At 39.9% G+C, this 121,896-nt stretch overlaps 7 protein-coding genes across 13 annotated transcripts; 2 read left to right on the top strand and 5 right to left on the bottom strand.

The window, feature by feature from the left end:
* Positions 1 to 4,770: 4,770 nt before the first annotated feature.
* Positions 4,771 to 13,369, top strand: LOC139467066 (serine/threonine-protein phosphatase 6 regulatory ankyrin repeat subunit B-like). Its single transcript, XM_071248784.1, has 4 exons — positions 4,771 to 4,833; positions 8,410 to 8,575; positions 8,852 to 8,935; positions 9,675 to 13,369. The coding sequence occupies exons 2-4, from the start codon at positions 8,449 to 8,451 to the stop codon at positions 13,367 to 13,369; spliced, it is 3,906 nt and encodes a 1,301-aa protein (XP_071104885.1). The 5' UTR covers positions 4,771 to 4,833; positions 8,410 to 8,448.
* A 3,367-nt stretch (positions 13,370 to 16,736) lies between these two features.
* On the bottom strand, positions 16,737 to 36,305 carry LOC139466719 (serine/arginine-rich splicing factor 7-like). Its single transcript, XM_071248364.1, has 7 exons — positions 36,184 to 36,305; positions 32,070 to 32,081; positions 31,201 to 31,241; positions 27,615 to 27,755; positions 22,835 to 22,971; positions 21,557 to 21,736; positions 16,737 to 20,743 (listed from the first exon to the last, which is right to left on the bottom strand). Exons 1-7 carry the CDS (start codon positions 36,302 to 36,304, stop codon positions 20,560 to 20,562), a joined length of 816 nt encoding a protein of 271 aa, XP_071104465.1. The 5' UTR covers position 36,305; the 3' UTR covers positions 16,737 to 20,559.
* Positions 36,306 to 38,092: 1,787 nt separating this feature from the next.
* LOC139466718 (ADP-ribosylation factor-like protein 1) lies at positions 38,093 to 52,198 on the top strand. The gene is made up of 6 exons (XM_071248363.1): positions 38,093 to 38,177; positions 40,976 to 41,110; positions 42,334 to 42,415; positions 45,787 to 45,898; positions 47,651 to 47,829; positions 48,899 to 52,198. Exons 1-6 carry the CDS (start codon positions 38,174 to 38,176, stop codon positions 48,927 to 48,929), a joined length of 543 nt encoding a protein of 180 aa, XP_071104464.1. The 5' UTR covers positions 38,093 to 38,173; the 3' UTR covers positions 48,930 to 52,198.
* A 1,339-nt stretch (positions 52,199 to 53,537) lies between these two features.
* LOC139466716 (uncharacterized) lies at positions 53,538 to 78,278 on the bottom strand. 3 transcript variants are annotated; one of them, XM_071248361.1, is made up of 12 exons: positions 77,985 to 78,278; positions 73,034 to 73,149; positions 72,360 to 72,412; positions 70,836 to 70,899; positions 69,259 to 69,338; positions 68,231 to 68,287; positions 67,040 to 67,121; positions 64,340 to 64,464; positions 63,352 to 63,412; positions 61,759 to 61,860; positions 59,756 to 59,976; positions 53,538 to 59,178 (listed from the first exon to the last, which is right to left on the bottom strand). In XM_071248361.1, the coding sequence occupies exons 1-11, from the start codon at positions 78,011 to 78,013 to the stop codon at positions 59,765 to 59,767; spliced, it is 981 nt and encodes a 326-aa protein (XP_071104462.1). In that variant the 5' UTR covers positions 78,014 to 78,278; the 3' UTR covers positions 53,538 to 59,178; positions 59,756 to 59,764. The 3 variants fall into 3 exon arrangements, with proteins under 3 accessions (XP_071104462.1, XP_071104461.1, XP_071104463.1); XM_071248360.1 differs by having other exon boundaries at positions 53,538 to 59,976; XM_071248362.1 differs by having other exon boundaries at positions 53,538 to 59,973.
* A 4,512-nt stretch (positions 78,279 to 82,790) lies between these two features.
* Positions 82,791 to 86,995, bottom strand: LOC139466715 (innexin unc-7-like). Of its 2 annotated transcripts, XM_071248358.1 has the most exons (3): positions 86,932 to 86,995; positions 86,398 to 86,502; positions 82,791 to 84,211 (listed from the first exon to the last, which is right to left on the bottom strand). In XM_071248358.1, the coding sequence occupies exon 3, from the start codon at positions 84,203 to 84,205 to the stop codon at positions 83,030 to 83,032; it is 1,176 nt and encodes a 391-aa protein (XP_071104459.1). In that variant the 5' UTR covers positions 84,206 to 84,211; positions 86,398 to 86,502; positions 86,932 to 86,995; the 3' UTR covers positions 82,791 to 83,029. The 2 variants fall into 2 exon arrangements, with proteins under 2 accessions (XP_071104459.1, XP_071104460.1); XM_071248359.1 differs by lacking the exon at positions 86,932 to 86,995 and having other exon boundaries at positions 86,398 to 86,544.
* Positions 86,996 to 95,043: 8,048 nt separating this feature from the next.
* LOC139466714 (innexin-11-like) lies at positions 95,044 to 113,175 on the bottom strand. Of its 4 annotated transcripts, XM_071248354.1 has the most exons (3): positions 113,101 to 113,175; positions 109,404 to 110,636; positions 96,440 to 96,517 (listed from the first exon to the last, which is right to left on the bottom strand). In XM_071248354.1, the coding sequence occupies exon 2, from the start codon at positions 110,628 to 110,630 to the stop codon at positions 109,449 to 109,451; it is 1,182 nt and encodes a 393-aa protein (XP_071104455.1). In that variant the 5' UTR covers positions 110,631 to 110,636; positions 113,101 to 113,175; the 3' UTR covers positions 96,440 to 96,517; positions 109,404 to 109,448. The 4 variants fall into 4 exon arrangements, with proteins under 4 accessions (XP_071104458.1, XP_071104457.1, XP_071104456.1 ...); XM_071248357.1 differs by lacking the exon at positions 109,404 to 110,636 and having other exon boundaries at positions 95,044 to 96,517; positions 113,101 to 113,169; XM_071248356.1 differs by lacking the exon at positions 113,101 to 113,175 and having other exon boundaries at positions 95,044 to 96,517; positions 109,404 to 109,493.
* On the bottom strand, positions 102,439 to 104,108 carry LOC139467065 (innexin unc-9-like). Its single transcript, XM_071248783.1, has one exon. It carries the CDS (start codon positions 104,090 to 104,092, stop codon positions 102,947 to 102,949), a length of 1,146 nt encoding a protein of 381 aa, XP_071104884.1. The 5' UTR covers positions 104,093 to 104,108; the 3' UTR covers positions 102,439 to 102,946.
* Positions 113,176 to 121,896: the final 8,721 nt, after the last annotated feature.

Below are 121,896 nucleotides of genomic sequence, written 5' to 3'. Positions count from 1 at the left end.
CAACTAATACTGTTGCTGTTGTTGCTACTATTACTTGTACTGCTACTACAACTGCTGCTGCTACTACTACTACTACTACTGCTACAACTACTACTACTGCAACTACCACTGCCACTAACACTAATACTGTTGCTGCTTCTATTACCGGTACCACGACTATTACTATTGTTGCTACTACTACTACTACTACTACTACTACTACTACTACTACAACTAGTAGTAGTAGTAGTAGTAGTAGTAGTTGAATATCAATGTAGTCTCACTATGCTGTTGATATGTGTTTAGAAATACTTCAATACATCTCTTAGACATGGTGGATATGGTATTCCTTCATATTTTTATTGTAATTAATTCAAATAAAATGTGTGTACTATTTGTGAACGCTGCCCATGATATGCATGGACAGATTCAATCATGAAATAAATTCACCCGTGAAGATCCAGGGTAGAATAGGTCTTCAGCAACCCATGCTTGTCGTAAAAGGCGACAATGCTTGTCGTAAAAGGCGACTAACGGGATGAGGAGGTCAGGCTCGCTGGTTGATGGATGTCATCGTATCCCAATTGCGTGGATCAATGCTCATGATGTCAATCACTGGATTGTGTGGTCCAGACTCGATTATTTACAGACAACCTTCATATAGATGGAATGTTGCTGAGTGCGGCGTTAAACAACAAATATACAAACAAACAAACATGAAATAAATTAGGTTTAAAAATGTCGTTTCAAGCATTGAAAGGGCAATGTCAAATTGGCTACCTCAAACGAATATGTCAGAGAAATTCATCGCTGAAAATACTTAAAACACCTTCGTCTTGTCAGTTTTCCTCAACTAATTTTAATATCTCATTTAAAAAATAATAATTTACAAATAAAAGATGAACAGCTGAGAATGAATGAGTTGAATGGTTTGCCAAATATACTTTTGTACAAAAGATTATACGAGTATTTATATCAGAGAGGTCAATACTTTTACAACAGGAATAAGCGAGTGCTGCTATACCGCCAACCATCAATTTTACTATACGATGTGGTAAGAATAAGAGTTATCGTTCTTGTTTGAAGTAGTTGGGGTGGCATTCCATTCCATTCGTGACCAACTCGTGTTATTCCGGGACAAGCCGAATAGCGTCTTCGTGCAGGTCACGGAAAGGGGCGAGTGGTGACGATTGGTGGGGTGGGGGACGAATCTTCATTCGGCTTGTCCCGGAATAACACGAGTTGGTCACGAATGGAATGAACAGAAAGTAGGATTTACTTGTTACGTGGGCAGGCCAGAGACATTCCATCTGCTCGTTCTTCACGTTTTACCAGGTAAACAATACAAATAGAGCTGATTTTTGCACAAACAACCTTCATTTACTCACTTTTCTGTTTAGTAAATACAGACACAAATAGATATACGCCTTTGCTATAACCATACTACAACACTACTACTACTACTACTACTACTACTGCTACTACTACTACTACTACTACTACTACTACTACTACTACTACTACTGCTACTACTACTACTACTGTTGCTACTACTGCTACTACTACCACTACTACAACAATACTACTGCTACTACTACTACTACTACTACAACACTACTGCTGCTACTACTGCTACTACTACTGCTACTACTGCTACTACTACTACTACTACTATTACCACTACTACAACACTACTGCTACTACTACTACTACTACTACCGCTACTATTACCACCACTACTACTACTACTACTACTACCACCACCACACTACTGATACTGCTACTACTACTACTACTACTACTGCACACAATTGATATTTCTACTACTGTTACGACTACTACTACTACTACTGCTACCACTACTACCACTACTGTTGCTACTACTACTACTACCACTACTACTACTACCACTTCTGTTGCTGCTACTGCTACTACTACTACCACTACTGCTATTTCTACTGCTATTACTGCTACTATTACTACTCCTACGACTACTACTACTGCTGCTGCTGCTGCTACCACTACTGATACTACTACTGCCACTGCAACTAATACTGTTGCTGTTGTTGCTACTATTACTAGTACTGCTACTACAACTGCTGCTTCTGCTACTACTACTACTACTACTACAACACTACTGCTGCTGCTGCTGCTACTACTACTACTACTACTACTACTACTACTACTACTACTACTACTACTACTACTACTACTATTAGTAGTTTAAATATCAACGTAGTCTCACTATGTTGTTGATATGTGTTTAGAAATACGTCAATACATCTCTTAGACATGGTGGATATGGCATTCCTTCATAATTTTATTGTAATTAATTCAAATAAAATGTGTGTACTATTTGTGAATGCTGTCCATGATATGCATGGACAGATTCAATCATGAAATAAATTCACCCGTGAAGATCCAGGGTAGAATAGGTCTTCAGCAACCCATTCTTGTCCTAAAAGGCGACTATGCTTGTCGCAAAAGGCGACTAACGGGATGAGGAGGTCAGGCTCGCTGGTTGATGGATGTCATCGTATCCCAATTGCGTGGATCGATGCTCATGATGTCAATCACTGGATTGTGTGGTCCAGACTCGATTATTTACAGACCGCCTTCATATATATAAACAAACATGAAATAAATTAGGTTTAAAAATGTCGTTTCAAGCATTGAAAGGGCAATGTCAAATTGACTACCTTAACTGAATATGTCAGAGAAATCCATTGCTGAAAATACTTAAACCACCTTCGTCTTGTCAGTTTTCCTCAACTAATTTTAATATCTCATTTAAAAAATAATAATTTACAAATAAAAGATGAACAGCTGAGAATGAATGAGTTGAATGGTTTGCCCAATATACTTTTGTACAAAAGATTATACGAGTATTTATATCAGAGAGGTCAATACTTTTACAACAGGAATAAGCGAGTGCTGCTATACCGCCAACCATCAATTTTACTATACGATGTGGTAAGAATAAGAGTTATCGTTCTTGTTTGAAGTAGTTGGGGTGGCATTCCATTCGTGACCAACTCGTGTTATTCCGGGACAAGCCGAATAGCGTCTTCTTGCAGGTCACGGAAAGGGGCGAGTGGTGACGATTGGTAGGGTGGGGGACGAATCTTCATTCGGCTTGTCCCGGAATAACACGAGTTGGTCACGAATGGAATGAACAGAAAGTAGGATTTACTTGTTACGTGGGCAGGCCAGAGGCATTCCATCTGCTCGTTCTTCACGTTTTACCAGGTAAACAATACAAATAGAGCTGACTTTTGCACAAACTACCGTCATTTACTCATTTTTCTGTTTAGTAAATACAGACACAAATAGATATACGCCTTTGCTATAACCATACTACAACACTACTACTACTACTACTACTACTACTACTACCACCACCACCACCACCACCACCACCACCACCACTACTACTACTACTGCTACTACTACTACTACTACTACTACTACTGCTACGACTACTACTACTGCTGCTGCTGCTACTGCTACCACTACTGCTTCTACTACTGCTACTACTACTACCACTGCAACTAATACTGTTGCTGTTGTTGCTACTATTACTTGTACTGCTACTACAACTGCTGCTGCTACTACTACTACTACTACTGCTACAACTACTACTACTGCAACTACCACTGCCACTAACACTAATACTGTTGCTGTTGTTGCTTCTATTACCGGTACCACGACTATTACTATTGTTGCTACTACTACTACTACTACTACTACTACAACTAGTAGTAGTAGTAGTAGTAGTAGTAGTAGTTGAATATCAATGTAGTCTCACTATGTTGTTCATATGTGTTTAGAAATACTTCAATACATCCCTTAGACATGGTGGATATGGCATTCCTTCATGATTTTATTGTAATTAATTCAGATAAAATGTGTGTACTATTTGTGAACGCTGCCCATGATATGCATGGACGGATTCAATCATGAAATAAATTCACCCGTGAAGATCCAGGGTAGAATAGGTCTTCAGCAACCCATTCTTGTCCTAAAAGGCGACTATGCTTGTCGTAAAAGGCGACTAACGGGATGAGGAGGTCAGGCTCGCTGGTTGATGGATGTCATCGTATCCCAATTGCGTGGATCAATGCTCATGATGTCAATCACTGGATTGTGTGGTCCAGACTCGATTATTTACAGACCGCCTTCATATAGATGGAATGTTGCTGAGTGCGGCGTTAAACAACAAATATACAAACAAACAAACATGAAATAAATTAGGTTTAAAAATGTCGTTTCAAGCATTGAAAGGGCAATGTCAAATTGACTACCTCAACCGAATATGTCAGAGAAATTCATCGTTGAAAATACTTAAAACACCTTCATCTTGTCAGTTTTCCTCAACTAATTTTAATATCTCATTTAAAAAATAAAAATTTACAAATAAAAGATTAACAGCTGAGAATGAATGAGTTGAATGGTTTGCCAAATAATATTTTTGTACAAAAGATTATACGAGTATTTATATCAGAGAGGTCAATACTTTTACAACAGGAATAATCGAGTGCTGCTATACCGCCAACCATCAATTTTACTATACGATGTGGTAAGAATAAGAGTTATCGTTCTTGTTTGAAGTAGTTGGGTGGCATTACATTCGTGACCAACTCGTGTTATTCCGGGACAAGCCGAATAGCGTCTTCGTGCAGGTCACGGAAAGGGGCGAGTGGTGACGATTTGTGGGGCGGGGGACGAATCTTCATTCGGCTTGTCCCGGAATAACACGAGTTGGTCACGAATGGAATGAACAGAAAGTAGGATTTACTTGTTATGTGGGCAGGCCAGAGGCATTCCATCTGCTCGTTCTTCACGTTTTACCAGGTAAACAATGCAAATAGAGCTGATTTTTGCACAAACAACCTTCATTTACTCTCTTTTCTGTTTAGTAAATACAGACACCACTAGATATACGCCTTTGCTATAACCATACTACAACACTACTACTACTACTACTACTACAACTGTTACTACTACTACTACTACTACTACTACTACTACTACTACTACTACCACAACACTACTACTACTACTACTACTACTACTGCTACTACTACTACTACTACTGCTACTACTACTACTATTACCACTACTGCTACTACTACTACTACTACTACTACTACTGCTACTACTACTACTACTATTACCACTACTGCTACTACTACTACTACTACTAGTACTAGTACTACTACTACTACTACTTCTACTACACTACTGCTCCTGCTACTACTACTACTACTACTGCTACTACTACTACTGCTACTATTACCACTACTACAACACTACTGCTACTACTACTACTACTACTACTACTACCGCTACTATTACCACCACTACTACTACTACCACCACCACACTACTGATACTGCTACTACTACTACTACTGCACACAATTGATACTTCTACTACTGTTACGACTACTACTACTACTGCTACTACTATTACTACTACCACTACTGTTGCTGCTACTACTACTACTACTACTACCACTACTACTACTACCACTACTGTTGCGGCTGCTACTACTACTACTGCACACAATTGATACTTCTACTACTGTTACGACTACTACTACTACTGCTGCTACTACTACTACTACTACTACTACTACTACCACTACTACTACCACTACTGCTACTACTACTACTAATATTACTACCACTACTGTTTCTATTACTAGTTCCAGGATAAGCTACATTCGTAGGACAACATCAAGCAAGCCATCAGGAGATCACTGAATGGACCTGCTGCCAGAGTGTTATTTAGGTTAGGCCCACATGTTGATGGAATCTCTATTTTAACCAAGATGGACAGCGTCTTTGGCGATGTGGATGCGACGGAGGCACTCTTAGCCAAGTTCTATTCTGCCAAACAGACCAGTAGCTACCTGGGCCGTGCGTCTGGATGATCTCTTGGGACAGGCCATAGATGCAGGAGAAGTGGAATCTCACAAGTAAGACCGGATGCTTAGATCCTTGCTTAGATCCCAGGACTTCTGCCTGAATTAAAGGACATTTCCGGCCACAAGTACGACCAGAGCCTCACCTTCAGCGATCTTCTAATCAGCCTCAGAAGAATCGAACAGGAATTAAAGACACGTGAAGGGCCCCTGTCTACTACTCTTACTTCCACTGTTACTAAGAAGAATCCTATTCCTGGTATGGCGGCTGTTTCCAAGGAAAACAAGGAATTGGCAGAGGTCAAGCTAGGGGATGATCAGAAAACTTTCAGGTAAAATGGCTGAGAAGAAGTACGACAACCCTCTCAAGCACAGACACAACCCTCAGTTGAATTCGAGGTGCATGGTATCCACCTTTTCGGGCAGTCCATGAGATGCCATGGCAACCTCAGAGTCCTCGAGCTCGGTTTTCATCCCCTGCTTCTATTCAGGCTCGGAACAATGCACGGGGACAGCAAGCCTTTCACCCAGGGACAGTTCGGCCAAGGCAGGGATGGACAACTGATGCCTATGGACAGCCTACTCCCATCTGCTACCGCTGTGGACAACCTGGACACGTCAGCTTCATGTGTACAGTTAGGATGTACCACAGCTGGAACCCGTTAAACTGAGGAGGATCCATAATGTGGGACAAGTTATGGATTTCAGTGTACAGGGTCCCAAAGATGATGATATAACTGGCCTGGAGGGTACTGCATCAGAAGTGGAAGTTGCCGGTAAACACTAAAGCCGTACTCGATACCGGAGCAACAGTATCAACCATGAGCGAGTCCTTCCATTGAGATCCCCTGTTCCACCTCCCTAAACAGCCACTTAAAGGTATCCTGCATGTAGAGTGTGCTGAAGGTAAGCCACTACCATATCGCGGATATGTAGAGACACCACTTAGGTAACCGGTATGTCACCAGCTGACCAGCAAGGTTTATTTCTTGTTGTTCCTGACAGTGACTATAACGAGAACGCACCTGTTCTTATTGGCACAAACATTTTGTATGTGCTTATGGTCATGGGAACATATTTTTACAGCGTGCTAATCTATTTAGCCTGTGGTACCTTGCCTTCAGATGTCTTGTACTTAGGGAGAAGGAGTTAGTCAAGCTCCAGAATAGGTCAGCTGTAGTGAAGAGCGCTGAGTTCAGGTGATTTATCATCCCACCTAATAGTGAAGTAAAGATTCATGCATATATGGATAAACCTCTTGATTATCACTCCACCTGTGCTGCACTGCAGGCTACTAAGACTTCCACAATACCAGACGACCTAGACATTGCCCGAAGTCTAGTCTACTACAACAGTGAACAGAAGATGGGAGTTGATGTATATACCAGACGACCTAGACATTTCCCCAAGTGTAGTCTCCTACAACAGTAAACAGAAGATGGGAGTTGATGTATATACCAGACGACCTAGACATTGCCCCAAGTCTAGTCTCCTACCACAGTAAACAGAAGATGGGAGTTGATGTATATACCAGATGACCTAGACATTGCCCCAAGTCTTGTCTCCTACAACAGTAAACAGAAGATGGGAGTTGATGTTTATACCAGACGACCTAGATATTGCCCCAAGTCTAGTCTCCTACAACAGTAAACAGAAGATGGGAGTTGATGTTTATACCAGACGACCTAGACATTGCCCCAAGTCTTGTCTCCTACAACAGTAAACAGAAGATGGGAGTTGATGTTTACATCTGTAATGTCACCACCAGGACCGTTTCTATACCACCCAATGCAATACTTTGTCAAGTACAGCCAGCGGCCATTGAAGACATACCCCAGACACGTGCCACTAGTGATGGACCAGTGATTGAGAAGATGGACTTTGAAGAAGCGGCTGTGACTCCTGATGAACTGGCCAGAGGCAAAGATGTTATCAGACAGCACTTGGACATCTTCTCAACTGGGGATACAGATGTTGGTTACACTGACAGGATGGTACATAGGATGAAGCTGACTGATGAGTGCCATACCGCATTCATACAGTTATAGGTTTTGAAAATATTTAAATAATAATTTAGTTTAGTAAAGTGTATACTGACCATGCAGGATTTAAGTAGATAACATATTGTATAGATGTATTACAATACAGTTTAGACTGACTCAAAACTTGACTACTTGCTACTACTACTACTACTACTACTACTACTACTACTACTACTACTACTGCTACTGCTGCTACTACTACTACTACTACTACTACTACTACTACTACTACCACCACCACCACCACCACCACCACCACCACCACCACCACCACCACCACCACCACTACTACTACTACTACTACTACTACTACTACTACCACCACCACCACCACTACTACTACTACTACTACTACTACCACCCTTGCCACTATTGCTGCTGTTGCTACTATTACTAGTACTACTGCTATTGATACTAATTGATCTCCCAAGGCATGGTTTGTTTGTTTGTTTGTTTCAGAGATGCATGCATCGAACAAACTAAATGAGCAGTTGAAGGATGGAAACTGACGACAACGTGCCACAAGATGGCGCTGTGGCTAGGCGTTCCACAGATACTGTAGCTTCCACAGAGGGAAGTCAGCAGGGGCCACAATCCATTTCAACAACCACCCACAACTACATAGGTGACTCTGCCTTAGTCTTCCTTTTTGAGGATACCAAAATGGGGTTGGGGGTGGGTTGGGGTGAGGTCATCTAGGCACCATAATTCACTGTGTAGAGTATCATCCCATGGTTGTTGGAGAACCCTACGATTGTGGGTTCCACAATTTTACAGAATCAGAACTGTATTTTGGGTTTCCCCAAACTGGTAATCATCTAAGACTTGCATCATTTCCTTCATTTAGCTGACATCCGTAACTCACTCACTCACTCCTAACTTCATTCCCTCTTCACTCCAGATTGTACAGTGTCACATTATGACGTGTCCAACTCTCCTGGCATTGCAGTCGGGGATAGCAAACACCAAGGCTGTATATCTCAAGGTAGGAATTGTCAGGGGTAGATTTATCAACAAATTTGTATATAGCCAGCAGGGCTTGCTCCTTTCAAAAGTTACTGGTCCTTTTCCAAATTACCTGTCCTACAACTAAATGATGGAGGCCGTAAAGCAGCCGAACCTGAGTTCACAGAGCGACTGAGTTTCCCAGGAGGACTCCGAAAGTTTTGGAACTCTTCACCCCTAAACCATCTTTTCCTGCACTCTCAGATGTAAACTCCACTTCGATTTGCCTCATTTCATGGCGAATTGTGAGCAAATGTGAGTGCTGTTGTTGTACACGTCATTACAGAATGGTCGTCGGTTGTGTCATTCTACCAAGATGATCTGGATATATCTCTTTTTGTCTTTCCCCCTAAATATTTTCTCATCAACATTACATGAGTCACGAGAATGGATGAAATATTGACTAGCCAGACGTGCCATCTAATGTACATGTCAGCAAGCCTGGGTAATTTTAACTGGCCAACGGGCCAGTAGTAAAATCGACCCCTGTAAGTAATGAAACAACCTTTTGTGTTTAAATGACCTGCTGTACTACTGGCTTTTTGACCCTGGTTGTTTGTTGTTTGGAGTTATAGAATATATCTCTAGTACATAGATTTACATAACTTATGTTGTTTAGAATTATGCTTGCAAACACTGAATTACAATTTTTATCTTTGAAAGAGAATAACAAAATCTAATGTTCATATAGCCATTATGTTTGTTCTCATTGTTTCCAGGGTGTCTGAGTGTCAGGATCAACCAGCTCAGTGATATGTTTGTGGAAACCCATGCTCTTGACAAAGCACAAGAACTTCTGAAAAGACACAACCACGTGGCCATTTGTGGAGCCCCTGGAGACGGGAAAACTAGTGCAGCTCTCAGGATCTGTGAAGCATATATGAAGAAAAAATATCAAGTATTATTTGTTGAAAGTATTGAAGAGTTTGACAGTGATGTTGTCATTGAACGAAAATGTGACATGCTGGTTGTGTTTGACGATGTGTTTGGTTCTGTTACATTTCCAAGCAGCTTGGAGAAGATACACAGAGTATTCAATGCCTTGGTTGATGTTTTACTGCGCTTTGCAAGAGACAAGGAACTGACAGCCAAAGAAAAACAAACCAAGAAAAAACATGACAAAAGTATGAAGAAGGAAGATGAGAAGCAATGTGAAGATGAAAAGACACCAGTCTGTAACTACAAGCTTCGCTTTATATTCACATCCAGAAGCTACAACTGGAATGAAGGATGTGCAAGACTACATCAGTTCAAAGTAAATCTGTTTAAGCCGGAAGCCATTGTTGATATGATCAAGACCTGTTTAACCAGTGACGAAAAGAAGCGTATCATGGCATTGTTCAGAAGCCAAATGTGCGATATCTCAAGTAAGGACATGAAAACCATTACTGAGTTAAAAGACAGCATGTTTGGATATCCGTTGACGTGTAAGCTGTACTTCACCAACCCAGTGTTCCAGATGCACAGTCTTGTGGACTTCTTCCTGATACCATTGACCTACCTGAGATGTGACCTTGACACCATTGTTCGTGAAGGCAGCTGTAGATCGGCATCTCTGGTTCTCCTCGTCCTGTGTGGAGGGAAGTTGGACCTTATTTCCTTGATGATGGGGACAGACGAGAAGGTCAGAGATCTGCTCCGCGTTGTAAAGGAGAAGGTAGCATCATGCACTGATGCAGACATCAGCAGAGAGATCAGCAACTTTACCGGCACCTACTGCATAGTGGAAGATCATCTAGCCTCCTTCTCACATCCATCAATCCACGATGCAGCATCTTGTGCACTGGGCAATCTCAACATTGTGTTATTAGTAAAGCATTGTTCTCTGCAGTTTTTATACGAAAGAGTTCGACTGAGCAAGACTGATTCTCTGCACACAACCCAAACTGATGATGTTACAAACATGATCCAGATCACTTCCCGTCTTTACCCATTACTGATCAGAAGGCTGGTGCAGGGTATCCGGGAAGGATGCTTTAGATGGACAGTAGGCCACCCTGTATTCAGAAACGATCAATTAGCATCCTCGCTGATGATGGAACTGGCCAATGACTTGCCTCATATAGTTCACCAAAAGGACAAGACATCTGGTGAATGTTTTCTATATTGGCTTTCCCTGTCAAATAATGATTTGTTGTTGAAAAGGTCACTCATACTAATAAGTAAGAATGGAAATCTTTTACATGAAAGTGTGATAGACCTGAATGACAGCGCCATAGGTTGCGTGAAGGCTGGCATTGTGAGGAACCTGCAACACATTGTTGTGGTGCTGAAGAAGCATGGGGAATTTGATGTAGACAGAAGGATGCAGACAAACAAAACACAGCTCATCATTGCTGCAGAGGCTGGACACTTGGATGTGTTCAACTTTCTATTGCAAGAAGGAGCAAATGTTTCAATGAGGGACTGGGAAGGAAAGAACTGCCTTCATCATGCATGTCAATCTGGAAACAAAGATATTGTCGAAGTTGTTGTTGAGAAGTTTCCAGATATGACTGATGATCCTGATGGACTGGGAAACACATCTGCAATGTTGTGTGTGATGTCAGGACACGTAGAGATCCTCAAGGTCCTGGTGTCACACGGTGCTGATCTGAAAGGGCGAGGTTATAGGTATTTACATATGGCATGTGCAAGAGGTCATATATCAATCGTTAGATATTTGTTGTCTTATGAAGATATCGACATTAATGAAAGAACATTATGTGAACAGACACCAGTCATGTTGGCAGCTGAAGCCAGACACTCTGATGTTTATCACCTTCTTGTGTCAGAGGGAGCTGATCTCTCACTTACTGATGACAGGGGCAGAGACTGTCTGATGTTGGCATGTGAGGGAGGTAACATGTCTATAGTTAAGCACCTCCTGTACTTGAAAACATTCAACATCAACAGGAGAATAGGGTTGGGGAGAACACCAGTCATGTTGGCAGCTGCAGCCGGACTCTCTGATGTTTATCACCTTCTTGTGTCAGAGGGAGCTGAACTCTCACTTACTGACAGAATGTACAGAGACTGTCTGATGTTGGCATGTGAGGGAGGTAACATGTCTATAGTTAGGCACCTCCTGTCTATGAAAACATTCAACATCAACAGGGAAGATTGGTTGAACCATACACCAGTCATGATTGCAGCTAAAGCCAGACACTATGATGTTTATGACCTTCTTGTGTCAGAGGGAGCTGATCTCTCACTTACTGATGAAAGGGGCAGAGACTGTCTGATATTTGCATGTGAGGGAGGTAACATGTCTATAGTTAAGCACCTCCTGTCCTTGAAAACATTCAACATAAACAGGAGAGATAGGTTTGGGAGAACACCAGTCATGATGGCAGCTAAAGCCAGACACTCTGATGTTTATCACCTTCTTGTGTCAGAGGGAGCTGATCTGTCATTTACTGATGACTGGGGCAGCGACTGTCTGATATTTGCATGTGAGGGAGGTAACATGTCTATAGTTAAGCACCTCCTGTCTATTAAAACATTCAACATCAATAGGAGAGATTGGTTCAAGTGTACACCAGTCATGATGGCAGCTGAAGCCAGACACTATGATGTTTATCACCTTCTTGTGTCAGAGGGAGCCGATCTCTCACTTACTGATGACAGGGACAGAGACTGTCTGATGTATGCATGTGAGGGAGGTAACATGTCTATAGTTAAGCACCTCCTGTCTATGAAAACATCCATCATCAACAGGAGAGATAGGTTGGGGAGTACACCAGTCATGATTGCAGCTAAAGCCAGACACTCTGATGTTTATCACCTTCTTGTGTCAGAGGGAGCTGATCTGTCATTTACTGGTGACAGGGGCAGAGACTGTCTGATGTATGCATGTGAGGGAGGTAACATGTCTATAGTTAAGCACCTCCTGTCTATGAAAACATTCAACATCAACAGGAGAGATTGGTTCAACTGTACACCAGTCATGATGGCAGCTAAAGCCAGACACTATGATGTTTATCACCTTCTTGTGTCAGAGGGAGCCGATCTCTCACTTACTGATGACAGGGACAGAGACTGTCTGATGTTGGCATGTGAGGAAGGTAACATGTCTATAGTTAAGCACCTACTATCTTTGAAAACATTAAACATCAACAGGAGAGATAGGTTGGGGAGTACACCAGTCATGATGGCAGCTGAAGCCGGACACTCTGATGTTTATCACCTTCTTGTGTCAGAGGGAGCTGATCTCTCACTTACTGATGACAGCGACAGAGACTGTCTGATATTTGCATGTGAGGGAGGTGACATGTCTATAGTTAAGCACCTCCTGTCCTTGAAAACATTCAACATCAACAGGAGAGATAGTTCGGGGAGAACACCAGTCATGATTGCAGCTGATGCCAAACACTCTGATGTTCATAATCTACTTGCGTCAGAGGGAGCTGATCTATCAGGTGTTCACAGGTAATGGAGATCACATACCAGTATAAAAGAACCTCTAACCATTGAAAATGTTTGACATAAAGATGGGGAATTGAGAATGAAACGTCAGGTATGGTTGCAGAAAACCTCCTGATCTGTATGTACTCTAGACTTTAACCTTATATCTTTTAACTTATCCTGCATTACTATTTAATGCAATACCTGCTTACATTTGACAGAAGCGAAGCTGTGTGTGGTCCAGCTGAAGAGAAAAAGTTGTTCCAACTAACCTGATGCAGGACCAAAGCGCAGTACCCTGGTGGTCCCGGAAGCGAGGATGCCAAACAACTTCATATTACTGAATGTCACAGGACAGACATGTTGCTTCAGTAAGCTTTGTTGTTCCAATCCACCATTTTGACTTTCTTTACGTGTCTTTATGTCTTCTAGTGTGGCTTGGTATTTTTACATGCTAAATTCATTTAGGCTCAAAATACCTTTTAAGTGTTTTACACTTTCTTATTATACTATTTTATCTAAATTACACTTTGTGTTTATTCCATTAACTAGGATAATCTCGGATCATACTGTCTTCAGGTTCAATTTATGATTGCTCATGGTATCAGTTGCCTTGGTAAAAAATCTTTAACACATCCTCACCCACGTTGCCTTAATTATGCGCATATTTGTACTATTGATTTGATGTGTGATTTTTGTACGCCCTTTCAAGCTTTCACATGTATCAGGAGGTCTCATGTCTTGCTCAGCAGGCCCAGTGGCATTCCAGGAGACTGTCAGAAGGTGATCTGTTCTCAATATCTTGTATGGCCACGATTAGAGTCTAGAACTGACTGGCATCGTCTTCCCATGGAAACAATCAGATCCCGAATTGTGGCCTGGGGAATGTTCACATGCAAATGAGAACCCAACGTGTTTATAGCCCAACAAGTGATGTTGCATGTGCATGTGCATGTGCATGTCATGCTGCTGTGTTTCGGCGATTGTGTTTGTTGTTTGTCGCCAGTCTGCAATATTCCAGCTGTATCATGGTGGCTTTATGGGGAAATCTGTCTCCACGCAGATCGTAGACATCTACCGTTTCCATGAATCCCATGATTATGAGTGTGGCGCTGTCAAATTAAGGATCACTATCTGAATTGAATTGTGTAATTGAATCCTCCAAGCATGGATATTACCCCAAACTTGATTTTCAAATGCTGCCTTTTGTGCCAACTGGCAATGAGTTTGACTACATTACAATACCTTTTGTATCCAGTGTTTACACAATTTTGTTGAAAATTACAATAATTTAATAGGTACAGCAAAACCCTATTGTTATCCCCCTGCCACAAAGGAATGGGTGCCGTCCTTCTGTCACATTTCGTTTCCGTAGTAGATCTTGAAATATGTTCCATATATCTTCACCAAACTTGGCGCATAGATAGGTCTTGTGGTGAACTGGTGCCTTTTGATAGTTTGGGATTTAAAAATGATTTTTTTTCGAGTTTCCATGGCAACGACTTTGACTTAACTTGGCACATAATGTCATATCACAGTACTCTTGTTGGTAAGTTCTGCATTGCTTACGTGTATGTTACTCCAAAAGTGTCATGGACACAGTTGTTGCATTCACTGACTAATTTCATGCAGAAACACAACGCATTACAAATACAACAGTGTAACTGATCTTAAACCTACTCAACTATATATTCTTGTAAACCATACTCTGTACTTCACTTGCTTGATAACGGTGTTAGAACCTACACCGAAACCATCGCTCCTAGTTGTAATAAAGAAGTTGTTCGTCCATATGTCTCATCCTTTATCATTACAAATATAGTTACATATTCTATCATAAACTGCAGATGGTAAAAAAACAATGCCAGTAATAACTTTTCTTAGTGCTGCAATTACGCCATTTACAAAAAGGCCCAGTGAACATAGTTCACAGGAGCTAATGCATTGCACACAACCGGACATGTCATATTAGGGAGGGGATATGAGTATTTCATGCTTGTTTTGGATGCAACATTCACATAAACATTTTTGTCTGTATTAATCAATATCTGGATTAACGAATTAGTGGTAATGAGTAAGGTATCCGTGCCCCACATGACAATGAAAGTCATGAGTAAGGTATCCGTGCCCCACATGACAATGGAAGTCATGAGTAAGGTATCTGTGCGCCACATGACAATGGAAGTCATGAGTAAGGTATCCGTGCCCCACATGACAATGGAAGTCATGAGTAAGGTATCCCTGCCCCACATGATAATGAAAGTCATGAGTAAGGTATCCGTGCCCCACATGACAATGGAAGTCATAAGTAAGGTATCCCTGCCCCACATGACAATGGAAGTCATGAGTAAGGTATCCGTGCCCCACATGACAATGGAAGTCATGAGTAAGGTATCTGTGCCCCACATGACAATGGAAGTCATGAGTAAGGTATACATGCCCCACATGACAATGAAAGTCATTAGTAAGGCTATTAAATGTGTGTATTCCTCAACTGTCATCTTCCCGAGGCAAGTGAGTTAACTGACTATAAAAGTTCAGTTACCACCCTTGCCGAACTAGGCTGGTATTATGGAGTTACATTTTGGGTGGACTAACGAGTCTATGCATAGTCCAATCAAAATCGCGCACTGAAATCGAAATCCAGTTCGTTAACTGTCGTGCAGACTTCGGTCGATTGCAGGATTTGCAAAACATGTGCACCGCCAACACGTCAGCAGATATTTTCCAAATCTTTTCATGTTTTTAATCAAGGTGCTCACGTGATTTGATGTATTTCGCGATGTAAGACCCGTTTTATCACAATATAGATCTTGATTATCGAGCAGATCGTCCTGACTGGGCGCCACCATTTGGGTGAAACAAACGCAAGTGATACGAGAGGTGGAATCTCATTGGTCCATAGGAGAGGCTTAGAGGGGACATGACTGGTAATAGCCACTGGTGGCACTATGATTGAGCCCAGTAATTCTAGCCAAGTTCGGCAAGGGTGGAAACTGGACTTTTAAAGTCAGTTTACTCTCTTGCCTTGGGAAGATGCAGCATGTCAGCTGTATGTGGGAGGAAATCCTCAAGTAGACCAGAGCACATGCGTCTCCCACTTCTGTGAGTCCTCAAGTAGACCAGAGCACATGCGTCTCCCACTTCTGTGAGTCCTCAAGTAGACCAGAGCACATGCGTCTCCCACTTCTGTGAATCCTCAAGTAGACCAGAGCACATGCGTCTCCCACTTCTGTGAATCCTCAAGTGGACCAGAACACATGCGTCACCCACTTCTGTGAATCCTCAAGTAGACCAGAGCAAATGCGTCACCCACTTCTGTGAATCCTCAAGTTGACCAGAGCATGTGTCTCCTGTGAGACATTAACACAAAGACAAAGACTTCTTTTCTCCTCTTTTATTCACAACAACATCTTGTAATAAAACTGACTGAAAAGCACTGTTGATAAAATATCAATGACATGAGATAAGCACCTCGTTTCGACTTCACTAAAACAAACTGGCATTTTGTGAAATGAATTGAATTATTTCAGAATGTTGTATCAAGCTTGATTATTCTTAAGTATCAAAACACAGAAAATGAAATATTTCAAGCAGTTTCTAGGGACCATCTTCCATGTTTACAATTGAGGGAAAAGATCTACGATCACTGCCACAAAACAAGAAAACTGTGGAGATTTAAATTAGTGATACAAATGAAAAAACGACATACAGACTAAAGTGAGACAAATTATTTGACATTTTCCTGTCCTCAAAGGCATCAATACCTTGTTCCTGGACTGATACATTCAAGATGCTGACACAATAATTACTGTAATTAAGCAATCTACCATGTCTACAACTCTCATACTCACAAATGCCAAATGTTCCATCAACCTTACCCCCATCATATAATTCATATCACTAAATAAATTGTGGAAAAGTTGTCAACACATTGAACCTCTCTAAACATGAAGATGTAAGAATATAAGACTTCAATTTTTATAATAATATCCTTTAACGAAATCCTAACTACACAGAGCAACAAACAACAAGCATGGGTTGCTGGTATGACATCTTTGTTCCAGATGATGAGTGAGTGAATAGTTGTAGAATGCGGCAGTGATCAGTAACCTTCATCAAAGGAATCATTTATGGAGGGTGGTGGATATTTTTGAGAGGACGTTGGAGCGTTGCCAATGACAACAGAGACACGGTGTTATGTAAAGCACATGATGTAATGACTTACATTTGAACAAACAACTGAGGACAAATGAATAACTAGTGATGCATTGTTTTAGCACATGGTGCAATGATTTCACATAAAATAAATATAATAAAACTGGAAGCCGTGTAATATCACACACTGGACTGTCAGTTTTAACACATGGTGTTCTCACACTGGAAGCAGTGCCACACCATGGTGATTTCTGCTGTGTCAGAAGACAAGACGATATACTGCATGCCATTCTGTAATTAGTGAGTCATTGAGTTGGGTTTAATGCCGCTTTTAACAGTATTCCAGTTATATCACGGTGTGTCAGCTTAATGTGGGAGGAAAGCCCGAAGTGATGCAGATCTCAGACGTTTACCACTTCGGTGAAACCCACAGGCACGGGTATGGTGCTGACAAACCTAGAAACATAATCGGGGTGAACCGGGATTCGAACCCACAATCATAGGTTTCTGGTGTGTCCAAGGGACGCAACTCTGCCCAGCAAATCGCGGCGCCTTAGACGACTGGGCCACCTGTGGCCACACGTGGCCCCCCTTTCTGTAATTAACATGTAGTTAATGTTAAAGCTGTGGAAGAAGTGTTACATGACACATTGGAGTGTCATGACAAGACACTTTGTCAAAACACATTCTCAAAGTCATATGACAGGACATGTAACATGGTCAGACACATTGCATGACGACTTGATGTGACATACAATGTTATGTTATGACACATGACTCATGTGAGATAACACATATAACACCTGATAAGGGTCAGAGACATTATACAATGTTATGACGTGACACATGACTCATGTGACATAACACATATAAAACCCGATCAGGGTCAGAGACATTATACAATGTTATAACGTGACACATGACTAACGTTACATAACACATATAACACCTGATAAGGGTCAGAGACATTATACAATGTTATGACGTGACACATGACTAATGTTACATAACACATGAGGTGATGCACGAATGGTGATCTTTCATGAAGGGCTGGGACGGGTAACTCGGGTACTCGGGTTGGGTGGGTACTGAGTAGGACCTGGGTGCCCACAGGAATACCCGGACCCGTGGTTAGTCACATGATTATATTGTTTAATGGCAAAAAATATTTAGAACTCTATAGTGACACTATAAGTGACAAATTTCTTTCTGACTATACACACATTCCTTCTGACTTTATATGTTTGCATAATGATATAACTTCAGTCAACTTCAGATTATACATTTATCTAAATTTATTTTGACAGGTGTACGGTCAAACGTTTCCTAATCAGACATTTTGTACCTCTCTCGAGACCAATAGGGGGCACCCTGGTAATAGGGGGTAGGGTACTCGGGTAAGAAATTTGGACTTGTCCCAGCCCTACTGTCATGACACATTTTCCATGTCATATACTGCATTCAGTACATTGTTTTAACGCAGGCCTATGTCATAATATCAAGCGACATACAATGTCATAATGAAACACATGATCAATGTTACAGAACATATGACTCGTAATACTCCACAACCAATCAAGTTTGAACATGTCACAAATGCCACTAAGAAGCTCGAATTAAGTACAGGTGAAAATAAAACACACCAGTGACAAAACAAAAATAATGACGTATCTTAGATTTATCTCTCTAAGGAGGAGTTGGATTTAATGCCACTTAGAACAGTATTTCAGTTGTGTCATGTCTTGGGTGAAAGTGTGTCACAAACAGATTCTTGACACTTTGTTGAAATTTGGGTTTACATGGAACAAGCACACAAACAAAAGATGATATAAACTACACATCTGAACACATCAAACATACAGACAGTGGGAGACAATTTTGTTCATATGATTTTAACAACATTTTAGAAACTCAAACGTAATGTAAAATAAGTACTAAACTAATCATTGTTCACAAAAAATCAGCAGATATCTTTACTTATTGAAAAATACAAATCTGAAGCAGTGAGTGAGTATGGTTTTATTGCTTTTAGCAATATTCCAGCAACATCACGTCTGGGGTCACCAGAAATGGGTTTCACACATTGTACCCATGTGGGGAATCGAACCCGGGTTTTCGGCGTGACGAGCAAATGCTTTAACGACCAGGCTACCCCACTGCTCGTCAAATCTGAAGTAGGTTGAGACATTAAAATAAAGTCCTTAACTACATGCCCCTTCATACACACCAACTCCAACATACAAATACCAACTCACTGAAGCTCACCTGGTAATATATTCATAAGGTAAGGCATGATACTTGTCAAGATCAATACTTAAGTATCGGGTATTCATTGAAAGATACATGTTGCATATTAACAAGAATATTGTTATCAATATCTGCAGCATACTACCATGATTAGTGGGTAAACGTATGCTAAGGTGTGTGTTCACCAATCCATAGGTTTCATAGGAGATGGCAGACAAACAGGTTGTGATGCAAGCTGACATGTGTTTATTGGACAGGTGAGCTTAACATATCGGACATGCAGACCAGAACACAAATTAAATGTGTATCTTGTTAGTTTATACACTAGCATAAAAGTTATAAAACTTCATATTTTTCTTGTCATTTAGCATGCAAAACAGGAAAAAAGATCTGATCTGCCCTGGGCCTACAGCTAGCCACTGTCAGAAATACAGTGCCTGCACCGTCAAACATTGCCATTATGTATTCCGCCTACTGCAAGCAACAACAACCATGAAAACAACAGTAATTCAAACAACACCTTATCAAAATCCTGTTTTCTAGGGGTAAATGCTGTTTTCTGGGGATAAATGCTGCTTTCTCAAATTCTAGGACACCTAGGGTAAGGAATTAAAACATTTCTCAATTATCTTTGATGCAAAAATACAATCTATGGTAAAACCAACAAAGAGGTTAGGAAATGGATGGCATCATGTCAAAAGAAATGACTCATGTTGACTGTCATGACCTGTAGGAACTATCCACTTCTGCCAAGTGTCCGTTCCCTTCACAGTGGGAGGGTTAGGACAAAGCAGGCATGGACTCGGGGAAAACTCAGTCATCAGCAGGACTTGGTGAAGGACTCCTTTCATTGCTTCTTGCAGGAGATGAGCTTCTAGAGGCCTCAGACTCATCAGGTTCTTCCTGCTCACCATTTGTTTTTTCCACCGATATACTTTTGGAACGACTTCTGGATTTGGAGCGACTTTTAGACTTGCTGACAGATTTCTTTTCAGACCTGGAAATATAATTGGTACTTTCTTATTCATGTTGGCAGCATTAATTTACCAATGTCCAAACAGTGGGAATAACAGCCATAATAATCCAAACTGGCATATATACACAAGACATGACACAAGACATGACACAAGACTTGACACAAGACATGACACAAGACATGACACAAGACTTGACACAAGACATGACACAAGACTTGACACAAGACATGACACAAGACATGACACAAGACTTGACACAAGACATGACACAAGACTTGACACAAGACATGACACAAGACATGACACAAGACTTGACACAAGACATGACACAAGACATGACACAAGACTTGACACAAGACTTGACACAAGACATGACACAAGACATGACACAAGACTTGACACAAGACATGACACATGACATGACACAAGACTTGACACAAGACTTGACACAAGACATGACACAAGACATGACACAAGACTTGACACAAGACATGACACAAGACTTGACACAAGACATGACACATGACATGACACAAGACTTGACACAAGAAGTGTACAATACATCCCTCCAAATTCACACTTGTCCATGAACTAGTAATTGGATGATAGACCCATATATCGGTGGATCGCGTTTTTTTACTTCTTGATACAAGTATCTATTACAATCACACTTTAAGTAAAAAGTATTGATTCTTTCCTTAAAAATATTCTCTAATAAATGTTACACCAAACACTAATTACTTGTGAAAACGACATAATCGAACCCAGAATTCCACGGGGCATGACATGATGCCGAGTGTCTGTTGTTATTAACGTAAAGAAAGTTTGCTGACCTGCTTCGAGATCGACTCCGAGATGCTCTCTTCTTCTTGTCCCTGCTACGGCTTCTGCTTCTGCTGCTGTGGCGACTACGTTTACTATGTCTGTCACGGCTTCGGCTGCGACTTCGGCTCCTCTTCCTCCTTTCTCGGCTCCGACTTCTTCGAGATCGGGATCTAGATCGGGATCGGTAGCTGTAAGGGGAAATAATGGAGTCACTCACTCACTTCAACTTCTCACAGCTTGTGCACACAGATGACATTAACACTGCAGCGACAGAGATGGGCTTAACGCATCTTTGAATATTATTTCAGTCGTGAGGGAAGAAACCAAAAGTGAAGTGAACATTTATTACTTTGATCAAACCCAATAACACATGACGGTTCTGCCAGAAAAAGAACCCTTCACAGGACAAATCTCAGTTTGTTTGTCTGTTGTTTAAAAGTAAAACCTCAGCAATATTCCACCTGCAGTTTCTAACTGTGTTGTTTTGCTGTTTAAAGCCTCACAGCAATATTTCAGCTACAAAAGGTGGCCTATTAATAATCATGTCTGTACCAGACAATCCAGTGACTGACATCATGAGCATCAATCTATGCAATCTATCCTGACACTATTATAACAAGCATAGTCGCCTATTAAGACAAGCATGGGATGATGAAGACCAATTCTAACCCGGATTCATTTTGCAAAACCATTACTGGTCCAGCATAATTATGCACAATAGAAACGAGATATAATATACTGGATTGTTGAGGATAAGTGGCCAATGGGTCTCTGTACAAGCCAAAGTTCCCAAAATTCCAACACAATGATGAACTCAATGAGTGAGTGAGTGAGTTGGGTTTAACGCCGCTTTTAACAGTATTCCAGTTATATTGCGGCGTGTCAGCTTAATGTGGGAGGAAAGCCCAAAGTCATGCAGGCCTCAAGACGTTTACCACTTCAGTGAAACAAACTGACAAACCTAGAAACATAATCGGGGCGAACTGGGATTCGAACCCAAAATCATAGGTTTCTGGCGTGCCCAAGGGACGCAACTCTGCACAGCGAATCACAGCGCCTTAGACAACTGGGCCACCCGTGCCCCCTGAACTCAATGAAGACACTACAGTCGTTCAGGTGGAAACACATGGGTCCAGACCAATTACCTGTGTAAATGTTGGGTCAGGCAACCGATGTGGGGTCAGGGGACCCATATTTCACAGGAATAGAGAGTCATGTATTTTTCAGGGGTCAATCTGAGCCACTGACACCTTATAGAGCACAAAAAGTATAATGTCTGGAGTTACCTCCCCCTTCTCCTCCTTGGTGATGGAGATCTGTATCGACTGCTTCTACTCGACCTCCGGGGACCGAAAGACCGGTCATCTGGACAATCTCGGGCCCAGTGCCCTGGACGGTGGCAGCGATAGCACTCATCATATCCCTGGCAAGAAATCATCAAAATAACTATATGTTACATGTCAACAAAATCGGGGAATGTAAAATACAATGAGGCCTTTTCTTTCAAGTCTAGTGTACAGACTTTGATTTCTCTAACCATTGGTCAGTGGTTAAATAAAAATAAACTTTGACACATAAATTTTGTTTTTTTGCGAAAAAAGAAAGAGAAGCGAGGAAGAATTTTTCACAAATTGGCAACGTTTGCTCAGCGTTTTTGAAGCACTTTATATTATTTACATCGGAACGAAGCCACACCCTGTTTTTGTAAAGCAATGAAACATATTTGAGCGAACATCTAATCGTTGTTTCGCATGTACTGCCAGGGCTGTATTACTACTAGTCTTTCTCAGTCCGGGAACAGCAATAGGGAGGCTAGTGGACAATACAATGTTGGTCCACATCACTGATTCTTAGGGTCATCAGATCCATAAACCAAGAAACAGAAACAAGAACACCAGTGCTCAATACATGAAGTTTTACATGAGCCTCTCAGTAGCCACTGGTCAATGATTGGAGTTTCAAAGCCATCAATATGCAGGTTCTGCACAGATTACGAACAAATGTAATACATGCATGGGCCACAGTGTGTGGTCTTGTTTTAAGATCTTTGTTTGTTTGTTGTTTAGCGCCGCACTCAGCAATATTCCAGCTATATGACAACGATGATCGAAGGCTGGACCAGACAATCCAGTGATTGACATCATGAGCATTGATCCACGCAATTGAGACCGATGACATGCATCAACCAAGTCAGCGAGTCTGACCACCCGATCCCGTTAGACGCCTTTTACAACAAGCGTAGTCACCTTTAACAGCAAGCAGGGGTTGCTGAAGACCTATTCTACCCCGGATCTTCACGGGTCTTTTAACAGATTAAAAGCATAGAATTCAGAATACAAAGATACAAAGAGGAAAACAACAGTGTCACAAAAATACAAAAATAGCATGTATCCTGGTACAATCAGAGTACAAGAGGTACAGTAGCTCACCTTAAAGCATTGGTACAAAACTGAGGAGATGCTGAACAGATACATGCTGAACAACTACGAATAACAGCTCTGAACTAAAGCAGTTGCACACAACTTCTGTATTCAAACAATGTTTTTTGTTTGTTTGTTTGTTTGTTAAATGTCATACTCGGCAATAATACTCCAGCTTTAATGGCGGCCTAGAAATAATCATGTCAGGACAAGACAATCCCGTCATTGACATCATGAGCATAAAACTACGCAACTGGGACTCAATGACATGCATCAACCACGTCAGCAGGCCTGACCAGCTGATCCCGTTATTCACCACATACAACAAGAATAGTCGCCTCTTAAGACAAGCATGGGTTGCTGAAGACCAATTTTAACCCACATCTTCGTGGGTAGTACTCATACAAAGGACAAGCGATGCCATCAGTTTTATGGATCATTTGAGGATGGTCTGTTTAATTAAAGCCTTCTATCATTTAAAAACAGCATCATTTCAGTTTCCACAGACTTGCATGAAAATGAAGAAAGCTTTTATTTGCATGTATTTTTTGTTTAACACTGCACAAAGCAATATTCCAGCTAAATGACAACAATCTGTAAATAATCGAGTCTGAACCAGACAATCCAGTGATCCACGGCGTCGGGGTACAACGACATGGGGCCATGAACAAAGTCTGGCTACCCAACCCAATTGTCTCTTACAACCACCATGCTTGGGGTCAATACAGTGTAATACACACGTTTTTATATTTTAGTAAAAAAGCATTTACAACTGTGCTCATTTTCTAAAAAACGTGTCTGATAAATGCACTTTTGCTCTCTTGTTGACCCTGTCCTGTCACAAAAGTCTACCTGCATCTAAAACACGAGACTGTCTTAGAAGTCAGGAAATCCAACCAAAAAACAATTAGTGGTGATTATCTCAAATTGTGAGTGTGACAATGTTTTGTATATTTATCTGATATTTTTCATTGCATGGCAGGATAATAAGAACATTCTCCAACCCTTTGAAAGCAAAACATCCAAAAGTGTTGCCATTTTTCTTTGTTTGGAGACTTTCTTTGTTTGGGACAGGGACATAGGGACATGGACATAGGGACAGGGACATGGACATAGGGACAGGGACATAGGCACATGGGGACATAGGGACAGGGGGACATAGGGACAGGGACAGGGACATGGGGACATGAATGAGGGGACATGGACATAGGGACAGGGACATAGGGACAGGGACATAGGGACAGGGACATAGGGACAGGGACATAGGGACAGGGACAGGGACATAGGGACATGGACATAGGCACATGGGGACAGGGACATAGGGACAGGGACAGGGACATAGGGACAGGGACATAGGGACATGGACATAGGGACAGGGACAGGGACATAGGGACAGGGACATAGGGACAGGGACATATGCACATGGGGACAGGGACATATGCACATGGGGACAGGGGGACATAGGGACAGGGACATGGGGACAGGGACAGGGACATAGGGACAGGGACAGGGACATGGACATAGGCACATGGGGACATAGGGACAGGGGGACATAGGGACAGGGGGACATAGGGACAGGGACATGGGGACATGAATGAGGGGACATGGACATAGGGACAGGGACAGGGACATAGGGACAGGGACATGGGCACATGGGGACATAGGGACAGGGGGACATAGGGACAGGGACATGGGGACAGGGACAGGGACAGGGACATAGGGACAGGGACATAGGGACAGGGACATAGGCACATGGGGACATAGGGACAGGGGGACATAGGGACAGGGACATGGGGACAGGGACAGGGACATAGGGACAGGGACATAGGGACATAGGCACATGGGGACATAGGGACAGGGGGACATAGGGACAGGGACATAGGGACAGGGGGACATAGGGACATAGGGACAGGGACAGGGACATAGGGACAGGGACATAGGGACAGGGACATAGGCACATGGGGACATAGGGACAGGGGGACATAGGGACAGGGACATGGGGACAGGGACAGGGACAGGGACATAGGGACAGGGACATAGGGACAGGGACAGGGACATAGGGACAGGGACATAGGCACATGGGGACATAGGGACAGGGACATAGGGACAGGGACATAGGCACATGGGGACAGGGACAGGGACAGGGACATAGGGACAGGGACATAGGCACATGGGGACATAGGGACAGGGGGACAGGGACATAGGGACAGGGACATGGGGACATGGACATAGGGACAGGGACATAGGGACAGGGACAGGGACAGGCACATGTAGATCATGACAAGGGAACTGCATGTGTTCAGTAGTTTGAAAATCGAAGAGCTTACAGGAACAGCATTAATGGACGGACAGACAACGAAGACAATGACATTAGCTCATTTTGATGATGTCAAGGTGAGCTAAAAACAAACATGGCCACTGTTTTATATATGTTACATCAATGGCCAAAGATACTTTCATAGAATGTACATGATAGTAGTCATGGTAGCAGTAGAAGTACTTGTAAGAATAAGGGGAAACTTGCCACAGGGAGGCCCATATGGACCAAAATGTTTGTGATGTTTGTTTCTTGTTTTATGCCACACTTAGCAATACTCCAGCCAATGATGGTAAATAATCGAGTCTTAACCAGACAAACTAGAAACTGCTATTGTTCAACGATATCACAATACAGTCTGAATATCTTTATAATTTTGCATAACATAACTTTAACATTGACATTCACAAGCTAAAAATTAGGAAATATTTCTCAGAAAAACTAGTTCAATATGGATGTTACTACGATGTACCATGACCTACATACACATGTACATTTAAAACATAATGAGATGAGTTTAATGCTGTTTTGAACAGTATGTTAGTTATCATGAAGTCTCAGCTGAATAAGGGAGGAAATCCACGTAACTCTTGTGCGAGACGTACTACCTCGGAGTGAGTGAGTGAGTGAGTGGGGTTTAACAACACTTTTTTAACAGTATTCCAGTTATATGGTCGTTCATGTGGGAGGAAAACCTGAAGTGATGCAGGTCTGACATTTACCACTTCAGTGAAACCCACGAGAACGGGTATGGTGCTGACAAAGCTAGAAACATAATCAGGGCCAACTGGGATTTGAACCGATCATAGGTTTCTAGCGTGCCGAAGGGTGCAAATATGCACAGCTAACTTGAAGCACCTTAGACAACTGGACCACTCATGCCCCCGTTACAACCTTAGATTTGCTGTTTAACGCCGCACTCAGCAATATTCCAGCCATATGACGGCGGTCTGTAAATAATCGAGTCTGGACCAGACAATCCAGTGATTGACATCATGTACATCGATCCACACAATTGGGATACAATCACATGCGTCAACCAAGTACAACCTTAGAAAACCCACAACCATGGGATTGGTGCTGACAAACCCAAGGATCATAATCAGGGCAAATCTGGGATTCAAACCCATGATCATCGGATCGTAAGGGACACAACTCAGCAAGGTGTGGCACCTTAAACCACTGGGCACCCATCTCCCACATAAATGCAATGAATCAAGGTACAAAATGGTACAAAACATTGAAAGATGAAAGCTGTTGTCAGTCTTGTATAATCTGACAATAAAAACAATATAGAAATGTAAGAGGTGTGGACCGATCAATTCTTACATTATCCGCCCTACGGACCGGCTTCTCTACATCCCAGTTGAATGGCTGTCTTACCAAAGGTCGCCTTGGGTTGCCCTTAGCCCACTCCACAATAATGCTGGAGCCACACAGTTCACGCCCATTCTCATACTTGACAGCATCCTGAAATTAGTTCCATGTGTGAGGCACTCTCCTCATCCAATCAAGCCACAACAGGATCACAAACAGCATACAAATAACATGCCTGATTTAAGTCGACACATCCCCTAGCCTATCTCCACAACCTTCAAATTATCTCCGCAACTAAGACCCTCAGCATATTTACTGTAGAGGCATAGCCACAACCTGTCAACCTTTCTTTAAAATCTTAACCTTGTAATCTTAAAAGTTCAAATTCGAAAATTAAAGTTGAAATGTTGACAGGTGTAGTATCAACTCTAGCCTAATATCACATATCTTAAACTGGGTTAACACTGTGGTCATATTCAGTTGATGAAGGATGCAGAGAAATGGTTGATTTGAGAAAGTTTACGTGATAAAACTTTCTTAAGTGTCTTATTCCTAATAAGAAATTCAAGCACTTAACAGTTACATCATTAAGGAAACTTGTCAATATCAACATCAGTTTAAGATATGTGAACAAAGCCCTTCAAAGTTTTCCTGTTTCAAGCTTAACTACACATCATGCATACATGTAAGCATATAAATAGTCAAAGATATTTCATGAAATAATCCACAAGCAGTTGGCTCTACAAAAAAATAAACCTCTCTACATTTCAATCCCGGAAACAAAGAATAATTGTGGCAGTGATAGCATAATTAACACAAGGCCATCATAAATTAATTATCAGTGTTTCACCCTCTTTCACCTCACTACCAAATACACCATCTTACAATTAAAAATTTTCCCCGAGTACATACATACAAACAAAAAGGCCCTTATTTATTTGACGAACTATACCCTATGCAAAGTTCTACCAACAGAACACGCTACAATGTGTTTGTTGTTTAATACCACTCAGCAATTTCCCAGCTATTTGGGCAGACTGTAACTATTCAAGTCTGGACCAGACAATCCAGTGATTGACATCATGGGCATCGATCTATGCAATTGAGATACGATGACATGCATCAACCAAGTCAGCAAGTGTGACAACACAATCGCTTACGACAAGTTGAGTGAGTGAGTATGGTTTTTCACCACTTTTAGTAATATCCCATCAATATCACGGTGGGGGACACCACAAATAGGCTTCACACATTGTATCCATTTTGGGAATCGAACCCGGGTCTTTGGCGTGACGAGCAAACGCTGTAACTACGAGGCTACCCGAGCGCGCAAGACCAATTCCAACCCAGATCTTCACAGGTATGCTACCATACTCATCAACAGCTAAGTGAACAGGGCCCCGTTCCACAAAGCGGTATTAGCGCTAAGATGATCGTAACTCTCATACTTTAACATAGGCTTACGATGATCGTAGCGCTAAGATCGCTTTATGGAACGGGGCCCAGATGTCTAGTTTGTTTTTAAAAAAATAATGAATCACACAGAACATTTTTTAAATACCCGGATGAAAATCTAATGATTAATTTATCTTGGCCTTAGAGCAACATAGTACTAAAGATGAAAATTGACACTACAGAATCTAACAAAGCCGCTGCTGCCCCACACACCCACAAGAGACTTAAGGATACAAGAGAACACATGAACATACTACAACCAAATAGTTTGTCCTGAAGTCAGACGAACAAATCGGAAAACATTACACAAACATAGAACATTGAAAACAAGTGAGAAAAGAAAGAAAGTACTATCAACAGTCAACATTAACATGGTAACGAATGGCAAATATACTTCAGGTCTGGGGCCAGGAAGATGATAAGAGTTCATAATGGACAAGGGTGGAATCATTTGCTTTGAACCTAGACTGAGACACTGAGAAAACACATATTCAACTTTATCTTGAAATGAGAAAAGATGTGTTTTTGTGCTCAAGTCTTTTCCCATACACATCAAATGAGATTCGAACACATACAGCAACACTGTTGCATTTGAGTATCTTATGTCCATATACCCAGAATTTAATGATTTGGGAGGCCATTCTGCCAAATATTACAAAAGTTGAATATCCGTTTTTACAGTGTCTCAGTATATATATTGAAGTTCTAAAATGTTACTTTTGTTGCAAAAAGTTGCCATCATGGAAATTGGCCAAGAGACACAATGTACTATCTAGTGCTGTTCTTCAGTCTGAACATAGATAACTGGGGCTCTGACATGCCCAACATTGATCAACACTTGATAGCTTCATTTCCCTTGTGCATGTTTTGAAACAATTATATTAAATCTTTCTACTGATGATTGTTTGTTTGTTGTTTAACGCCACACTCTGCAATATTCCAGCAATAGGACGGCAGTCTGTTAAAAATCAATTCTGGACCAGACAAACCAGTGATTAATATCATGATCATTGATCCAACTGGGATCTGATGACATGCATCAACCAAGTCAGCAAGCCTAACCACCTGATCCAGTTAGTCGCCTCTTACTACCAAGCATACCTGCCTTTTACAGCAAGCATGGGTTGCTGAAGACCTATTCTACCTTGGATCTTCATGGGTCTTGAAGAAAAACAAGTAACAGATGTATTACATTATTATACAGTTTCATAAACATGTCATTCAATATCAATTTTACATCACAACAAATCATTTGATCACTTGACCAATTATTCAATCAATAACAGCATATAATACATTGTGTCTCATCATTCTCACATGAGTGTTTTATCTTCACATTTCAAGATTCTTCAGGACATGCTTCCTGGCCGCCTGACCCTTCATAAACAATGCTAACCTAACAGGAAAGTGTAAGAAGAAGATACAAATTGTTGTTTATACACATACTGGTAACCATGGTAACAAGGGCAAGCCGCCTGGGTGCGGCAAGGCCTAGATGTTGGCGCGAGAAGCCGGCAAGTGTAGAACCACGGCAAGGTCTCATGGTCAGAGATTTGGTCACATGATCGGGGTAGGAACGATTCTGGCGGAAGGGTTGTACCCAGGGAACTATGGCTAAGGCCAGCGGAGGAACTGGCCTGGCTCAAGGTCAAGGTCTAGGTCATTGGAGCCTGGCTAAAGGTCATGGTCATTGCTGCCTTGCTAAAGGTCATGCTTTGCCGTGACAGGATCAGGGGGAGCTGGCTTGGTGGGTAGCTATATAGTATATTGCATTCAATATTAGTCATCATATCAGTTTGGAAATTTATTCAAATATACAGAATTATTCATCACTTTGAAACAGATCGAAAATGGAGTACATTAAAAGCAAGAAACTAGGTGAAAAACTTATCTGATTATAACTGTCTGGATATATAAAGAAGACATTTCTTATTACTGTTACAAAGTTATAATGAACCAGAATGGTGTAACTGGAGATATTCATTACAGATTATCATTACTGTCATAGAGGTCCTAATGATGAACATTAATATTGGAATGTACTGATGATGAAACTACAGAAATCGTAACCTGCAGATAGTCATTAAACTTAATTACTTCTTTTGGAAATTAGTGTTTTAAACTGACAGTTGTTTGTATTTACCTCTCCATCTCGACGGTCTTCAAAATCAATAAATGCATAAGCTGAAACACAGGTGTGCATGTTGGAATTAAACTTCACACATACATGACTACATAAAATATACTACGCAAAAGGTTTGTTTGTTTGTTTGTTATTAACGCTGCACTCAACAATATTCCAGCCATAAGTAAAATTGTCAGTCTGGACCAGGCAATCCAGTGATTGATATCACGAGCATCGATCCACGTAATTGGGATATGATGACATGCATCAACCAAGTCAGCGAGTCTGACCACCAGATCCTGTTAGTCGCCTAGACAAGCATAGTCGCCTTTTATGGCAAGCATGGGTTGCTGAAGACCTATTCTACCCCAGATCTTCATGGGTCCTACTCAAAAGAAGCAACTCTTAAAAGTCCAGTTTCCACCCTTGCTGAAACAGGCTGGAGTTTCTGGACTATAACAAGTTAGGTCTCTTCTAACTCAGCAATATTCAACCTATATGACTGAGGCCTGTTAATATATCAAGCCTGGACCAAACAGTCCTTTGATTAATATCACAAGCATCGATCTATGCAATTGGGATACGAAAACATCCATCAACCAAATCAGCGCGCCTGACCACCCGATCCCTATAGCTGCATTTTACGACAAGTCGCTATGTGGCTGAAATAATGACTATGCAGCGTTGAATTTTTACTGACTCACTTTTAGGACAACCATAGTCGCCTCTTACGACAATCATGGATTGCTGAAGACCAATTCCAACGAAGATCTTCACAGGCCGTTAGTAGATTTAGTCTCACCAGTATTGCTACATATTGAAGGAACTGTACAGTAAATAATCTAAATGCTTTCCAGTTAGTTAATTCAAAACAGAGTAATTCTCACCCATTTCAGCACCTGAAAATAAAAAAAGTTTAAGTGTTAAGTTTGATCTCTTCGACAAAGACTGAAATGCAGTACATGAAGACTTTTGTGTACACTAAAATGATCAGTGCCTGTTCCGCACAAGTCATAAACAACTTTTCATTTGATCCAAATTTTAATTTTTATTTCCGTTTGGGTGTTGCTTAACAATGCACTGAGGAGTATTCCAGCCATATGACAGCAATCTGTAAATATCAGACAATCCAGTGATTGATATCATGAGCAGCGATCTCAACAATTGAGTGAGTATGGTTTTACGGTGCTTTTAGCAATATTCCAGCAATATCACGCAGGGAAACCAGAAATGGTCTAAACAATTGAGAGATGAGGACAAAATCAACCAAGGTACCGAGCCTGATGACTCATCCATTAAGTCGCCTCTATGCGAGCATCGCTTGCTGGGCACCAATTCTTACCCAGAGACCCACAGGTGTTTTATTTAATGACAAATGTTGCTGTTTAAAAGAAATGACAACAAAATTGCGTCATGGACAAAATGATTATGAAATGAAGTATGTTACACATTGATCCTGTTGCATTGCACTGTGTATACAAAATGTCTGTTTATTAAGAAAAAAGCTCTCTTTCCTGCCTGTAGTCCTTTTTAATCAGAATATTTATTCACATTGGGTGTTCATAGTGTTTTTGTTTTGTTTTGTTTGTTTGGGGTGGGTGGGTGTATTCAATAATTTTTACTCTCTTGGATCCAGTTAACGGGCCGTGTAAACCGATAAGACAACCTTTTTAAAATTAGATCTTCATCTCTGCTCTCTCCGGTAACTTTTCATTTGCATGTGTTCATATGGAGCTCCAAGTGAGTCCCATGTTACATAAGCAGTGTTTATAATAAAAAAAGATGCAACGCTGCCATGAAGACCCAGTCTTCAGAGACTGCAGGCCCAGACTAAACTCTTCTGGCCCTTATTTATAAAACTGCAGCTTATTGTGACAAATAAATTAACATTGAAATTGAAGGACCCATGCAACATTGGAACAGCACCGACACTGCACATGAGCCAGGTAATTGCACATCTGTTATACACTGCAATAGACACGTGACAGAGCGCATGTACCGTTTTCGATATAATAAACGCCCAGGGCGCTCTCAAAATTAGAAATATTATTCTTATTAGAATATTATTTTGGTGAAAAACAACAGAGATGAAAGATCGTAAATTTCGAGGTTTATGTTGACAGCCTGAAATATTTATATACAAAAGATATATTTTTTCCAGAATTTAATGTCCCATAATTCAGGGTGCATAAAACACACATATTACATTTATCAATTGTGATACAATGATCAATCAAAATGGGTGCTTTTTTGGATTGTTCACGAGCCAATTTTTTAGCAAATATCGCCGTGGGCGCTTATTAGAGCGGGGCGCTAATTATGTCGAATATGGTATACATGTGATGCCTGCATACTGATAGTCATAATTGTGCGCAAGTTGAAAACGCCACATTGGGTCATTTTGAACAGTGTTGTTACACAAGTAGGTTTTCAAATTTCTTCATGTGTATTTGTACACAATCAACCCAAAATTAACTGGGTTATAACGACTTAGTCTGCATATTTTACACAAATGTGCAGCATATCTGCAGTGTTAGAACTTAACACTAGCCTGCTAGCCTGAGGCTTGTACAAATCCCTGCGGGCTAGTACAAACGTCCCCACTGTTTTATCATTACAAAGCAGGGATGAGTATGAATATTTACTAGGGCCGGTACGGGTAACTCGGGTGGGTCCTGAGTAGGACTCGGGTACCCACAGGACTACCCGGACCCATGGTTAGTCACGTGATATATTGTTTAATGACAAAAATTATCTAAAGCTCTATGGTCACACTACAAGTCACTAATGTTCCCATTTCTTTCTGACACTGCACCCATTCCTTATGACTTTTATATGTTTGAATAAAGATAAAACTTCTTGCAGTAAACTTAAGTGTATGCATGACCAGATTGTTTTACACGTATATCTAAATACATTTTGCTAGGGCTACAGTCAAATGTTTCCAAATCGGACAGTTTGTACCTATCTCTAAATATCTACAATGGGTATCCGGGTAGGGATGGGTAATAGGGTGGTGGGTATCCGGGTAGTAAATTTGGACTCGTCCCAGCCCTAATATTTTCCTTTTCAGCTGAAACTTCTTTTCAATGGAGCATGGTCCATAATTGGGGATGTTTAAGAAGTTTGTGGTCAATAAAATTCATGGAAATTTGCGGATCCGCGGAAGATCCTCACCCCTGACAAAAGCCATTTTGTCTATACCCGGGGTAGTAAAGCTTCTGAGTTTAGTTCTAACCCTGTATCTCGAACTCTTGGTCGGTTGTAATGACTGACTGACTGAGTATGGTTTTACGCCGCTTTTAGCAATATTCCAGCAATATTACGGTGGGGGACACCAAAAATGGGCTTCACACATTGTACCCATGTCGGGCATCGAACCCGGGTCTTCAGCGTGACGAGCCAACGCTTTAACCAGTAGGCTACCCGACCGCCCCGCGGTTGTAATGAGGGAGTAGGAGGGGCTAAGTAAAGGGAAACCACAATATTGTTTTAATGATACCCTGGATCTGTGTCAGTTTCTCCATAACTTTTCCATGGTTATCAAGTTATGACATTGCTTGATTTATAATCAGGAAATGTGATCATATCAAGCAAAATAAATGACATAAATGCACAGACACATATATTCTGCTAATTGTGAGCTATATTTTAATGTTGATATAAGCACGTGATGTTAGCGAGTGTCTTGGTTGGTTTGTTGTTTAACGCCGCACTCAGCAATATTACAGCTATATGACAGCGGTCTGTAAATAATCGAGTCTGGACCAGGCAATCCAGTGATTGATATCATGAGCATCGATCCACACAATTGGGATCAATGACATGCATCAACCAAGTCAGCGAGCCCGACCACCCGATCCCGTTAGTAGCCTTTTACGACAAGCATTGTCGCCTTTTACGGCACGCATGGGTTGCTGAAGACATTAGCAAGTGTCAGCTAATTGACATGGTGCAGTGTTAAAAATTAAGCATGCAAGTCAATGTGTTCTTGTCATAACCATAATATTATAAATGAAAGTTTTAGGAGGTTCCTAGATTTGTAACACTTCAAGGATCGCTTGAAAAAATCCTTATTACACTTTGAACAGGTCATTTTGTATCCAGGTTGTTTCGTGACACATTAGCTCTGTATCCATTATGCCATTTTGTAACCAGAATGGTTCATATTTGTGGGTTATTTTGTATCCCTTTCTGTCATGTATTTAAGTGCAACTTTTTCCATGTCAGAAATTGGTTACAGTTCTTGTAGAATATAACATGTGGATCACATAATCGCAACATTAAACATAAGCAAACTTTGGAACAGTATCGTGTCTGAGCCAAAACCTTTTTGAGTCCACTAGCGCAAACTTGTCTCTCCTTTATTTTCAGTAAATTTTACTGTTCTCGTATGGCGTTTATTAGCTCATTTTACTACACAGAACAGTATTACAAACGGAGTTCAGACTTGTGGCTTGTGTCGCAGACTGAGCATATATCATGCCTGCGAAAGCAGAAACTTTTAGTAGGAAGTTTTCATGTTTTAACACTGGACTTGGCTCCAATGAATTCATGTAATCAGATTAACTAAATGATATTAGAGTAACCAAAATATTGGTATACAAAACAATCAGGATACAAAATCTTTGAAAATGACACAAAACCCTTTGAACATGGATCTGATCAGTTCATTTTCAACTTTTGAAAGGATAATAAAAAAGAGCTTGTATCAAATGGTTGACATTTTAGCAGGTTCAATTCAACATGTCTATGATAAAATTATCACTGACAGTACAAATATCAGTGAAGAGTGAGTTACTGCAGGCTGCTGCTCCCGGTTAATTGCATTAGGCCTAACCTAACCACAATATGTTAATTCGTTGTGAATGTGATATTCATAGCCGTCACAGCTGTCAATGCGTCAAGGGTGATCGAAAACCGAATTCTTGGCATAGTGTTGTCACATAAATGGGTAACTGTTGTGTTCTAAAACTCGTGCAACATTAAACTAGATATTACCATATTTAACATCACATCTTAACATTCTGCCATAAGGCTCAAATAAATCCTCGAGATCTCGCACTCGAGTGCTCTTGCTGAGACGACCCACAAAGAGCTGGCCTTCCGCTCGTCTCGACATGGCTGCTGCACAAATGTGTGCAGTCGAATGAAATCGGGTGACTACGCCGCCGGCCGGTGGTGTATTTACGTCTTCGAGATAAACGAGATTTGAGATGGGGAGTCCGATTGACATGGCTATAATGAATATCAGTATTTGTTTCGTATCATTTTCATTTTTTCATAAATAGAGACAGACACGCTCACAGTGTATCAGTAAAATAAATCTTATGTCTTTCTTGATTTCGAATGATGAAATAAAGGCTATACACATTCGAAACATAAATTAGGCTTGTAGTTACATACTATTATCAGAACGACGTATAATATGGTATTCGCGAGATGCATAAACTCGTGGTGGAAAGACTATTCTTTCCCAATAGCTTAAATAAGCGGTAAATCGACTATTACATATTCATTCCTTTTGATCTCTGATATATATAGTCTTTATTTATTATGTATTGTAGGCCACAGGCCCATTATACATTACAGAGTATACAGTGAGAGAGAAACATTATAATACCAAATTTTAGGTGATTTACACAAGACGTAGTTTCATTGCTTTGTAAATAAATACGCATAGATTTTGAATGATTATTACATTTTTTGATGCCATTAAGATATCAAACGTATATATGGAGGGGTACAGTTAAAACTTTTTGGGTATATATTATTGTCTTAAATGTACATATCTCTGATATAGATTTTTTATTTTAATTTCAATCCCTCGTTTTAGTTTTTGTAGTCAATGAATACCATTCTGTTTACAACCCCCCAAAAAACAAAAACAAACAAACAACAACAACAACAACAACAGCAACAACAACAAAACAAACCCAACAACAAACAAACAAAAAAAACCAACAGATTTGTGCTAGTTTCGTGTCTCAATTATTTTTTGGCCATTCGCACTAAAATTTGTAGCCATTTTCACTGCAGTGTGTAGCCATTTTCACTGCAATGTGTAACCATTTTCATTGCAATGTGTGACCATTTGGTGCCATTTTCTCCCCTACCCTTGTGTCTTGTTCACGAATGTGTGAAGTCCATTTCTGGTGTTCCTCGGGCGCTGTGATATTGCTGGAATATTGATAAGGCGGCGTATAACCATACTCACTCAGTCAATTGCTGAGATCGCTGCTCATGATATCAATCATTGGATTGTCTGGTCCAGCCTTGATATTTACAGACCGCTGTTATAGCCGGAATATTGCTCAGTGCATTGTTAAGCAACGAACGGACGGAAATCAAATTTCAAATTGGGATCAAATGAAAAGTTGCCGGTCGCGGGGTCTAATCTCTTACGATGCCGATTAATAACGGAAGCGTGTCTGCAGTATACCCGTGCTCACAGGTTCACCAAAGTGAAAGGTGTTTAAGTGAAAACCTCACTCATTCACTCACTCACCCACTAACCCACTCACTCACTCACTCACTCACTCACTCACTCACTCACTCACCCACCCACCCACTCACTCACCCACCCACTCACTCACTCACTCACTCACGTAACCTACACCCTCTGTCCTTTTGATAAATAACATTCAGGTAAGGTAATTTAAAACGGGTGTGTGTCAGAGTTGTTTGTGTGCTCTATTTACTGAAAATAATTACCTATCCCTTGTGCTTTTTGTGTGAGCCTCCCTTGATTCCTTTTCGCCCCAAACCATTAACCGCACTTACCACACCCTCATATATAAATAACCAGCCACACGCATTACACTTTGTCATGGAGCTCCGGCAGACGCATGCAACAATATGTAGCTTATATAAATAGTCAATGGGGAATATCATTCGCATGCGCATAAACACAAGACACGTCGTCTGAACAGACGTATCTACCGGCCTATTGAGGAAATCGGTGTATAACACAGATTATCAGCAGCACACCATGGGTTAGTTTGTTTTTCTTGTTGAGTAAAGGATTTACTATTTTGCACATTGGGCATAAGTTTATATGCACAATGAAATAGGCCTATGATTTCCCTTTTTTTTTACCTGGAACCACTGAAACGGGAGTTGTTGAACTCGCTGTTATGACAGGATCCCATTACTTCTCTACAACGATCAGGGGTTTGGGAAGGATATATTCGGACTTGTCAGTCACATCATTTGAAGCATATATGAACTGACATGAACTTGAACTATGGAAGTGATCTGGTGACATGTGGTGACAACCTACGATTGTCTCTTTGCTTATGGCTTATTGTGTGTAGGCAATATGCAGATGATGATGACTCATAGACTCATAACAATTCAAGAATCTGTGTTGCAGGATGAGGATGCCTTGTTCCACTATGCATATATTGTAATGATGTCAATGCAGATAATGTTTTAATCTTGGCTTGAGTCTGCTATATATCTCTTAGTTGTGTCTAATTTACGCTGAAGGGGTCGTTGGCACAAGTAGGTACTACAGATATGTGCCCCAAGTATGTTTCTGTATGTAGACAAAATCAGAATACAGAATGGTATGCCAGGATGAGTTCATTGTGCATTGCACAGTTCACTAACAATTTCCTTGACTCTGAACAAAGAAGACTTTCCTCAGTTTCTGGATCGGATCTGACATGCTGTTGTATGAGGTGCACTAAGGCATGCTTTATACAGCGTTAATTGGCACTAGTCCTATCGTCCTTGCCAAACTGCCCAATGGTTAAGGTATCACTAGGACTAGTAGAAATCAGCCCTTTTTATGGGTTTTGCTATATGTTATCTTTATAAGGACTAGTGGACGAAAACTGTTAGTTTCTACAGCTGCTTTATATAAACCGATATACACAGTGGTGTGCATACCTTTGCGTACAGTACTCTTATATTCCGCAATGCACAGCATTTTCCGTATTTCAGGTTGAGTAATATGGACATGTCCACTGTTTAGGGTACTGGATACTGCTCTGTATTCTGAGTTTAGCAAGGGTAAATTTATGTAACTGAAACTAGAAGGTACCTGGGCTATGTATTTGTAGAACTCGTGCCCGCGACCCCTTCAGCCTGTATCCTCCATGGTTTATGTTTTTACTGGGGGCATGGATTGACCTGTAAGAAAAGTTGGTTGTTGGTTGGTTTGTTGTTTAATGCCGCACTCAGCAATTTTCCAGCTATATGACGACAGTCTGTAAACAATCAAGTCTGGACCAGACAATCCAGGGATAATTACAGCACACTTCTACATATCTGATTGACTACAAATCATAATCTTTTCTTTTATGATCTACTCACCAGTCTCTTCAATAATGATGTGCTTACCTCCAGATATGTATGATTATTTTCATCAAAAAGGAACTTTGAATAAGAATTCAAAATTGAAAAATATTGGTGTAAATAATGGTTTTGTTTGTGTTATTAAATTTCTATAGAAGTTTAATAGACTCAGTGGTAAAAGTCACTGCATGAAGGCTGTACAGTTTGTCAAGTATTCTTCCTATCAGATCTGTAGTCAATACAGATATGAAGGACACCTCATCGAAACCTGTGCACAATTTTATGTACAATTCTCTAATTGAGAAAAAACAAACCCTCTTTGCTTTATTATTGATATGATTTTCAGTTGACTGTGTAACTTCTTTAAACCGTAACTTGATAACTTACTCAATGTACACTACTGGGCCATAAAAGTGATAACAGTAACTGTCTGCTCTGAATAGGATAAGTCATCTGATTCATCTCAATACAACATTCAAGATGTTAACAGTGACAGTATTATTGTTTTCAACATGTTCAAGTAAGACCAAAGAGAGCATGACCCGCTGTACAAATAAAAAAGCTTTACTTGCCTATAGCATTTTCATCCATGAGCCATGCTGTATAATTTTGAAGATTGATATAAACACCTGCTCTGACTATTGTGGAACATTTGAAATATTCCTGAAATGAAAATTCAGTGGTTAGAAACGAACAAGGATAACCATGATATTGTTAAACAGTTTGGTTAACCATAAACATGACTACCACATTTTCTTTAGTATGTAGAACATGGTAGTAATATTGAGTTTTGATGTTTAACGGTTAATCAACATGTCTGGTGATTTTTTATCGGGGTATCTCCAATTTCGAATTTGTACTGACCAAGTTTCTCATCACCCGTTCATTTACTGGAATTCGCTAAAGGGGTAGATCTACGGTGTAATTTTTTTCTGCGCTTGATATTCAGTTTTTTTCCTCAAATACTGAATCCGCTAGAGGGGGTAGCGCATTATACATGGGTGCGCACTATGCTCTAGAAAATATGGTAAAAAGAATCAATTCAGGGGGTTTCTGGATTCAAATACTACAGAAGCACACCTAAAGGACCCTGGTACTCACTCGTATATGAACACCTGTGAACATGGTGAAGATCTATGTTAGAATTGGTCTTCAGCAAGACATACTTGTCGTAAGAGGTGACAGTCAGACTAACCTGATCGTGTGGTCAGACTCGCTGACTTAATGCATGCATCATATCCCAATTGTGTAGATCGATGCTCATGATGTTAAACACTGGATTGTCTGGTACAGACTCAATTATGTAAAGGCCGACGTCATATAGCTGGAATATTGCTGAGTGTGGTGCTAAACAACGAACAAATGAAGCAAACAATGGAATGATATTACCATATTTATAACAACTGAATGTTCAAAACATTAACAGTTTAAGGAACACAATGTACTAAGTGACTGATGTGTCATTGACAGAGAATTTGTTTGTTTTCAGGAGGAATATTCAGCCTCTTGTCAGGTCTGTTTGGGACCAGAGAACGTCGCATCCTCATCCTTGGCCTGGATGGAGCTGGAAAGACAACAATTTTATACAGGCTTCAAGTGGGCGAAGTTGTCACTACAATTCCAAGTAGGTCACTGTCTGTTTAAAGCTTAACATTTTTAGGCCCCCAACACAAATTTATTTGTATGAGGTCAGGGTGGGTAGGTCTTTTTAATCAAATATGTTTTCTTTAAAAGACTCCCCTCACCATCTCCACTTACAACCTCCATGTGGCCTGATGCCTACACAATCAGGGGACGAATCACTCTCACTCCCTCCTTCAACATGTCCTGGTTCTTTCATTCAGCATGATAAGGGCTAAGAATATACGCTTATCTGCCGCCAGTATTTCTTCCCAGGGTGATGCAGAAGATCAGGGCAACCAAGAGCCTAGCTCTTCATGGTGCCTTGGTAACTGGTGAGAGACCTCTGAAGTCTTGTAGGAAATGATCCACTACCTCTACCAGGATGGGCCAACCTACTGATCCATCTGCAGAGCAGGTTACCAAACCCTTTACGGCCATTGCTATGGCACATTGACCTAGACTCGAGTCCTTTATGATGATACGTGGCTTTCCTATGGAGCCTTTTGCAAAGAAAAGGATCAGGAAACCAACTACTGAGTCGCCGCAATTCTTGGCTGAATACCTCCCTTATCTGCGTACCAAGCGAAAGGCATCAACATTACTACCTATTTGGTTGCTCTCACTTCAGTGTTGGAAGTTCGATTTGGAAGGCTTTTACAGTGGGGGTCACCTTATAGGCGGGGTCCCTTTTTGGATGGCGATATGTGGCACAATAACAGGTTTAGCATGTGATTGCATGATTAGCATGACTCGTTAGACCAGAATTTTCAGTAGTGGGTAATAAAATTGGTTGCTCAGTAGCTCTCAATGTTTTCCAAATCGTGTTTTGGAAGAAATTGATTACAGCGACAGGCGTCGCTTTTGATTCATTGATAATATTCAGTATTTTGAGTCTGAACTTTTTAACTACAACTTATCAGGTATCAGGCTGATTTGGCAGCAAATATTGCTCTTTGGATGATGACCGGGTAACAAGGGTATGACTGAAATACTGTTGAAAAATACCCAACTCTCTGACTTCTGTGAAGTTGCAGGATATCTTCAGGGATGAGAATTTACACAGACCTGCCGAATTTGTAACGTCATCATGGTCAAGGGTCATTATTGTGATACTTGCCATTACAGTATTCTCATAAATGATGGTGGTCCCAAGAGGCCCGGCTAACTTTATGAAAAAAAACCTGTCTCATCCCTGCATCTTTATTTTGTCTTTTTCATTTTCAGCAATTGGATTTAATGTCGAAACAGTTACTTACAAGAATTTGAAATTTCAAGTTTGGGATCTGGGAGGCCAGACAAGTATAAGGTAAGTGTGGTATGGTGTTGAGTATGTCCGCCTGTCCTTATAGGTTTCTCATGAAGCAGGAGTCCAGCGAGTACACAAATATCAGTACTTGCAATTATGTTTTCAATGTGCAGGGATAAACAGTGGCCGCCAGTCTTTGTCTGAGACTAGTGAAAATGTGGAATGAGTAGTTGGTTTCTGGTAAACTGTACATTTTTTAACTTATCCTGCATTACTCCTTTATGTAATAAGTGCTTACTTTTGACACACGAAGCTGTGATGGGTCCAGCTGATGATAAAATAGTTGTTCTGCTACAGCAGCAGGGCCTTAATCACCAGCTGCCATGTCATACCAGTACTGGTGACATAACAGAATCTCAGTTTTTACTTTTTACTTTAAGTTGTACCAATAAAGTAGTCCCCAGTTTTGGGGTGTTTTTGGCTGCACCCGTGGTCTGCGTGTTTGCATTCAACAAAGTCTATTCCTTCCTGTGATAGGTGGCCTCTGGGTTTGATGTTGTATATTATATTTATTTACATTGGTTCATGAAGGTGACAGTTTGTCACATGTTTCAAATGTTGTTGTTCCATTCTGCCATCTTAAATTGCCATCATGGCCAATGTTACTTTCGAGATACACTTTCTGTATTTACGTGTCCGTCCAGTATGAGCTTTCTGCATATATTCCCTTAGCCGTCTATTGGCGTTTGTAGTGTAAAACACATATTATGATATGCTATATATCCATTATTTTTAATTTAAACTTTGTTCTCAATAATTGGGTATCATACTCATTGCAACTTTACTGTAAATTGATACTAGCTGCTTGCACTCAAGCCATTTTATCTGTCGTTAAAGTGTAATACAATTCCTATATTATGGCGTATTATTTTTTTTAATCAAACTTTGTTCTCTATAATTGGGTAATCAATCTATTTAAAACTTAACTTAAAGTGGGTTTGAATTTATGCTTGCTTGTTGTTCTAATTGCTGTGGTAAAAAATCTACTAAAGATCCTCATCCTCACCCATGTTACAGAAGGTGCTACATCGCCCCTTTTGTACATGCCTGTGCCTGCCTACCAGCAGTCTACACTGGTGCCTTTGGCCTTTGGCCTTGTGCCCCAGGTTAATACAGCAACCCCAGCACTTGCAGCGCCTCCTGCTCACCAGGCCTTGGCGACTGTGTTAGTCAGTATCTCCCCACACATCTTTCAGGCGATCATCCCAGCGATGTTCCAGGAGCCGTTGTTCTGTACGCCTATCAGAGCACTACCAAACTTCTTAGTCGTTAGTTGAATCACTGGACAACCCATCAGAGTGGGATACTCACCCCGTCCTTGCCCAGGTGCCAGACTGGATGGCAGACTGCGTTGTTTCCCCCCACTTCCATCCCATCTGATCCCTGCTTAAGGACATGGTCAGGGTACTGGACGAGGACTCCTCACTTGATCCTCATTCCACCTTTCAGGGCACCCAAGTTTAAGAGTTCCAATCTGTGCTTTGAGGGAGGCCTAAGTGGGGTCGTTGAGGCCAGTAATTATCCAGATACCAGACACACAATTGGCTTTCATACAATGGGGGTCCGACGCTCCTGGGCTCATGGTGAGGTTTCTGTGAAAGTTCTGTTCTGTGAACAATTCATTGGAGAGGGCGTAAGTACTCTAGTAGAATTTGTTTCATGTGGCTGCTGGTAGACATGATCTGAACGGGAGCGCTTATATGTTGTCCAGGGGTTGGAAATGTCACCTTAGTTTGTATAGTATGATCTTTCAGACCAATGATTTATATATTTTCAGCTTTATCTACTGGACACAGCATTGAATATATCATTCTTCCTACAACAGTTACGTCATGCCTCGGCGATCAGTTGGGGAGCACATTTATTTAGTCTACATGGGATCTGGCATTTGTTCGCGGACGAACACAATTTTCCATGTATCGTCGTGGCACGACACAATCAGAAACCCTCTTGAAGTTGACTTTTCAACTTTACAGTCTTGTAGAGAGCCTTATCTAAATTGCTTCCCACTCTTGAGCAGCCCATTACCCTCACCAGTGGCAAGTGCTCCTGGGACTGCTCACACCAGCTTAGCACCTGACATATCCCTCTGGTTGCATGCCATCATTCTTCAGGCATTCAAGATCGCAAACCTCAATCCATCGAGAGCTAACAAATCTCATGAGATTCTTGTGGTTGCCTCGACAATCTCTCCACACATTAAATGTTTTATTAGAGCCATCATTGAGGGATGCTTTTGGAGGTCCGTCCACTACCTGAGGGACGAGGCCTTAGACGACGTCAAGGTCATTCGCAGCTTTGGCCCTCTGGTTGTAGCCCAGCAGGTCTCCAATCTGTGAAGCCATTAAAAACCTTAAGCCAGCCTAACCGAACTTATGCAGTGTTCGCATGCTCGATTCTTATTATTCTGTTACCCACCAGTGGCTTGGTAATCCAGTTTGTAGACCCTAGTGCATGCTATTGTCTTCCTGTTTGTTTGCCTGGACGTCCTCATACTCTCGTTCCTTTCTGCGGACACGATTGGTCGAGCATTTGCTATAGTGGAACAACCTTTTCCTCATCAGCTTGACCCATCACAGCTTCGTTTGTCAAAAGTAGGCAGTAAATGCATAAGGAGTAATGCGGGATAAGTATACAAATATTAAAAAAACTATCTAGATTTGACTGGTTTTGTCATTTCTTTGTTACATATAGTGTGAACTGAACTATGGACTAGTTGACTACTGCTTATGGTGTCTACCCCAATGTGTCATCGTCAACCCATTTCAGACAAAGACTGGTTATTGATCTTGAAGTTCCGTATTCGGCGTAATAAGCGCCCACGGCGACATTTGCTAAGATATCGGCTATTGAACAATCCCAAACAGACCCCCTTCCGAGTGATCAATGTACACAAGACTTATTTATTCGCGTATAATATGCACTCGTGTGTTACATGCACCTTTAATTATGGGCATTTAATTCTGGAAAAATATATTTCTGTCTTACATAAACATTTCAGGCTGTCGGCATAAACCAAAAAAATTTATCTTTCAACTCTGTTTTTTCCACCAAAATAACATTCTAATAACAGCCCCCTATTTCTTATTTTGAGAGCGCCCTGGGCGCTTATTACGTCGAATACGGTATGTGTATTTCATGGTCTCTGATTACAATCACGATGGTCCGAAAATGGAATATTTCATGTTTTAGAAAATGGACCAGGATGTGTTACTTTGTCACCTGGCTTACTGTGTCCTCAACACAAGGCTTGTTCATGTATATAGCTGCTGGTGTCTTTGGCCAAGCCTTGATTATCATTTAAAGGCTGACATGAATATTGATGACTGCACATAAAAAAACATTTTCTCACTTACTTCATTGATTTGTAGACCTTACTGGCGCTGTTACTACTCGAACACCGACGCTATCATCTACGTGGTGGACAGTATGGATCGCGACCGCATCGGGATCTCCAAACAGGAACTCGTGTCCATGTTGGAGGTAATTGGTGCTGTCTTTACTCTAGCAATTACCTTCAGAGGATTATGTTGATATTGATAGTTATCATCATGTTTGAGATACTTTATGAGACATTACATGAAACACATGACCTGTTATTTGTTACTTGAAGGCACTGACCCATGATACACAAAGCATAATCTTTGATGCAAGGCGTTAAAGGCGACTAACGAGATCGGGTTTGCTCACGATGTCAATCACTGGATTGTTTGGCCCAGATTCAATATTTACAGACCGTTGACATATAGCTGGAATATTGCTGAGTGCGGCATGAAACAACAAATAAACAATGAACAAACTTTAATGCTAGGCATTGTTCGAAGAAAGTAATTGTAAACATCATAAAGAAATAAACAAGAACTTATTGATCGAATTAGGTGCTAATAATAGTGCAATGATAAAAAAAGCCATGTGGTCGTGATACGATACATATCTCAATACGCCAGCATTATGATAGCAACACAAAGGCCAGACACTGGTAATAGTAACTGAAAAGCCTCTCCAATTCCTTCCAGCACACAGCTTCAATAGGGTTATTCTTACATTAAGGGAGTAAAAAATATGTATTTTGTATCGTCATGTATCGTGATAATTCTCTTACGTACCATATATCAAAGGCCACGTATCGAAGTGTATTGTTTCATTCTTAATTGCTAGCACGGCTATTTCTTCCTTACTGGAAGCAGATGTGACGATTCATTTGAATAAGGGGCGGTCGGGTAGCCTAGTGGTTAAAGCATTCGCTCGTCACGTCGAAGACCCGGGTTCGATTCCACACATGGGTACAATGTGTGAAGCCGATTTTCTGGTGTCCCCAGCCATGATATAGCTGGAATATTGCTAAAAGTGGCGTAATACCATACTCACTCACTCACACTCACTCATTTGAATAATTTTGCAAAAAGAAATATTATTGTCACGATTGTGTTCAGTTGTTGGTACGAACAATTTCATTACTCCAGTTGAGTTGAAACCTTCTTTCTTATTCTTTAAGGAAAAATGTTGAATAAGCATTACCATGATAACTAAGATGGATGTGGCAGGGTTCTTGATTGGTTCATTTGTTTCTTCAAAATGACCTGAAGATTTATTTGTAAATGATATAGACCCCATCATGCTGATGGAAGGATGTCTTATCATAAGTTGATAAAATCATGAAAATATTGTCATGTCCTCTCTGTCGAATTGCAGCATGGTCTATAATTGCCAATTGCAGCGCTGTTGATCGTGCCAGGATCATTCAAGGGTTGGAATAACATATTCACCCAAATTATAGCGAAGAGATGTTCGACATTTTTCATTATGAATCAGTTCAGTATTTGTATTTTACAAGATTGACACAATTTTATGGATAACAACTTCTTTAATACTGTAAAAAGCGACGTTTCGGTATAGATCCTTATACCGTTGTCAAGCAAGACTGAATGAGGGACATAGTGCAGAAAATATATAGCAGAATATATATAGCAAGTGGAGGATTAATCCTCTACTGTTAATCTTCCACTTGCTATATATATTCTGCTATATATATTCTGCACTATGTCCCTCATTCAGTCTTGCTTGACAACGGTATAAGGATCTATACCGAAACGTCGCTTTTTACAGTATTAAAGAAGTTGTTATCCATAAAATTGTGTCAATCTTGTCATCCGCCAACTTCTAAGTAATGCCTATCAAACAAGTTATTTGTATTTTAACGATAGATTTTGATTTGAATGCTACATCTGTGTGCAGGAGGATGAGTTGAAGAAGGCAGCGCTGGTGGTGTTTGCCAACAAGCAGGACATAGAGGGTGCCATGACAGTGGCAGAGGTGGCCAATGCACTAGGACTCAGTAACTTGAAAAATAGAAAGTATCAGATCTTCAAAACGTCCGCAATCCAAGGAGAGGGTCTGAATGAAGCCATGGAATGGTAAGATCTTGATTGTCTTTTAGTTTTTGTCTTTTTTTTCTTTCTTGGACATGACATGACGCCTGGCCATGTTGTCTATGATGCTGCATTTCTCTGTGAAGAGTTGTGTCCCTTAGTCATGCCAGGATCCATAGGTTTGGGGATTCTTCTTCATGATCTTTGGCCTTTTAGCACCATACTATATGGGTTTCATCAAAGTCATCATGTTATGATCACATTGGGCTTACAATACTGCTTCATGCTTCAGACAATGAGCATAAGATGTGAGAGAGCTCAGGGATCAAGGTGCTTCATACAGTTAGCATAAACCATGAAAGAGCTCAGCAATCAAGAAACTTCATACAATTAGCATTAGCCATGAAAGATCTTAGTGATCAAGGTGCTTCATACAATTAGCATTAGCCATGAAAGATCTTAGTGATCAAGGTGCTTCATACAATTAGCATTAGCCATGAAAGATCTTAGTGATCAAGGTGCTTCATACAATTAGCCTAAGCCATGAAAGATCTTAGTGATGAAGTGTCTTCATACAATGAGCATTAGCCATGAAAGATCTTAGTGATCAAGGTGCTTCATACAATTAGCCTAAGCCATGAAAGATCTTAGTGATCAAGGTGCTTCATACAATTAGCATAAGCCATGAAAGATCTTAGTGATCATCATCAAGGTGCTTCATACAATGAGCATTAGCCATGCAAGAGCTCAGGGATCAAGGTGCTTCATACAATTAGCATTAGCCATGAAAGATCTTAGTGATCAAGGTGCTTCATACAATTAGCCTAAGCCATGAAAGATCTTAGTGATCAAGGTGCTTCATACAATTAGCATAAGCCATGAAAGATCTTAGTGATCATCATCAAGGTGCTTCATACAATGAGCATTAGCCATGCAAGAGCTCAGGGATCAAGGTGCTTCATACAATTAGCATTAGCCATGAAAGATCTTAGTGATCAAGGTGCTTCATACAATTAGCATTAGCCATGAAAGATCTTAGTGATCAAGGTGCTTCATACAATTATTGAATTAATATAAACCATGATTGATTCCATGGTGACTCTTTTATTTTCAGGTTGGCAACTACGGTTACAAACCAGAAGTAGCATTGGACATTGGCATGAAATTGTATAAATGTGGTGAATGAAGAGGAACGCAAGTATGGATACATTGAGGGGATGCAACTGTGTCATCTTCACCATCACTATGATACTGGTTCTGCAGGCATCAGAATCCTGTCATTAACTTTAGGGAATATGACTGTCGTAGCTAATGTCAAGCTATGGGATATTGATTCATAGCCTGGGATATGTTTGGAGTATGACAAAAAGTAACAGACTGCTTCATCTTCATCATTAAACATACATCAGGGGGAACTCCAAGAGGAGTTAATACTGACTGGATTAACCACATTTGGGGGTTCAAGTTCATTTTTCAAGTTCAAGACATTTGGAATAATGATACATTACTCGTTAAGCTTTAGAAAGCTATTTATGTGTTAGATAGACCGAACAAGTTATTACCTCCGGTGCTGTTGCCATCCAAAAAGGGGGTTTTTGGGGCACAGATCCAGAAAGTATGTCGCTGACAGTGCAAGACTTGAGAACAACAACTCTTGTAGAACGACATTGTTAGGAAGACAGAATGTGCAGTAACTACAAATGTATGACCTCTAAGTCTTCTTGTGGTTGAATTGAAAACAAGAACTGGCTTTGGCATTTTTAAATTGTGAAGAATAAGTGCAGGGACTATGTACCTATACAACCAGATTATCTTGGCCATTGGTTAAACATACTGGGTATTAATGTGGTATTCATCATTACTCTCATGCATGTTAAAAGATTGTTTGTTATCATTGGAATTCTAGTTCTCAGATTAATCATTATTTCAAAGTACGGGATATTCTCTGGGTAGGAAACTCTCCATTCTGACTTGGATTAGTTATTTTAGGTAATTAACATGATAAGGTATATATACTCCATTGTTGGACCCTTTGTTTCATGATGGGAATTGACGAGTTTGAGCCAGGGAAAGTGTGGCTCCTTGTCTGTATTGTTTTGAGTGGCCATACAAATACCTGTTATGCTAGGTTGTATGTGGTAACTCCAAAAATAGACCGCTTTTTATGAAAAAGTTTCTTATAATTTCTTTGCAGAAACTTCGATTTTTATAAAATATAACAGATTTTTTATGATAGATCAATTTAAGGTAAGCTTGAAGCTAGTTGACAAAAAAGACAGTTTGATTGTTACTTACCTTATTCCTGAGGTGAGAATTATGCCATATTAAATATTAATATCCCCAACTAAATGACTCATAAATCAGCAACTATACGAAGTGTTCTGAGTGTTCAACTTCAAACTCAATTGGTACCATGTGATCAAAATATATTAATGTGGTTAATTATCACATATATCTGAGCTGTTGATGGAATAAGTTGTTCATTGTAGAGTCACAGCACATGTTTAATATATGAGTGCGATGTTTAGCACACTGTAGTATTTTTCCTCTCCATCATTGAGGTTATGTCCTCTGCTTGCTTTGTGGGTACAATATAAGATGAGCTGATTTCATATGTTCATGTACCTGTTGCTGACTCTGTTGTGTTGTGAGCACATGTATTAATTTATTATAGTGCTTGAGAAAGTTTGTTTACATATTTTGATCATTTTGAAATCTAATTCATGCATGAATATCCATATATCATTGAACTCACCTGACTTTTGTGATTCTAAGTGATCGTTGTTACAACTAGTGATATGAATTTAAATAAAATTAATTTTGAAACGTCCATTTCATGTTTGGATATTTTGTTAATCCACATCTGGGTGTGTCAAATTATCTTGCTACCATAACTGATAGGTTTTGTTGAGATAGGAGCAAAGCTAGTGAAGTCTAACATCCAGTCTCTGAAATGAAGTATTTTACAGAAAAAACTATTGTAAGTTATCTTAAAATATAAGAAAAAGGAGCCCAAGGAATGTTCATTTTCTGACACTGCACTAATCCAGGCCTGCTAGACTTGCATGGGCCATATATTGGTTATATTTGTTTCAGGGTTGGGTCTGGATTTCTTCTTTGATATTTTACTGTTACTTATGATGTAAGGAATCAAATATGTACTTTGCATCATTCATAGTAGTAATGTCCTTTTAAACCTGTCCTCATAATCATTCTAAGCATGTATTTTTGGTATAGCCCAAATACATGTCATTCCAAACACAGCATGAAAATAATAAAGCACATGTTGTCCAATGAAGTGTTTTGTTTATTGAAGTAGAAATTATACATTAGCAGAGGATATCAAAATCACATTTTATTTTTTAAAACTTGAAAACTTAAATGGACCAGATAAAATTGAATAAAATATTTTAAGACAAATACATTATGTCCCTTGGTATTGTATTGTGTATGAAAATTCCAAAATCATGTCATACAATCCTGTTTTGTTTTAGATGAGTTTGAATGTTGGGTATTGATGTTATTTGCCAGTATTCATTAATATTATTAATGTGTGGTTTAATTGGGATATTTGACCTGGGATAATAAATGCTATACCAATTTCTTGGATCATCATTCTCAAAACATAAGTGTTTCAAAATATCCCTATATAGAGAATGTGTATATTTATTTATTATTTGACAAATGATCTTCGCCACCTGTGATTTTCAAGATGAGATATTGTCCCAAAATGTCACCTGTATCAAAGAGTAGGTCTGAGCTGAAACTCAATCTTCCATGTTGATAATGTTAATTTTGTCAGCTAAGTCTTTCCAACAATAGTGTATTGATAGGCCAATATGGCAGTGTTCGAAATTCTGGATGAAAGTCTGAGTACTTGACATTAAATAATGGTGTGGAAATGAAAGATTTTGATACTTCACAGAGGTGGAGAGTGTGAGTAACTCAACTTGTCCACAGCTCATTTCAGACTAGATGTGGGAAGAAAACAGGTGTTTTTTACAGATTGCTGCTAGTTGTTGGACTTGAGGCTGTATGTAGTCCTGCTGTGTATATTAAGACCTCAGTGATTTAGAGCCTCATTAAATTTCGAACACTGTTAGGTGGGTGCCCATACAATAACAAGAGCTGTAGTCAAAGTGTCATGTACCGTTTTAATGTTTGGACTGAAAGATTCCAAAATGATAGTGACTGGTCCTGGGAGTGACGGGTGTAAAGTTTATGTTCATGTTACGCTTGTAATCCAAGATATTTTGTGTTGCACCGCCCTCATCTCCATCCTGCATCCATCACATACAGGTCAGAGGTTGTTTGTCTGTGTATATTATCAGTATGGCCAGTCTGGCTGATTTGTACAGAGATGTTCTACAGTGGGATTCATATTTGTAAATAAAGTCAATTCTCTTTCTTCGATCGATTGTTCGTTGTCATTTTCTGCCAATATTTATAGGTTGTTTTGGTAAGATAACCTCTGTACACAAATGTATCTGTCGACATCGTAGGCCCAACCATTGTCTAAGGTGCTACAATTTGCTTTGCAGAGATGTGTCCCTTGGTCGTGACAGAAACCTATGATCACGAGTTCGAATCTCAGATTCAGCCAGGATTGCTTGTAGGTTTGTCAGCACCGTGCCAATGTTTGTTGGTTTCACCTATATCAATTGTTTGACAGGCATTACTTAGTAGGATGACAAAGTAGACAATTAGTGGATAACAACAAATCTTGCTTGACAACGATATATTGATCTATACCTAAATGGCGCCTTTACAGTATTAAAGAAGTTCTTATCCATAAAATGTGTCTACTTTGTTCAGCAATATGGTATTTGTTTTAGACCTGCAACACTTCAGGCTTTCCTCCTACATCAAGCAGATAGGTTGTGATATAACTGGAAATATTCTGAAGGGCCAAATCGTTGTTCATCTACTGGCTGTATAAATTAACATGTATGACTGTCATGTATTCACAGGGTTGTATCAACAGAGTCCTGGAATGCCAGCATTAATGTAATGTACTGCAGCCACCTACTTGCAACAACTTTTAAAGTTTGAGATTTATTACTTTTGAAACGTCATCAACAGCCACATTATCACTCAAAAGTAGTGTAAAGCCCATTTCTGGTGTCCCCCGCCGTGATATTGCTGGAATATTGCTAGAAGTGGCGTAAAAAATACTCACTCAAAAGTAAATGACTTTACTTTTAATTGCTATCTTGATTCCCTTGAAAACATGACAGTTTTGTCATGTTTGCCAATTTCATCTTGAAGGCTTTTGACCTGATGTTGCTTTCCCTAACAAAGATTGTAGTATGTTTTAATGTACATAACTACCATATGAATCGTATAACAAAGGAAGAATATGTCTTGTTCTTTTTCCCTTTCATGCCGGCAGGAATGGATCAAGATCTCACATTGTATTGATGATCAACCACAATTGTCCATGATTAGTTGACTTTTTTTTTATCAAGTATTAGTTATCTTTCAACAACAAAAACAACATAAGACATGTAATTGTTGAAAAATCTGAGGTTTACTTTAATTCAACTTGGTTACTGTACAAAATAGACATTAACAGATGCACCACTAGCCACACCTCCGCAGTGGATCTACCAAAAACACTGACAGAAGCAACATCTATAACCACATGCCCTCCAGAACATCCTCAGGCTGCTTGCACTGACATTCCCCAGTTCAAATTGTGTGGTCTTTCAAAGGGTCATGAGTTTTATTAATCTAGATTGGTTTTGAGTTATTCCACACTGCAGGACTATAATCTTGGTAAATCTGGGATATGAAGCCACTCGCAGATCCTGTCCAGGGGATTTCTACAACACTAGACCATTGGGACACTCGGGCCCACCAAGGTAACTAGTACTATCCAACAACTGAAGATACAATGCTTGCCCACATGGAGCCCTATCCTGAGTAAATGTATCCACATTGTGGATGGTGAAGATGGTGTGGATGACCCCACACAACTGACAGAAGGGTGCACACATCTTTCAGGAGGGTCATGCTGAAACAACACGAAGAGATAATTTGTTGCTTATTAGGCTGGACTAATGAATATTGTACTAAAGAAAAGTGCTACACAGGCTTCATGAATTTTACTTTTAGAAATGAAAGCATTGCATGTAGGTGAGTTTTTTCTGAGACCACATACCAGTATATAGAAACTATTTTGCACTACAAAAACAGCAGCATGAGCTGCATGAAATAGAACATCATAGCTCAAAACATGACGGACGTTGCAGCTAAAAGTTTGAATACAAAACTGACATGTAATATAAGTAAGTTTACCGGTAGTTAGTACAAAAATGATAAAACGGTAACATAACAATATGAATATTAATTTTATATTTTTTATTACATGTTTGAATCCTTATATATCGTGTAGTTGTCCGATTTTCGATCACGAACGTTGATGCTACTAAATTTTGTTTATCCGACATACTTGTTACTCCGACATAATTATATGCAACCATCGATGTCGGATTAACGGGACTTGAATGTATATCTATTTTCATCATAAATGATACTGTATTTGACCCTACTACTTTCATTTGGTGTATCTCCCACGACAGGTTTGTGCAGATTTGCACTTATATTCATATTGATAATCAGTGCTACAAATTGACAATTAATTATGACAATTTTTTCTGTCAGGAAACTAATGAGATGCCAACACTCTTTATTAACCAGAGGCTTAGAAATAACCCAGTTCACAAAAATTGTGTGTGCACTAGTGCAAATAGCACACCAGTGTATTGTAACATCATCCGGACGGCATTTGTCATTCAAATCTTATTGTGACCTTAGGTCGAAATGACCTTACACTAGAAACAATGTCAAAGACAAAGATTATTGACATCATTGCAATTGTGGTTTTCTAAGATGGTGCTTTTACCCGTTCATTTTTTCTAAAAGGAGCTATTGGGCAAAGAAATCATTACACTATCACGTGTATCATACTGGTTTTACGCAACTCGTGTAAGAATAACCCCTGCTTGGGAAATACAAGAATTCTGAAACTCTTTTCGTTAAATTAGTATGACCACGGACATATATACGTCTTTGGTATGACACACATGCTTGTATAAAAGTCTCTATTATCAATATGAAGTTTCACAAATTATAAACATGGAAATACTAAGTCTATAATTGTTTTATTATATAATAGAAAGACAACAGCAGATTCAACATATCAAACTATTTTAGCTACAATAATGTTAGGAGGTTCCAAGAAGCATCTGATTGTTTTGGGAATACCACTTGTGGGTAAATCTCATTCTAAGTTTCTTAACTCAAGTCAATACCATAAATTATCAAATACCCATCAATGATAGGAGGCATTTTGCATATGCGATAGAGCCAACATGGAGACGGTCATATCACCAGGGGTGTAATAACCAGACCCATATCATGCCCCCTGCCGGGCTGATATGGCTTGTCAATGCATTTTGAATGGGCAATCAATATCAGCCCAGGTGGTAAGGATTTAGAGTTATGTCCCATGGTGAGGTGTCTGCTCGGCTAGCTTTCCCGTGACAATGTCTTCCAAAAAAAAGTGATTTTTTTTCTTTCTGTTTTTCACAGACATATACAGAATTTATAGTTGTTTTTTATGAATGGATACATTTTACAATTTGATGTTATGGTATATGATAAAAAGGCTGATGTGGGGTATGATATGAAAACTGCCATAAAATAACGTCTAATATGTGTTTCTGTCAAATAACATGTGACCTCATCTTGGCGAGTAATATGGCAATAAACTTAATGCCAAGTTATCCATATCAGAAATACCACCTACCGTATTCGACGTAATAAGTGCCCCGCTCTAATTAGCGCCCATGGTGATATTTGCTGATATATTGGCTGGTGAACAATTCCAATTATCACATCACCCCTTCCGATTGATCAATGTACACAAGACTTATTTATTTGTATATAATATGCACTTGTGTGTTATATGCACCCTTAATTGTGGGCAATTAAATTCTGGAAAATATATCTGTCATGTATATACACACAGATTTTTCTTTTGTATCATTTCAGGCTGTCAGCAGAAACCACTCAATTTACGATCTTTTCTCTCTCACCAAAATTATATTCTAATAAGGGCCCCCTATTTCTAATTTTGAGAGTGCCCAGGGCACTTATTACGTCGAATACGGTATATCAAGCACAATTTAGTAACAGTCTGGACCAGACAAAACTGTCACTGAAAACACAGGCAACAATCTATTCTATCAGAGTTAGGTCATCTCAAATCAACCCAGTAAAAGAGCCTAATATTGCTGGGATGGGAAACTTGGGTGCTCGGGCCTGTTGGTTCTGAGTAGGATCCGGGTACTCACATGACTACCTGGACCCGGGGTTAGTCATGTGATATATTGTTTCAATACAATAACAATAAAAGTCACTTATGGATGCATTTCTTACTGGTTATGCATGCATTGTTTCTGACTTTTATACATTTGAGTAAAGATATAACTTCAATCGACTTCAGTGTATGCATAATCTGATCGTTTTAAATAGCATTTGCCAGGGCTTCAGGTAAAACAATTCCCAGTTGGCCATGATGTACCAACTCTTGAGACCTACAGTGGGTACCTGTGTAGTGATGGGTAATAGGGGTTGAGTACCTGGGTTGTAAACTCGTCCCAGCCCGAGAGCCTAACCACCCAATTTAGTCTGCTCTGTCAACAAACATGAGGTGCTAGGGTCCTATTCTGACCCAGACTCCTCAAAGAAACTCCAGTCACTAGTCCTAATGCCCGAGAGTCTTGTAAAGTTCTCTTCTGTCTAGTAAGCTCAGATAACAACAGCCCATTTAACGCTAAAATCTACTGAAAATATGTAAAGAACCATGTTCGGGCTACCGACTCAAAAGCTTTTGGCACAGGCTGAGTTTAAAGTTTAATCCCTGTCAACCCTGGCCGAGTGTAAGGTTTCATTCCTGTCAACCCTGGCCGAGTTTAAGATTTCATCCCTGTCAACCCTGGCCGAGTTTAAGGTTTCATCCCTGTCAACCCTGGCCGAGTTTAAGGTTTCATTCCTGTCAACCCTGGCCGAGTTTAAGGTTTCATCCCTGTCAACCCTGGCCGAGTGTAAGGTTTCATTCCTGTCAACCCTGGCCGAGTTTAAGATTTCATCCCTGTCAAACCTGGCCGAGTGTAAGGTTTCATTCCTGTCAACCCTGGCCGAGTTTAAGATTTCATCCCTGTCAACCCTGGCCGAGTTTAAGGTTTCATCCCTGTCAACCCTGGCCGAGTGTAAGGTTTCATTCCTGTCAACCCTGGCCGAGTTTAAGATTTCATCCCTGTCAACCCTGGCCGAGTGTAAGGTTTCATTCCTGTCAACCCTGGCCGAGTTTAAGGTTTCATCCCTGTCAACCCTGGCCGAGTGTAAGGTTTCATTCCTGTCAACCCTGGCCGAGTTTAAGATTTCATCCCTGTCAACCCTGGCCGAGTGTAAGGTTTCATTCCTGTCAACCCTGGCCGAGTTTAAGATTTCATCCCTGTCAACCCTGGCCGAGTTTAAGGTTTCATCCCTGTCAACCCTGGCCGAGTGTAAGGTTTCATCCCTGTCAACCCTGGCCGAGTTTAAGGTTTCATCCCTGTCAACCCAGTATGGATGGCTGGACAAGCAACTCCTGTGGTCTTGATGTTTCGGTTTACTGAATGAAACATCACCAGACATCAATTCATCATTGCAGCAAAAGATTATACAAGAAAAACTAAATTTGTGAGTAGGGTTTATTTAAGTAAATTGTGAAATATCATCAACCATATTAATCACATGTCATAACCATATGTCCTCTAAACCATGTTTTTATGTATCTACACAGTATCTGGTTATCCATATGCACTAAAACACAACTGTCAGCTGCTGTCACTGGCAAAAACAAACCCTTTCAACAGTTTGATATAGCTGCAGATATAAACCTGTTCTATGACAATTAATCATTTGACACATCTCAACTACTGGGGTCAAATACATTGTTACACTCTGTTACACATATGTATATATATATAGTCTGCACTTATAGCCACTAGCCTGAAACCTGTGTCAAGTAAAGTTTCATATGTCTAGCAAGATCAGCTTGTACTAGTCCATATAGTTAGACTAAAATCTACCGAAAATAACGCCAAAATACATATTCAGGGCTAGAAGACTCAACAGCTCTTGGCACAGACTATATATGCTGAATGTTGAATTCACCATACTTATTAAAACACTAAAACTGACAACACCATTACACATTCAAAGCCTTGTATACAAGGTTGCTGAGCACAGCTCAGAGTAACAACAATAACAAGTTTGATCAAAAATCGAAACCATGTAACCATGGCAACCAGAAGATTTGGCTCTTACTGCAATGCTGATTTCCTGAAGATCTTTCCCAATATCAGATCTATACTCCGGATATTTACATCAACGATTTGATGACCCATTGGTAACAATATTTACATGCTGGTTAGGGATTGACAATGTGCTCCTGACAACTGATAATGAATAATACAAGACATGGCACACTATATGAAAATATCATATGTATGTGATTCTTTTTTTCCCAATCTATATCATATCATGCCTGTGGGTCATTCAAATATATATCACATCTTGAATTATATGGAATAGAATATAAGAAAAAATGACATGATAATGTTGAAAAAACCAAGTAAATACTGCAGTATGTAATGTCTTGATAAATGTTTAGCAAATATGTTTCTAAATATGACAGAAATTTTAGGCACATATTACACACTGTCAATACAAAAACAACAGAAATTAAGAATTGAATGTTTTCGTTAAGGTAGACACGTGGTTTCAGCGCAGCCAAAACAAGTTGACATTCAAATCTAGCACTATATTCTAACCATCATCAAAGCATATCAGTCAGTTAGTGAGTGAGTGAATATGGTTTTCGCTGCTTTTAGCATATTCCAGCACTATCACAGCAGGGACACCTGAAATGTGCTTCACACATTGTACCCATTTGGGGAATCAAACCCGGGGCGTCAGTGTGACGAACAAACGCTTTAACCACTAGCTACCCCACTGCCCCATAAGCATATCAATAAATACTTAAAGAAGATTGGTTTGCAATAAGCAGGATTAGTCACAGTAAACACTGCAACAAACACAAAAACACACAATAAAGTGTATAAGGAAGCCTTGTTATCACTGTGTTGGTCAAATCTACAAAGACATATGGTGGTTGAGATGTACACATCCATGTCAAACAATTTGTAAAAGTAAAAAATGAAATCAATGACAGAGGTACCATTCCTGGCATTCACAGGATGAAGATCATTCATAAGGTTGTTCCTAACCATTGGACACCACCAATTCTTAGTCAGGGCTTGTGATTGTAACTTGATTGTGCTGAAATAGACAGTATGACAGCAAGCATAAAAACTCCTGTAAAGAGGAAAGTCACATTTTTATCACTTCACATTTTTTACAAACGTAAGCAACAAGGGGGCTTGCATCTTCTCAAGAAAGCTACACTGTATCTTGAATACACTTGATACATGCTCAGCCGCATCACTTATTCACAAATATCAGCTGAAAATGATCAATAAAATTCCTTACGTATCTTTATGCATCAAATCAAATCCAGTTAAACTCTGTTAATCTGGATAATCTTTCCAGTGAATAATCTGGATTATCAGATTTATGGATTATGAATCATTGTTTTAGTGCGTGAGTGCTGTACGATGCTTTTAGCAGTAGTCCAGCAATATCGAGGTGCGTGACACTAGAAAAGGGCTTCACGCATTGCACCCATGTGAGGAATCGAACCCGAAGGCGCAATCAGCAAATACTTTAACGTTAAACCACTAGCTTACTCCATTGTTACGGAGTGAAGACATTTGTGTATATGTAGATGTTTAGTTTCTGTGGAGGGTGGACTTTCTGGATGAAGATTAACAGAGTTTCACTGAACCACTGATCTCACAGAAATGTCTTAAATCTGTGCCCCGCCCATTGCTCCAGTAAGATCTGCCTCATAGTCGCTGTCGACCCCGACTTCTTCCTCCATGGTGTCCTGTCGACCCTGCCAGGACATGTTGGAGCGTCGCCGTGGTGACACCCCTTCCTCCGATGTTCGGGAAGGACTGTATGGACTTTGCTCACTCTCAATTAGGTCATTAGGTGAGTAAGGTGGTGGAGGATCTGCTGAAATGATTATCAATGATATATGAAAAGTTAATATGAGCAGGTTTTATATCGTTTTTAGCAGAATTGCACTGATAGCAAAGCAGAGGACATTGACTCAACAGGCGCTAGAAATGGGCTTCACACATTGTACCCATGTGGGGAAACAAACCTGGAACGTATGCCATTTAGGCGCGATTGACTTTAACTTGAAAGTGAGCAAATAGATTTAACACAGATTAAGCAGTATTCCAGTTATAGCAGGGAGGAGAACACCAAAAATGGACCTCACACATATGCAAACCAGAAGTGAGTAGGAAACACCTTAACCACTGTCTACTCCACACCATTCAACTTGCAAGACATAAACTTTCATACAATCAGATATTTGTTATGGAGTGAACAAGACTGAATAACTGAACGTTGTTCCATGTCAGCAAGATTCCAGCTATACCACCACAACCTGTAACAATATGGTCTGTTATCACCACAGCCTGTAACAATATGGTTTGTTATCACCACAGCCTGTAACAATATGGTCTGTTTTCATCACAGCCTGTAACAATATGGTCTGTTATCACCACAGCCTGTAACAATATGGCCTGTTATCACCACAGCCTGTAACAATAGGGTCTGTTATCACCACAACCTGTAACAATATGGTCTGTTATCACCACAGCCTGTAACAATAGGGTCTGTTATCACCACAGCCTGTAACAATAGGGTCTGTTTTCATCACAGCCTGTAACAATAGGGTCTGTTATCACCACAGCCTGTAATAGGGTCTGTTATCACCACAGCCTGTAACTATAGGGTCTGTTATCACCACAGCCTGTAACAATAGGGTCTGTTATCACCACAGCCTGTAACAATAGGGTCTGTTTTCATCACAGCCTGTAACAATATGGTCTGTTATCACCACAGCCTGTAACAATAGAGTCTGTAATCACCACAGCCTGTAACATGGTGTCTGTTTTCATCACAGCCTGTAACAATATGGTCTGTTATCACCACAGCCTGTAACAATATGGTCTGTAATCACCACAGCCTGTAACATGGTGTCTGTTTTCATCACAGCCTGTAACAATATGGTCTGTTATCACCACAGCCTGTAACAATAGAGTCTGTAATCACCACAGCCTGTAACATGGTGTCTGTTTTCATCACAGCCTGTAACAATAGGGTCTGTTATCACCACAGCCTGTAACAATAGAGTCTGTAATCACCACAGCCTGTAACAATAGGGTCTGTTATCACCACAGCCTGTAACAATATGGTCTGTAATCACCACAGCCTGTAACATGGTGTCTGTTTTCATCACAGCCTGTAACAATATGGTCTGTTATCACCACAGCCTGTAACAATAGAGTCTGTAATCACCACAGCCTGTAACAATATGGTCTGTAATCACCACAGCCTGTAACATGGTGTCTGTTTTCATCACAGCCTGTAACAATATGGTCTGTTATCACCACAGCCTGTAACAATAGAGTCTGTAATCACCACAGCCTGTAACATGGTGTCTGTTTTCATCACAGCCTGTAACAATAGGGTCCGGGCAAACAATTTGTAGTCCACACTTTTGTCACCAGCTCTTTAGACATTCATAGGTCTAAGGATACTGGCAAACCTTTCTACTCAGCAATATTCCAGCTATGAATAATGGCAGTCTGTCAATAAAAGAGTCTTAACCAGACAATCCACATTGACACAATGGGGAACAGTCCATGCCCTCAGGGTTCGATGAAACTGATTCAGCAAAGAAGAAGAGAGATGACATATAGCTGACATATCGCCACTTACCATAATTCTGCTGTTGAGGTGAATGGAAGTTGTGTGACTGGCGACGACACTGGCGGATCTTCTCCTTGGCTTCCTGTACGTAAAACTTGGTAGTCCCGGACCCTAGGAACACATAAACAGCAGATTGGTAATTCTCAACTCCAACATACGTTTGATAATTTCAGTTACACTTAACCATCCGGTCTGTTGTTTACCGCCACACTCAGCTATATTCCAGCTATATGACGTTGGCCTATATAATTAAGTCTGGACCAGACAATCCAGTGAGTGATATCGTGAATGTCGGGGTATGTTGACACGCTACAAGCCAAGTCATCGACCCTGACCAACCGATCCATTTGGCCGCCTCTTACGACCAGCATGGGTTGCTGGGACCTATTCCACTCCGGCAGTCCCAGGAGTTGAGAAGTGTGAATATACCAAATACTGTTTCAGGACCTTGACACCAACATTACAGCCATATATAAACTATCAGTAAAGGAGAACCGACCAGACAAACCCATGGTGGGCTGAACCCGCAGTGACCAACATGTTGAATTAAATATCATAAAGACATCTAAACACATTCCAACACAAAGCGGGGCGGTCTGGTAGCCTAGTGGTTAAAGCATTCGCTCGTCACGCCGAAGACCCGGGTTCGAATCCCGACATGGGTACAATGTGTGAAGCCCATTTCTGGTGTCCCCCGCCGTGATATTGCTGGAATATTGCTAAGAGCGGCGTAAAACCAAACTCACTCACTCACTCACTCCAACACAAAGCAATAACATTCCCCTCCACCTTGATTGGGTTAATTCCAATAGGTAAGCCAAAACCTAATCTGTCCAAAAGTGTTCAAGGCAAACGGCAGTGGTCTGTACATAATCAAGTCTGGTCCAGTAACCAGTGGTTGACAGCATGAGCCATGTCCCATGCTGTGGAGGTACAACACACAATGACCTCAGTCTCTAAGTCTGACCACCAACATAGTCACCTCTGATAAGGATTGGGAGCCTATTCCAACATACAGGGTTCCCCTTCTGCAGATGGTGCCGAATTTCTTACTCAAGGATTTGAACATGGCTTTTAACATCATTTTCAGCAGATTTTAGGATTAGGTTAAAAGAACCTGCATCATCATTAAGTCTGCCTCACGTTTCATTTTTATTTCAATTTTGAAAAAAACCCAAAAAAATCCTAACAATATAGCACACAGCTACTTCCTTTTACATGCGCACTGCGTTACTGCGCATCTCGTGTTATGGTCATGGCGGCAATAGGAGTTTGTAAGCTTGATTACATAGGGAGGCCCTTTCCCAGGTTGATGGTATACAACTGCTTATTTGGTAACATACTAGTTTGAACAAGCAAAAAAACCCTTAAAAAACACCACCTGCCTGCACTATGTTTTCAAAAGCCATTGCCTGAGAACTAATTCTTTTATTTTTTTAGCCTTATTTATGGACTTTTATTAGCTGTGCTTGGTAGAATGGACAGAATTTGACTAGACTTGGGTTTCAGAGTAGCAGCAAGAGTTGAAGACTGCTCAAGAGATAAGGTCATGGGAGCTGACTCCAGCACTTGTGGCAACTGTGAACAGGATCTCCATCTCACCTGTGTATTTGATGTCTCCCAGATCTTGGCCATGTACATCAGGCAGTTGGTGGGCTATTTGCTACAAACAAAGTTTCTATTACAGCAAAATGTCTTCATTTCAAACAGTTGTTTGCCACACTTCTAATTGTGTCTTTAATTATGGTTGTCATAACATGCACAGTGCAGACATCTAACATGTCTAACTGAAATACTGTTCAAAGTGGGGTTGAATGAAACATACAACAGTTCTTTTTGTCATTTCCATGACAAGATGACAGCAGCAAATATATGGTAATGTCAACATAATTCTCAATGTTATTGTTGATTTCATAGGCAGATCCAGGAATTTGAAAATGGTGGGGTGCACGTATGTGACTATGGAGGGTGAAGTTAACATGTCTGAAAAGGGGGAAGGTGGCACCCACTCTGAATCTGCCAGAGGAGTTCATAATGGTTTAGAAAACAATCACAATGCCGATATAACCGAGCTACTGTTCAAAACGACATTCAACGAAACGTACTAAAGTCCTACAGTTCTTGTAGCTAAATCAGCTAAATAAGTGATGAGCTGAAACAACACATGTATCATCTCTTGAAATTCAATACATCTGTTCTTGTTGTTTGTTGTTCAATGCCACACTCAGCAATATTCAAGCTATGACGGTGGTCTGTACATAATCGAGTCTGGACCAGACAATCCGGTGATTGACATCATGAGCATCGATCTGCTAAACTGGGATACAATGACATGCATCAACCACGTCTTTGAGCTTGACCCACGATCCTGTTAGTCGTCTCCTACAACAAGCCTCTTTTGACAAGGATGGGTTGCTGAAGATCTATTCTAACCCGGATCTTCATGGGTCTCAATACATGATGAAACGTAACATGTCAAAACACATGTGTTTCTTGTCATATTGCTATCTGAGGGATCTTGAAATAGCATGAAGAAAAAAAACAAAGTCACAGCCATACATACAATCATGAGCTCAATGGTTCTACTTACAGATTGTGCATCGAATATCACAGAACACTTTTTGGAAAAATCACAATAAGCATCAGACACTTTCAGCAGTCCCTCTTTGATTCGGATCAGTTTGACTGCTTCATTTTCATGCACTCTATCAGCAACTGCAACAGAAGTTTTTAAAACTCAGCACTGATTTATGAATACAGTCCCGTTAATCGGACACTTGTTAATCCGACAATCAGCTTTATCCTACACTAATGATGGAAACAGAAAACATCAGTGCTGTTTAGACTTGTTAATCCACCAGTCTCACTCAGACTCTAGACACACCTGATTTGAAACAGATTGCTGAAATCATTCATAATCAGCTGTACTAATTTGACATCGTGATCAGCTTAATCAGTGGTAGAAACTAACAGTTTTTGTCCACTAGTCCTTATAATGACAACATAGAGCAAAACCCTTAAAAATGACAAATTTCTACAAGTCCTTATGATACCTTAACTGTTGGGCAGTTTGGCAAGGACTACAGGACGAGTGCCAATTTCTAAGGCTGTTAATCCATGGTCATCTGAACGTATGTACACAGCCCCGTGTTTTGATGGGAGATGGGACAACTAGTGGCTGCAAATTCCAACCAAACAGGATTATTCACCACAAAAACTGTCACCCAGACACATAAACATGTTTTAATCATGTTGATGTGATAAATGCAAAGGAGTAAAGAGCAGTGAGTGAATAATTGCTCTATTTTAGTCAAAATATGGAAATGTTATACTTGCAATATCATTGTCGAGTGAGTGAGTATGGTTTTATGCCACTTTTAGCAATATTCCAGCAATATCACAGCGGTTGACACCAGAAATGGGCTTCTCACATTGTACCCATTTGGGGAATCAAACCTGGGTCTTCGGCGTGACGATCTAACACATTAACCAAAAGGCTGACCGACCGCCCCCAATATCATTGTCAATGAACACGATGAATGAATGAAGGAATAAAGAAGGAATAAAAATTCCCTTTTTGACTATTTTCCTACAAAGTACATGTATCGTTCTGATGAAGCATGTAGTTTCATAAGTTTCGAACTAAAGCGTTGATAATACTTAATTTTGTTTATTCGACATACTCATTGACACACCAACATAATCATATGCATTCAACCATGACGAATTAACAGGACATAATGGGACATAACGGGACCTAACAGGACATGAAGGGACATAACGGGACCTAACAGGACATGAAGGGACATAATGGGACATAACAGGACATGAAGGGACATAATAGGACATAACGGGACATAATGGGACATAACAGGACATGAAGGCACATAACGGGACATAACAGGACATGAAGGGACATAACAGGACATAATGGGACATAACAGGACATGAAAGGACATGAAGGGACATAACAGGACATGAAGGCACATAACGGGACAAAATGGGACATGAAGGGACATAATGGGACATAATAGGACATAACGGGACATAACGGGACATAACGGGACATGAAGGGACATAATGTGACATAATGTGACATGAAGGGACATAACAGGACATAATGTGACATAATGTGACATAACGGGACATGAAGGGACATAACAGGACATGAAGGGACATAACCATGGCTCATGATAACAGGACATGAAGGGACATAATGGGACATAACAGGACATAATTGGACTGTAAACGAGGATAACTCTTTTCTTGGGGGACTCATGGCATTGGACTTCTTAAATACTTTCACTGTGACAGACCTCTATCAATAGTGACATTGATAAAAACATAAAAGAGAAGAATAAACCCAGCACAGAACATGGATTCCCAGCGTTAGAAATTGGCAGTAGTCCTGTAGTCCTTGCCAAACTGCCTATAGTTAAGGTATCATAAGGACTAGTAGAAATTTGACATTTCCAAGGGTTTTGCTATCTGTTATTATTATAAGGACTAATGGACTAAAAATGTTAGTTTCTACCGCAGAATACTAATGCAAGTGCACTGACGTAACATTGACGTTCATTGAGTGAGGTATTTTGGATGCAACCCAGTCTTTCAGTCATGTACTGGTAGTCAGTCTCATATAGAGCGGCAACCAGGAGATGTTTAGTAATATTTTGATGAAGCCAGAGAACCGAGGGGCTCACAGGTCAAGAAGTCAATCACCATCAATTGATCCTGGCAGACCAGGAGATAACCTATGTTAATTAATTATCCACTCAGAACAATCAACTTCTGTATGCTTTCAAAGCACAAACAAAACTTTTTTTATTTATACATGCTTTATTTTTACCTTGAGCGAAACAGTGCATATATAAGTCTGTGCCATAAACTTCTGACTCTACCAGCCCAAATAAGGTTCTTAGCCACATTTTCGGGAGATTTAGTGTCATGAAATAGACCTGTATTATTAGCGGAGTTTACTAGACCGAACAGATTTTATGAGACTCAGGCTTTGGATTTGTTTCTGAAGATGCCCAAGTCGAAGACTGATATATGTGCTAAACATGGTGGCAGAAGAAACTGCACACTTTGCCTCCTGTCACACACACCTACTCCTGGGGCAAGAGTTTCTGTGCTCTCATCATCTTGTCAAGAGTCCAGAAACTTGTTTTCTGTGTGAAAGGTAAACTGCCCAGTTTCAGCTGAGCCTACTGTCGAGCAGCATCCTTCCCTGTGGGTACGTGCTGCAGGAGATTCTCATCCTAACCAACAACTCATTGTTACAGCTTACCTTCCACCTGAGCTAAGTCTTTGGCTCTTTCAGCTTGAGATAACCTTCCTTCCAAACTCTGTAGCTCAGCAGATGTTGCTTTCTAAAAACAGGTATGGCAATGAATTGTTTGAAAGGCATTACTTAGAAGTTAACGGATGACAAAGTGGACACAATGTATGGATAACAACTTCTTTAATACTGTACAGGCGACGTTAGGTACAGATACTTATACTGTTGTCAAGCAGGTTGGCCTTGATTGACGTTTCAGTATTGATCCTTATACTGTTGTCAAGGAGCCTTGCCTTGATTGACAATGTTTCAGGATTGATCCTTATGCTGTTGTCAAGCAGCTTTGCCTTGATTGACAATGTTTCAGTATTGATCCTTATACCGTTGTCAAACAGGCTGGCCTTGCTTGACAACGTATCAGTATGGATACTTATACTGTTGTCAAGCACCCTTGCCTTGCTTGATAACGGTATAAGGATCTGAACTGAAACGTTACCTTTACAGTAAATAAAGAAGTCATTATCCATACATTGTGTCTACTTTGTCAAGTATTGTATTACTGACACACTTCACCCAAGACGAGTTTGAAATACTTTTTCCACTTTTGCGATATTTAGGTTGGTAACACAAGTAAAAATATTGATCTTGCCTTAAACACATAAAAGAACAACATTTCTGCAATTGTTTCTGAGCAGGTGAGATAAGGAATTGGCTATATGAAATAAAACTGCATTTCATGGCATAACAATATGGTATCAATTAGGGGTGAAACTATACAGCAAGGCCACGGTGGATAGGTGATGATATGATACGTATAGCAATACACATATTTAAGTCAAATCGAATGGAAACTTTTTGACAATAAATATTTCAGAGCAGGTTCAAAAGGAAAAGCTAGCTGTAGACACATGTTTGTAATGGCTATTTTAGTAGTGAACTTGAAACACTAATTCCAATACATTTTCCTATATCTGACGGATTAAGATGCCAGGGGTCATTAAACGAGTAGAAAGTAATTCATTTCAGCAAGTGTATGTCTTATATCGATACAGAGAAAGACGTATAGTGTATTGTATCTTCACATGAAAACTCCCGATGCACTGGTGCATCGATGCATCATTTCACCCCTAGTGTCAATAGTGTTGACGTATGCCTGTTACAAGAAGTTGTGTCAACAATGACCCACTTCCCATTGCCTACCTTGAAGGCCTTCTTTAATTCTTTCCTAATCTTCACCTCACGCTGCTCACACGAAGCCTGGGAGAGAGGCATGTATATTTACTACAAACTGGACACGACAACACAGGAAAACGGTACTGCTTATGAAATAGAAAATACCGTATTCGACGTAATAAGCGCTCAGGGAGCTCTCAAAATTAGAAATAGGGGGCTCTTATTAGAATATTATTTTGGTGGAAAAAACAGAGTTGAAAGATAAGTTTCATGGTTTATGCTGACAGTCTGAACTGTTTACATACGACAGATATATTTCCCCTGAATTTAATTGCCCATAATTAAGGGTGCATATAAGACACGAGTGCGTATTATACACGATTCAATAAGCGTTATGTACACTGATCAATCGGAAGGGGTGCTAATTGGGATTGTTCACTTGCCAATATATAAGCAAATATCCCCGTGGGCGCTTATTATGTTGAATACGGTACTGCTTCTAGTACATTTCAATACCTTCTGACTCTCAGTGCCTACCAGTGCTGAAACAACTACTGCTTTTTTACTCATCATATTATTTGATCTGAATTGGTTACATCACAATATTTATCCTGATGATACGTCTGCCAAAAACTTATCAGTAAGACCATAAGTAGAATACTTCAAAAGAAATGGGCTTACCATTCCACTGACACTAATAACAATTGGGAAAGCAGTTAAATATACACAAAATATTTTTTGAACGCAGACATGCGTGCTGACCAAATGTAAATGTGCACACTATGAGTACTGCAGACCTGACAAACATGGCGATACAATATATTCAGATACCGGTAATGTTTTGAAGAACAGACACAAATATAAAAATGTCTTTTATATTTGTTGTTCTCCTACCTTCCAACCAATCCAGGGTCTGTTTCACAAAGTGATATTAGTTCTATGACAATAATAAACCTAGTATGGGAGATACGATCATCTTAGGCTTAGGGACCCAGACTTTACAAAAAAGAATACATCTTGAAGGCAAGAAATAAATTACAACAGACGTAACTTACAAAGTTGGTTTTGGCATGGGCAACATGCTTCTCTCCCTCCAGGACCATCTCATACATATGTTTGTACTCCTTGATGTGCTCTGCAAAATAGGTCATTTCACATCTTATTGATTGTTGGCTTGTTGCTTAACACAGCACTCAGCAATATTCCAGCTATATCACTATAGTCTGTATACAAACAAGTCTGGACAAGACACATCATGGACTTTCATCTCTGTGATTGGGATTGGATGACGTGCATCAACCAAGTCAGCGAGCCTGACCACCCGATCCTCTTAGTCGCCTCTTGCAACAAGCCTGGGTTGCTGATTACAAATTCTAATCCGGATCTTCCCAATTTCATATTTTAATATCATTCAGGTTCCGTAAGAACATTTGCATAGACACAACTCATCAAACAGTATATAATTACGAGAATATTCTCTTGTCTGCTTCTGACTGTTTTCACTGTGTGAATGGTTATTTCAAGATTAGCTATACTAATCTCATACTCACAATTAACTTTGTTTTTTGTTTGTTTGTTGTTTAACGCCGCACTCAGCAATATTCCAGCTATATGACGGTGGCCTGTAAAATAATCGAGTCTGGACCAGACACTCCAGTGATTGACATCATGAGCATCAATCCACGCAATTGGGATCGATGACATGTATCAATGAAGTCAGCGAGCCTGACCACCCGATCCAATTAGTCGCCTTTTACGGCAAGTATGGGTTGCTGAAGACCTATTCTACCCCGGATCTTCACAGGTCTGACAATTAACACTATCAAATGTAATTAATATGAAATTAACATACAGGATGCAATAGATAACACTTAACATGCTCACGTTTATAGATATTGTCATAAAAATAAGATCTGTTTAACACATTGAGGTCGCCTCCTTTCCCTTTAACCAAGACCTCAAATTTGTGGTGTTGACCGCTTGTGTATTGTGGTGATGCTATATGTGTGTCATGCCTGCAACATGTCATGCAATAGTGAAAATAGGCCCCACTAGATACCCTTTTAGGTCAAATAGTAAGATTAAAATCTACTGAAAATAATGCCCAACTACACTAGATTTGAAAATATTTGGCAAGGACTTCACACCTGCCATTTGTAAACAGTAAGCAACATTACAAACTCCAAACCTCTCTGGCATTGCTTATAATAAATGGTACACTGATGAAAGGAGCTTGTGTGCACAAAAAACATGTAGGTTCAATGGAAAAGATGATTTTTGGAGATAAAGACTCGGTTGACCACATTATGTACAATGATGTAAATACATTTCTTGAAGTTTTTCAGGAATTGTTCTTGACATTTCCCAGAAAACAAGTAGGGAAGGAAATTAACCAAGAATGTCTTCTCGCCTGAAGAGTAATAACATAATATAGCAATACCCCGACAATGTTTGAAAATCTACAAGCCCTTTAAATACTCTCACATTAACAAAACTGGTCCAAACCAGTGCTAATTTCCATCCCTGATGATGTCGATGATATTGTTAGGGTAATACTTTAGGCGCAAACATTGAGAGCTGGAATGGAAAAAGGCTGCAACAAATGGTAAATGTTTGGAAAATGTGTACCCACCAATAAATTCTCGTTGTACTTCTGTCCATACTAGATTGAGTTCAGCCAGCTGGTTGGCCACATCCTGACAAAACAAAATGGCGCATTGTGACCATGAGGGAAGAGACCCAAGTTGGATGGAAGTCTAACTATCCAAGGTATTACTAGATGTCAGAACCCAGCGATCCCTCAGGTATCCAAGGTATTACAAGATGTCAGAACCCAGCGATCCCTCGGGTATCCAAGGTATTACTAGATGTCAGAACCCAGCGATCCCTCGGGTATCCAAGGTATTACTGATGTCAGAACCCAGCGATCCCTCAGTTATATTTTGGCAATGATGTAATAGAGGTTTGTATTTTAAGAATCATCAAACAATAGTTATCATTGTTATTAGTTCAAAGAATACCTTTAATACATCTGGAGTAATCCCCCCTTCCCTTCTCCATGTTCTCCAATATTCTTCATCTAGTTAAACGGCTCAATTTAGCAACATAAAACATGCATCAATGCAATCTATTATTGAAAAATGCAACCCAATATTTATGTCGACATGTATAAGTGCATTTCCAAAATATTCATATTTGAGAATTTGACTACCTCTAACTTGTCCACACATCAATCTTTGAACACAGTCAATATCGCAATATGTGTAATTCATGACACATTACACAGTCATTATAAATCTGAGATTTTGCTTATTTAGACTAGTTTATGCGTCTGTGTTTCAACTTTAATAAATTAATGGTACCAGGGTGCAACCTGGTTTATTCTGGTGCAACCTGGTTTAGTCTGGTGCAACCAGCTTTTCATGTCAACATGCACCTGGTGCAGCTCAACTCCAGTTCCTTAAATCGAGACCCCCCATATTCTGCATCTAGGTGTAGATGTTGGAAAGAAGTGGGGTATCCCACCTGGCACATGCACAAGAGGCTTGGGAAGGGAGATATTATTATTGGCACAACTAATCATGGATGGTTGACAGTGAAGAGGACTTCTGTTGAAAATCTAAAGATTTTATGATCTAATGACAGTATACAAGATTTACTGCTCTGGAGTAATCGACGTTTTGTATTCAGAAGAATTATGTGTATATACTGACAAAAAACTTTTTACAGCAGGGTTGGTTGGGTCCCCAAAACAAAGGCTCTTTCTCATTGAAGTCTGAAAGTGACTGTGATCACTCATCACCGAGTAATTCACAGACATGGTGATGCAGATGCTTTGTTCAGTATTCCAGAGATATCCCGGCATGTCAGCTTGATGCAAGCCCAAAGTAATGCAGGTCTTAGATGTTTACAACTTAAGTGAAACTCACGAGCACGGGTATGGTGCTGACAAACCTGGAAACATAATCAGGGAGAACTGGGATTTGAACCATGAACATAGGTTCCTGGCATGCCCAAGGGATGCAACTCTGCACAGTGAATAGTAGTGCCTAAGACGACATGGCCAGTGGTGCCCCAAGTTGCCTCACAACAAAAGCATCCAAGGGAGCCATGTTTTTCTCCAGCATGATGTCACTGGATTGCAAATGCTGCCTACCTGTATAGCACGATTGTCTTCATGTGCAGCCCACTTCAGGAGATCTTGTGAAGCTACAACAAAACATGTCATTCTCAAATTGGTTCATCATTGATAAGTAATTGTTTGCTAAAAGTCAAGTTAAACTACAATCATTAAGTAATGTTGAAACCTGGCCTCTTACTTTTCCGGTAATATTTACTATTAACACAAATGTGATATCAGACAATCTGGACAAAGATAACTCGTGATTGTCATGTATAAAATGCGAATAATGACCACGATGACTACAAACTTACGGTATGCTTAGGACCCGTGAAGATCTGGGGTAGAATACGTCTTCAGCAACCCATGATTGCCGTAACAGGTGACTATGCTTGTCGAAAGAGGCGACTAACGGGATCGGGTGGCCAGGCTCGCTGACTTGGTCGATGCATGTCATCGTATCCCGATTGCTGGGATCGATGCTCATATGTCCATCACTGGATTGTCTGGTCCAGACTCGAATGACATAATGAGCATCGATCTATGTAATTGTGGTACAATGACATGCATCAACCAAGTCGGCGAGTCTGACCATCCAATCCCGTTGGCGCCTCTTATAAACAGAATGGGTTGCTGAGTAGCAGTTCTAACCCGGATCTCCATGGGTGGTGATGTCTACACAGTGTCTAGGGCTTTGAGGGTGTACCTACCAGCTGACTGGGCATTCATGAAAGCCTTGGCTGTATTCCGCATGTCCTTCACCTCAGATATGAGCACATTCAGGTCAGCATGACCTCCATTCAGAGAAAGCAACTTAACACTACTCCTGAAAATAAACAAACAAAGAATAATTTGATAATGTATTTATCATTGTCTACAGCAACATTTTCCAACACTGATTTGTTAAAGCATCTTCAGTCTACTACCCTTTACAACATAAACGTGCAAAGGTGTTTTGGTAAAGTATGCAGCATACATGTCCTAATACCAATCAAGCTGATACTAGCCCTGTTAGTTAGATACTTCACTTGTGTTCACAAATATTTCCATAATACTAACTATCCCTCATTTCTTAAAACTTGAAAATTGGTATTAAAGCCCTTTCTCATTTCTAGTGATATACACATCTTCCCGAGGCAAGTGAGTCAACTGACTTTAAAAGTCCAGTTTCCACCCCTGCCGAACTGACTATTACGAGTTATGTCCCTTCTATGCCTCTCCTATGGACCAATCAGATTCCACCTCTCGTATCACTTGCATTTGCTTCAAACAAAATGGCGGTGCCTAGTAAAGATGATCTGATCGATAATCAAGATCTGTTCTGTGATAAAACGGGTCTTACATCGGGAAGCACATCAAATCACATTAGCACCTTGATTAAAAACATGAAAAGATTTGAGAAATATGTGTTGGCAAGGAGTTGGCGGTGCACATGCTTTGCAAATCCTGCAATCAGCCAAAATCACAGTTTAAGAACAGCATTATGATTTCATTGCATGATTTTTTGATTGGACTATGCATAAGACTCATTAGTCCAACCAAAATGTAACTCAATAATACCAGCCTTGTTAGGCAAGGGGGGAAACTGGACGTCTATAGTCCGTTAACTCTCTTGCCTCGGGCAGATGTGATAGACAAGGCTCATTTCCATGTTTGCCAAAAATTAAACATTACTCCAAGGTATTCAGAACCGTTGTATAATGATCAAGAATTTCAATTTCAGGAACTCTTACCATGTGCTTACAGATCTATACCTCGTTTTCCAAAGCCATTGTTAGAATACCGACCAATGAGAATGGTAGATTAATCACTGTGGTATAATACATAAATTGTCATAACCTGATAACCACAATTTTGAAAATTAAAGATTTGAGGCCCTTAGACTAAACATTTACAACACAAAACCCAAGGACCACCTCCAGGCCTTATTTTGTAATGGTAAACAAAATACCCCGGTAAACAAAATACACAACTACAAAAGAAAATAACCACAACTACCAAACCAGTGGGGAAAGTTTAAATAATTCTGCACATACTCTTTTATACCAGTTGAGTAATGCCTTATAAAAGAAGGGCTCATGCTATTTTTATAGAAAAGGGGGAAGAAAAAATAATAATTTAAATTTTATTCCACATGTGTAAAATTTAGAGTTGGCGGATCCCTTAACCAGGTAATACAAAAACATTGCCTAAATATTGTTATATGATGCCAAGAAATTAATTATGCCAATGACACCTGGAGCTCAACATATGAGCATGATTAGTGCGCAATGTGGAAACAAATGACAGACAACAGAAAGTTAAACCTAGCATAAATAGGCAAATAAATAGATTTGCCTGCATGTGTGTGCGTGGCTGCTTTTCACTAGTCCGAAGTAATGTGTGTTTTTCATGTGCTAGCTCACTGAGATACCATGCTGCAGTTTAACATAAATAGCCCACTCAGAAACATGCCTGAAACATAATTCTCTAAATCATACCCATGAACGAATATAAAAAATAAAGAAACACATAGGATGATATTATTTACAAAACATGTTACATACTCATTAAAGAGTTTGTATGAAGACCATCGAAGGGACGCTTGAATCCTTATTGATAATTCGGCCACAGCATCCATATTCTATTTATTGACATTTCTATCAGCAGGATTAGAAGTTAGACAAGAAACACAGTTAAAGTTTGGAATGTCCACATGCCCATGATTTTCAAGCTCAAAGTTTCCAGGCAAACTAGGATATCCTTATCAGGCTTATTCATCCACAATTAATGTAATGCATCCATGGTTTTAGACCATGATCAAAGCCCTGCCATCACTAAAAGATGCAGTTGAAGAGGGTGAGAGTATTTGTGAAAAAACATATACCCATCTCAGTCTCAACTTAAAGAGAGTCACATGGTCACTGAGTCATGTATTGGTCTGAGTGTCTACCTTGACTTTCAGAAGTTCTGTAAATAACTGCTGAACAATGATATGAGAGTCTTATCATGCTGAGGGTCAGTGTACGCACTGAGTTAAATACATGATCTTCATCACCCCCAAACACAGTGTAACTTTAAATAACAGTAGTTTTTCAACATACTGACGGTGGAAAAAGGATTACAAAAATTAACCCAACATTACCATCACAACCTGCTGTACAAAATACATCTATCCCATTCAGCATGTTCTGAATTTACTATGAAAACACATGATTGTTCAGGCCAGAAATGTTCTCAAGTTGTAGTACTTGTCTCACACTTCACTGTACCCTGCCTGACAGATGAAGGACTGCGAGTCTGGACCAGACAATCCGGGGATTGATGTCAGGAGCATCCATCTAGGCAATTGCGGCATGATGACATGCATCAACCAAGTCACTGAACCTGACCACTCGATCCTGTTAGCCACCTGTCACGACAAGCATAGTCGCCTCTTACGGCAAGCATGGGTTGATGAAGACCTATCCTTAGCCAGGCCTGTGTGGGTACCTAGGGTTTCATTTTCCACCGTGGATTACTCAAATATACATGATGTAAGAAACTAAAACTCTACCTATATTGAAACATGCACTGGCTGGCAACCAAGTATAGCCAAGGACCAGTTGTTGCCAATATTCTTTTCCAACATCACAACCTCTTTTCATGTTGCACATATTCCAAAGACCATGAGCAAAATTAGCTCGTCAGGAAATGTTAGCACTACACTAGAGGTGTCCCAATATGCCTACTACACCATCTCCTCAAAATCATAATCATGTACATAATACTTGAGTATGTTGAATCACGATACAATACCTATTGTATAACACAATTGGCACCAATTATGTTGAAATTTTCCATGCTCATGACAAGACAATTGTTTAATTTAAGTTTGTCCCATTTGGATTATGTAATGGGATTTCACATTTGTAATGTAATAGCTGGTACAGTACACCCCTGCTGGAATGTTTGATTGTCTTTATTTCCTCAAATACTGAAGATTACAATTTTATGTATGTTAACACCAGTAACAACTCAGGAACAGATTTTAAACCCATCTGTGACGTCGTTCTATTGTTGGAACGCTTCATTACTTTTCAAGTATGGAGAGTTGTTTGTCAACAATCCATTATCTTGAACCAACACTTGAATGAATTTCCTCTTGAAATAGACGGAACTATTTTCTACATTCATTGACAAGTAAATAATTTCAATTTCTTTCCGAAAACATGTGTTGCCAGCGGGGTTCGAACCCGCATCGTTTGATTTGAGAACATGTAATTGTCAACCTCAGCTATGGCGGCACATAAAGGAATCGTGTGAAATTAACTATAAACTGTTTTCATAATTTTGCATGATGCTTAAAAGCTCAAAATGATATGTATATAATATTGTGTTAGAGCAGGTTACCTACAACAATGTTCATATTCATAGCAATCAGATAAACCTTTGACGAGAAATACAAATCAGGTAATATATATATATATATACTTGTTCTGGGCTCTATATTTCCTATTATTCCTGTCAGCATGTATTGACAATATGGCAGCGATTGATAAATACTAGTTTAGGACCCAACGAAATTAAGAAGAGCTGTGTACTATGCACTGTAAATGTCAGCTCGCGATGGAGCTTGGCGCACATGCAACAACGGCAGAGAACACACTCCTTGTGTATCATGCAAGGGCGACTCACGCAATATAAACACAGACAACAAAGAGTTCTGGTTTATTTGTCTTTTCCACAACAGAATATTTTGTCAAAGTGTAAAAGTAGGGATGAGTTTTAAATAGGGTAATATCCTCGTAACTCTCAATTCCTTAAGAATAATGGGCCTCTGCTCCATTATTTTGAAGGAATGGAGAGTTACTCGGCCATTCCCCGCTACGTACATGTACAGTAGTTACAAAACGTTTGCTTGTTGGTTTGTTGTTTAACGCCGCACTCAGCAATATTCCAGCTATATGACGGCGGTTAATAATTGAGTTTGGACCAGACAATCCAGTGTTTGACATCATAAGCATCAATCCACGCAATAGGGATACCACGACATGCATCAACCAAGTCCGCGTGTCTGACCACCCCATCCCATTAGCCACCTCTTACGACAAGCATAGTCACCTTTTACGGCAAGTATGGGGATCTTCACATGTGACGAGAAGACATATCTCTATTAATAGATATTTTGAGAGTAATAACATGCATTACTTTCCCATCCTGAAGGGAAGGTAATCAATATACCCTCCAAGCATAAAGGACAATATAACATCGTATTCATTTGACCACATGTTTTCAAAGTCATTATCATCAATACGATGAATGCTGCAGCACCAAGGAGTCACTGTGTGTACTGCTCAGTGCTCAGATTCCCACATGTCCTGTATGGATACACGAATATAACAGATCTGAGATATGTGTATCTGGACATCAAGTGTTATGTTTTACAATCCATTGACGTGATTGCGTAAATTTTTCAAATGTGGTCTTATCGCCATAATACTAGAAAGAGTCGTTCAAATTCTGACATGATTAGCAAATCACCTGTCACAACAGGTATTCTAAACGTCATCTCAAAAGCGACCGGAGTATGTCAACAATGTCCATCGTCCTTCCTACATGAGAATTCCAACAAAGCATTACCCTGAAAACAAACAACCATAGGAAGACTACCACATGGATGAAATACATATTTATATATACCTTCTAACAGCTCTTGCAGCCTTGTCCATATTATCTGTTCTGGTGAAAGCAGAGAAGTCAATGTATTGTTCGACAATCAAAACAAACACCGACCACTTTACTGTCTTTTCCGAGAATCTTCTGGAAGTGGGCAAAAAATAACACTCGTTTTGGTTTTCAATTCAAATGGGCATATGTGATAAGAGCGTTTTTATTCCAATACACCCCAGACAGCCAAAAATATCTAAATGGACATTTTAAGAACCAAATTATGCTTCCGTGCAGACGAATCCTTACTAATTTGTTAACAGGAAGCGTCCTTCTGTTAAAGCGCCCTCTAGTGTCTGAAAACGAGCACCTGCCGACAGCAATGATCGACAACTCTGTTGTTCCCTAGATTCTCCGTGGCAAGCTTCATAAGTCTTTAAGAAAAGCCTGTTGTTTGATGTGTCCACAATCGCTGGGGCAGTTCATGCTGAAAAATATCCAAAGATATACAGTACACTCTGTGTAACCCGTCACTGCTCGGGGCCGAGGGAAATGTCGGATTAGATTGTTCTCAATGATTCACTCAGTTTGTCTGAAATCCAGACTATCACTTAATTAAGGAAATAATTAAAGATTAACCCTCGTGTTTGACCAATCATGAACAGTTAATTTGTCAAATGTAGATTATCCTTGTTAAGCTTTAATTGAATATTTATTGAATATTGTTTACTAAATACATGTACAAATCCCTCACGACTACAATTGAGTGTTTATTGAAGGTTGTTTACTAAATACGTGTTCAAATCCTCCACGACTACAATTGAGTGTTTATTGAATATTGTTTACTAAATACATGTACGAATCCCCCACGGCTACAATTGAGTGTTTATTGAAGGTTGTTTACTAAATACGTGTACAAATCCCCCACGGCTACCATTGAGTGTTTATTGAAGGTCGTTGGTCTTGTTTTGATGTCGGATTACAGAGCGTGGATTTGCTCATGGGGGCCACAAGACACTGTCCCCCTTAAAGTTAGCTTCGTAATGATAAGAATCCACTGAGCATAAATGGAGCCTTTCCGAGTAAGTCAGGCAGGGTGTGACCATTTGTTCGGATCTGCGTGATTTGCTGTATTTTGCTCCAAACCCCCTTTCGCATCACCCAGTTAACGTGTGCAGTGTGACGTATTTAGACCACGTGTTACTTTAGGTCTTCAAGCCTTTTTGAATGAATCAATGAATATCTTTAATTAGGCCTTTCCGTTTGCGTAGCCTGAACGCTGTCCCAACGGATTAGAGTTACTATTGCTTCGATTTGTGTTGATTACAAAGTAACCATGCTTTCCTGTCAGTATGTTCGTGAATGCTATAAATACGTTTTTATGTGTCTGCTTCTAGCTTTTTGGACCGTGAAGATCCGGGTAGAGAATAGGTCTTCAACAACCTTGGTCTTGGTAGATGCATGATGTCATTGTATCCCAATTGCGTAGATCGATGCTTTTGATGTCAATCACTGGAATGTCTATTTCAGAATCGATTATCTACTGACCGCCGTCATATGGCTGGAATATTGCTGAGTGCGGCGTTAATTAACAAACAAACAAACAAGCAGTATGTTCATGGGTACAATGTGCGAAAATATCTGGGTATAATGTGCGAAAATATCAAGTAAACTTGTATCACTGTTGGTACATGCCGCCAGCTCAGCGCTTTCAACTAGACAGGAGCCCAGAGTATGTACCAAGCAGCATTACTTCCCTTTGACCACAAACCTTTACCGCATGGAACAGCAATTGAATTGTCTCCCTTTGACCACGGCAATTAGTTTGTAACGTCACAAGTGTCTCCCTTCGACCGTACATCTCTATATAGCTTCGGGGTATTGTTCGCTCGTTCGTTTGATGTTTTGTGCTTGTATATTTTTCATTTACTTTTAATCTTTAAATTTCAGACACATCTATCAAGACCCGTCCACAATTTCCAGGGCATGTAACGAATCTGGAACCGTAAAGAATTCGGGGAGCTGTCTTTTTTTGTGTTTTTTTTTTTATGTGTTCTTGCCTCCAGTTTACAATGTGGGGTTGGTCTGTCTACGCAGGCATGCGCCACGAATCAGTTCCCCCATAGTTCAGATATGTTGTGTTGGTTGTGGGTTGTGCTTCAAGTCCTGGGATTTTGAATTGAGATTAGATATATTTTCAGCATCAGATACAAAACCAGATATTTTTTTCTATTATTTATGCAAGTTGTGTTTTCTTTGGGCCTGAATTCTTTATTAGAAAACACAACTTCCAAAAACATATTTTTTTGTATAATTCATTCTTTATTAACAGTCTGATAACATATTTTTTGTATAATTTATACTTATTCAACAGTCTATAGCATAAATTTCGGGGACAATCTCCCCCCCCCCCCCCCCCCCCAACACACACACAATCACTAATCATGAATCTCGTGATTTAAGACTACCAGTACCAGCATGGGGAAAATAACATTTTCAATTGATGCTGAAAATTCGCCAGTCCTCAAAATGGCACTAGATCTTCATTTTTCAACACTGACCTGCCTCTGCATTAAACTATCTATTTGAAGGAATTTGTATGCATTCTGGGGTAAAAAATCGAAATATTTCCTTTTCAAATAGCACTAAATTGCTAGAAATGGAATTACAGTAAACTACGTTTATAACGAACACGCTTATAACGAACTGACCGATATAACGAACTTATATTAGTCCAGGCCATTTGCTGTATATATATACTGTATACATGCTTATAACAAACTACGGTTATTACGAACTAAAATTAGTGTTCCCTTTGAGTTCGTTATAACCGTAGTTTACTGTATTGATAATCAGAAATGAACTCATTTTGTGTGTGAAACAACACCAGCCTTGCTAGGCAACATGTGAATCTGAAAATTGTATGAGCGGGTGTCTGCAGCATGCAAACTGAAATATTTAATCATGCCTCTTAAATATGTGAAGGGTGTCGTCTGGTCTGTATTTAGAATATCAAACTTTTCCCGTGATTTGTCGAATTCTGTCCAGTTTAGGTCTTCATAAATCTGCCTTTCCAACTGAAGGTAGAACATTTTGCATTCTGTTGGACTAGACGGCAATTATTAAAAAAACCATGCAAAATTCACACTTACTGGCTCATGAAATCGCTCACCGTGTTTACATTTTTACAGTATTATAAGGCAGGGTTTATTTCATACATAAGTTTACTATCGATCCCAAATGTTTAAAGATGTGGAATAGAATTAAAACTATGAGGATGGTAATAATTTATTTCCACTGAGTCTGTGAATATATTTCACAAAGAGTCAACTTAATAGTGTTGTGGACGGTGGACCATCTTCGAGTCCGGTAACATAAACAGTAACAGAGAGGGTATGTGTGTAATAATTATTACCATCACATATTGGTGAACATGTTTTACCGCTGGATTTATCTGCTATGGTCATGATAATAATTGGGAAATTGATGCATTGTTTTGTTTTTCATCCAACCGACCACGAGTATTTTTCATTTAATTACCACATTATTTTTTTTATTTCCACCAGATCCAATCTTTTTTAAGGGAATTTCCTTTAGAATACCTAACTTTTGCATTATGCGTTTTGCATTAAGCAGGAACATTATTATTTCGATAGGTTCTGCTTTCTACGGAAGCCTTTTAGGGCCATTTGTTTTTGTTATTTTTTTTATACTATCTTGAAATTTCAACTTAGTATCTTGAAATTTCAACTTAGTATCGTGAAATTTCAAGATCATTATCCTGAAATTTCAAGTAAGTATCTTGAAATTTCTAGATAGTATCGAACAAACCCAAACAAAACCAAATGCCCCTAAAAGGCTTCCGTAGCTTTCTCTGCCATAGTGTGCCTGTTTTGAGGATACGGATAAAACATTAACATGACATTGCATTTGTGCAAATGTGCAGTCAATCGATACTAATCTGTTTGTTTGTTGTTTAACGCCGCACTCAACAATATTCCATCTTTATAATGCCGGTCTATAAATAATCGAGTCTGGACTTAAAAATCCAGTGATTGACATCATGAGCAGCGATCTACTCAATTTGGATACGATGACATGCATCAAACAAGTCAATCTGACCACCCGACCCCGTTAGTCGCCTCTTACGACAAGCATAGTCGCCTGCCTCCCTTGGCTCTTTGGGTTGCTGAAGACCAGTACTAATCCGGATTCATGTTCACGGGGCCGTATGGTCACGTGGCTTGGTTGGTAGCGTGTCATCAATATATCGATGCTCATGATGTCAATCACTGGTACAGACTCGGGTATATTCACACAGCCGTTATCTAGCTGGAATATTGCTGAAACCAATCCACTCGTCCCGAAAAGACGAGTGGTCATAGTGTGTGTGTCTGAATTCTTGCGTGCGTGCGTGCGTGCGTGCGTGCGTGTGTGTGTGTGTGTGTGAGGGTGAGTAAGTTTCTACGCCTATTTTCGCAATATCCCTGTGGAACACCACAAATGATGGAGAATCAAACCCGGGTATTTGGTGTGATGAGCGAACGCTTTAACCACTAGGCTCCTCCACCACCCTAAACTATATTATAGGACAGCTAATATTGTAGGTCGACGGCACCTGCTGCATGTGGTAAGACCCAACTAATGACGATCCGATATTACAATGTATGTCATCATGCTCAAAACGGCTTGGGTAGTTGCTGAGGTTGAAAAATGACGATGCCATTGACATTGATGTCAATCAATACGGGGAAACATTATCTCAGTGAGTCTCTGACATCACCAAACGTCAAAGATGAGTGAAAAAACCACAGGAATACTTTCATGTTAAGTGAAATATTTTAATAGAGACGCTGTCATTACAGAATGCAAAAAACTGGATGTCCATTTAAGACATTCAAATAATCAGTTTGTGTTATTACTCTTGATACAATAATAATTAAGTGAGTGGATATGACTATACGCCGCTTTTTGCAATATTCAAGCAATATGACGACGAGGATAACCGGAAATGGACTTCACACAATATACACCTGCAGGAGATCGAACCCGGGACATAGGCGTGACCAGTTCTGTCGTCACACAATCGGGGCCTTCTCCGACTCGGCACAAGAGGGTAGATCGCTCATTGGTAAAGCTGCCACGGTTCCTGTTGCTTCATTTTGGACAATGCCACATTCCGGTTCTCCTGTGCAGAGATGTCGCTGATTCTGAAGATCTTCTTCCTTCTCCTGAAACACCTGGTACAAATGTTGGGTGAGATCTGCTGCAACTAACTCGCTGGAATTCCGGGATATCATGGACAGGACAAGCACACCATCGATTCCGAGGAAACTTCTGATGAAACGAGTTACATTTGGTTCGTCAGGGCGAGATCCTTTGGCAGCGTTGATGTGGGCAGCTATCCTGCCATCTCTTAGGAACGGTATGAAGAGAAATCCTGCCCACAGGACAAGGTTTAGGATTGTGATGACAGCCAGGAGGAAGACCCAGTACCACAGGAATATGAACATCTTCTCATAGATTTCGGTGATTGGCAGAGTGCACGGAACAGTGTATGTTCGAAGAGTTTCCAAAATTCTCACACCGAAGTCGCAAAAAACCTGTTTCACAAGTAATGGTTTTACGATGGAGCCCATATCCAAACCAGCATAGGATCTTACCCTGATTGCCAGGTATTGTCTGAAGTATATCGTGAGGAACATAAACTGTGCTATGAGATTGACACATGAGAGAATCTTCACAAATAGGTACAACAGCGCCAGAAAGAATCGATTTCTTCTCAGTAGACTTCCAAATACTCGGGCTGCATCACTGAAAATGGCCTGTCGATTCTCAGCATTGGTGATTTGTACACATTTCATGGACTCGACAGTTTCGTCCATGTTGAAAGTGAGGAAGTGCTTGCCACTGTTCCAGATGATGTTTGGTACTTTGAAAGCGAGGGCTTGGAAGAAGAGTATGAGTGGTATCCAGAGATGGTAGGAGGGGACACGATCATGCCTTGACTTTGGGACATCACTTGTGTAAGGTTGGACAAAGACGTCCGTCAGGAAGCAGGCATGGTCGGAGTATGAAACCTGGGATGCAGCAAATTGTGCAGGGTACCAGCAGCTTGTAGGATCAGTAATGTATCGCACTAGAAATGCCCCAGCCGAGCAGAGGGCCAAGAGGAGAACCGACCAGAATCCGTTCACATTGTCCACCATGTCCTGATCCAAACCACGTCTAAATATTGACAGGAAAACGGCCATTGTTGTCTGTAAACATACAACACATAGTTCATATATTAACATGTTACTGTGTAGATAGGTGTAGCGGATAGAGCGTCTGCCCAGAGCTGAGGGCTGGTGGTTTGATCATACCAAAATGCGTTATGAGATCGTATTTGTTATTACTCTGCCTGGCGCTCGGCATTAAGGGGTGATACTGTGTCCGAGTGAGGTACATATGTTAAACTGTGGCATGGTATTTTAGAGGGCTTGCACTATAATACATTAGTTCAGACTAGTTCAGGCAGCAAAGCGCCAAGTGTCACTCCGAACATACCATATCATAGTTACAAAATATATACTATTTAAAGTAATGCCAAAGGGCAAGTAAGTGAAAAAAGTATTGCATTTTTTTGCGAATATCAATTGTCCTATAAATATTAAGTCAATGTACATATACTGGTTCTGCTATTTCTGTTAACCCTACAAAAATAACAACATTGTATATCTTGAATTGTTGAATGTGTAAAACGTCACCTTTGATTTTGCTATTGTGAATAATTAAAATAACAATTAACAATCTGTATCTAGCATTAATTTTTTTATTATTAACATCCTGTTGGGTACCATAAACAGTGACTTGTTATTTGTCCAGCAGCTGGCCAAGGGATAAACACCATCGTGTTTCTTCAAACACTGTATGGGACCGACGCATAACGACACAAAAATACACAATACATACATTTTTCCTTCACATCTCCAATTTACAGTATTCACAGTAAAACTAAATGTGAAAAAGCATTATGATAATCGTTAACTGGTTTCTGATCAGCGAGATGTTGTCTCCCTCTTATGGACATGGTCTGATTTCGAAACTTCTTCTCGGGGGGCATCAAAATAACCGGATTATCCTGCTCATCCTGCAGTATCTCAATGAATATTTGTACAGATTTGTATGCCAACCCATGAGATGATTTGTTGATGTCGACCCACTGCTCAGTGAGATATTTTGTGCTTTGTGACAAAGTCAAAGTTGTTAATAGTGGTCTGGCATCCACTTTGGAAGCATTTCCGAAGAAAGGAAGTTTAGCGTCCGGTCTCAATCATGAACATGTATTCGAAAAATTCCGAAAAAGTGCCGACCCCACTAAGAATTGAGAAAAAAATTGTAAATCAGTCTGCGCATTTGCCACAGTGGGATACTGTTTCTTATCTGTGATACCATTCACTACCAAGTCAGCGAGCCTGACCACCCGATCCCGTCAGTCGCCTCTTACGGCAAGCAAGGGTTGCTAAAGGCCTATTCTAACACTGATCTTCACGGGTCAACGACCGCTCCCGTGGTCTAGAGGCAGAGCGTCCGCCCGGAGAGCGGAAGGTCCCGGGCTCGATCCCCGGCCGCGTCATACCAAAAGACGTTAAATGATGGTATTTGTTGTGACCCTGTCTGGCGCTCGGCATTAAGGGGCTATAACTAGGACTGGTCTTGCCCGGAATCAGTATACTGTGTCTGAGTGGGGTAGTCATGTTAAACTGCGGCATGGTATCTCAGTGAGCTAGCACTATAAATCAGAATCAGTCCGGACTAGTACAAGTAGCCACTCACGTACATGCACGTCGCTATAAAAGAGCAATAATCTTGGACGCGACGTTAAACCCCATTTCACCTCACACCTCACGGGTCAACGATAAATGTGTGCTCGAAATATGAAAACTATTCATGTTATGAAATGTATCTAAAAACCGAATATTATTTGCTTAATAAAAATTCCTTGTACGACATATGGTATTTAGCTCAATGGAGAATTTGTGTGACGGGGTTACAAATAGATATAGGTCGTTGGCAAAATGAAGACACAATCTGCACATTTTGTAATTTTAATTTGATTGCAGATAAACTTTCATGTCCTATTAAAATGGCCACTACATAATGAAATAACAGCATATTATATACCCAAAAGATGTATTGCTAAGTGTATATTCAATTCATGTCGTATTTTAAGGTGTGAAAGCCGAACCTCCGTTGTAGTTAACCTGAAGAAGTTATGGCATTAATATTGAGATAATCACTTGTTTAACATCGCCATTTCAACGTTTAAATGCCATATACCTCTAGTCCCACTGTCAGTTGTAAAACTATGTACCTTTCTATGTGGACCAATGACCTTTTATTCCATAAACAGAATTGATTTGAAATAATCTAAAACAATCTCAAAATAAAATAAAATACTTACAACAAAGCGAACCAGAGACTGGAAACTTGAAAGGGATCCTGGAGGTTTGAAATATCCTTGGGATTACTGTTCAACAAGCCTTGCTTCCACCTCTGGTTGCACTAGCTGTTGATAGTACAGAACAGTGTGATGCTGACATATACAATACTTGCGGGCTGGTTGTATTGTTGACCGACCGCGGCCTTTATGTTCCCTAAGTTTCTGCTATTAACTCTCATTATTTCAAATTGAGCCAATTATGTCATTCAGTTTCTATACCAGACCATGTTATGGCGTTATTCATTACAAGTAGGGCACTGTCTGGATTAGATACTGGGGAATATATAATACGTTGCCGTTTTCAGACCAAGTGTCCCTGAACGCTATCAATAGTGATAACACCTGGAGTTATCGAAAAGGTGAGCGCATCCTGCCCCACCGGAGGAACCTATCATAAACAAAGGCAAATGCAAGTCAATTGTTCACCTGAAAATATTTACTTAGGCGTGATCAAAATCAAGAATTCTTAATTTGGATATGTAGTCACGAAGTTACCTGTCCTGGTGACTCCTATCCTGGGTTAACAGCGCAAACAGTTTAGCGTCGCATCCAACTACAGAACTAAATGTAATGACAACAGTAAACATTTTGTCGTGCTATTATTGGTTCCAGAACATGTGTGATATTAACAGGGGGCTTGTGTTTCACCAACCGTACATCTACTTACCTCATTAATGTCAGAGTAATCATGGTAATTGTTGCAAATTGCCACTGCTGGCCTTTTAATACAAGAATGCTTTTGGAACGCTAGCAGTTGTCACCCTCTGTAGAGTGAACCTGGTACTCTGTGATTGTTTTACATAAATAATGTAGCTCACCTAACCGATGAAGAAATAATTGTATGACGAATCAGCCAAGAAGAAAGTAGAGTACATAAGGTCCTTGGAAAAGGAAGAATAATTCAAATACAGCGGATCACAGGGTCACAAACATTTTAAATAGGACGTCACAAGAAAGAGTTTTTTACTTGCCAAATCGGCTCAAACTCTAGCAATCACCCTTGGACATTTTGGGCCTGCTTGAACAAGTTGTGATATTTTCTTCCATAACACAAGGTGAACAATTGACTTGCTTTTGCATGTGTTTGTGATAGGTTCCATCGGTGGGGCAGGATACACTCACCTTTTCGTGAACACCAGGTATCATCACTATTGATACTGTTCATAGACACATGATACTGTTCATGACACTTAAGAGTGAGTGTGTGAGTGAGTATCCTTTTACACCGCTTTTAGCATTATTCCAGCAATATCACGGCGGGGGACACCAGAAATGGGCCTTCACTCATTGTACCCATGTCGGGAATAGAACCTGGGTGTTCGGCGAGACGAGTGATGCTTATGAGATAGTCGGAATAATTGTATTCTGCATTGAGCAGATATTTCCGATGATTATGGAAAAACTTTCTTGGGTTTTCCCTGATCAAATGAACATTCATATTATGGTTCAAACAGTGCTGTCGTTTCGCAATAACCTCATTTGACAGGGGAATTTCACATCTGGGAACAATAACACGTTTAAACTTCACAATATGGCATTTCACATGAACATGTGTACAAATACGCTTTCTGTGTGACAGAACACCTGACATCCTCACCATGTGAAAGTCATCCATGAACAATTGAATTATGAATTATATAGTTGGAATCGTACAATCGACTCTGCTTTTAGAAGAGATTTCTTATGAATGTAAAAGGCATGTATCGCTTCCAGTGTTCAGTGGACACTAAATGGTGGTTATAGATATAACCATTAATGGGGTTATATGTGGCTGTCATAGTGGCCATGTTTAAAATCGGATTAAAATTCTGTGATTACTTTAAAGAGGCACCAAACCTAAAACAATATGCAGAAACACCAGAAAAACGGGAATGCGTTTTATTGTGGAATAAATATCTAAACATACCACAAACGTAAGTTATCTTATTTCGATAACCACATACATGCTGCATATAAAATTTCACAATGATTTATAGGTAATGTGTTCAAACTCGGATCAAAATTCTGTGAACAATGGTTAGAGGCACAGGTGAGCTAAAAATGGACATAATGCACTCCAAGACAAATGCCATACATTTAGCCTTTTACAGTGTTGTGTTGTGCCTTAATTAGACATTATTTCATTGGATATTGTATTTAATAGGAAAGTTCACTAATCACAGTTATATTAGCTTCAATGTTCGTTAATATGTTGTTTATATTGGCATTTGGAATCTCAACATGGTTATCACAAAAAGCAAGTGCATGGGACGTAAATCTGACGATTGGGCGTGCACATATGTGTTTTGATTTGAATGTGCACAACTAAACAAAAGTCATGGTTAGTGCAAATCAGGAGTATATTGTAGGAAGGATTTGTCACAAACTGCTTCAAGGAGGTGTACACATTCTGTTTCGCTCCCCTCCGGTACCTTGCAGTATAAGTGAACCAGTACCAACCTACTGCAAAGAAACACTGCATGTACTTGATTGAGCTTTTAAAACAGTATTTCTGCATTTGGAAAAGCGATTGCTTTCTAAAAGTGTTGATGCTTCAAGGAGTCATTGTTTATTTTGTAATATTTCCCACCCAGTTATGTCCAGCACTGCATGACTTGCTTGTCACAGCGCCATCCACTTGACGTTATTTATGAATAAACTAGGTCTGCAATTTCTGCTGACTACTGACACAACATTAACGTGTGTGTGTTTTATTGTTTATCACGACCAATTGCCAATGCTGTGATACACGAATAGGATACTTTGTTTGTGAAACATTCGGCTGTGAATTCCTACAATGTTCCAGGGTCATGCCTGCTAAACGCCGCTTTGAAAAATATTTCAGTTATATTAATCTGTCAGTTTAATGTTGGAGGAAGCCCAACATCGTGCAGGTCATTGACGCTTACAACTCTGGTGATAATAGAAGCGACAAAACTATTTCCATAGCCATATGATGAGAAAGGAAGAGAGTATACTTTGCATTGCCAGAAGGCAATTGTGAAAGAGCATGCAAAATTCACACTTACTATCTCATGCAATCACTCACTATGTTAACATTGTTACAGTCTTATAAGGCGGGTTTTATTTTATACATTAGTTTACTATCGATCCTAAATATTTGAAAATGTGGAATAACATTAAAACTGTGAGGATTGTCGTGATTTATTTCCACTGAGTCTGTTAATATATTTCACAAATAGAAAACTTAATAGTGTAGTGGACTGTGGAAAACCTTCGAGTCTGGTAGCATAAATAATAAAAACGAGTACATGTGTGTAATATGCTATAATCATGATAATATTTGGAAAACTGTAATGCATTGTTTTGTTTTTCATCCACCTGACCACTGGTATTTTTCATTTAATTATCACTTTAGGAAATTATATTTATATTTCCACCAAAATATTTAACTTTTGCACTAAGCCTTTGTGTAAAAGCAGCAGCGTTAATATTTCGCTAGGTTCCTTTCTCTGTCATAATATGCTTACTTTGAGCAAATTGATAACGTGTGCATATTTACGAATATATTCCCCAATTTCCAAAGTGCAGACACATTGCACTGAACGTGATTGCCTAGATTCTGATGCCAGAAGGCTGTGGCTCATGGGCCAATCTGGTGATGTTGACATTCAAATTCAGTATGTATCCGATTACTTGTCATGGGCCAAGCGAGCCTGGCATTTACTTTGGTATACAAAATTGCTATTTGCTTCATTCTTGCTGGAGTATATCATCCCTGTATCCCTGGTGAATGCATGTTGGAGATCCGGTGCAACAAAACATCGCTCTTTGTGGCACTCCATGGTGGGTGGGGAGCAGGGGTGCTGAATTACTATATTTCCATATGTCTCACCAATACCCTGGTTCAACCCGTTCAGCGCTGTGGTGACAGCCATGACAACATCGACTGCACAGCCGAAATGAAATGTGCAAACTGCAGAGGGCATCTGGCTTCAAAAAGGTTATGTCCTGAATGGCAAAAATAGTAAAACAATCCTGAAGCTCAAACATGAGAGGAATATCTCGTTTTACGAGGGTAAAAAACTGATTGAAAAACGGTCTCCACAAACTCTCCTAATCAGATCTTATTCTGCTGCTGTAGCTATTGTTGCTCCTACAATTCCCCCAAAACATCCATTTCTATCCAAACAGAATTGACATGGATTACATCAGAGCAACCTGTTAACATTTTATCTGTAGTAACTTCAAATACGTCTTCCACTCAAACAATAAGCCCATCTGAACATTTGATTGATGAAACTTGTGTAGAGCTTCTTACTAAAGAGCCAGAGGCTATAGAACCAGTTACTATTGAATCTGCCGTTGTTACTCTAACAAGAAAAGAAAGAAAAAAATAAACAGAAAACAGACTACCATGAAATCCTCGTCATTAGAGGTTCTTCTCCACAACTCCTTTGATGCTCTGGATATGGCTGTAACCCCATCGTCCTGGAGCAATAGTAGGAGTCCACCTTCCTCACGTGCACGTGAGAGATCCCCCATCAAACCACCATGACTCAATCTCCTAAAATCATTCAGTGGAATTGCAGAAAACTCAGGACTGACCTTGATGAAGTTCAATTATTAGCACAAGATTATAAACCATCAGCTTTTAGTTTACAAGAAACCTACCTTAAGCATACTGATAAATTTGAATTGCGTCAGTACAATTCTTATCATTCTTCCCCCCCCCCCCCCCCCCCCCCCCAGGTGATAAAGCCACTGGCGGTGCTTCCATTTTGGTGAGGAAGGGCATCATCCACAGTCATGTTTCTCTCAACTGCAATCTACAGGCTGTTGCTGTCCGTCTTACTCTACAAATAACTTTCACACTTTGTTCCCTATATATTTCTCCATCCTCAAATTTTCAGCGGTCAGATCTTCAGGATTTATTTTTACCAGCTACCTAAGCCCCGTATCATCATGGGTGATCTTAATGGACACAAGCCTCTAAGGGGAAGTTTCAATACTAACAATAAGGGGAGAATCCTTGAAGATTTTATCTCTAATAATAAATTATGCATATTCAACGAAGCCTCGAACACATATTTACATCCTGCAACTGGTACATATATTGTAATAGATCTGTCAATCACAGATTCTAACTTATATGATGAATTTGAATGGTCAGTCCATGATGACTTGTGGAAGTGATCATTTTCCGACAGTACTTACAGCTATAAACCCCTTTGATGATCCACCTACAAGAAGATGGAAATTGTCTAAGGCAAATTGGCCATTATTCCAGTTTTTCTCTGATGAAACTATTCCTAAGTCCTCTGTGAACCCACATATTCGGAAACCATGGTTTACTGACGAGTGCAAACAAGCTAGTAAGCGTAGGGAGAAGGCATAGAAATACTTTCGACCATCCTACTGTTCATAATTTGATTAATATAAAAAATAATTGTGCCAAGGCTCGTCGAACTTTAAAATACAATAAACGTCAGACTTGGAAGGATTTTGTTTCCAAAATAAAATCACACACGCCTTTGTCAAAGGTGAGGAACGTGATCCCAAAAATCAAAGAGAAAGGTTAAAAAATGACGATAATTTATTGGCTGAAAAATCAGATATTGCAAACAAATTGGGCTTGTAAAAACTTATGACACCTCTTGGAAGCATGTTTTTTTAAAGGATTTACATGACTTTGGTTTAAGAGGCCGCTTGCCTAAATTTGTATCACAGTTTTTAACAGACAGACAATTTCAAGTTCGTGTTGTATCGACCCTGTCTGATCATTATAGTCAGAATTAGGGTGTTCAACAGGGCAGTATTTTGTCTATCACATTGTTTAGTATAAAAATAAATAGTTTATCTAAAGTATTTAATGTCTCAATTGATTGGTCATTGTTTGTGGATGATTTTAATATTTCATATTGTGGTAAAAGTATGCGTGCCATTGAAAGACAGTTACAGTTGTGTCTTTATGAAATTCATAAATGGTGTCTTGAGAATGGCTTTAAGTTTTCACAGACTAAGACCATTTGTATACATTTCTGTCGGAAATATAAACCCCCATAAAGACCCAGAGCTCTTCTTAGATAACACTCCAATTAAGGTTTAAGGATTAAAGAAGCCAGATTTTGGGGATTGTTTTTCGACCACCATTTGACGTTTTTGAAACATATTAAATATTTAAAGACTAAATGCCTGAAGGCCCTATATATTTTGAAAGTCGTCTCAAATTCAAAGTGGGGAGGGGATCATTAATCTGCTCTAAATTGGACAATCGCTCAATTGTGTATGCTGGAGCTTGCAAGAGTAATTTAAAACAGCTAGATTGAATCCACCATCAAGGACTAAGACTATGCCTTGGTGCTTTTAGAACTTCTCCAGTCGACAGCCTCTATGTCGAGGCTGATAAACCTTCTTTGAAAGAACGTGGTATTAAATTGTCTCTTCAATATATCACTAAATTACGCTCCAATCCTTTAATCCTGCCTATGACTCCGTTTTTCATCCCCTATATGAAGAACTGTTTCAGCGAAAACCAAAACTGTTTTCACCACTTGGAATTCGGATCAAATCAATTATTATTGCTGCAAATATAGATCTGGATATTATATCTTCATATCAGCTCTTATCTACTCCTCCCTGGCAACTGGTGAGGCCAGAAGTAGACGTTTCTCTAACCCGTTTTATTATATCTGACACAAACCAACTACTATATCAACAGGTATATTTACAATTAAGAAATAAATACGACACACACCGTTCAATCTTTACTGATAGATTCAAGCATGCACCACTGTCGTTGGATCAAAACATTTATCATCTAGAATGCCAGACAATAGCTCAATTTTCACTGATATCCTTACAGCCTTTCATATACATTCAAAAGAGGTCTGGATACAAACAATTTGTCATCTTTTCTGAATCTCTATCTTGTCTTCAGGTACTGAAAAAAGTATCTTCTAATCATCCAAATATTTTAAACTTTTTAGAATTTTATGTTGATCTTTCAACTGGTCAATATGAAAATTGTCTTTTGTTGGTTGCCCAGTCATGTGGTTATAAAAGTCAACACAATGGCTGATGCTGAAGCTGAAGCAGCACTCAACAAATCTGTGACACTAATTCTAATTCTATACAGTGAGAATAAACCTGTGATCAGATGTTACATCAGGGATCTTATGCAAAAGAAGTGGGACACCCAAGTAGGTATCAATAAATCACACCAAATTAAGCCAACTATGGTTACAACTACTTGGGTTGTCAGTCCAGATTTGAAGAGGTCATTTTACGACGATGTCATATTGGCCATTCAAGATATACACACGCATGTAAGGTGAGGATCCTCCGTTTTGTATTCCTTGTGACGAGAGAATCACAGTCAAGCACGTACTGCTTGACTGTATTGATTTTTCCATAACAAAGGATAAGTGTCTCAAAGTTTCATCCATCAATGATCTTTTTAGTCAAATAAGTGCTCATTTAATCATCAGTTTCCTAAAAAAAATAGAATTAATACATAAATTTTTATCACAATATATATAGTATAAAGTAATTGATTTTTAATTTGGTAACTGAATAACATGGGGTTGAAGTATGGTCAAACAATTGTACGTAAGTCCTGTAAGTCCAAAAAATCCATAATTCTGCCACGTTTATACCTTATACTGATCTGATGGGGTCTTCAATGAAGAGAAAGAAAGTCCATGTCACTCCAATCACAAAACCAGTGCTGGGCACGGATTCATGTGAGAAGATAAAATCAACCTTTTTTTCGAGTATTTTGTCACTAAGCTCACAAGACCTTTGTTTGTCAAGAATTGTTTGTAATCATTCTGAAGAATCCCGTGCCGAGTGCTCGTGTTTATGCAAGGTAATGTAATTGTTCAAGGACAGGGACCCGTTCCACTAGGCAATTGTTGTGTTATGACAGTCGTAAGTCTATATTAAAAGTATGTGAGCTATGATCGCCTTAGCTCTAGGATCACTTTCAGGAACAGGGGTCAGGATAGGTTCGAAGAATCCCCTGCAATATTTGAGAACCTGGTTGACATCATGTGGCCTGGCTGATTATGTGTCAGCCTACCGCTAGGACATAGATGATCGGTGTTCATACTTTCAACCAGCGTCTTTTATTATTACATACAGATTGTCGTGTTGTAGCTAGATCATTGTCAACTCATCGTATCCCAACGGCGTGGATAATAATCTGACTGTTTCAGACTCGATTATATTTAGACAGCTATTTCTGAGACCAATCAACTCGTCCCGAAATGACACGAGTGGTCATAGTGTGTATGTGTGCGTGCGTGCGTTTCTGCGCCACTTTTCACAGTATTCCAGCAATATCATTGTGGAACACCACAAATGATGAAGAATCAAACCTGGGTATTTGGTGTAACCATTAGGCTCCTCCACCGCTCTAACCATATTATAGGACAGCAAATAGTGCCGGTCGCCAGCACCTGCTGCATGTGGTAAGACCCAACTAATGACTATCCAATAGTTCAACGTGTGTCATCATGCCCAAACGGCTCGGGTAGTTGCTCAGGTTGAAAAATGACGATGCCATTGACACTGATGTCAATCAATACGGGGAAACATCTCAGTGAGTCTCTGACATCACCAAACGTCAAAAATGTGAGAAAAAAACACAGAAATACTCTCATGTTAAGTGCTAATGTAAAATATTTTAATAGAGGCGCTGTCATTACGGAATTCAACAAACTGGATGTCCACTTGAGACATTAAAATAATCAGTGAGTGTTATTACTCTTAATACAATAATAATTAAGCGACTGAATATAGTTTGACACCGCTTTGGGCTTCAGACAATATACACATGCAGGAAATCAACCTCGGACTTAGGCGTGACAAGCGAACCCTTTCAACACCAGGTTATTTCAAGACCCAACATTATAATTAAATACATTCAATGCATGGCACACCAGTTCTGTTGTCACACAATCGGGGCCTTCTCCGACTTTTCAGGACCAGAAGGTAGATCGCTCATTGGTAAAGCTGCCACGGTTCCTGTTGCTTCATTTTGGACAATGCCACATTCCGGTTCTCCTGTGCAGAGATGTTGCTGATTCTGAAGATCTTCTTCCTTCTCCTGAAACACCTGGTACAAATGTTGGGTGAGATCTGCTGCAACTAACTCGCTGGAATTCCGGGATATCATGGACAGGACAAGCACACCATCGATTCCGAGGAAACTTCTGATGAAACGAGTTACATTGGGTTCGTCAGGGCGAGATCCTTTGGCAGCGTTGATGTGGGCAGCTATCCTGCCATCTCTTAGGGACGGTATGAAGAGAAATCCTGCCCACAGGACAAGGTTAAGGGTTGTGATGACAGCCAGGAGGATGACCCAGTACCACAGGAATATGAACATCTTCTCATAGATTTCGGTGATTGGCAGAGTGCACTGAACAGTGTATGTTTGAAGATTTTTCATCATATACACATCGATGTCGCAAACAACCTGTTTCACAAGTAATGGTTTTACGATGGAGCCCATATTCAAACCAGCATAGGATCCTACCCTGATTGCCAGGTATTGTCTGAAGTATATCGTCAGGAACATAAACTGTGCTATGAGATTGACACATGAGAGAATCTTCACAAATAGGTACAACAGCGCCAGAAAGAATCGATTTCTTCTCAGTAGACTTCCAAATACTCGGGCTGCATCACTGAAAATGGCCTGTCGATTCACAGCATTGGTCAGTTGTACACTTTTTAGGGACTCGACAGTTTCCTCCATATTGAAAGTGAGGAAGTGCTTGCCACTGTTCCAGATGATGTTTGGTACTTTGAAAGCGAGGGCTTGGAAGAAGAGTATGAGGGGTATCCAGAGATGGTAGGAGGGGACACGATCATGCCTTGACTTTGGGACATCACTTGTGGCAGGTTGGAAAAAGACGTCCTTGAGGAAGCAGGCATGGTCGGAGTATGAAACCTGGGATGCCTCAAAATGTGCAGGGTACCAGCAGCTTGTAGGATCAGTAATGTATCGTACTAGAAATGCCCCAGCCGAGCAGAGGGCCAAGAGGAGAACCGACCAGAATCCGTTCACATTGTCCACCATATCCTGATCCAAACCACGTCTAAATATTGACAGGAAAGCGGCCATTGTTGTCTGAAAACATACAAAGCATTGTTAATATATTATTGTGTGGAGTGCTGTTATAGATACAGCGTCTGCCCAGAGAGTGGAAGATCGGTGGCTCGATCATACCAATATGCGCTATGAGATCGTATGTGGCATGGCATCTCAGTGGGATTACACTATAATACATTAGTTTAGACTGGTTCAGGCAGGCATCAAAGCGCTAAATGTCACTCCCAACACCATATCATAGTTTCCAAATATAAACCATTTAAAGTAATGTCAAAGGGCAAGTTGAGTAAAAAGACTGATTGTAATTCTTTTCGAATATCAATTGTCCTATAAATAGTAAGTCACTTTCCGAGGGGAAAAGGTCATACCATTAGCAGAAAGTATTTTCTTAAATGTCCAAGTGAAACTGCTGAAACCACACGCCCTGTAATTGGTTTTCTAAACTTATATATTTGGAAGCTATAGAAGAAGAAGAAATAGAATGAAAAAGAAGAAGAATATATCAATAAACTGTCACCCACTGTACATATAAAATGACAAGGCAAAATGTAAAAGCTCAGCAGCCTGCCTAAATGGCCCACGAGACACTAAAAGACTCATAAAAACAATATTATATATACACACACACCGTGTTTAATAATAATTATGTAAATAACATTCATAATATACCCCGTACAAGCATCATATATATACCGTCAGCCACAACCGTCAGCCACAGGTACACAGTACCCTCAACCACACCCTATTTCTCAAACATATACCCATGTTCTCACCTGTACCCATTCCCGCACCCATACCAACTCCCTCTACCACTATATTCTCTCGATGCTTTAAGAAAGTCTCACAAACACTGAAAATATCATAGTCCAAATCAAGCAGAATAGAATACCTAAACTGTTTATTGCTTGACTTCTTTTTGACCATCCTCCACAATTTCAAAAACCCCAAGCTGCAGCCTGTCCTACTTCTTGATAGAAACAATTCGTTTGCCATGAAATCACAGTTTCTTCTCCTTCCCAATCTTGCTGATTATAGCCTGCATATTCGATCTTGACAACAAGTTCTCCAGGAGACATAGCCGCGTCCACATCCACCCTTGAGAAGTCTTTAGTATCTCTAAGTCTTTTCTTATTCTGGTGTACTTTCCTATGTTGATCAACAGTCTCAAGTGTGACCACAACAGCATCTGTACATTTCCGTTGAAAAGAATGCGATTGACATTCTTCCAGATGACATTAGAGTCTGTCGGTTCACGGCTGTAAACAGGTAGATTTCTTAAGACAATGCAACGTTCAGTCTCTGTGTCTTTACCGGACCTTTTAAAACTCAGCGAACTGTGTCTCAAAAACATTACATTTCTATTCCCTTCATACTGCTTTGATTTGCATTTCCTTGAGATTTTTCAAGGAATTTAATCTTCTCATTCAAACTCTGTTTTCATTTTCTGCCAACTGTTCACTGAGACAAGATCTCATATGATTGATTGCAGTGAGAAGCTCTTCGTTTGTGATTGCTTGTCGTACGTTCGCACCGTCGACTCGACAATTTCCTCTCGACAACGGCACGACTTTGCATCCATGAGTTCACAGTTGGTTGACACAAGAGTATTTAAGTATGTATTACATGTGTTCGCCTTTTTGGCAGCTGAAGGTTGACATAGACATTCTTCACTTTCGACAACACGTGGCTAGACATCACACTTTCAACAAAATCGACATCTCCATTCAATGACATATTCCAACTTAAGGCCTTCAGTTCTTTCAAATCAAAGATACAACTACCCTTTAAGAAATCTTTAGACAGGCTTTCACACACATATGTCGCTATTTACAATGGATGGTCACTTGGTGAGCCGATTATTTCAGATTTGTTTTCAATCGTGAGGGAGACGAGCGAAACACATCTTACATCATCCAGGGGCAGATAACTCCTCCCTTGAACAGGTCATTACCACCATAACCCAATATCATACAGCTTTCAGTTATAATATAGTTCAGGGAATTTCAACCTAAAGTCAATACCTACTCTTGAAGAAGCAAAGAAATACTAGTACCCCAAGGCTAACAAGAAGAATTTGAAATGCCACACTTCAACATACTTTATCATAGGAGCAAAATACAAACTATTCATTAAACCATTAAAGTAAAATAGGCATAAAAAGAAATTGACACGCCTGTTGAGTGAGTGGGTACATTATCCTAGCTAATTGACGGCGGTTTGTAAATAATCCAGTGATTAACATTATGATACGATGACATGCACAACCAAGGCAGCGAGCCTGACCAACCGATCCTGTTAGTCGCCTCTTACGGCAAGCAAGGGATGCTTAAGACCTATTGTAACCCGGTTCTTCACGGAGCAGCGGTAAATGTAAGCTTGAGATATGAAATCTAGAGCACAGGCAAGTCATTTGTTCACCTGAAAATGTTTACTTTAGGTATGATCAAAATCAATGAATCCTTAATTTGGATATGTAGTTACATATGCGAAGTTACCTGTCCTGGTGACTCCTATCCTGGGTTAACAGCGCAAACAGTTTACCGTCGCATCCAACTACAGAACTAAATATAATCACAACAGTGAACACTCTGTCGTGCCAGAACATGTGTGATATTAACAAAGGGCATGTGTTTTACCAACCGTACATCTACTTATCCAATTAATGTCAGAGTAATCACGGCAAATTACCACTACTGACCTTTCATACAAGAATGCTTTGGAACGCTAGCACGTTGTCACCCTCTGTAAAGCGAACCTGGTACTCTGTGATTCTTTTACATTAATAATGTAGCTCACCTGACCAATGCAGAAATAGTTTCAATAAGATTCAGCCAAGGCAAAAGTGGTGCACAGACGGTCCTTGGAAAAGGAAGAATAAGTTAAATGTAGGGGTTACAGCGGATCACAGGGTCACATACATTTTACATACATACGTCTTTGATCTTTCTTTGTCCTTGCATAGATGTCCGAAGCAGTATCTGTGTTTTACTTGCCAAATCGGCCCAAACTCTAGCCAACCACCCTTGGACATTTCGGGCCTGCTTGAATAATTATTTGTTATTTTCTTCGGTAACACAAGGTGGAGGATGAGAAAACATTGTGTGGGGCATCCTATCGACAGATTTTCCTCACGCTGCTGGACGCATTTCTGTTCAATATTATGTTTCGTTTCTTGGCACCCATGTGTGAAAACCTACCTTTCGCCATAGTCAAATGTGAAATGACATCTGAAGTTGTGAAGTACTGTGAAAATATGTGAAATGTTGGACTTCCTCATTAATTACATCTATGTCATATTTTTGAGTGAGACATTAAGGCAAGAAGTTGGCATCATCATGGGCACCAATTGTGCTTCCCTTCTTGCTAATCTGTTTGTTTATGCATATGAATCGGACCTTCTGATCAGTTTGGCAAATTTTGCCAAGAACTCTCAGGGATATCAATAATCTGATATAATTAAATAACCATCAAATAGCCTATTCCCTTCAACTGATCATGATTTACACACCAGAACTGGAAATAAAGGAAGTAAGTAAGACAGCTGCATCTGTTTTTTTTTTATATTTGGATCTATGCACACAGATTGAGAGTGACAAAACACTCTCCACGAAACTGTAAAACACGGCTGACTACAACTTTCCAATAGTCAAATGTCCCTTTATGCCGATTATGCCAATATTTCAGCAGCTCCAGCCTTTGTTAAATGCACTCTGCATTGAGCAGATCTTTCCGATGATTATGGAAAAAGCTTTCTTTGGTTTTCCCTGATCAGATGAACATTCATATTATGGTTCAAACAGCGCTGTCGTTTCGCAAAAACCTAATTTGACAGAGGAATTTCACATCCGGGAACAATAACATGTTTAAACTTCACAATATGGCATTTCACATGAACATGTGTAGAAATAGGCTATTTGTGTGACAGAACACCTGACATCATCGCCCATTCGAAAGTCATTCATAAACACTTGCTTATAATATAGTCGGAATAGCAGAGATTTCTTATGAATATAGAAAGTGTGGTATCGCTTTTATTCCAAATATATGCACATAATTAATTGAAATATGGTGGCAGATATTCAGTGAACACCAAGTGGATGTTATAGAAATTGCCATCAAAATATATATATATATATATATATATATATATATATATATATATATATATATATATATATGGATTAAATTTCTGTGATTACTTTAAAGAGGCACCAAACCTAAGACCATTGATCATTCATGCAACATTTCAGATTCATGGGCCTTGTAGTTTCAGAGGGGATACCAAACATGCAGAAACACTAGAAAAACGGGGATAAGTTTTAATGTGGAATTAATAGCTAAACTTGAATGTATTTTATGCTGCATTTTTTTTATAATAAAATTTCACAATGAAACATGAAGTAATGTGTCTAAAATGACATGCTCAAACTCGGATCAAAATTGTGTAAACAATAATCAGAGACACAGGTCGGGTGAGCTAAAAATGGAAGTATGCACTACAAGACAAATACCATACATGTAGCCTTTTAAAGTGGTGTGTTGTGCGCATTAGCCTTAATTTGTGATTAATTTATTTGGTATTCTAGTTAATAGGAAAGTGTTCTCTGATTACAGTTATGATAGCTGCAATACTATGTTAATATGTTGTGTATATTGGCATTTCATCTGTATGTTTGATTTGAGAAATAGTTTCGGGATTTTACGTGTTTTAATTTCTCAAAATGGCTATCGGAAAAACAAGTCCAGCGCACGTAAATCTGACCATGGGGCGTGCACACATGTGATTTGATTTGAAAGTGTACAACTAAACACGGGCATTTTGGTCATGGTTAGTGCAAATCAGGAGAATATTGTAGGAAGGATTTGTCACACACTACTTCCAGAAGGTGTACACATTCTGTTTCGCTCCCCTCCTGTACCTTGCAATATAAGTACCAGCCCGACACCTACTGCAAAGAGATTTTAAACAGTATTTCTGCATTTTGAAAAGCGATTGCTTTCTCAAAGTGTTGATGCTTCAAGGAGTCATTGTCTATTTTGTGATATTTCCCACTCTGTGATGTCGAGTACTGCAAAAACTACTTGTCACAGCGCCATTGACTTGACGTGATTTATAAATAAACTTGGTCTGCCATTTCTGCTGACATCTGACACAGCGTGGCCATCATTAACATGTATGTGTTTTATTGTTTATCACGATTATTGGCCAATGCTGTGATACACGGCTTGGACATTTTGTTTGTGAAACTTTCGGCTGTGAATTCCTACAATATTCCAGACAGCGTTATGCCTACTTAACGCCGCTTTCAATAGTATTTCAGTTATATTAAACTGTCAGTTTAACGTTGGAGGAGGCCAAATGTAGTGCAGGTAATTGACGCTTACAACTCTGGTGATGATAAAAGCTACAAAACTATTTCCATAGCCATAAGAAATCTCCGCTAAACACTCACGAGTAGAGGTATTGTTCTAGCAAACAACCACCAATCATTAGGTGGACGAATGTGAGATTAGCATCCCTGATGTAATGACAAAAACTCTATGTAAATCTTAAATGAAAAAAAGTTTTATTCTTGAACTATTGATTAAATACTAATAATAAACCAACACCTACATTCATATGTTACACTTACAAACACCACCTAGGCAAACAATACAAATGGTTTGAGTGGTTCTGGCATATTCACAATCAGTTTCATAAGGCTACTATGTCGAGCATCAAAGTCTCACCATTAAGAGTTGATGGTAATTAAAACAGTTAATAAATTGTCAACACCAGCAATAATCGAAACTCTTTGTGAATTATTCTGTACTCTTCAGTAGGTTCATGATCATGACATTCCCTAAGAAATACACCAAGAAAGTGGTGGTGAAATCATAGGATCTAACCTTGCAAGGACAAACTATATAATAACTTTTCACGACCGACTGGTGTAGACGACATAGGATCTAACCTTGCAAGGATAAACTATATAATAACTTTTCACGACCGACTTAGTCGACGAACATCAATGATATTCTTCAGTGTTCAGAAGGAGCTTGTAATGTAATTGAACGCCTGAAGGTGTGTTTCAGTGACCAGTCGCCCAAAAGGACAGAACCTTATGAAAAGACACCTACTTTTTGCCAGTTTATACAGTGTTAGCCTGTTACGGCATGAAATTTCAAAAAAAAATTAAAACATTCATGTGCTGTGTGTTCCAAGTTTATACTTGGACGGCAAAAATGATCAATCCCGGCAAGCACATAACATGGTCTTAACAAATGACAAATTAGAGATTGTTTATGATGAGTCAATATTTGGATAAAAAGAATGACATTAGTGGTGACAGTAATAGTATAAGAATATCTGTGTAAAGTGAACAAATGCATTGCACACCAGTACCTTTTTAACATAATCAGCCCCTTCTCCAGATTTTCCGCACAAGGGGATATATCATTCATTGTTCAAACTACTTCTGTTCCTGTTGGTTCAATTATAACAGCGCTACCTTCGAATTCCGGTTCTTCTATGCAGAGATTCCGCCGATTATGACGTTCTTCTTCTTTCTCCTGAAACACCTGGTACAAATGTTGGGTGAGATTTGTTGCAACTAACTCACTGGAATTCCGGGAGATCATGGACAGGACAAGCACCCCATGGATTCCGAGGAAACTGCTGATGAAACGTGTTTTAGCGAGTTCGTCAGGGCGAGATCCTTTGACAGCGTTGATGTGGGCAGCTATTCTGCCATCTCTTAGGAACAGTAGGAAGAGAAATCCTGCCCAAAAGACAAGATTAAGGATGGTGAGGATAGCCAAAAGGAAGACCCAGTACCACAGGAATATGAACATCTTCTTGTTGATTTCAGTAATTTGGAGAGTGCACTGAACCATATGTTTATGGGATATGTCGAGCCAATGGATTTGATAAACGCAAAAACACATCTTTACAAGTAATGGTTTTATGAAGGAGTCCATATCAAAATCAGCATAGGACCCTACCCTGATTGCCAGGTATTGTCTAAAGTAAGTTGTCAGGAACATAAACTGTGCTATGAGATTGATACATGAGAGGAGCTTCACAAATAGGTACAACAGCGCCAGAAAGAATCGATTTCTTCTCAGAAGACTTCCAAATACTCGGGCTGCATCACTGAAAATGACCTGGCGATTCTCAGTATTGGTCTGTCGTGTACTTTTCAGGGACCCAACAGTTTCCTCCACATTGAGAGTGAGAAAGTGCTTGCTGTTGTTCCAGATGATGTTTGGTACTTTAAAAGCGAGGGCTTGGAAGAAGAGTATGAGTGGTATCCAGGGGTGGAAGGAGGGGTGGAAGGAGGGGTCGAGGTGGGGTGCTTCACCATAGCTATTGCTATTTGATATTGCTTTGTCCTGATACATGTCCTTCATAAAACATGATTCTTTTGTGTACATGTTCATAGAGCCCGTGAATTGTGCAGGACTGCAACAACTGAAGGGTGGAGCAGTGTAACGCACAGTGAATGATCCCACTGAACACACAGCCAGTAGAATGACTGTCCAGAAGCCGTTGGTAGAGTCGACATAATCCTGATCTAATCCACGTCCAAACCATGCTCGGAATACTGCCATTTCTGTCTAGAAGAAAACAATTAGAGCCGAGCCGAGCTTCCTTTACGACGCTGCATTCGACAAGTGATATAGTGTTGCCAAACAATAACGTCATATAGAACGTTTTGGATTTAGAACTCGGATTTTGATATAATGACGATTGTTTAGAGAGCCACTGTTGAAATATATTTTGTTTTTAAGTGAATGCTAGTCTAAAATAGAATTGCGAGGTTTAGATGTGAGTAGCTAATAGATATGCTAATAGGTATGTCAACCAATGTAAGAAATGGGAAAATATCTCTCATCAGATCTGAAACATATCCACAGCTTAACATTTCCAAGTACAGTACCAAAACCAAACGTTGGATCCAAACGAGGTTTCAAATGTGAAATTTAGAAATATATGTGAAACCTTCTCTACCTAGTCTATGAACGTTTTAAGCTAAAGTCATCACATTTCGGGTCTCACCAACGTGCCTCTTAATGTATGGGCCTTCGATAAAATAAAGGTATTTGATTTCATGAGCAACAACGTTTACAGTTTGTGTATACACATACCTAACAAATAGTAAGCACATATTGAAATCACTCCCGGTGGTAATAGTTACTAGAGCATATTTGTATGTTCTCTTCAAATAACTCTTACCTTAGAATGTTAATGGGGTATTATGTGAAATTTGACAAGTCAAGAGATGAGGCTTGTAAGTTAACAAGAAAAGACAAGAAAGTAGTTCTGGCCACAAGTATCAATGAACTGGAATATGGATTTCATATCTTTAAGGGGCACGGATGGCTCTGTCGTCCAAGGCGCCATGATTCGCCGTGCAGAGTTGCGTCCCTTGGGCACGCCAGAAACCTATAATTGTGGGTTCGAATCTCGGCTCGCCTCGATTAAGGTTCTAGCTTTGTTAGCACCATACCCGTGCTCGTGGGTTTCATCGAAGTGTTAAACGTCTGAGACCTGCATCACTTCGGGCTTCCTCCCACATTAAGCTGACACACCTTGATATAACTGGAATAATTAAAAGTGGCGTTAAACTCAACTCAAGCACTCTCTCATATATTTAGATAAATAGGGTAATTTATCACTAAAGATATAATATAATAAATTGCTATTTCCCCATCCTAACAGACTTTACAGAATTGAATTGTGCTCCAGAGAGCGGCACCTCACAAGTAGTTCATTTCATAAAATAATATATCTGTTTTAACCGCAATTGTTGAAATTCTTCAAATAAATTCAATTTGATGATTAACTGTACAAAAATATTTTGTATCTATAGATAACATCATGTTGTCATTTTCGATTCTTAAATCTTCCTCCGTGTGCTCCATCTGGTTTGTCAAACGATAATGCTCGGAAAAGTCATACCAAAGTTGTCTTTACCATCAATTCGCATCTAAATAAGAAATAAATTGTGAAATGAAACAACGTAATATGCAACGTAACATCGTTAATCCGTAGTATATAACCAGCAATGTACATTAATTGCGTGATCAATGACCTTGGTATTGGTATCAAGTTAATTCCACATATAAAGCCTGTATGTCACATGAAGAAGAAATCTGCCAAAACCACGCATCAGTATTGTGAACTTTTGACTTGATTCTAAAACGTGAACGGGTGCGTTCATTCCTGTTTTGTAATGAAGTCTTAATCTCCCAAACGGTCCATGAAAATCCATAAAAAGACCTCCAATTGAAGGCCTCAAGTGTATGTTTATGGTGCCTGAAATTGCAGTTTTCATTTTGCTCGAGAGGGAGACATTTTATTTGGCGGCACTTGATTCGTATACCAGCGCTGAGGTCGATGATACATTGATATTTCTACACGAGTGTCTGTCGGATACCATTTATCTTATAAAGAGTTGATCGCTCGTTAGATACGCTTTGAAACAACGAGTTGTAACATAAATGGTATCTGACAGGCATGACTGCAGTAATCTGTTTCATACGCACCCTAAAATCGCACCTTTTAGCTTCGAATCGATGCATTTTGTCTATTCTCTTGATCGCAGTGGTGCATTAATACATAACACTACGTCATGAGTGACGTCATCCGACGTAATGCTTACTACGCATAAATAATGTGACACTACACAAAAACGTTTCCGCCATATCTGTAGATTATCAAGGCGATGGTGATAATGCAAACTTGATAAAAATCAAAGAACACACTGGATGCCGAGTTCAAAGTTTTCGCCTGAAAGAAATGACCAAATATGTATAACAATGTTTACTTCCGTATGACATCACTACAGGTGACCGACTTTTTACCCAATGGCGTTGTTCACTGATGACAGAACGCGGGATTTCCAAAGGAGGATTTTCTGTTGCTTGAGGGATCGTATGCACATAAATGTGTCATGTATGTAATTAGAAACATTCTGACAATCTGCGTACTGTTATTTGTTTTATGTTTTCAAGTGTAACCAAGAGAATAAGTCAGAAATGCAGATAACTACCGTCGTCGTTGTGCGTGATTTTTCGTCACTCAGGACGGAAACTTTTACGATATCTGTTGAATTTATTTTATCATTGTAATGTGACTGTATGAACTGTATGAACGTCGGAGCTTGCGACAATGTTTGGCCCTCACTCTATGAAGGTTCATACTCCAATGAACTCACACAAAATGAAAGTCAATTCTTATAATTTTATCACAATTTCTTACCTCTAAGGATGTAGGCCAAGATCTAAACACAATTTTATTTAGTACCTGTGACTTCATGTTTACACTGACAGCCATACACCAACCAGCTATATCGCGGAGTAAAATAGTTCCTCAAAAAGGGAGGTGACATGGGTGTATGGATGCACAACTTGCTCTTCGGAAACATCTTAAGCAGCACGTGTGTTCAAATCATATCCTCATTAGATGAGAAAGGTCTGTATAGAACTACTTCTGTAAGTCAGACACAATGACAGCGCGTCGTAATACATTTATATCAAGTACATCAAGTACACGACGTCAAAATGGCCGACACGATAAACGACACGATAAAAGATTTCCGAAGCTGTTAATGAATGTGTGGCGGTTACATGTGTACGTCATCATTGATCAACTGGCCGAGCATTGAAAGGTGAATAAAGATGAGTCAAACAGACACTAAGGTAAATTCATAGATTGCTGGAGACGGTCACTGTCAGCCTAGGCACGGATCGAGTCGACACTACGATAGTTTAGATGTGCATTTCATCGTTTGTTCATCAGGATAGGCCACAGCGAGGATATTCGTGAACAATCATGCAGTCACGCTCTCTGACATTTCTCAATGTATACTGAAACGCTGAGACCAAGAATAAAGGTTCTAAATGATCAGAAAGAACGCTTATGTGTGTTTTCGTGCTAGGGAATTCCCAGGGGTTTCCCCAGGAATGTGGAAGTAGTCCGTCAGTACGTCATTTCAAGAACACGGTCTCGTGAAAAACGTATGAACGTCAAATTGTGTCGTTCATACATTTATGAACGTCAATTTCGCGGTCATGTGACCGCTCTTTCGTCCAATGGAAAAGCCGTATATCGTGTAAACTTCAAATTAAAAAATTATATACTTTTAATTCCATAATTTGTGCTATGTTACTCTTCCCATGAATTGTCTCAAACGCGTGAGCCAATGTATACAATATTAGACAAGTGGTTATCTCTAATAGGAGAAAATGCTGCACGGTGTAAAATCTGAATTTTGCTTTGTTTACATTTCAACAAGTAGAGTTTTCCGAGCACAGGGTTCGTTTCCACAGATGATTTATTTCCTTTGATTTCATCTAGATAATTTGTATTGGTGACAAAGACCATTTGTCATTTGATTCTAAAATGTATGAGGAATTATGCATGTAATGCGGCTGAGTTTGAAATATACGTGATCTAATATGGGAATCATAATCGGTACCTGAAACGTGATTTTGTAAACACTATCCAAAATGGCGAAACTTACATTTCAGAGGTTTTGTTTGCTTATTTTTTATTTGATGTGGCATCCAGTAGGTTTACGCTCTTAGAACCCATAACGTTCAACACAGACGTAGGTGAACATTCGACTGAAGCACGAGAAACTTATCAATGACTTACAATCAGGAAAGTAGTCAGTCGTAATCTGACCTCAGGTCACTACCTTGGAGTAGCCAATCACAGGCCTGAAATTCGATCTCACACATATGTTTGATACCAGTTATCTCAAATGGGTTTCCTTCCCACAGATGTGTAAGAAAACTCATTACCAGGCAGCACAGTCACAGAATATGGATACACTTGATTACATCAGATTTTCGTCAAGATTGTCTTTTCAACAAACAAACGACGCATCAAGGTTTTCTCGTCAGTTCTGTGAAGTCTAACACTGCACAAGCAGCTTGTGCACAACACAGCGCCATCCACTCCATTAATTAACGACTAATGAACCAACAAGGTCTGCCTTTCCCACTGACAACTGTCACAACATGGCTTGTATTTACATGTATGTGTTTATTATTCAATGAGTTACGAACATTTGATAAAAAAAAACGTACATGGAAAGCGGAGCTGAAGTTACAGGCTCAAACTACAAAATAATTTTTCACGTACGAGACAAGTTTCCTGATGTATTTATATGAAAAAGGGTTTTCTGGACTTAAAGGAGAAAACATAGTAACAAGTGGGAAGGGAGAGGTTCGAATATTCATGGTATTCTCCAATTTCCTCTTTGTCGAGGTGTATCAAAACAGATATACAATAAATCGTCAAAGCACTTCTTGAAGAAGTCATAAAGGCCTGTGCAAAACCATCACCGATCAGCAGATGTCAGATAATAAAAGCGAAATGGCTCCAATTTGCAAGATACACGATTGCCCTAATTTGAGTTTCAGGCCATGCAAACAAAACATTGGTATGGAGCAGAAATAACATGACGCGGTCATTATGTGAGTTGTAATCAATATGAAATAGACATTAGCTCAGATCCGCCAATAATTCCACGTTTGTACTGTGACAACTAAACTGATTAATCGTGACACCAACATAACTTGATGCATAAATTTACCAAGGGCACATGAGAGATTCCGAGATCATTCATATTTGAAGATAAGGGATTATCGTATTGTAGTTAGCTTAGGATTCTTCAATGGAAAACTAATTAAGTGCTGAAAGAGTAAATGAAGTAATCTGTCAGTGGAACAAAGACATCGTCGGCCATGTGCCTATTTTTGATTAAACCAAAGTCCCAGTGAGGCATTCTGAAATGCTCTTTTTACACTGACTGACAGTGATATTACGAAAATGTCTATGTTATCACATATAACTAACAGAAAGATCAAATATAGCTATTAGATATAATATCATCCACTAATACAACACCTTTTCGAGTAATCAAATTCGATGCACGATACATCAGTTCTGCTATCACATAATAGGCGTTTTCTCCGGATTTTTGGCATCAGAGGGTAGATCACACATTGGTAAAGCCACTACAGTTCCTGTTTTTCCAGTTTCGATAGCGTCACTCCCAGGTTCTTCTGCGTAGAGGTCTCGTTGAATTTGAAATTCCTCTTCTTTCTCCTGAAACACCTGGTACAAATGTTGGGTGAGATCTGCTGCAACTAATTCGCTGGAATTGCGGGAGATCATGGACAAGATAAGCACCCCATCGATTCCGAGGAAACTGCTGATGAAACGTGTTACAGCACTTTCGTCAGGGCGAGATCCTTTGGCAGCGTTGATGTGGGCAGCTATCCTGCCATCTCTAAGGAACGGTAGGAAGAGAAATCCTGCCCACAGGACAAGATTAAGGATGGTGAGGACAGCCAGAAGGAAGACCCAGTACCATAGGAATATGAACATCTTCTCATAGATTTCGGTGATTGGCAGAGTACACGGAACTGTAAATCTATGGGTGCTAATCCCGACAATTTGAAAATCGCAATAAATATCTTTTACAAGCAATGGTTTCATGATGGAGTCCATATCCAAACCAGCATAGGACCCTACCCTGATTGCCAGGTATTGTCTGAAGTATATCGTCAGGAACATAAACTGTGCTAAGAGATTGACACATGAGAGGATCTTCACAAATAGATACAAAAGAGCTAGAACGAATCGATTTCTTCTCAGAAGACTTCCAAATACTCGGGCTGCATCACTGAAAATGGCCTGGCGGTTCTCCGGATTGGTCAGTTGTACACTTTTCAAAGACTCAAAAGTTTCGTCCATATTTACAGTTAACAAATGCTTGCTGCTGTTCCAGATGATGTTTGGTACTTTGAAAGCGAGTGTTTGGAGGAAGAGTATGAGGGGTATCCAGAGGTGGAACGAGGGGATAGAGGGAGGTTTTGTTTCGTCCTCATAACTATCAAATACTGATTGGCTATTATACATATCCTTCAGAAAACATGATTCCTGTGTGTAGGAGATCATAGAGTCTTCGAATTGAGCTGGGCACCAACAACTGATGGGTGTAGTGATGTAACGTAAGGCGAATGATCCGACAGAACACACGGCGAAAAGAAGGACTGTCCAGAAGCCGTTGATGGAGTCAACATAATCCTGATCTAATCCAGTTCCAAACCATGCTCGAAATACCGCCATTTTTATCTGGAAGCAAAAAAATGATCGTCAGTCGAAGTAGAACAGCTTGTCAATTTAATAGACGTCTATTAAATCTTAATAAGATGACTGTTTATATTGCATTTGCGTGTTGTCATAAATTAAAGCGATTTTCTTGTATAGAATGTAATTTGATCAAGAGTTGCACTCGTTAAGCTTGCAAAGCTATGACGTCACTTAGATGAACCGTCTTCGACTGACACCAACTCAGATTTTCCAGAGGAAATTTGTTCGGTATTTTGGCGGGTAATTAGTGACATTAATGGGATAAACTTTGTCAAATGAAATAGATTCTCTAGAGTTAAATGTGAATATTTGTACTTCAGGACGCGTCAGTCAAACACTTGTTGTTCAGAAAAAAGAGGTCAAGCTACCTATTAAATACTTGAATGTATTTCACCAACTAGATACATTAAAAACTACACCACCTAATGAAGTGACTGTGCCCCCTGCAAGGTGACTATGTCGATTTAACACTGGTGACTTGACACCCAGGGTAACAGTACAGTCAGTTTACCTACTACAATACTAAACACTACTCACAATAGTTAACACACTCAGGCCTGTTCAAGTGGAGAGGATTGGGTGGAGAATATGGGCAAAGGGGATGGGTCTCACCATGCATACATATGTCCACTTATCCAATTAATATCTTTATAAAAGCGGTAATTGTTGCGAATTGCCACGACTGGCATTTTAGTACAGAGTTTTGATTGATACCACGGTTTCCCCTAAGTAGGGACAAAATAAACCAGGTTCTGTTTTCTTTCTTTAACAATGGAAAATATGTTACCTCACATTAAACAACTAGCTTCTGATTGATGAAGGGGCGGGAAATTATTTTCTATATAGATCGTCCACAGGCGCACATAAATTTTATGTAGCCTATGAGAAACCAATCGGAAAACATCTTAGGTAATTTGCTAATCTCGCGTAAGTATAACGATTCGTCTCTGTTTCAAAATGAATTAATGAAATAATTGTATTTTATTCCTGGTTATTATTAAGTTCGAGAAAAAACACCACAAAACGTCTGTAATATTAACGTCAACGACAGTCTATCTTTTAGCAAACGAAGCAAAAACGATTCCAAAATAGGGGTGAAAATTATATAAATGGATCACTGAAAATCGACACGAAGTGTTCTTGAAATTTTGGCAGCAAGCCCTGCCCTACCAGTCGCACCCACTCCTCACATAATTTGTATAAACAGTATTAAGGTTTTGTATGTTGCCTGATGCTGCAAAGCAGTTATCAGATTATACACACTTACACCGAGCTTCCCAAGGTTGAGTGCACTATTCTCCGGCACTATTAATTATTTTTGCAGATGCAACCGCCATAAGCAGCCTACTTTTCGACAATGAAGACACTTCTAATCAATAATTTACTGAATGATGTGACGACATTTTTATAAATATATATCGAAAGAAGAATAAAAAAACAATACAAGGGACTATTAACAGATATACGGCGGAAGATGTACGGCGGAGTACACATGTCTGGGGACAATCTTCGACTACAAACTGACATTTTCACGAAATACGGAAACTGTTCATAATAAGTGCTAATCAAATCTTCACTTTTCAAGAAAACGTAAAACTTTTAATGTTGACAACTCTGTTATTTCATGGTCTTATAAAAGACTCATTAAAACCATTACTATTGGAGGCTCTATCTCAGGATTTCAGTAAGCTGTATAACAACATTTGTGGAATGGTAGAATTTTAGAAGGTCCTCAACACTTTTTATGCCCTTTTGACATTATTAGTATGTACAAATTAAAATATAAAAAAATGCAGCAAAGAGGGTTCGGGTTATCCTGGCAGTCAGGCTTGTTAGGCTCATCATCAGCTCAGGGCCCTTGCCCCTTCTACACGCAGCCCAGACAGAAAATGGGACTACCCCCAGGAAGCGCTGCTTTGTCACACCCACCTAGAACTTTTCGGAGAATGTGAAGATTCCCCCACACTGCAGACTTCTGCGTTACCTTGATTGTCAGAAGGGTTGTATTTCTGGTAGCAAACCCGGGTACTCTCCCAATGTCAGTCAACAGATTGGGAGGTACCAAACCTAAGGCACTGAGAACAATGGGGAGTCGGACAACTTGGTACTTGGGATGCAAGCGTGACATTTCGAATATTATGATCATGATCATGATTATTATTTCAATTCATGCTACGTTAGCACAGCTGCTTTAGAAAAGAAACAATACCAATCTAAAGGTCACAAACGAGCAATGTTCAGGTATCACAGGCCCTGCATGGTCGCTGGCTGACATTTTTCGTGTGAAACATGGTCGATCTCCGACACCCATTGATACCGTTTTATATCGTCAGGAGAAATGTGAAACCTAATAAATTGTCAGGGTTTTGTAACAGAAGAGTTTGAAACTTACTGATTGTAATAAAACAAATCTCGTTACAATGAAATAAATCTACATTGCAGTTACCGTTTATGGAGCACCGTTCAGTGACGTTCGTGAAGGCCTCGTGGAATGTCCTACTTCGGCTGAGCAAACATGTCGTCTATTTATCGCGAGCTGGCTGGGCCACTTACAAGCAAAAGGGCGGAATGCAGGACCATCAAAATAAATTATTTCCTGGCTATTACTACTGTCGCACATCGAACACAGGTCTACAATCGCATTCAGTGAGATAGTCACTGGGGTTTTCGCCGCTGTTAGCATCATTTCAGCAATACAGAGGGGGCAAAGTGCCTGAGCTTAACAAAATGTACTCATGTGAGGAGTCGATCCCGGTCTTCGGCGTGACGACCAATCGCTTCGACCACGGTACCACCTGACCACTGCCTGGCATATTTTGGAATTCGTGAGAATCTGTTTCACTTCTTCGGCTGTAAATGAATATTTCAATAATGTTGCTACAATAATACTGAATTCACATATACTACTCAAGATAAATTTAAATTAATCATTGAAAACTATAAAAAAAACTATATAAGAAAGCCACACGTTTGTTGAATAGGCATAAATACATGCATGATGTTCGAAAAATAGCTTTATTGGCATGAGTTAATCGCGTGAATATGTTAAACCGGATATTTAATCATCTAGACGGCTTTACAACCATTTCATCAACTTATTTTACCCCGAATCAAACCTGTGAAGATCTTTTTTAGCATAGGTTTTCAGCAAACCTTGCTTGCCGTGAAAGGCGACAACATGCTTGTCGTAAGAGGCGACTAACGTGATCGGGTGGTCAGGCCCGCTAACTTAGTTGATGCATGTCATCGATCCCAAATGCGTAGCTCGATGCTCATGATGTCAATCACCGGATTATATGGTCCAGACTCGATCATTTACAGACCGTCTTCATACAGCTGGAATTTTGTTGAGTTCGGTTTTATACAAACAAACAAAACAAATAAACAATCACTCGCGAATCAAAGGAACGGTGACCCTTTTGCGCTGTAACGCTGCTCTCAGTCTTCCCGTGATGTGTTCGAAACACGCCAGTGGTGTTCAAATGTGCAGGGAACTAAATACTTTCAACAAAGTTCAGGCCCATGATCATGAGAAATACATTAAGTGGCTTGTCCCGGAATGACATGGAATGGCACACGGCGTTAATGTCCCAGCTCAATATTAACATTTTGGTGTAGGGTGAGTGATTGAGTATATGAATTTGGGTTAACGCCGCTTTGACCAGTTTCCTAGTTATATGACGACGTGTCAGCTTAATATGGGAGAAATGCCCGAAGTGAGGCATGCCTCAGACGTTTATCACTGTGGTGAAACCTACGAGCAAGGCCATGGTGCTGACAAACCTAGATACAAAATCGGGGTGATCCGGGACTCGTACCCATGATCATAGGTTTTGGAGTCTGCGCACCTCGCTATTGACATTTTCTCTCCATCAAATTTAAATTCAGAATGAGATAAGAATTGTTACGGTGCTGTAATTAAGCACTTTTTATAAAATAAATTTGCTTAATGTAGCTTTATTCTAAATGATTTATTCTGTAAATTATTATTATGTTATTTTGGGTACAAAACGTGGTCATTTTAACTGTGGTTTATTGTTTTCTCATCAATCGCTATTGGCAAATTGGTAGGAACTAGATCGCTCAGATTTCAGCACATAGAACATGTATGTGCGCATTTCGGTGTGATAAAATACTGTCCACGCAATAGACATAAGCAACTGAAACAATTGCGTCTTATATTGTGTTATGTGGAAACTGTGAGCATGGCACTTGATGCCAAATAGCTTTATCATACCTCCATGTCCGAATGATGAGATCTAATTGGTCAACGTGATCTTGATAAAATACGACAAACACCGCCCATCGGGCGAATAAATCCCTTATACCCCGCCACGAGCAAGGCAGATTGCATGTGGATTTCTGAGAGGCAGAATAAATTCCTTGTACCCCGCTTCCAAGCAAAAGTCCGCACGTGTTTCCCGAGTCAATTGAAGACACGAGACACAGCACACGCTAGTCTCCGCTTTATCAAACAGCTGTTAGAATTTTGAATTTATTTTTATGTTTTTACAATGCCATATTGAAACATGTCGAAAAGATAAATTCGCTGTAGCAGGATTACTCGTGATACTTCGCCTCGTTCTATCGAGCGACGCATAAAACTCCATGTAGTGAGTGAGTGAGTGAGTGAGTGAGTTGGGTTTTACGCCGCTTTTAACAGTATTCCAGTTATATCACGGCGTGTCAGCTTAATGTGGGAGGAAAGCCCGGAGTGATGCAGGTCTCAGACGTTTACCACTTCGGTGAAACCCACTAGCACGGGTATGGTGCTGACAAACCTAGAAACATAATCGGGGCGAACCGGGATTCGAACCCACAATCATAGGTTTCTGGCGTGCCCAAGGGACGCAACTCTGCACAGCGAATCGCGGCGCCTTAGACGACTGGGCCACCCGTGCCCCCCAAAACTCCATGTACCCCTCGTGATCCTGCTACAACTTATAGTGTTCCGGGTGAAGGGAGGGCGCGCATAAGTCCTCATCATCACTTGCGCTTCATTAATAAACGCACTAAAACCAATAATATTTCAACAAAAGTTATTTTCTTATAAATTACATACCTTTGTTACCAGGGAAGCTATTTTGATAAGCAGTACTGTTCATACTGAAAAATTCGCCCTGTGTTACTTGGGACGTATGACTAGCAATGATAATCTCACCTTATCGCTACCATCTTCTCCGGGCAAGGGAGTTAACTGACTATAAAAATCCAGTTTCCACCCTTGCCGAACAAGGCTGCAATTATGGATTGAAAGATTCTCAAAGTATGTGTACCGTCAACGTAGCGTCAACAGATATTTTCCAAATCTTTTCATGTTTTTAATCAAGGTGCTGACGTGATTTGATGTATTCTCGAAGTAAGACCCGTTTTATTACAAATTAGATATTGATTATTTATCAGATCGTCTTCACTGAGGGGACGCCATTATGTTTGAAACGAATGCAAGTGATATGAGATGTGGAATCTGATTGGTAAATAGGAGGGAGGTGTGAGGTGAGGTGAAATTGGGTTTAACGTCGCGTCCAAGATTATTGCACTTATATAGCGACGTGCATGCACGTGTATGTGTGTGTGTGGCTGCTTGTACTAGTCCGGACTGATGCCGATTTATAGTGCTAGCTCACTGAGATACCATGCCGCAGTTTAACATGAATACCCCACTCAGACACAGTATACTGACTCCGAGCCGACCAGTCCTTGTTTTAGCCCTTTAATGCCGAGCGCCAGACAGGGTAACAACAAGTACAATCTTTTAACGTCTTTTTGTATGACGCGGCCCGGGATCGAACCCTGGACCTTCCGCTCTCCGGGCGGACGCTCTACCACAGGACCACGGAGGCGGTCAAATAGGAGGGACATAAAGGGACATAACTCATAGTAGTCACTGGTTGCGCTCCCAGCGTAGTTCGGCAAGGGTGGAAACTGGACATTTCAGTCAGTCAAATCCCTTGTCTTGTGAAGATGTGGCACTACAGATGTACAAAGACATTTGTTTGTTCCTTTTGTTTACTTGTGTTTAGGTTGTATTATAATTATCAACTTTTATTGTATATGATAAACACCGAGTAAGTTTATAGGCTAAGTTAAGCGTTCAGGAAAACCACATTTTACATTTTGTAACCCTAGGGGAAACCTAATCGGCGTGTGTAATGGCCCACTGCTTCAGTAGCCTCCCGCCATATTTGTAATCTCTATGTTCTGGGAGCCTTTGGTGTCATTTATACCCTATGACTATGATAGTTACATGTTTATGATTGTTTTAATGTCACACTGTCTTTTCTGTATATGAGTGTATAAACTTGTAAATAAAACACATAACGACTGTAGTAAATTTAAATTATTAAAAAAATATTACCGTAGTTATTATAAAATATATCACTCAGAGATTGTATAACTTACCATAGATAACAGCTTTTTGTTTAGTATATCTTTGTAATCATCTTGATCACTTGCGCTCCATTAATATACGGAATCACATCAAAACATTGTGCTAAAGGGTTTCCTTCTCTTTCACGGTTCATCAAGTATACACTTCCCCGCTACAGAGCAAGGTCTTTGCTTATCATTATAAGAGACCTCATGTATGTCATCTTCCGTTACAAAGTCGTGAAAAGAAAAACACCAGGTGACCTCACGATTTCAGAATAAACATACTGATGTAATTAACATTATATAAATGATTTCATTGGATTTATCAAAAAGGACAAGATCAGGCTTGTTGGCCTGGATACGTCTGTGGCTGTGTACGGGCCTATTCCAAAGAATTTTGTACTTATCATTTTCCATGACGCCACCTACTTAATCCGGGGCGTACCATGGATTGACCTCTGTGTCAAAACCACAAGAATGGCGAAGACGGTAATGACATTATCGAGCCACCCCTTCACGTCGCTTAAGATACCGTGTTTGTGCCAAAGCTGGGCATCCACTGACAATGTGTTTGACAGTCTCATTAAATTTATTACATAATCTACATTTCATATTTACATTTTGATGCAAAATGACACACTGACGGTTTCGAGTGGGAAGACACTGGTCCTAAGCAGCAAACAGAAAGCCTACTGTTTCACTTTTCAGGCCACCTGACCTCGTCCAAGCGAAGGAGTGTGCAGGGTTGCTGGACTTCTCAACACACTGCACATTAACTCGATGCAGTGGTCGTTCAGATAGCCTCTCTTTGAAAAGTCTGGGCCGATTTGATATGGCACTTCACTTGGTTGACACTCATTACTGTACCGTCCAGGAGTATAGAACAATAAAAAGAAATCAACACTGACATTGAAATGATGTCCCTCATCCTTGGCCTGTTTACGACAACTCTGGAATGCCTTGTTTTCATCATGTCTCTTGACATGTTTCACAAGGGGATAATCAGACAAATAAATGTGTGCAAGACTGCACAAAACAGTTTTATCATGAAGAGCCTCCACATTAATTATTATTATTATTATTATTATTATAAGTATTTACTAAGATCGATTGAAGCCTGCTTTAGCGTCCATATAACGTTCAAGTAGGAATTGCAAGTACGCAACACATCAAAACGTTACCCACGCTTCTGACTGAGCAGAATGTCGGCGTTCGTGCATACCAAAAAAACAAAAACCGCTGTAAGGTGGTATTTGTTGTGATCAAGCCTACCGCTTAGCATTAAGAGTGAGTTTGATTTTACGCCGCTTTCAGCAATATTCCAGCAATATCACTGCGGGGGACACCAGAAATGGGCTTCACACATTGGAATCGAACCCGGTTCTTCGGCGTGACGAGCGAACGCTTTAACCACTAGGCTACCCGACCGCCCTAGCATTAAGAGGATAAAACAAGGACTGACCCGCTTGTAGTCAGTATAACGTGTCTAGATGTGGTGTCCTTGGTTTCTCAGTGGACTAGCATTATAAAACAAACCGTCTTAAGTTCGGACTAGTACAAGCAGCAACACACACACACACACGTGCAATCACGTCAATATGTGAATGAAATTGGACGCTAAACCCAATTTAAACTTACCTTACGTCAACCTGGACTCCACTGAACCTTTTCCAAATGTCGAGATAACCATTATTGAGCAATGGGGACGGTGGGATAGCCTCGTGGTTAAAACGTTCGCTCGTAACACCGAAGGCCTGGGTTCGATTCCCCACATGGGTACAGTGTGAAGCCCATTTCTGGTGTTTCCCCGCTGCGATATTGCTGGAATATTTCTAAAAGTGGCGTAAAACCCAACTCACTTACTCACTACAGAGTAATGTCTCTTAGGATATATCGTGCTTAGTATCCGCACAATCTAGAAGGTTTTCTGTACTTTTCAGTCACAAGTTCAATGGGACACTGCAATATCTGTCTGTAGTGTGATATTTTGTATCTATAAATCATAAGTTGCAATTACCTTATTTACTTGTATTCTTGCGTTATTAACATTACTTCAGTATGATAAAGAAATTGGTATAAGTATTGGTATCTAGTAATGCCATATATAAGGCCAGTATATTACCTGAGGTAGAAATCTGCCCGAACCATGCATCACTATTTTTAACTTTTGGCTTGACTCTACAACTTGGAGACATATGTCCATTCCTCTTTTGTATCGATTTCCGACAGGCCCCATAAAAGTCCATGCATATCAGATCAATGTCTCAAAGATAAACCAACCTTCTTAACACATCCAAAGAAGGACTTTCTTCATTATCGCAAACAGTATTTGAAACAAGCGCAATAAATAACATGTGGTTTCTTAAAAACATTTGATTTCTTAACATTGTAGACAATTATACTATACAAGCTTGAAGAAGAACTTATCCCGTTGGTCTATGGGGCATTTGTCACTGAACCATATATATAGTTACATCTCTGTGTAAAAATGGAAGCAAATATCATGTGAAGTTTCCTGAGAAAATCTAAAATGCTTGACTTCCTGTTATACTGACTTTTATGCCGAATGGAATCTGTTTCAGTGGATAATCAAGACTGGAAGTCTTTCTGCTCGCACTGACGGAATCAATCAAGGGAACTTTGCCGAAAAGTTAAACCCAAGGTACAGGTGTAGTGATGATCTAATATCGTTCAATAGTGGTAAAAAACACAATACCTGAGTGAGTGATTGAGTTGGGGTTAAAGCTGATTTTAACAGTATTCCAGTTATATCACGGCGTGTCAGTTTAATGTGAGAGGAAAGCCCGCAGTGATGCAGGTCTCAGATGTTTATCACTTCGGTGAAACCCAAGAGCACGGGTATGGTGTTGACAAACCTAGAAACATAATCGGGGCAATCATAGGTTTCTGGCGTGCCCAAGGTACGCAACTCTACACAGCGAATCGTGGCATCTTATACGACTGGCCACCCGTGACCCCAGAACCAAAGGAGACCAGTGACACCGCCTCATCTGTTTCATGTTTAGATCTCTTCATAATTATTCAGGGTTATACAAACCTATCCACGGGACTGTATGACTGTGACAAAAGGGATGACTGAAACTTTTCCCTTATGCCCAGCAATATTCCAGAAGCTCCAGCCTTTTACACCGTTTAGGTTCAATGCAATTCCATATGTTTTGTGTTGTCTGAGTTTGCACGTGTTTGAGACACATGCCGACGAATCATCACTTTTTGATAGTGATTTACATACACATACTTATGATATAGTCAGAATCGTTCACTTTCAGCAGATATTTCTCATGATTATGGAAAGGGGTCCTTGCATCGTTAAGTATGTTAATTATGTATGTATGTATGTATGTATGTATGTATGTATGTATGTATGTATGTATGTATGTATGTATGTATGTATCCACAATGTCTTTTAGAAAGTGATAAAAATTATTTGGGATACAAAGTCAGTGATCTAAAACACTCAGTGATCGAGGCTTCCTGACTACCAGTTGTCGACTTTCCATTTTGTGGAAGCCTCGGTGGCTGAGTTACTAAGAAAGAATATCAAATTATTTTATGTTACCCAGCTCACAATCACTCAGAGTGCCTGAAAACAACGAAGGAATTTGGGTCAGTATCTTTGTATTCGTAAGAACACGGCTGACAGAACTTGTATTGTCATCAAGTTTAGAACTTGGCATGGCGCAACGGATATAACATACAACTCATTGACCATTACAGGCATAGTTACAATAAAGCGTCTATTTACCTACTTAGTTCTCTCTGTTATTTATGTCAACACTAGTCTAGATGACATGGAGCCCTTTTACAATAATTATTGATTAACAGAATGGTTAACAGGATCAATATTAACTTTCAATAAACACGAGAACCATAAATCATTGAAGTATATTATCCATTATTTACAGTACAAGAATAGTAACTATACTTAAAGCAGCATGTACTTGGAAATGACCTATTGCTTGTTTTAATTCGTGAAGTTTATTGCTTCCTGCCTGGGTGTCCCACCTCTTTTGCCTGAGATCCCGTGTATAACTTTTAATAGTTGGTTTGAAATCGCTGAACTGGATAAGTAGTGGAGAGAACGGTTTGTCAAGAGCTGCTTTAGCTGCAGCATCGGCTTTTGAGTTATCTGTTTTGCCTCTGTAAAAATCGTCTGTAAAAATGGATCTGTGAGAATTATATTGAGTTCGCAATTGGTTGTACGCGTGTTGATAAACCAAAGATTTTTTGAGTTGGGTTAGAGAGAGGTCTACCTCTGGCTTCACCATCTGCCGGGGAGGAGACGACAGAAGACGGTCAGGTAATATCATATTTATATCAATTTTAGTTGCGGTGATGTGTGGTTGAATTCTGATTCCAAGTGGTTTGACCAGGTTTGATAGATTTTGAAATATGTTTATCATACTGAAGGTGGAAAACACAATTGTATGCTGGATTGGATTTATTTGAGCACCATTTAGTGATGTACATGTATTGCAGTGAAAGTTTAATGCGGCGCAGTTCGAGTGAAGGTTCACCGGCCTCCACATTCAAACTGTCCATGGGAGAAGTCCTAAAAACTCCAAGACAGAGCCTTAGGCCCTGATGGTGTATTGTGTCTAATTTTTCTAAATTGCTCCAAAATCAACAGCAACATGGACACCAATGTAAAGCAGATACCAGCACAATCCCAAGACCATAGGCCCAATGGCTAAGGGCAGATAACTCATCAAAGTTTCAACTTCTGCAGCAATAATCTTCGACACTAATTGTCCAATGACTTCCAAATTTGCCATGCGGCAGTGCAATCAGATGCCCATCATTGTGTACTGCAGAACCATGGTAGCTACAACGCATCGTTTGGCAGCCA

Source organism: Haliotis cracherodii, unplaced genomic scaffold, assembly GCF_022045235.1.
Source record: "Haliotis cracherodii isolate W230 unplaced genomic scaffold, xgHalCrac1.p SCAF_19, whole genome shotgun sequence".
NCBI classification, from domain to species: domain Eukaryota; kingdom Metazoa; phylum Mollusca; class Gastropoda; order Lepetellida; family Haliotidae; genus Haliotis; species Haliotis cracherodii.
This window is presented reverse-complemented; position numbering and strand designations above follow the sequence as displayed.

Excerpts from the sequence above, each read along its gene's own strand:
- LOC139466714 (XM_071248354.1), bottom strand. The coding sequence starts at position 110,630 with ATGGCGGTATTTCGAGCATGGTTTGGAACTGGATTAGATCAGGATTAT.
- LOC139467065 (XM_071248783.1), bottom strand. The coding sequence starts at position 104,092 with ATGGCAGTATTCCGAGCATGGTTTGGACGTGGATTAGATCAGGATTAT.
- LOC139467066 (XM_071248784.1), top strand. The coding sequence starts at position 8,449 with ATGGAAACTGACGACAACGTGCCACAAGATGGCGCTGTGGCTAGGCGT. Across the intron at positions 8,576-8,851 it reads AACCACCCACAACTACATAG|ATTGTACAGTGTCACATTAT; the intron begins GTGACTCTGCCT and ends TCTTCACTCCAG. Across the intron at positions 8,936-9,674 it reads CCAAGGCTGTATATCTCAAG|GGTGTCTGAGTGTCAGGATC; the intron begins GTAGGAATTGTC and ends CATTGTTTCCAG.
- LOC139466716 (XM_071248360.1), bottom strand. The coding sequence starts at position 78,013 with ATGGACAAGGCTGCAAGAGCTGTTAGAAG. Across the intron at positions 73,150-77,984 it reads GCTGCAAGAGCTGTTAGAAG|GAGTAGTGTTAAGTTGCTTT; the intron begins GTATATATAAAT and ends GTTTATTTTCAG. Across the intron at positions 63,413-64,339 it reads TGATATTCGATGCACAATCT|CAAATAGCCCACCAACTGCC; the intron begins GTAAGTAGAACC and ends CTTTGTTTGTAG.
- LOC139466719 (XM_071248364.1), bottom strand. The coding sequence starts at position 36,304 with ATGTCGAGACGAGCGGAAGGCCAGCTCTTTGTGGGTCGTCTCAGCAAG. Across the intron at positions 21,737-22,834 it reads CCAAGGAGGAGAAGGGGGAG|CTACCGATCCCGATCTAGAT; the intron begins GTAACTCCAGAC and ends TTCCCCTTACAG. Across the intron at positions 20,744-21,556 it reads CGGAGTCGATCTCGAAGCAG|GTCTGAAAAGAAATCTGTCA; the intron begins GTCAGCAAACTT and ends TTATATTTCCAG.
- LOC139466718 (XM_071248363.1), top strand. Across the intron at positions 42,416-45,786 it reads GGAGGCCAGACAAGTATAAG|ACCTTACTGGCGCTGTTACT; the intron begins GTAAGTGTGGTA and ends ATTGATTTGTAG. Across the intron at positions 47,830-48,898 it reads CTGAATGAAGCCATGGAATG|GTTGGCAACTACGGTTACAA; the intron begins GTAAGATCTTGA and ends TTTTATTTTCAG.
- LOC139466715 (XM_071248358.1), bottom strand. The coding sequence starts at position 84,205 with ATGGCCGTTTTCCTGTCAATATTTAGACGTGGTTTGGATCAGGACATG.